The sequence below is a fragment of the Cygnus olor genome, chromosome 4 (genome assembly GCF_009769625.2).
Source record: "Cygnus olor isolate bCygOlo1 chromosome 4, bCygOlo1.pri.v2, whole genome shotgun sequence".
In the NCBI taxonomy this organism is placed as follows: Eukaryota; Metazoa; Chordata; class Aves; order Anseriformes; family Anatidae; genus Cygnus; species Cygnus olor.
The window spans coordinates 53,244,061-53,365,355 of record NC_049172.1 but is presented as its reverse complement, the minus strand read 5'-3'; the positions used below and the strand labels follow the sequence as shown (position 1 = coordinate 53,365,355).

Below are 121,295 nucleotides of genomic sequence, written 5' to 3'. Positions count from 1 at the left end.
TGAGAGCTGCCTTGTGTTGAGCGTGGGACTTACTACAGTGTGGCAAGACTTCAGTGGTTAGCACTGTATCTGAGATCTTTGTTTTTAACTGCGTTTCAGTTAAAAGCTGGCTTTGTTCACTGGAAATGCTTGTTTGTACAGTAACTCCTGCATAATGTCCAACTGTAAGTAATGTCTTAACTAAGGCGGTGCTAATGTGGCATCTGCCAAGGGACTTACCCTGAGGTGCCCACTGGTTGGGCTGAGCAGAGGCTTGCTGCATACCTACCTGCATAAGGAGCTGCTTTATGTGCTCTCTGCAAGCTTTCGTAGGTGTCCAAGCTTTATTTAAAGTGTTCAAGCTTTTTTTGCTGACCTTGGTGTATGTGATGTCTGCTCCCTGGCCTGTCCCAGGTGTGCTGGCCTCAAGTACTCCGCCTCGCTGTGAAGGGTCTGTGTATGCAAGGTTTTGGTGGTGGGGCTGCAGGGCTGACATCTATAGGAAGAGATAAGAGGCTGCCTGGTTTACCTTTTGTTTCCCACTACCTGATTGTTTTAACTGTCAATAAATTAATTTTTCTCAAGTTGTCTGTTTTACCAGCGGCAGTAATTAGGTGATCTCCCCATTTTTGTCCTGACGTGTGAGTGTTCTTGCTTCCATTCTTCCTGTCTTCTCCCCCTGTCCCACTGGCAAGGGGTTTGGCTATAAGTCAGAGCTAACCCACTGCAGTCTGGTAAATCTGAGACGTGTGGGAGAAATCCTGGGATGGCTGCAAAGCACCATGGAGTAGGCAGCTCGGTTCAGCTAGTCACACAAGTCACTGTGGCTCCTTCGTGATGGTGAGTTAGAAAAAGTCCTCGAAGTAATGTCATACCACAGGGCTTAAGGCAGGCCACTGGAATACCATTAAGAGAGCAGCTGATGTTTGATTTTTATACCCTGCTAGTCCAAAAAACCCCACTGTTTTGCTTCCTGTGATGGCCTTATTGCAGAAGGTGTTTCCAGCCCCTCTGAGGGATTAGTGGCCCTGTGCCACCACCCAGGGGGATTGAGCTGGCTGCCCTGTGCCTTGGAGAAGGGCATGATCTTAGGCAGATTAAGGCTGCCACACAAGTGCATTTTCTTTTGGCTCCATTGACTGCTGGTTATGTCAATGCTTTTCCTGCAAGAGTTGATGAGGGTTTTTAGTATAAATGGTAAATGTTTGATAGGTTTGCAGAAGTTGTATAGGTGAGAATGACACAGAAGGATGCAAATCTTTCTCAAAAAATAACCACAACCTAAGCCTTGAGAAACACAACTGAGGTTCCAGAATACAAAGGCTACTGTGGATTATTAATGCTTGTAATGTAAAGTGGTGATTAGGAAGGTATCTTCTTTTGCCTTGAGAAGGAAAGACTTGCCAGAGGATGTCCTTAGCTGAATTGACTTATTTGATATAGAAAAAGTAGTTTGGCATTCAGCTTCATGTTGATCATGAGACTTCAGCAGAGAAGTAAACTGGTGTTTTAGTTTTACTGGTGTCTGCTTCAGGGTGGCAGGAAAGACTGTGGTTGAAAATGAGTTGCTACTGTCTCCTAATGATGTATTTGAAGGTGCAAAATGTGCCTGGTTTCTTCCACAGTACATAAGCTCATCTATTCCTCTCTGTCCCCTTCTCCCCCTACTTACTGACATAGCTGGAAGCATCTGAAGGTGAGAGCTTTCTGTTCTGTTGAAAACTGAATTCCAGTGGAAGAGTCTGACCTAAAATGCATGTTCCAGGGGAAGAAGAAAAGCCTCTAAGATTTTAGCCTTTTTTTATCAAAATATGCTCAAGACAGGTAGAAATTGGTCAAGGCTTTTTAACAGGAGAAAACCTCACAAACTGTTCAGGGATGAAAAGTCCTTTGTTCCAAGTAGATGGAAGTAGCCGGTGGAACTGGGAGGTATCAAAATAAACATGGTACAAGAACAGCTTGGTGGCTACGCCTGGCTGTCCTTACTCAGTACCAGGACTCTCCCATTTGATTGACTTTGGCAATAAATGGTGCTTCTCAGCTGGGGAGATGAGAAGATATATAGTATATATGGATCTTCAGGTAAGACAGGATGGCAGTATTGATCCTAGCCCCTTTGTTGTGTTGTGTATACTTTTCTGAAACCTCAGAAATCTGTCTGGCTTCTGGGCAACCTGGTATTTTGCAAATAAATTCCACAACGATTGTTCTACACTACTGGAAAAATGGATGTCTGTTTTATATGTAATATTTGTCTTCAGTGTGATACATGAAGCAGAAGAGAGAAAATACCTCTGTTCTTATTTCTGTCTACATTCTGTAGCTGTCACCACAGGCTTTCATTTTGTACCCCTGAAATGGAAGTGAAGTCTAGGAAGTAGCTGAAGAGGTGATGAAGACTCAACCACGATGTCAACTTTGCTGAGTTCTCTGATCCCAGCACTGAGAAGAACAGAAATCTGTTTAAGGGACAGCTATCATAGAGGTAATTAGCTTTTCCTGCTTATCTAAAAAGTCGTCTTTTGATAGGCTGGCATATTTTTTCAGATAACAGGGTTATAAGTGTGGTGCTTGATCTATACTTGCTGGAGCTGTATGTTTGCTTTTATGTGACAATAAAACCAAGAACCTGTTTTCTTGTGAATGTTAGGAGTTTCATTGGCTTAGAATCCTAACATGGTTATTTCATATTTTCAGATTTCTTTCCTTTAACACTTTGCTGTTTTAAAGATCCTGAATTTTCTTACAATGTTAATGATTTCACACTTTTTTATCATGTTAAGTGTGAAAGGTTAAGCACACAGACTGCAGAAAAAGCTAAATTACTCTTGTACTAATCACTGTCTGCTGGAGGAAATTATGGTATTATGTATTACCGTTGAGATACTGGTGAATCAATATTCATGTAGAGGCCTGAACTCTTATTACAGTTTCTACAATTTATAATTGTTATATTTAATTAGACTCTTTTCAAGAGTAAAAGAAGTGAGTAATTGTATTTTGTATCTTAAGTCTTTGTACACCTGGCTGGCTTGCTTTTGATTCTCCAGATTGTGATGCTTAGATAAAATATATATTCCTTAGAATGACAGAAGTAATGTTACCCTTTAATTAGTACAGCACTAATTAATCAAGTATCAAGTGTATGTACTTGGACAGTTAAATTTTTCATTGTCGAATTGTACTGCCAAGTTTTTGTGTTCTTTGAGTAGATGAAATTTGCAAGGAAAGGCATCTTTCCATAGCTATTGCAAGTAAAGTAGGAAACCTAAGTTAAATATTTGCCAGGTTTCACACCAAGGTCCCTGAGTACTTCTTGTTCTTGTGGAATGAAAACATCCCCTGCTAGTCCGGCTCTACAGCATACAGTGTCCTTTGATCCCAAAGGCCCAAGTCCAGAAAGCTAAAGACAAATAGACAAATGCCTTTCAACTTAAGGTTTTCTCTTCAGGCTTTATATAAAGTATTATTCCTGCTATAAAAACTACTGAGGGGCTTTTATGAGACTAATCTGCAAGTACAAGCAATTGCATGTTCCATATATTTTTCTTCTCTGCAACCAGCACCTGGGAAGTAGCTGGCAAAGGAAGACCTTAAAAATGTTATACAAAAATAAGGGCTTCCATTGATTTGTTGCTTGAAATATCCCCAAAGTGCCTTTTGCATGCCTAGAATTTTTTTTGGTGACAGTGACTTCCTTTTATAACATACATAGAAGTAATATATAGTTGTGATATAACATCTGTACATCCAGCAGTTGAAATGTTTGCTTCTGTGCTGTAGAGACTTGCTTATTTCACTACACAGCAAGGAGGACACCAGACATTCTGCAGCAGCTCACATAGCAGCACACAGGGCATGTCATGCTCGTGCTCTTGGTTTGTTTACCGTGCCCTGGCTTTCTGCTGAAGACGTTTTGTTTCATTTCATGTTCTCAGGACATACCGCCTCAGAGCTTCGTAATTGCTAAGGCTGCAGAGCTGGAAGCTGTAAGTAGGCATTAAAAGTACATTTATTTTAAAGTAACTAAAGGGAAAACAGTGCTTTTTGATCTAAATGGATAAAGAAGGCTCTGGTTTGTGTTGTGATATGACATAATTTTGGCTGGAAGCATCAGTACAGTGCTGAATCCACCAATCATTGCCAGCTCACTGGGTCATGCCTTCCAATGAGATGTTGTAACGAGCGGCCAGCCTTTCTCTGAGGCTGGCTGCGTATTCACTGTTCGCTGTAACACAGTGCTCAGCTGTACCACTGTCATACTTACTACTAATTTTTAGGATTGCAGAAGATTACTGAAGGTATATAAGATTATTGGCAGAAAGGAAAGATTTAGAGAATGTGTACAAGAAACCAATGCTTTTTGTCCTTATGCATGGCTTCCCACCAGCAAATCAACCAGATCAGGTCAGTCAAAGTCCAGACCTGAACGTATCAATCCTTACTATTGGATTTAGAGCAGCTCTCTGAAATGGCTGTGTAATATGCTGCTTTTGCATAGAGCCCAGGAGTAAAGTAAATAAGGAATTTGTTGCTAAAACTGTTCCAGCTTCTAACAGTGTTCTTATGCTAGCTCTTTTATACTAGTTTGGGGAATTGCCTCTTGCAATTTCATATATGTTTCCCAAAAGCTGTAACTGCAGGATGACTGTAGGATTCTGTCCTCTCATAGTTTTGCTACCTGTAGGGTGTGATGTAATCCCTCTTGCTTTTTCCCCAACATCTTGGTTCTGTGCTATTTCAGAATAAAACACTCTTCATGCCCTTCATCAAGCTAAAAGGCAGCTGAGCAATTGGCAAAGATAATACTTCACAGCCCCCTGCCAATTGTTGTCAGACAAGCAGCAAATGTTTCCGAAAGTGCACAAGCCAGCCAGTTATAACGTGTGGTTATAGTAGCATTTTAATGCTAGAACACACAATTTAACTTACTTAACTCTTAACTTAAGGTCTTAACTACTTTTATACCTCATAATCCCCTTCTGTGGAACTTGAAAAATAGCAGTCACTAAGCACATAAGATTGAGATCAGTGTTGCAGGTTAACACTTCTTGATAGCAGATCTTTGGTTGATGGGCAAAATAAAGTTTTTCAGGCAGTTAACCGAAGAAGCACTGAGCATTCATTACATTGCACTTGGTGTAGGTTGAAAAGAATGAAACATCATCTTGGTTTTAGATGATCACTTAGAACTTTACAGATGAAAACCAAAGGTATTCATACAGCCTTTCTTAAGTGTGTCCTGGAGCCACTGTGTTCATGGATGCTTAAGACAAGAGGTACTTAAGACTGAAGACTGTCTTCAGCTCATGTTGGTGCTTTGTTCCCAAGATCTAAATGAGCCTGTTATGCCAGAATGAGCACAGTTGCAGGCTTTGAGTAAAACTGCAGGTTTACTACTAATCTTGCTCAAGGTGAAATTTTTTAGCTTGGTCTGTAGCATAAAGTAGCTGTGTTCATGCTAGAAGGTGCTTGCTGGAGTGGGATACTGTTACTCTTAAGCTGGTAAAACAATGAAAAGTGTAGCCTAAAACGGGTGTGCCTGGGAATCTGTATCCTGGCAATGTTGCCTAAGTTTTGAGGGACCTGTAGGGAGGCAATTTGTCCAGCCCCAAAAACTGAGCCTGTCTGGTTGCAGTGCTGCCTGTACCTCTTCTGTGACAAGTGCACAGCTAATTGGAGCATGGGACTAGAAATGCAAGAAATGTCTTTAATACTGTTCAGCCTCAGATGAAGTCTGTTCTAATTGTTGGCTTGTCTGTTCTTTCCCTCACAGGCTGTAGCATCTAAACCTAATGTGCTTGATGGTTTGCTTATTGTGGGCATCTGGTTTTGAGCTGGCGTCTGAGTGAGCTGAGCATGACCAAGTTTTAGCATAAATGGCAGTGTGTTCTTGATGATGCAGCTTGGTCAGATTCTGTTACAGGAAAAAACTGGCAGAGTCTGCAAGGAAAAGGAGTACATCCAGCTGTTGTGCATCCCTTACAAGAAGCTTCAGGTCCCTTGCTGTTGGAGATGAAGACAGAGCTGCTCTCTTTGAGGTCAACCTGATCTGCCATATCAGTGACTTAATGAACAATTGTTGGTTAGATGAGTATGGCAGAGAGGTCTGTATCTCTTTTCTGTGGGGACTCCTCTGTTTTCTGCCACTTCTGTCCTGTCAAGGTGCTTTCAAAGGGGACACTTAAGAAATCAATTGTGGTCGTATTAATATTAGTGCAAACCCAGAATAATTTGACTGAAGGTAGAGTTGCTCTGAGTTTATGCTAGCATTCTTGTGATCGAAACTTACTTTTCAGAAAAGTAGCCAAAAAGGAAAGCCAACAAATTTTTCCCAGCCTCAGATGCTTCTTGGGAGGAAGCCTGAAGAATGAAAGTATGCACATACTGTAAGATGCTTCAATAGCTAAAACTTATAAAAAGTTGTTTTCCCTCAGAGATGAGTTGTTACTGCTTGTCTCATCCTATGTTGAGGCTTGTTAGGCACAAATAAAGCTTTTGTATTGTGATAGTTTAGAGGTTGTTCTGAACATATATATATTAAAGTAGGCAGCTTTGCAGTAGTTGTAATCTTGGAAATTAGTTTAATGAGTTTAGAAAACCACTTTTGGAGTGGATTGTCAAGGGAACTATTTATATCCTCAGTAAAGCAGTTTTTTCTTCCTCTAAATTCTGGAAATGTGGAGAAATTCCCTGGGTGGACTGTTATGTATGATTAGATGGAGCTGAAACAATTAGGTAGTGCCAAAATTTGTGACAAAAATGTCTGCTTAGTGTCTTTCTAGATGTTTTACAATGTAAGCAAAACTGTATGCAACACTGGCCAAGTAGCAGGTATGAATACTGTGGTAGCAGTCATCCTGCAATTGGAGTTCTGTTTAGATTGATACATTATGGTCTGGTTTCTTTCTTGACTTTATCTTTGGCATCCTGCCTTTGCAGCCAGCTGCTCTGTATTAGTACACAATATTAATCTTAGCTGTTTGCAGGGAACTTGGATAAGGATACAAATGGGGTAAGGATACAAATGTTTAGATGTAATTTAGTTTGTGTTGCAAGGTAGATCTGAGTTTACCAGGAAAGCTGTTATCTTCAGGGGGTGCTAGGGATTGCCTCTATGTAGATTCCCTTGTGTATATAATGTTTTGGTACCTCTTTATAAGGATGTTACTTCTGACCCTCTCCTCCACTTTGAATTTTAAAGATAAAATTTAGTTCTGAGTTAGCATCTGAAATGATGTCCGCCCTTTAGTCTACTTCAGTAAACTTCTGAGTTTATTCAGTTTTTGTGAAGTCCACCTGAGCTGATGGAATTGTGTTCTGGGGTTCCTACAGTTGTCATCTGCCTGTACCACAGTAGCTGGGGGGCTTCTTTCCACTTCTCAAGGCTGAGGTACTGTGTTGTCTTCCATGTTGCAAGAGCAATCAGGCAGAAGATATTTGAGTCTCTCTATACCCTTGTAACAGGGTAAAAAATTTCTATAATAATCCAATTTGTTTTAGAGCATCAGGCTGCCCGTCTTTGTGTAGAGCATAGATCCTGCAGTCAGCCACTCAAAAGCATGATCTAAAGCTGGAAGTGACCCCAATGAGAGAGAGCTGTATATAAAATAGCTTTCTGACAGCTAAAGCTATAAAATAGCTTTGTTCTTAACCCTGACAGCTACTGAATGCTTTGCAAGGACAATAAAGTACCTTGTCCTGGTGAAAAAGGATGAATGCGCTGCAATTTAGATCTTACTAAACAATGCAAGGCTTCTCAGGACAAAAGGTTCCTCTACTTCATGTGCTGCAAGGTGGTTGATAGAGCTGCATGTGTAAGTGGACCAAAAATAAAATTTACTTTCAGAAAAAAATTATGACTAACATTTAAATTAGGCTTTTCTGTTTCTGGAAAATGTGGCTAATATTCCACATCATCTCATGACCTAACATGCTGAACACTTCCTAATGTATTTCCTATCTTGTGTGTATGACAGAAGAAGAAAGTATGAATGAGTATGCTAGTTTCAGGTGGTAGGGGATTTTGAGAGAGAAGGAAGCAGGAAGCAGTAGGTGGGTTGAGAAAATGAGGTGGAGAGGAACATGCTGCATGTAAATGAAGTGCTGTATTCTGCTTCCCTAGAGCAAGCACAGTAAGGCTGTTCTACTGGCAAGAAGAGCTGTTGTTACCTGTGCTGTAAAGACTTTGTTTCGTCTAAGGAGAGGAGTCTTGACTCTGAGGAGTTAGTGTGCTGCTTGACCCCATCATAAGATAATGTTCTGTAGCAAATGCTGTGAAGAATGTGAGCACAACAGCTTCTGGGGAGAAAAATTGGCAGGAAGGCAAGTAGAAGCAGACTGTGAGACACTTCTTACAAACTGTGCTTAGAAACCAATCTGTTCTTCTTTATTGTTCTCTGGTGAAGGGATGGATTATAAATGGTACAGACGGCCTTGAGGCCTGTGATAATACTGTATCTGTAGCTTTTCCAGTTGGAGGCTTAAACTCTTAATGTTTTCCATGCAAAGAAGGATGAAAATACATTTAAAAAAAAGTCTGGAAATGTACATGTCAAAACCTCAGCTTCAGGAGCAAACAATTATTTAGGCAGGGGAGGAAAGGTATCTTTAATTGAAAGAACAAACTTTTAAAATGTTTTTAAACTTCTTTCCTGCTTTGTTTGTGGTTTGTCCAAGATAAATATTTTAAACTGGAAGTTATTAATATGAAAATATCCCCCCCACACTTTGGTCTGTCCTTAAGGTATATGCAAAGTCAAACTTACCTTACAAGGCAGTACACTGAATTCAGTTTTTTTGATGTTTTGATTGCAACCTGTTTGTCCATACAACCATCAGAAGTTGCATGGCATGTGAGCGTCGTACAGGTTCAGTGCACTGCTGAACGAATGGTACCCTGTTGTCCAACTGAATGTAAACATGAAAACAATGTTCTGCTCCGTTTATAGCCCATACATGTACTCACAAATTCAAAAGTTTGAATAAAATCATATGGAACCAGGGTTGGATGTTGTGCCTTAACTGATCTCTGCCTCAGCAGAAGCAGCCTCTGCTCTAAATATGGTTTCACATTGTGCAGTTGTTGACAGTGATTTATATTTGCTCGCACTGAGATCCTCCTGTGACTGGCCTTGTGTATATTTGGCAGATCCAAGAGCCAGATTCAGCCATTAAGTAGTTCTGTTCCTTCTGCTTATCTTCTTTAAAAAAAAATCTTTTCTTTGCTAATCTTGTATTAAATTTAAGGTAAATAATCAGCGAAATTAATCAAAGTAGATTAAAATGTGATATGATTTTATGCAATAAACAAAGATTGAGTGTCTGGGTAAACCAGTAGGCTGGCTTAACAGGGCCATCTGCTGGTGGTTGCACTCTCAGGAGGTAACTTCAGATTTCACTGGAAACAAGTCTAGTTTGGGGAGAGGTTAATGACTTGATTCTGACTTGCAAACAACCATGACTCTGAAATTATCGTTGTAAGCTGCTTTGTACTTGTGTCAATTCCCGACTCTGTAGCAGAACTTATTACTGTAAAAATAGAGAACTGCTTGAGTATAAATTTATGCTCCATTCAAATGTTAAATGGGATGTTTCATCTGGGAGTAGCATTATTGTAGATTAAGCCACAATTTAAAACTATATTGCAAGGAAGCGTGGGTTTGTGGATGAATCTCTCAGATCATTAAATAACAAATAATGTTAATACTCTTTACACAAAATGTCTACTTAAGGGACATTTGGTTTAAAATTACAGATTAAATTTCTTATAAAAAAAAAGCTGAATGGTGTGGTGTACTGATTGTTAAATTTTTTAACTCTAATATCGAAAAGGCTTTTGGATATATTTTATTATAAGCACTGCAATTAATGTAGCATCATAAGTGTCTTCTGTATTCTTCTGTATGCTCGCTGTCTGCATGCCCTGTATGTGGCAGCTCCTGGATATATTTGACTGGAAAGTACTGGTTATGATCTATTCCTTTACAAGTTTATAATGAATAACATGAAATATGTGCATAGGAATAAACTAAATAACACATGCAAGCATGCCTCTTGTTTTCTTACTTTGAAAACCTGCGATTTCCTTTGGAAAGGACACATTACAATAAAGGTGCAGGGTTCTTTAATATAAGTGATCTTATGTGAATTACTGTGTATCAAGCTGTGCTACTCAGCAGAGCTGTATTGCTGGTGTAACTGCTCACAGGATTGTCCCCAGCCTGTGGCAAAGCAACCCTCGTATTGGTTCCTGCAGCATTTATAGCAGCACACTTAAAGCAGTACCCTGGTCATTCCCTTGTAATTAGTAAGAAGCAGTAGCTGCTTGCTGACAAAAATGATAAACTAGGCTCAAGGTATCACCTGAGAAAGCACTGATGTGACAGTATCCCCCCCCAAACCCTTTTGTCTCTAACTTTTGTCACCTGACAGCGTACACCTTTTTACCCACAGAAAAAGCCAGTTATCACGTGCTGCCTAAGGGCTGCTCTGACCTTCTTGACTTCTAAATTGTTTTCCATTTTTCCCCCTTTTGACAAGTAACTGAAGTGATGGAGATGGATTTCGTTACAGGTGCTTTGACTGAAATTACTTAGTGCTTACCTATTGAACTTGGCCATAAATGTCACTGATTTACAGACCCCGCTAAAGTGCAGATGTTATCCAGTGACTGGTACTTGTACTGCATTTATGTTACAAGGATTTGGTAGGAGGGGGGCTGCAGGGGTGGCCTCTGTGAGCAGAGCCCAGCAGCTGCCCCAGGTCAGATCAGAGCCACCTCTAGCTGGCTCCAAAAGGGACCTGCTGCTGGCCTGAGCCAAGCCAGAGAGTGACCCTGGTTGGGCCTCTGGTGGAGCAGGTTTAAAAAGGTAAAACCACCACAGTGCTCTTATATAGAAATCGTGTGTGTGAAGGGATCAATTTCCTTTTAGCCAAAGGAATGCACAAGAGTAAAACAGCAGTATTTTTTGTGTGTATCTGAACTGTTCTGGAACAATTCTTTTTTTACTGGTAGTTCATCCTGTCTTTTCATCTGTCCATTTTAATGACTTTTGCTACCTGTCCCAATAGGATGGAAAAGATGTGCTGCAGTATACAATGAGGAGGGATTGGATTCATCTATATGGAAAGGAGGAAGTCACCTCCTCTTGTTTGTGAGAAACTGTAAGAAAATGCCTGCGATGCCAGGAAACAACTCAGCAGAAACAACTCAGCAATATGAGGAATATAGGCAGAGCTAACAGTGAGCTGGCTATCTGGGTAGAAGGGAGGCCAGCTGTGGTATCGCTTTACAGTCACACTTCTCTCCTGTGAGTCTTTTTGCTAAATGCAAGAGCTGTTCCAGTGATTCCGTAATCATTTGTAAACCCTGTTTAAGCTCACCTGGGAAATTGTACTATGTTGGGAAATAGCGTTTTATCTACAGAATCCAGTTCTGCTCCTGATTCCTGTGCCGTGGACTGATCACGGAGTTGTCTGTGCCAGTGGAAGCTTTAGCTTGCAGCTGTATTGTGCTTCTGCAAACCTTGCCTGTGCTGTCAGACTTGGCAGTTGCTGTAGCTGCATATCTTACGCGTGGTGTCACTTTGGTAGGTAGAAACACTTCTGTCCATATGCGAGCAGGTAGGCTGTGGTTTTTGCTATGTGACACGTTGGATGTGTGGTGCTTGGTGTAACCACACCAACTAAACTACTGAGGCAGATCTTACTGCTTTTTTTTTGGTGAGGGTTCATAGGTTCACTGGACTGGTGTTGAGAAGCTATTGCTGAACATAAGGGCAGTAAAACTTGGCCCAATGAAGAAATGAGAAATGTCCAATCTGTGAAGAAACCTCATCTTATTTGTAGTGAGAAATGCAATGGACCACAGTTTTCCTGCTGTTATCCCATCTGTTTGTTGTCTTGCACAGTGTTAGCTTCAAGGAGGCAGCTCTCAGGTTACGGGGAGAGGGAGGGTTCATCAGAGCCCCAGGCAGCTGCAGGAGCTGAGACCATTGCTCCAGGACACTGACAGCTGCTGAGGGAGGACTGAGTTGTTTCTAGCTGCTTATCAGTGCTGCAGCAACTTTGTGTTGCTGTGCAACTTGTGTTTTGTTATAGTTTTGGATGGTGAGAAGGTCCAGAAATGAAGAGAAAAAGTCCATCCTCCTTTTATGTCTCTCTCTGGTTGCTGTTCACAGCCGTGATGCCTCAAGGTGAGAAATACTCCTTGGTAGTTTGTGTTGTATTGGCATTTATTTTATTCAGGTAGGAGCTGGTGTCCTGATGCATCCTATATGGTTGAGCTCCAGAAGTCCCCTTCATCTGCTTTTTTTTTTTTTTTGTCTTACTGATGCATAGACAGAATGAATGATCATGTACAGCCAGGTAGATCCAAATGCTCCTTGTGAAGCTTTGATTTGTTAGGATTTCTTTTTCATCAGGAAGGTTTACTTTGAACTCTGATAAGTCCAGGAAGTCACCGTGAGTCACCAGAGAGCAATGTCCTCCATAGCACTCGTTTCCTGTGTTGTGCCAGCTGGCATTTGCACAAGTCTTGTGAAGGTTACCGTACTTGTCCTTTGCTTGCAGAAATGTGTGAATTTGTCTAAAGGTAATGCAGACACTGCCTAGAGAAACGGTGATGCACAAAGCAGTGTGGACCAGCAAAAGTGTGGTAAATCTGAAATTTTAGTGGAATATCCATAGGAAGTCTGGATAGCAAGAAATACATGGTTTGGGAAAGATGTTAGTCCAAGGATGTGTTCATACCTCATGTAGTTGTCAAGTTGTGAAGAAAAGCAGCTTAGACTTCTTCCAAGTGCTGTTTGTTGTTGTTTTTTAAAAATAGGGCAGCGGGAGGGTAAATTCTGAAAGTAGCATGAATCTATCAGTGCTGCATTTAAGGAGACATCACAAGCCATTAGCCAGGGAGCAGGTTTGACTTCAGGCTTGGCTTCTAATTTTAGCTTAGCAGATGCGTGACTCTAAGCCAATAATCTCTATGCCTATGAAAGAAATCAGTAAAATAGAAGTAATGATACTTTCAAAAATGGTAGGAATCTCTGGATAGAGAGGTTTTTTTTTTTTCAGTGGGTGTGAAAAGCTAAAGCTAGCTATTCATTTACTACAGGTGAATGCTGTCTTTATTTGAATAACTTCATCGGGTTTACTCTGTTTTTGCACTAAATGATACTCTACGATATGTGAATGATAAATACAGCAAATACTGTTTGAAGCTATAGAAAAAGGCTATCTTCTGATATTGCTCAGTGCTTAATCTGATGTACTGAACAAATGTGTTATCTAGCTGTAGAATCAGCCAAAGGAAAATATGCTCACAAGCTGTTCAATGACCTGTTTGAAGACTATTCAAATGCTCTAAGACCAGTGGAAGACACAGATAAAGTGCTGAATGTTACCCTTCAGATAACATTGTCCCAAATTAAAGACATGGTGAGTAAAAATGCAGTTCTGTTTTTCTGAATGTGTACAGGAGTGTGTCAACCGTAAACTTGCTTGGAGTGGGAAAGCAACTTAAATTTTGTTGTGACAACTTCAGTAATGCTTCCTCACAAGGGTCATGTTCTCTGGTTCTTAATAGAATCTTATGTGATTGCAATGCTAGGATTTCCATTACATATCTACAGACATAGCTGCTGAATTGCAAAGACTTCGTAGTTTTAGTTAGATGTTTGCATTGTAGCATTCAGGCAACTTTTGCTATTAAATAAAAAGAGCAAACGCTCTTTCTAGGAAGCAATTAATTTCTTGTAAACTTCCTATTTTAGCCTTTAACTTCTTATAACTTTGGTTCAGCCAGATATGCTTTTAAGGCAAAAGAGATGTGTCTGGAAGGAGAATGGAAAATCACTTCTGATTTGTGAATCAACAAGCTTTCAGAGTTTTGGACTGAATTTTGTCAGCTGTTTGGTATTCTGAAGCTGGCAAAAGAAAACTCATGAGATATTAAGAGCCTTAGACAGCTGTGATTAAAGCTTGGGAGGGTGCAGGGAAAAAGAATCGTCCTCTAGGGGAGGAAGGCTTGGCCAAGAGAGAAATTGAATACAGAAGTCCCCTCCACACTGTATAGTATATGTACCTGTCTGAGGTGCTGTTGTGGCCTGTCAGTATTCTGGCCAGTTTTGAGTATTGCTTTAAAGTTACACAACAAATGCTGTCAGCATCTAAGATGTACTTTTTTCACCTTCAGCTAGAAATATTTCTATTTTTTATGCAGGATGAAAGGAACCAAATTTTGACAGCTTACTTATGGATTCGACAAAGCTGGTATGATGCATACCTCAAATGGGACAAGGATAAATACGATGGGTTGGATTCTATCAGGATTCCAAGCAATTTGGTCTGGAGGCCAGATATTGTCCTATATAACAAGTGAGTGAGGCTGGAGAGAATCGGCTCGAATGTGTGTGTGAAAGAGGGGGTAGAAGGAGAAATGACCCGTGGAGCCTCAACTTTCATCAAATCACTTTGCCTTAGGAAGGGATATATTTGTTGTCTTAATATTTGTTGTTGAACATCTAAATATTTTGCAAAAAAGTCATAGGATTGTTTGAGGATTGATCCAGCTTCCTTGGTTGCACTGGGAGTTGAACACCTCTCTCCCCCCAGCGATCTGAAGTGCTTTCTGCAGAAGCTTCTGAAGAGCTCTAGAAGATTGTGTGCACAAGAAGGTGGTATGCAAAGGCTCCGTAACTTGTCTACTCTCCCAGGCCAGTAATGAACAGCAGATTATCATAATTTTTGAATATCCCACTGTGTCAGTGGTACTTGTAAATAATATAGTTAATAGTCAGTTCTTAATAAAAATCAGTGTAAATAAATAATATGGTTTCAGAAGCATGCTTTTAATGGTGTGAAGCGAGGGTCTCCTCCTGACTCTCCCCAGCCTACACGCTAAGTTGCTGCATGTCAATCCTGACTGTCACTTTCCTGTCTTTTAGGGCTGACGATGACTTTTCAGAACCAGTGAATACTAATGTTGTGTTGAGATATGATGGAAAAATCACTTGGGATGCACCTGCTATCACAAAGAGCTCATGTGTAGTGGATGTATCTTATTTTCCTTTTGACAGCCAGCAGTGCAACCTTACGTTTGGTTCCTGGACCTATAATGGTAATCAGGTAGACATCATCAATTCTCTTGATAGTGGTGACCTTTCTGACTTCATAGAAGATGTGGAATGGGAGATTCATGGCATGCCAGCGGTTAAGAATGTAATCACTTACGGCTGCTGCTCTGAGCCTTATCCAGATGTAACATTCACACTGATTTTGAAAAGGAAGTCGTCTTTCTACATATTTAATCTGTTGCTTCCTTGCATTTTGATCTCTTTCCTCGCCCCACTGGGATTCTACCTCCCTGCAGACTCTGGAGAAAAAGTGTCACTAGGCGTTACGGTTCTTCTTGCTCTGACCGTGTTCCAGCTTATGGTTGCAGAGATCATGCCTCCCTCTGAAAATGTACCTTTGATAGGTGAGCTTTACGTGCTTTAAACGTGGCTTTATATGCTTTAAGCATTTTTTACAATGCTAATTCAATAGTCACTCATCTGATAAAGGCATACCTGTAATGAGTATGAGGTTTTACTTTAATACTTTAATCTATATTCTTATATGGTAATTGTTATCCAAATACAGAGTATCAGGGTGATTAAAATTTGGTTTCACTTGCACTTATGTTTATCATTATGTTGTCACATTATTTCTGCACTGATTTTTTAGGGTAGCATCTTTAATATCATTTTATTTTGTGTTCCAGGCAAGTATTACATAGCAACTATGACCATGATCACAGCTTCCACTGCGCTGACGATCATTATCATGAATGTCCATCACTGTGGCTCAGAAGCGAAGCCTGTTCCCCAGTGGGCCAGGGTGGTTATCTTGGACTACATGTCAAAAATCTTTTTTGTGTATGATGTGGGTGAGAACTGTACAAGTCCACAAAGAGAGAAGGAGCAAGAACATAAGTTAGAGGGGGATGATGTGTGTCGGGGGGGAGACAAAGAGGTAAGGAGTCAACTTTCCAACAGAAATGATGACAGTGATCTCAAGGAGAAGCTGAATGGAAATTTGAATAAAAGCTGTGGAGTTCATGGTGAAGATATTAGGGAGAATGTTAATTGCTGTTCCTGTTACAAAATGCTGATAAAAAATATCGAGTACATTGCTAACTGTGTTCGAGACCATAAAGCAAACCGGGCCAAAGGAATTGAGTGGAAAAAAGTAGCAAAAGTGATGGACAGGTTTTTCATGTGGATTTTTTTTATCATGGTGTTTTTTATGAGTGTGCTGATCATTGGGAAAGCAGCTTAACTGCAGATGAACACATTCGTTTTGTAGGTATGAATGAATGTACTGGGTTAGCTCGTTTCAGTGGAGCTGTGGGGTAGGTGTGCTTCTGAGATCTTTGTGTCTTCTGTTCTGTAACAATAAACTGGCTCAGTAGGCTGCAACGGCACGTTGAGACATTGCTCAGCTGACGGCTTTATTAGTGGCTTTCATTGTGTTTTAATATGAGTGCAGCCCCGGTGGGGCTTGCTGGATGAGCAGTGTGTGCTCCGTCTTAACGAATGGTGGCCATGACTGCAGGCTGATCGGGGGAGCAATGCAGTGGTGGAGCAGACAGCCTAGCAGGGAGCACTCTATTCTGAGGGCTGCACCTTGTAACTTGGCTGGCCTTTTCTCTCTGCCAGAACAAAATCGGGGTATTTTTGAGATTGTGATGGAACCTGGAATTAATCTCTTCATGGCATTGCCTTTTTTTCCTTTTTTAGCTTGCCTTCCTAAGTTAGCTTATTTCGTTAATGGCTTTTTCTGGTCATTGTTCATGTCTGCTCGTAGGCTCTGCCTGTCTGTCTTGCTCGATGGTGTGCCTTTCACTTCTGCTACCATTGAGTATACCTCTAAATATGACGGTACCTTGATTTACCTTTTAATCATCTCCTGCTGCTAAATACTGCTTCATTGTTACTACAGGCACAGTAAGCCAGAATGACAGGACTTATTCCTCACCAAGTCACAGGGCCTCTCCTCCATTCTCTTCCTTCTGATTCTACCATTAGGAAGGGCTTCTCATCCTCCCTAGTTATTTCATTGCCCTGGACATTTGTGCAAAATGGGCCTTTAAATGTCAACTGTGAGACTGTTAAAATAGTCTGTGTCTGTCCAGTCTCTGCTCATTTTATTGACCTTGACCGATGCTCACCCCATGTGTCTGTTACCCGGTTTTGAATCACAGAATCAGAGAATCACTAAGGTTGGAAGGGACCTCTGGAGATCACCTAGTCCAACCCCCCTGCTCAAGCAGGGTCACCTAGAGCAGGTTGCACAGGATCACGTCCAGGCGGGTTTTGAATATCTCCAGAGAAGCAGACTCAACAACCTCTCTGGGCAGCCTGTTCCAGTGCTCTGTCACTCTCACAGTACAGAAGTGTTCCACATATTCAGATGGACCTTCCTGTGTTTTGGTTTGTTCCCGTTGCTTATCTCTGGGCACCACCAAAGAGTCTGGCCCCATTGTCTCCCCTAAGATATTTATATGCGTTGATGAGATCCCCTCTCAGTCTTCTCCAGGCTGAATAGGCCCAGCTCTCTCAGCCTTTCCTCATTTGAGAGATGCTCCAGTCCCCTACTCATCTTCACAGCCCTCTGCTGGACTCTCTCCAGGAGCTCCATGTCCCTCTTGTACTGGGGAGCCCAGAACTGGAGACAGTACTCCAGTGTGACCTCACCGGGGCTGAGCAGAGGGGGAGGATCGTCTCTCAACCTGCTGGGAACACTTTTCCTAATGCACCCCAGGATACCATTGGCCTTCTTGGCCACAAGGGGACATTGCTGTCTCATGGTTAACCTGCTGTCCACCAGGACTCCCAGGTTTTTTCCTGCAGAGCTGCTTTCCAGCAGGTCATCCCCCAACCTGTACTAGTGCACGGGGTTATTCCTCCCAGGTGCAGAACCCTGCACTTGCTTTTGTTGAACCTCGGGAGGTTCCTCTCTGCCAAACTCTCCAGCCTGGCCAGGTCCCTCTGAATGGCAATGCAGCACTGTGGTGGATCAGCCACTCCTGGTTTTGTATCAGCAGTAAATGTGCTGAGGGTGCACTCTTGTCCCTTCATCCAGGTCATTGATGAGTAAGTCGGACAGGACTGGACCCAGCACAGCCCACCGGGGGACACAGCTACAGGCCTCCAGCTAGACTGTGCAGCTGAGCACAGCCCTCTGAGCTCTGCCATCCAGCCAGTTCTCAGTCCACCTCACTGGCTGCTCATCTAAATGTACTTAAATTATAAGCTGTCTAGAGGAATGCCAAGGTTGCTTTGCGCATTACTTAGCACAAAAGCATGATCTTACAGCACTATCATTAAAGTAGCGCCGTAATCAACACATTCCCTGTTCAACACCTTGCTACTTAAGCCTACATGAATGTGTTTGCTGACAACACTGAAAAGCCCTCTCCTCTGTGCTAATTTCTTTTAACCCCTCAGACAAAAGTTCCAGAAGATGTTTCATGGTAAAGTGAGAAGCTTAAAAGCCCAGGCATGCCCTTGGCAGATAAATTGCTTTTACAAAGCACCCTGAAGTTTGAAACCATGATATTCTAGATGCAGTGGGAGAGGCAGAAGGACACTGTAATGGATCCCAGTCAAAAGTTCATGTGATAAAATGAGTTTTCATAACTGTTGCAGTTAATAGGAGCACACCTGTGAAGCTGTAACTTAAGAGTGAGGAGTCAAAATGGCAAAGCGATGCAGTTGTCATGGCCAAATTTATTGAAAGGGATTTGTAGTTATTGTTATTATGTAAATGATGCATTGAATTCTCAATGCCAGGTTTTCTTTTGTGTGGAATAATTAATGCTGTAAGCTTATCTGGATTCTCATACATAATGCAAGCTTTAAAGTCCAGGTTCTAATGTAAAGATAAACTGGGTGGCTAGCCAAGAATAAACTCAGTATGTGGAAAAAGTCTCAAGTGTATTCCCTATATATTATCAGCTTCCAGTCAACTGGGGTAACTTTGAATATCTGCTTTAGAAACCAAGCTGTTCATTCTCCCTGTGCAGAAGAATGGTTGCAGACATTTGCCATGGAGCTCAGGGTTTGACATTTATACTGCCTCTTTTAGGAAACTGATTTGTTCTTTGTTGTGGAAAAAAGATATTGTCCCCAAAGCCTGGGGAGTGAAGTATTTAAAGATAAAGGTAAGGTATTCAGAACATGAGTCTTCACGGTGGAGAAGAAATGGCTGAGGGAGTGTTTGTCCAAGGCTTATGGGTGGTATAAAGAAAATAGAGTTACTGTTTACTGTCTCTTCCACTTCAGGAACCAGGTGCATCAAATATACTGCGAGACAGCGGATGGGACTGACTGTATACTATGTGTGAGAAGGCTGAGGAACTCCTTGCAACAGAATTTGTGAATGCTAAAAGACTGTGTGGATTTAAAGAGATGGGGAGAAATGGAAGAAAAATCTCTCAGGGTACAACTAAATATAGTCATGAAGTGTTGAAAGCTAGAGCAGTGTTTTTAGGAATTCAGTACTGCATATTCTTCTGTGCTCTTTATCCCGTATGTTTCAAGAATTCAGGTGTTACGTTATAAGCGTGTTTCATCCTATGGTTGACAAAGCTTTGCTCTGACCCTGCCAGAAGTATGGGAAATATCTGAGAGCTGTTTCTCAAGAAATGCAGGAGTTTGGCAAGAACTCCTGATTGTTCAGGTTTGTCTTTGTTTGAGAAACAGAAGACCTGTAATTTAATATTTTAGGAGATGGGAAGGGGAGAGCATGGGGCGAGGGAATTCCCTCATTTCCCTTTAAAGCCAGGAAGAATCCATCTACTCTCTCATTTTAAAAATTTCTGTTACCTGTTGAAAATAATGTGGTGACTCTTGTTTTTGTTCTTAAAATCTTTTCATCAACAACAGGATATAAGACTGAAGGTGGCCTCTGTACTTTGTGTGCAACCACCTCTTTTGTACTTGCAGACAGAGTGAATAACCTAGAGATCATTTAAAGGAGCAGAGCAAACTGAACATCTCTTTTCTCACCGACTGTGAAGTCCACTAAGAAGTAGTCACTATTTTTTGCTAGAGGCAAATCCAGTTGGATGGAAGGAACAAATGCAAATTAAAAATTCATTGTCTCCAGATCCCATGCCTGTCTGTTCAACAGGCATTTGGACAATGCCCTCATGAATCTGCTTTAGCTTTTGGTTAGTGATGATCTTTGAAGGTCCCTTCCAACTGCACTGTATTCTAAGATCTCCTTTCTGCACAGTGGCAGTGAACCATTCTGTTTATACATTGCTTGCAGTAAGGAATAAATGAGATATCAGGTGCCCCAGCTCAGGCTCATTCTTCTCTGTTTCTTTTCAAATATGTTACAGCATTTAATTCCTAATTCTCTGAATTCCTTTAATTCTCTGAAGACCTGCAAAGCCAACAATGATACACTGCAATTGTTCCATTAGCTTAATGGAACTATTTTAAGCCATCCTCCCATTTGGCTACACTCGTGGATTTATGAGACTGGTATCTAAATGCTATCCAGTTCAGCCGCTTGGGAACCATTTGATGGCAGTGTGCAATGAATATTAAATAAAAGATGAAGGCATATTAACTTCCATATTAAATTTTGGGAGCTGTCAGGAGTACAATGTGTTAAGTTCAGCTACCATAAAGGTGAGTTTCGAGCAGTGCAGCCTGCCTTCTGGTTACCTGGGCTGCAGGGACAGACCTCGCAAGCAGGCTAGTGGTGCATTCAATCACATATTTTCTTGGTCATGTGGGGTCCTGTGTTTGTCTGCCCATGACAGCGCTGCATCTCCAGCTGAAGTTCCAGCTATTGTGATTGAGAAGACAATTCAGGGATACCTTTGCAACAGGACAACAATATAAATATCCAAATGCAGCTGTTGAAGGAGATAACAGTTGATGGGGAGCACAGCAGGGTGGAAAACATGGGTGTGTTTAATTCCAGATGTACAGAACTGTTATGCCTTGGTCTGTTTTTGGGCACTTCTTCAGAGTAGAAAGCAAATCTAGTGAACATCTGGAAAGAACAAATCAAGATAAAAGGCAGCTGCAGTTTTAAAGAGAAGAGTTTTTCATTCTAGTTCCTGAAAATGTTTGTTTTAAATGTGATTCGGTTTAAATGTGATTCAGTCCTACTACCTTCTAAATAACCTACCTAGAACTGTGTTGAGTTTTTTTTCTGGGTAATGCGTATTCTCTGCTTTGTCTGCAATTCTGAACATTTATTCTTTGCCAGGATATGGACCTTACAACGTTCATATATGTACTCCTTTTTTTTCTATTGCAAAAGAACTCGAAACAAATTTTTATATGCTATTATTTTTATCAGCCTTCACTGAAAATTATTTTATCTATGGTGTTGGGAGTTGCACGGGGACTATGCTAAAGACTGGCTTGTGTTCCCTTTGGTCTGTCACTACATTGGTTTGTGTTACTCTAAATGCAGTGACAGAGCTGGCAAAGGAAGAAGAGCATTGGAGAAAAAAATACATATTTTTTATTGCTTAAATGTAACCCATATGATTGTAGGCAGAGCTTCAGTGAATAAAACGAGTAAATTAGGATTCACTGTATTTGCTTTCTGTGTCACCACTAATAAAATTTGATTGATAATGGTCTTAAATACTATGTAATAATAACATATTCTGTTTCTGTTTGCTTGTGCATTCTCCATTAACGTGTTTAAGTGCATGTTAGCAGGAAATGATTGAGCCAGTATAATGTGAACAAATAAAGAAAGGCATTGTGATTAATGCATGCATGCATGGTTGTATCGTTAGTGTACCATAGGCAAGTAGTAGGTCTGGCTGCTTTATTCATTCTGTGTTTTTGGTTCTAGCTGAATGTTACCAAACTGCTCACTGCGTTTCAGTGACAGAGGAGTGGCTGTTGTTAGCGTTTTGTTAGTGTCATGCTTGTGTGTCCAAGCTTGCAGCGGCTTGTGATGGAAAGGTGAGACCACCTGAGGAGCCACTGTCACCTCATACCATCCCACCCTGTCCCTCTGCGTGGTTCCAGCAGGTGTGTCTAGGGGCCCTCAACTGCATGAAGATTTTCTCTCACAGAGTCTGGAAGGTTGACTTCTCTGGGGATACCTCGCTGTCTTAAGTTCCCTCTAGCACCCATGTGTATTCAGATCCATTTTCTGTCCATCTCACAGGCCTTTTCACAGGCAGTTGATAGATGTGCTTCCTCCACAGGACACCCGACATGGTTCAGAGCTGTCCAAATATGTCATGTGCTGGAGTTAGGCCTATTTTTGTTCATCATGTTAATGGTTTAGGTGGCTGCCAGTGAGAGGTGAGTGAAACTTGGGTTGCTGTTACCTACTGTTCTTAGCTCAGGGGTCTGGTGTTGAGATAAGGGCCACGCTTCATGTAGTCACAGTCACCTTCAGGTGCACAGCCTTAGTTCTGCTTTTGAATGCCATGTTCACTGCCCTGCAGAGGTTGTTTGAATTGGATCAAAGAGCATTTCTGAACACCACGGTTCAAAGTGGAATGGGTAGGACGTGCACTTACTTGGCACTGCACTGTTGAACCCACACATGACTCTCAGTGGTGCTTCTAGCCAGCAAGTTCTGTCACACAAGGACCGTTACCCTGGGACCCTGGGCTCCTGAGCTGACAGCAGCAAACCAGCCCAGAGCTCCTGCCCCATGTGCCTGTTCCTGGTTTAGGATGGCCCCTGCTCTCTTGGCTGTGCAGGCTCAGCAGTTTGTGAGGCTGGAAATGGCAAGGTTGATGGGAAGGTTAAGAAGAACCATAAAACAGCTGGGCCCAGCTGGGGTGAAGGGAGGAGAGGTGCAGGGTGACAGTGACAATGTCTGGGGCCCAGGCGTCTGCCAAAGAACTCAGCAACTTGCAAAAGCTCCTCTTGTGGAGACTTTTCGTCACCTAACTCCTGAGACCTCTAGGGGTCACACGAGTGCTGTTCTTGTTGCCTGGGCACTTCAAGGCAGTACTCGTGGGCAATTTTTAAAAATAAATGATTAAAAAATAAAATAAAAACAACCTCAAACCACCTGCACTTAACCATAGTTGTTTTCCTTTCTCTAAGAAGCAATGAGCAATGTAGACTTGGTGCCTTGTTAGTATGATTTCTCCTGCTGATAGCTTTTTATTAAGGTCTAGATAAATGAAGGAATGTATCCTATGAGACAGTGCAAAGGCTGCTGTTCTGAAAGGCAGTTTCTCCTCCTCAGAAGCTATGCTTTAATTTACAGACCCAGGGGCCAGTAGTCTTATGAACAGAACTGACTGGAGGTAGTCTGTTAGTCTCCAGAGTACTGGGCAATGAAGGCTTCGTGAGCAGTCCAGACTGTGGTCCCACACCTGATCGGGGCAGTCTGGCATAATGCTGAGACAAAGAGAAAATGCCTGCTGAAGGCATTGGGATCAGGTTAGCAGGAGATATGTTAACTTACAGTTTCTGACCAATGTCAAGTAGCCTGGAAAAACAGGTTTTGGGCAAATGGCTTTCTTCCACTGATCTTTCTTGACTGGACTGTCTCACTCTTAGCTCCTCAGTACTTGTCGTTCAGTCTTTATATCCTCTTGTGTGTGTGGAAAGAATCCTGTTATGGTATGGATATGGTCATAATCCAAGTCATAGGAATCAACTTTAGCCTCGTGGTACTGTTCTCTGCACCCTGTAAATGTGTCTCCTTGAGTTCAGTAATCATAAATGGTGGCTGGGTAGGGCAATGTCTCTGACATGGAAGAAAGGGATTGTTTGCTCTTGCTATTGATTTGCAGTAAATCTCATTCTCATCTTGCTGCAAATGTAATATTAACATGAAAAAGGGTCTCTTCTATATATGAGACTATCTTTATGTACAGTTAGGCTGAGGAAGGGAAAATCATTGAGGCAGTTCAATATTTGGCTTTAATTTCAAGAGATGGAAGCACTGATACGTGCCATTTGTAACTTCTGAACAAGTCAGAAAAAATGGAGCGGGATGTGTCATACAGAGGTTCCTGATTGTTCCGGCAGGTTCACTGTGGTAATCAGAGCCTGCACTTGCTCCTAGAGATGAAGGTTCTTCTCAAAATGCTGATTTAACCTTTCACTTCTGCATCAGACTGCAATCCTATGTTGGAACACAGCTGGAGAGCAGAGGCTGTTCAACTCAAATGAGGTAACAGGTATACTGAGACTGTTGGAGGTAATTTGGTCCAGTTCAAGTGGTCCTTGCTGATGCTCTAACCTTCTTCCAGGACACTGTTTCCAGCTACTCCCTGGAGGTGGTCCTCCTGAACCCAGCTTGGTGGGTGACTCCTTCCCCTTCCCTCTGGGCTACAAATATTGGTTTGCACTAGTTGGCTCAGAGATGGTTATTAGTACAGTCCAGGCCTGGAAATGTTACTGAGTGCTAACCCTAACGGGATCTGCTGCTGACAGGTCAGCTTGGGGAGCAGAACTTTTGTACAGCAGCAAAATGTATGTCACCATTCGTTTCTGTTGCACTGCAGCTGTTGAATTGCTGTTTTATAGCATGTATTTTCTTTAAAAACAAACAAGCAAAACCTCCAAACACAAAAGACATCCAGCCAGAACAGCAAGGTAATTATGAACCACGTCGGTATGAGTATTGGCTTAAATCCATTACATACACCAAACCCTGCCTATAGTAAAGAAACATAGGACAATTACTGATTTCAGAAATTCCTGTTCATACAGGACATGCAAAATATTAGAAGAGGTGAACTCAAAAGAGAGAAGTATCACAGGGATGGGACCTAAAATTGCAGGCTTTGTGTGTGGATATTGGGGCTTTATCACAGACTGGTGACAGCCAAAGGGCAGATTCACTGTGGTTTGACATATATTTTCAATGAGATGCTTCAGGATATTAAAAACGAGGCATCTAAATATCATTATATATCTGTACCAAGATCCTGCTGCTGGTGGTCTGGCTGGGATCGAGGCCACCGTTGTGGTTTGCCTTGCAGCAAGCACTCAGCAATTTTCTTGTAGTGTGTGTGTGTGAATAAACCACTCCAGAGGGGTGTGAATACAAAATACAACTTTGATGTTTTTTTGTTGTTGTTGCCTGATACATTTAGGGGGATGCTTAGCCAGGACAGTGTATATCGTGTTAGTAATTTCCCTACTTAACTATTAGAACTTAATTGTTTCTTATTTCCAGAGGTACTTTTTGATGGTTTAGAGAGATGGCACATGTAGAAATAGGGCACTGTGCTAGAATAGCTGCTTTGGCCAAGCTCAGGAGCCTGCAAAGAGGCTACCCACCATTAGTGCTTTAAATCGGAATCCAGTCAAAGCTGGCACCTGTGGGAGCCTGGTGCCCTGGGAGCAAGACCACCACTTTGGAGGTCTCCCAACAGCGTTTTGGGCTGTGCAGTTTTCACATGTTCACCCTTCAGGTGCACTCAGGTGTTACTGGTGAATAACCAAAGGCAATATTTATTAGAGATAAAAAAAAAATAAATCTCACAATGAATGAAATCTGCAGGAAAAGGGAAAAGAGCATTACTTTAATCCAGTAGGGGTTTGGGAGGGAGGTGGTTGCTCAGCAAAATCTGTCTTAGAATTTCTTTACTGTTTACCTGGTACTTGAGCTGCCTTTTTTTTTTTTTTTTTTTTTAATCACTCCTAGGGATTATGGTGTCTCACTGTAAGTATTATCTCTCCACAGAACTTTATCTATAACAAGTGATTTACCTAATTGCATGCTATTGAGAGAAACGAGTTTCATTCTGGTTCCAAGGTTCACTGTGAAACTGGGTGAAAAAGTATCTTATCAGGGATCTATACAGTCATTTGTAGTTTGCTCTTATTCCCTTAAATACTGTCCAGCAACTCTAGGTCCTATAAAAACTAGGTGACATTTTGTAAAATTCCTCCTATGAGAAGATCAATACCAATTCCTCTTGCTGCAGTCAGTGGCTGTAGCATAGCACTGTTGTTATACAGCGTAACTTCTGTCTTGGTTCTTCTGTTTCAGCCTCCCTGAGTTTAATGCTGGAGATTTATTACATGCTTTCTGTCTGGGTTAATTATTTTGGCCTCTGGATCTACTAATTGCCATTTGTAAATTTTTCTGGTTGTAAAGTTCACAAAGATAACTTGGCCTCTGTGGCTTAAACTCTTGGTACATTTCAGGTTATGAAAGGCAGTGCAGAAGTTTGCTGAGGTTCAGTAAGAAGAAAGATTATTTTGCCTTTGTAGAGCACTGCCATCTATTTTTTTCATGACATCTCAAACTCAGCTCAGGGTAGGAACCTATAATTTTAGTAGGACACAATCAGATGGTGGAAACAACTTTGCGTCAGACGTGAACCTGACCCTGAGCAGTCTGTTGTGTAGGATCATTTCCCTGCTTCCTGAAGAACACAGAACATTTCCAGACTGATGAAAAGGGAGTAAAGTCTGGAAACAAGGCAATGGTGTTTCAGTGCCACACCAGTCAGTACTGAGTGTTCGTTCTACCCCCTGTGGACAACACATTCATGAAAGTAGGCCTTTGTGAAGGTCAGTGTTGCTTTCCAAAGCTCTACCCATGTACAAAATGGGATTTAGTGCCCCAAACCAACCTGTTTGAGGCAACCAGGAGCGGCTGGCACCTCACAGACATTCTATGAGGGATGTCCTCACAGAAACCTCAGGTCGCCCTGCTGCTTCCACCTGGCACCCTCATGTAGCCTTTGCTCCCATGAACTGAGGTGCACGGGGCCGTCCCTGCTGCTCTTCCTGGGCATCTTGCTGACAGAGTTCAGCAGGGCAGGTGAAGCTGAGTTAATCCCAAATCCCGCAGAACGGCCAACCTCATAAGCTTTTCTAATGAAATCACCAGCCTGATGGATGAGCAGTGGAGGTTGTCTCCTGGACGTCAGTAAGGCCTTTGACACTGCCCCCACGAGGTCCTTGTCGAGAAGCTGTTGAAGTATGGGCTGACAGTGAGGTGGTTAGAGAACTGATCCAGAGGGTAGTGGGCAGTGGTGCCAAGTCTGGTTGGAGGCCAGTAACAAGTGGAGTACCCCCGGGGTCAGTACTGGGCCTGGTCTATTTAACATTTTCGTTAGTGATCTGGGCAATTGGGCAGAGTGTGCCCTCAGTAAATTTGCAGATGACATGAAATTGGGGAGAGTGGATGACTCACCAGAGGGCTGTGCAGCCATCCAGAGGGACATCAACAGGCTGGAGAGGTGGGCTGACAGCGATCTCACGAAGTTCACCAAGGAGGGGTGCAGAGCCCTGTGTTCCCCAGGAGGTGCTGGGGGCACGCAGCTGGAAAGCAGCTCTGCAGAAAAGGGACTGGGTGAGCACCAAGCTGAACATGGGCCAGAAGCATGCCCTTGCCACTAAGAAGTCTAATGGGACTATTGGCTGTATTAGCCAATGTATTGCTAGAAGTTCAAGGGAGCTGATCCTTCGCCTCTTCTCAGCACTGGTGAAGCCACACCTGAAGTACTGTGTCGAGTTCTGAGTCCCCCAGTATGAGAGAGACCAGGACATACTGGAAAGAGTCCAACAGAGGGCCAACAAGATGATGAAGGGACTGGAGCACCTCTCCTGTGAGGGAAGGCTGAGAGGACTGGGACTGTTCAGCCTGGGGAAGAGGTTGCTCGGGGTGGGGACCTTATAAACGTGTATAAATACCTGAAGGGAGGGTGCAAGGAGGACAGAACTAGGCTCTTCTCAGTGGTGCCCAGTGCCAGGACAAGTGGCAATGGGCACAAACTGGAGCACAGGAGGTTCCCTTTGAACACCAGGCAGCACTTCTGTGCTGTGCAGGTGAGGGAGCTCCGGCACAGGTTGCTCAGGGAGGCTGTGGAGCCTCCCTCCTTGGAGATCTTCAAAAGCCTCCTGGACATGGCCCAGGGCAACCTGCTGTGGGTGTCCCTGCTTCAGCAGAGGGTTGAACCAGACAGCCTCCAAAGGTCCCTTCCAAACTCAACCAGTCTGCAATTCTGTGATTCTACGTTTTGTGAGCTGTTTGGTGAACTTTGGGGTGAGATTGTGCAGAAGTGGCTATTTTCCCCGACCTTTTTATATGCTCTCCCCTTCAGCTCATCTGTGCTGAGGTGGTTGTGCTTTATGTCTGGGACAGCATCACCAGAGTAGCCTCACTGCTTTTCTGGAGCTCTTGCAGGATAGCTGTTCATGGTGGTGTGCTGGGGACTTACCTAGGTTTAGCAAGCTCTCTAGGGTAGCTATAATGGGGAAGACCACTACTTGCAGAGGCAGTCAGCCCAGGGATCTGCATGAGACTCAGTTGTCTCCTCTTTCTGCTCCAGGGTGCCTATCAGCTAGCATCCCACTCCAGCCTTGCCTTTCCTGCCAGCAGCACTGCCTTTTGGCAAGGGTGTCTCTGAAGTAGTTGCAGCAAAGCCAGCATGCTACCTGTGAAATATTGCTTGTGAGAATAAAACTAGGTTGCAAGGACTTTTATGGCTACAGAATCAAGAGGCAAGATGCAATCTTTTGTATTAAATGGGAGAGTCCTGAAATGCTTATGAAGGTTCATTGAAGATAGGCAGCAATCAATGTGTTTGTAGTTTTTCCAAGTACTTTGTAGGTATTTACATACTTGCACTAACGAGTTAGCTGCATGCTGATCTGTATCCCTGTGTTAGAGCTGTGCAGTACGAATAGCGTGAATTGCTCAAGACTGCATGGATGTGTTACCATACCCACAGATGCGCTGCACATGCTCAGCCAGGGTGCTGTGCCTGCAGCCCGGTGCCAAATGTCCCCAGGTTCATCTCCTCTGCAGGTCCGGGCCTGCAGGGGTTATGCAGAGCGTATGGAGGAGGAACATGTGCAGCAGAACCTGTGTCCTGCTGTGCTGGGAATGCTGACTTCAGTGGTCTCCCTGCAGTGCGTGTCTGTTAGTCCCCTTGCTCGACTACATTTTAACACAGTGTGGATGCAAGGATCAGATGTGCCTTAAAGCAGCTTTCTAGGCAGCAAGTGGTGGAAGCTAGGGTGATTTTGATAAAGAATGAGCCCCAAACAAGATTAGAGGCAACATCCATAATAATTCTTAAGAAAATACATTTGCCTACCTTCCTTTTTTAGAACATGTCTAAGGGAGCCGCTCCAGCCCGCACAACTTCTCCATTTCTATGCTCTCGGTGAATATTGTTTTTCCAAAGCCCAACTTTACAGCTGTTCTGCTCCACCATTTCCCATCTTGGAAATCATTTGCAGCATGTCCTAGGTAGTTGATCCTGGCTAGATGAGATTCCCAGGTGAAGCCAGCCTTCATTTCCCCTTGTGCACAGTGCACCGAACATACTGGATACATGAGCACTGCTATGCTCCCCAAGTGCATTACATCTCCTCCATTTCTGCCAGCTTGTGGGCTATATTCCCAATCAGCACAGTGCTCAGGCATGATCTGAATAGCCTGAAAACCTATGGTAACCTCTGCCCCTGAAGATGCAGTCTAGCTGCCAATACAAATAGCTTGCTGCAATATTAGGTATGTTGTAAGCTTTAATTGTTCCTGTGGGCAGAGTGTGGCTGCTATTTCTCCATATGCTAATCTTGAGCTGCCTTGTGGAAAGTAGCTCTTTCATCCATTATTCCCTCCATAAAATCAACAGCAACCAATACCAACATTTTCAAAAGCAACGAAGACCAGATCTTCAAGGATGCATTGTTCTGAATTGAGCTTAGTGCCTCAAAAAAGGTATTTTTGCCTCAGCATCAGAATGGGGGCTACATTTCCAGAGCTGATGAGCGGGCGCTGATGGCTGGGGTCAGCATGTTGGAGTGAAGCACTGACTGTTTACCATGCCATCCCTGCAGATGAATGCTGTCCCTGCTTTTTCAGTTTGCTCACTTCCTCTGTGTGTTGCAGAAAATAATATTGTTCTCATCCTATGTTTCGGGAACAGGAAAGTCATGCAGTTTAAAAGGAAGCAGCCATGTGTTAGAAAGTAAGGGGAACATACAAAATAGCTACGCAAAATAAATGGTGGGACATTCAGTTAAGTTGCCTTTAGTTTGATTTGAAGAGAGAGTACTTGGAAGAGAGATCTGCTGATAATTACTAAATAAACAGAAAATACATTCATTTCCAGAAATCTGCTGTGGCTGGGTGAATACTTGGGCACCGTAGGTAAACTTGCCCTGTTCTTACTCTTCCCTAGCTATTGATTTCTGCCATTGTAGGAGACAGTATGTTGGTGGAGGTGGATCCTGCATCTGAGTCAGCACAGCTGCCCATAAGTTCTGGTTGTGCTGCTGCTAAAGAGACGGGAAGGCCTTCCTGGGGTGATGAATTCTCTGCCAGGCTGTGAATGGTGTGGAAGAAAACGGATGCCGTGACTCCGCTTCTTCTATGCTTTTAACCTTGGGCTATGTTGAAGTATCTTCTTCTCTCCTAGGGTTCCTTGCAGTAGCAAGTAGGTTAGCTAAAACCAAGCTGCTCTGCAGCTGGGGCTTAGCAAGCAAGGAAATATAAGTGGCTTAACTAGGCAGAGTTGTCTTCTGTCAAAGAACGCGTGCTATGTTGGATCAAAACAGCCATCACGTGGGGCTCATTATACTGGGTATGTCCAACCCAATCAAAATTTCATTGCAAGCAGTCACTTTGGCAACAGACAGACAGCAAGCTGTTATTCAACAAGCTGCCAGGGCAAGTCTTCCTACCAAGGGGGAGGTGTTGGCAGCTCGAACTTGCGAGGCCCATCCTGCAGGAGCAGAAGTGAAGGGCCAGGACAGCAGGACAGAGTGGGCACTGCAGCTGCCCCGTGCTGCGCTGCTCCCTTGGTGTGTCTGCATTTGTCCTGCTTGGGATTCAGCTCAAGTGGATGCATATGAACAGCTTTTTGGCAGAGATCTTACATGGATTTGCCCAGCTTTATCATTTGCTTGTTCCTGTGTCGTTTCATGGTGATAGTGGTTCATCCTTCACACCGATCCTTTTATGTCTATTTAAACATAAATTAGCTTTGATCGGTTTGAGCCTCACATGTTTCTGGAAAAAAATGTTTTTATTTTTTAATGTCAGTCACTAATTGCTCAGAAGTTGCTTTCTTAGCAAAAGATTGCAATTTATTTACTCTTCAATTATGGGTATTAGCTCATTTGAACCTGGCTTTCATTTTTGATCAATACATCCTATAAGAGTCATCAAAAGCTTTTTGTCCTGCCTGATCCAAGCATAAAATTAAAACGTAGAGAATCACCTCCATTTTCCTTAGCAGTTCTTCGCTTTTTGAGAGGGAGGGCCCTGTTCCTTGTCTGCTCTCTTCTTTCATCCTTCCAAACCTCATTTACTATTAAATCTTACATTTGTCTTTTGGGTTCTTTGTCATTATCTTCTTGGTAGAAGAAAAGCCCTAATTACCCTGAATTTCTGTGTTGAAAATGCCAGGCAGCAGTGCCTTAACCAGCCCTACCATTTCTGGAGTGAAATAGCTGATTACATAAAGCTGCCCTTTGTTTCTTTTGTTGACCTCTTGCAGGTTTTTCCACTCTACCTTCATTTTTTCCCCCTTCTGGTTTCATTAAAAGAGTGGCTTTCATCTTTTGTCTTGGGAGGTGTGTGCTCCCACATGCACTTGTGTGTTGGCCCTTTCATTCTGCATTCACTTCCAACATGACAGAAGTGGAAAACTTGCGGGGAAAAGACCTCATAGCGGCAGCCTGTACCTAAAGGGGGCCTACAGGAAAGATGGGGAGAGATTCTTTGTCAGGAAGTGGAGTGATAGGACAAGGGGGAAGGACTTTAGACTAAAAGAGGTTTGATTTAGATTAGATGTAAGGAAGAAATTCTTTACTCAGAGGATGGTGAGGCACTGGCACAGGCTGCCCAGAGAAGCTGTGGATGCCCCATCCCTGGAGGTGTTCAAGGCCAGGCTGGATGGGGCTTTGGGCAGCCTGGTCTGGTGGGAGGTGTCCCTGCCCATGGCAGGGGGGTCGAAATGGATGGTCTTTAAGGTCCCTTCCAACACAAACCATTCTGTGATTCTATGAAAAGGCATGCCCAGTACAGCCCCAGGTGATCTTCCTGCCCATCACACCAGGATGGTGATATCCAACTCCAAGGAAAAACATTCTGGAAGTGCAGAGAGATACAATTAGCCCCCTTTCTACTCACTAAGGGATTTAAACCTTCTGGGGCTTATGGATTGACCCAATTAATGAATAGACAGGCAGAAATTAATACAAAAACAAACAAAAAAGTTCCTGTTCTTGTAAGCCTGGAATCAACAATACAAAAATACTGAGGGGCTTGAGGAAAGCTTGCCAGGCACAATTTATAATAATGCTTTTAAATTTGTAATGAGCCATCAGAAGGCTATTCTGAAATATCTTTCTGGCAGATGTTTTCCTTTTTTCCAAGGTAATGTGTGGTGTCAGGATGCTTTAGTAGTCTCTTCATAAAGGTTTTTTCTGGAAATCACCACTTTCATTGAATTATGAGTATTTAAGAGTATTATGTACGTTATATGCCATTGCTTATCTCACACAGGCCATTTCAGGGTGTTCCTAAGTTTTGTCAAAGTCAGGTTTTGCATGGACATTTTAAGACCAGAAGAAAATACCTACTGTGGCTCACGGTGGCCAAGTCAGCTCTCCCTGCAGGTTTCGCTTTTTGCACACACGAAAAAACATTTCTTGAGTTAACTGGGGTCAAACCTTTTGAGGGCTGATGAGGGTGATCACAGTGTCTGTGGGAACAGCAGCAAAGTTAGAGGAGGTGGTGCTGGAGCTTCTTCAGGAAGTGAAAAGGAGTAAAAACAATTGTATTTGCTGCCCTGGCGTGAGAAAGAGCTGTCAGTGCTGGGTCCTGCCTTTTCCTCTCACTGACTGTGCTTGCCCACTGCCCTTCCTAACCCTTGAGAAGGTGGGTAACGAAAGAAAAGAATGAGAAGAGCAAATGAGCAGAGGCTGGCTGGGCAGGACCTGGAGGAGATACAGCGGGGCTGCTGGCAGGCACGTGAGGCTTCTCGTGCCCAGGAATTCTCTCTGGAAAAAAACTACCGGCAGGAGTAAATGGGAGCAGCAGAGCTGGCATTGAGTAAAAATGGCTCATGGCAGGAAATATTGGGACCAAACCTCAGAAGCCTCATGGAAAGAGCTATGACTGCAGTGATAAAAAGGGGCATTTCCAAATGCCCCAAAATTCCCAAAGAGGCCGCATGGGTGCCAGAAAAGCGGTGGGCGTCCACGTCTAGTGTGTGAACTGAGCAGGTGCCTTCAGAGGTCCTCGCCAACCTGTGGTTCCATTGCTGCCCTGTGCCAGGGCAACAGTTTGCACGGGGATGTGGCAAACCGCGCCAGAAAGCTGAGCCTGGTTAAACACAAGCCCTCGCTCCTCCCCTGCGGCCCGTCTCAGCGGCTGGCTTGGCCAGCACCAGCGCTGGCAGCAACATTTCTCCAAATGGTGGGCAAGCATCCCTGGGTGCTGGGGGTGCGGGGCTCACCGGCTCTTGCTCTGGTTTGGAAATGTGGGCATCACACTGTCATAGTCAAAAAAACAGCTTTGCCCGTGAGGATGCTCCACTAGCACATCCCAGGGGACAGCAGTGAATAGGAACTTTTCAGCCTTGCTTGTTATCGTGGTTACACCAAGGCTTCCTTGCATCCTGAACTGACCAGACTGTAGCAAAAAGCTGTTTAAACACTCAGACTAATGTTGCCGTAAAGGAAATACTGGTCTGTGTTAGCACACGGGAGTGCAGCCAAACAAGAAAAACAAAAGCACAGAGCCGCGGTTGTCGGAAGTCGGAGAGCGTGCAACCTCGCTTGTAGGGGAGGACGGTCCCAGTGACGGGCACCCCTACCCCTGCCCTTCGCACCGGGAGTCATTTATGGGGCAGTTCTGCGAGCTAACAGGAAAATGTCCACGTGAATACCATGGGTAGGTAGGATGGGCCAAACAGAGCGAGTCACAGGCACGGTCTGCATGGTTTCCTGCCTGTATTATGTTTCTTCTAATATTTCCCCAGCTGGTCTTCTCATCCCAGCGGGCATCGCTGGCTAGCCATAGCCCTCAGCCACGATGTTCCTGCTTGTGACCCATCTCGTGCTGAGGTGTTTGGGCTGAACTGGCTTTCCCCATCCCAGCATCGAGCTTTTCTTTCAGAAGCTGATGGTGTTCTGGAGATGAAGCAAAAACTAAATGTTGCTGCTTTCTGGGGTAATACGGTGCTAACCAACTTCCCAATTTGTTACCTGACGTTAATTGCTGCTGCTCGAACTCAAAGGGCAGATGCGAAAGCTTGGCGTTTGGAAAGTGGTTGTTAATTCACTGGTTGCAAAAGCAAGTGGTGAGCAATCCTCACCTGCAATGAGGTTACAGGACTGATTTCCTAAATGCCACAGCCAGGGCGAAAGAGTAAAGCTCACCATGAGGGTTTTCAAGCTACAGCACTTGGCCCTGAGCAGCTCCCCATCCCCAGCCTTTCCCACTTCAAACCATTGGGTTTTTTTTCCTCTTGTGGGCAAATCATTTACTGTAATTTAATGATCACAACCACATAAAATTCACTTCCTTGTGGTAAAAAAGAAAGGATTAAATGTCTCGGTTTATCTTTCCACGTGGGTCACATGGCCAGAGCTGGTTGTAAAATGTGGAAGAACGGGTTTGAGGTGTAGCAGTGCCAAGTGCTGTACATTTCCGTATGCTCTCTACCCTGTGTATCGCTCACAAAGACGCCACAGAAAGACGAGGAAGTTTGCTTTCTCAGGGAGTGGATTTTTTTTTTTAAACGTAATGCATCATTTATTATTCTTAAATCTAATCTTTTAAGACCTCAGTGCTGTCCTAGTCCCAACCCCAAAAGGAACAAACTGAGAGAAGCTCCTGCTCAGCCATACAAAAGCCAAATTATTGAACAAAATCAGATGGCCAGCTTATAACAAAGCAGTCAGCGTCTCAAAAAACCTCGTGAGCAACACAGATGGGATGCATATCTCAGAACCTCATACATCAATAAATGACCCATCAGCTCTGAAGGAGCCCCTTGTGCAGCTGGTAACCTCTCGTGCTAACAGCAGCACTGGGGGCTCAGGGGAAGGTGGTGGGGAAGGCCCACCTGGTTGGCATTTGGGAACGTGGCTGCTGGGTAGGGCATGTTGGTTCAGAAGGAGTTTGGGACTCTGGGACTGTACGGTGCCAAACAGGACTTGGTTCTCCTTGCCAATACAAATGTAGAGGTTTGTTTAAATGATTCCCTTGTCCCTGGTGGGGCTCTTGCACTAGGCTGTAAGCAATTGAGCTTCTCTTTACAAAGAGCCTTTTTCATTGTCACTTCCAAAGAGACACTGGAATACGTAGGAAATGCTCTGTGCCCCCAGAGGAGAGGCAGTAGACTCACGTCTGTCACACTCAAAGCAGATCCTGGGGCTTCAGCACTTCTGAGCCCCGTGGCTGGAGCTCACCTGAAGCCAGCCCCAGCAGTGGTGAGTGTTTATCCATTACTTCTGAGCTATAGTGGTGCTTGTGAATGCTGAAGACATGTTGACACCGTGCTCAGCCCAAGTCTTTGTTACCAGTAAAGTTCAACATGAAGCACTTACTCGTGGGTGAATCCCAGTCCTGGCATGGGACACAACCTGGAGTCTGTGCTCCACAGAAATCCCTTTTTGCTTCGTATGAGAGAAGAGTGAAACCAACAGGAAAAACACAATGCTAACTGCGGTGTGTTGTAACTGCTTTATGTGCAGTACAATTGGCAACGCCTTGTTGGACAGGGTATGGACGCTGTCTGGTTTTATGGAAAACATGTGATGGGTTCTGAATGAGCCTCTGATGGTGCCTACAGGGATGAAAGAACTATTTCCTAAATTGTGATGCACTTAACGTTGCACCTTTGATACCAGTGGTAATGATGTCTGCAATGATCCTACGGCTACTGATGGTGTCGGTCACCTTGCAGATACAGGACTGCTCAGCATCAGAGCCATTTGAAAAGCATCCCTCTTCACTGGTGAATACAAAATCCCCATTTGAATTTCAGGGACTTTGCATACATGTATTTGGCTATTTCCATCTCTTGGAGTGAATCAGATTTCAGTATATTCCCCGGCAAAAGAGAATAAGCTTTTTGATCCAAAGAGACAGACAGAATTATTTCTTCCATTTATTTCTATTTTGTGGGACCCTGTGAAAAAAAAATCATGCCTGTGATGGCGCAGGAGGTCTCTCTGGGGAGGTCTGGCTTGAAGACTAATGCAGGATCTGTTGGCAGAAATAAGATCAGCCTTTCTGTGCATCTCCCTTCAGGGCTGCTAGGAGGAAAGAGAGGTGCGTGGCCAACACACTCATATCGCTGCCCTTCTCAGTGCTCAATAGAGAAAAACAGAAAAGACAAATGAGGACATTTTCCTGCCTTTTGTGGATGTTACCTACTTGCCCAGCCAAAGTCCCAAATTTGACAGGCCAATGCTGGGTGCATTGGTGTGGAGGAGCTGCTCTGCACTCCCTCTGTGAGGGGACAGCTCCGGTGGGGAGGGATGTGCGCCCAAACTAAGGACATGAAAGGATTTCTTCCCTGCCACAGTATGATGCCCATTCCCATCTGATCAGCTTTCCCACAGACCAAAGCCCAACGTCAAGCTTCCCAGTTTGTCTCGATGATGCCTGCAGTGCATTCTTCAGGTGTGTCTCCTCTGGTCTCCCTCAAATGCCTCGCCTCATGACTCAGGCTGCAAGTCTGAGTCAGACATCATGCTCTTCCCCACCTTTCATTTCTGATGTAGGGCAATCCTAACGTACTTCACCTCATGCTTCCTGGGGCTCCTCCACGGCACGAGGGCGATTGGGTGTGCTCCAGGTCCTGCTGCAGCACTGTGGGGTCAGGTCATGGCCAACAGTGACACCATGGGAGGAGGTGTGTCTGCACGGAGCTTGGTGCAGCCTCCTCAAATTTTAACACTCCTTTGGATGCTTTGTCTTTTGGAAGGGTTTGCTGCGACACTTCGGGTGGTAGCAAGAAGCTCTCCAGCTGATGGTAGCAGAGGTTTGGTGGAGGTAGCCTGGTTTGAAGAACTTGCCAGATATTGTCGTTGTTGTCCCAACAACTCATTGTAGGGGCCTAGTGATGGTGCATGTCATTCCTCCCACAAAGGAGGCAATAAAAATGTTGCCCCCAAAGGATGCTGCTTCCTTGTCTTACTGTGTGGGGTTCTCTGAGCAGAAGCCTGGACCGCTTACGCAATGACAAAGGGAAAGGAGATCAGGTGTTTTCTTGCTTGGATATAACCTTGGCGACATGGTCATTGGTGAGGTGCTGGTGTCCCCCAACATTTTGCCTACCAGCCCCCTGCCTGGGCAGCACAGGGCCTTCCCGTGCACCCTGCCATGCTCTCAGCAGCTGCACTGCTCCTGCCTGGAGAGCTGCAGGTCCCTCCATGGTGCAGCCTGGAGGCCAGCCTTGCAGCTGCTGGCTGTGGTGTGTCCTACACAAAAGCTGGTGAGCCGAGGTGTCTGGCTGCCTGGAGTGAAGCCAGGCCTTGAGGGAATCCTTCACTTATGCACGTGGCTGGAAAACACTCCGGTAAGGGACAGCAGCTGAAAAGTCACAGACTGGGGAAACTAAGGATGCCCTGTGTGCAGGCATACAGGTTTAATAAGTAATCCCTTGTTATCGCATGCCTCGTCGAGTGATTGCAAGATACCCTGGTCTGTAACCTGCAGATTTGTTACAGGAGTGAGAATTGCTTGTTGCAGTTATTGTTTCAAAGCTGTGGAACAAAGGAACTGCTGGCAAGTGTAGGCTGTTTTGCTTCTGACCAATTTAAATGCCTCTCTCTCTCAGCAAGCTAGCTTGAGGTCACTCCCGTGGCTTGTGTAGGCTGCTTGCAGTTTTTGTCACGCTTCAGTGAGATCGTTTGGTTAACTGTGGCTTCCCACTTCCCACAAGCAAGCGGACTGCAGGCAGAGGCCAAGCTGACACAGAACTTCAGTGACATTGCAAACATGTCCAAGGACAGGCTCAAAGAGCAGCCAGACCTGTTCACCTCTGGCAAAAATTAAATGTGGTGGTTTGGAAAGAGGTAAGAAAGAACGAACAAAAGCATATCGTGCTTCAAAGTAAAAGTACAGCCATGGACAACCAGAGCATGAAATGTGGCACTACTTCTGTCTGGTGACCACCATACAACCTGGTCACGTACAGAAGCATGGGAGCTGCCAGGGTAGGCACAAACCCACAACCAAAGCAGAGTTTGTGATTTTACCTCTATAAATACCCTTGGGAATGACAGCAGGATTTTTTAACAGGGACGGGACACAGTCCATTGATCTTCCCTCAGGATGAAAGGTGGCTGTGGGTACACTTATGAGGATGGAGGAGTAGCCTCAGAGTCTGCCATGGGGCAGGGCATCGCCCAACACAACCCATTCAGATAGAGACGTCTGTCACCATGTTGGAAAGATGGGGCTGTTAGGTGCACGTGGGACAAGTCTGAGCACATCTGAGCTGTTTCTTGCACAGTTTTCTAATGAAGAGTTAGCCCTTGACTGGTCACCTCCTGCAAACAGGATCTGTAGTTTTGCCCCAGTAAGGACAGCAGGGTTGAGTTCCTGTCTTCTTTTATTAGGAAACCAGCAGACACCAGTCCTGGCCTTCTGGCTGGAGGAAGAAATAATCTGATCTAATTCATCGGCTTGACAGGAAATATTTTGTATGGAAATACTTCTACTGTGTGGCCTGTACCAAATTCCTGAAAATTTCCATATTCTCTTTGCTCTTTGGCATCTTGAATGGCTGTAATTGCATGGTGCCTGTCTTCGTGCTAAGAGAGAAGGACTCGCACAGAACTGCCTTTTTTTCATTTCCTAACTTCCACCTTCTCCCTGCAACACCCTTCCTGCTGTTTCGTTTCCAGGCAGGACATAGCCCTGAAACTCAGTCAAGTGTGATTCAGCATTTAATTGACACACTGGAGCATAAACCCTGGCTCTGCTGACTTTCAGATGCACAGCAGAGGTAGTTTCCCCTGCTATGAGGTAGGTCTGGCCTTTATTTGTTTTACAGGTCAGCATGATGGGCCACTTTTGTGGCTGATATGCATCAAGGGAGCAGCAAACTCTGCCAGTAGCTGCTGAGGACCCAGCCCAGAGATGCTACACGCGTAGCACCAGTCACAGAGCAGAACGTAGGATACTGTGCATGCCTTTTAGATGCACCAAAAATGCATTTTGCATATGCTTTGAGCTCTAGAGCTTATATAAATAAGATGTTGCAATATCAGAGTGGTGTTAATCCACTTGAATTTCTTGTTAATGTGTTTATATAGTCGCTGTGTCACAGGGGTATTAATGTGTGCTCTTTCCTGAAAAAAAAAGTCAGAGCTGCTTTTAGCACTTTAAGTTGATACCAACCAGAGAAGGGCACGTCTGCTCTTCAAGACCATCAAGAAATATGGTCAGAGAGGGAATGGGATCAACTTGGCAATGTTCTGAGTTGTCACGATGCCCAAGGCCTTGGTAGAGCTCCTGACATTCCTGAGGCAGCAAGGTCATCTTAAAAGTACAGTTGCATTTCTCTGGCATTGTTTATGTTAATATCCTGAGAATGACTTGCATATTTGAACCTTATGATGGGTTAATCATTAATTACGATCTTACAACACTGAAATAAGAAACCAGCAATCTAGGAAAATAACAAATTCTCTTGTGAAGTGTCTGTTTAGAAAGAGCCAGAGCATGCTGTGTAGATTCATTTTAATTTAGGGTAGCATGGATAAAGGGAAAGAGGAAAATTCCACTAAAACATTTTAGTGTGGCACAATTCTTCATCTCATTTGGAAAATGCTGATGTCTGTGGAGTGTATGTCTTAGCTCTGAACAACTGTAAGGGCTGTGGTTTGTGTCTTTCTCATCTCCAGATGGAGGTGGACTGCTAGGGAGTGGTAAGGTCAGCAAGGAACTGCAGGGAAAACATTAGTCTTCCTGTGTAACTTGGTGGTTTGCCTGACAGGTAAAGTCCTAATGAGACTACATCTCCTTGAAAGCTGCTTGCAGCATTGTGATTATCCATTCCCTGAACAAGATACGGTGACCTGGTTCTGGGGATTTTTGCTGGGGCATGCAGACTCCCTAAACCAAATCTGCAAGGAAAACAGGTGAAATTAGGTGACTGTCTCCCACCCCCAAATCCTACTCTTCCAAAACCTTTCAATTTTCTAACACACACACACAAACAAATGGAGAAAAAAAGAAAAAGACAGGGAAACCTTTCATGATTAGTATCTTCCAGTAAATCCAAGGCATGTTGTCATGAAATGCCTTGACCTGATGGCACTGTGGGAAAAGATGGTTAAAGAGAGGAAGTTGCAGATACTTTTGCTTCCCAATGAGGGACATGGAAGGAAGTGCAATATTTGTTCTGCTCTCCTTCGCGTTGGGATTATTCACTAAAGCTAATGCCTGCTTTAGTCACCTCTGCCTTCCTTCTGCTTTGCCTCAGGGTTTAACTCTGCTCCCTCACACTGCTCTTCTCCCAAGACTTGGTATCTGCAGCAAATTTTCTTCAGATGGACTTAGGGCAAGAAAGCAAACAGGTATTCTGGAGGACTGCAGTGCCGCCGGGAGGTGCAGCCTACCTATCTGTGCCTGAAAGGACTGCTTTTGAAGGCTGAGGCGTGCTGAGATGATAATGATGTGCCGTTTTCTCTCAACAGGGCACTTCAGTGCCAGCTCCCAGCACTTCTGGGAGCACAGTGGGGTTACAGGGGTTTTGTGCAGCTGGTGAATGGAAAGCATGGGGAGACGCCATCTTCGTCTCTTCCATTCACATCTAGGCATGGACTCTAAACTGGACATGAAAAGAGTTTTGGGCTGATCCGAGGCTGCTGGAAGAATGGTGAGGTGCCCCATACACATGTTGGGATGGGCCCTATCCTCCAGTCCATCTCCCCTCCCCGAGGAGCCCACAAGGATGCAGGCTGTGGCACCCCTCCACCCTCCTGCCCCAAGCACCCCCTCCCTAGCCGGGAGGGAGCACGTTGCCCACCAGGAAGCCTATGCAGCGTCAGGCTTCACCTGGCAGTGGGATGTTACAAAGAAATATCAGTCGCTGTTTTTAAAGAATGCTTTATTCACTACATCCTAGAAATGTACCGTAAATAGAGCAAGAACTAAATAAACTCAGAGGCTTCCGACAGTACAGAAAACAGAGATACAATAAAACACCTAAAATATCAGCTCTTTCAAGAATAAGGCACGCTAGTTTTTTTTTTTTTTTTTTTTTTAATATATATATATATTTCTTTGAATAGTTTGTTCTTAACCTAAAGATGTTCACATTTCAAGTTATCAGACTTACCTCAGTAGTAGTGTACATGAAATGGTTCAGAAGCAAGCGGAAAAGACGGGGGCGGGAGGCTGCGGCCCCCACGTCCTGCCTACTCCTGCCTTGGTGTGGTGGCCTGGAGGCTTACCCTCTTTGGGTTCCTTTCTGTCCCTGCTGAAAGCAACAGGAACCAGTGGGGAGAGGATGGGTGGGAGGGCCATCACCCTTCATCCCTCCTCTGAGTTGGCCGTGGTTGTGGTGGAGGGGCTGGAAAGGGAACAGCAGAGCCCACTGTGCCTGGAGGCCATTGAGATGTGCTGCAACCCATGGTGGCATTTAGTATTGAGCTGTACAAGGCCTTAGCGGGAGCCCCCAGCACTTTTTGAGCACCCCTACCGGGATCTTCCGAGAAGGCCTTGCCTGCTTCGCCTCCTCTCACCCTAAAAACAGGCAGGGCCTTCAGGTTTTGGGGCTAAGGGTTGCGTTTCCAAAAGCTCTGGGACAGACAATGAAAGCCTCCAGGGAGGGGGCACAGAGGGGCAGAGTCCGACTTAATGGTTAACTTCCTCACAGTGCTTCTGATAGCAGTTGGACAGTTTTAAATAGAGCTCAGCTTTGCTGAGTAAGAGCACCTAAAAAACAACCGCTCAATTTTGAGGCAAGAAAAATATGCATTAGAAGGTCACTTTACTGAGCTGGAGGTGATCTGGAAGTGGTTCAGTTGTCAAAATATACTTTATATGAAACCCCTTCAGTTGGTATTTATACCATAAAAAGCAAAGCAAAATGGTTTACTCAGTCCCTGCTTCACACCTCCTTTCACTGGAGTTGTGTTTGCAGAGCTGACATTCTTCATCATATGGGCAAGATATTTCTTTAACATTTTACTATACTTTACATTCACTGCACTACTAAATAAAAGCCTTTAAACAGGCCACAAAACACTGCAATAATATATTTACTTCTTAATAAAACAAACTTTTTTTTATAACATCGAAATAAACTGCCTTTGTTTTGTGGCAAACCACATACCATGTAAATTTGCAACATAAAATGACTTTTAAAATGTATATTTACAACCTTTACATCTTAAAATCATCAGGTCCAATCCCTCCCATCCCTGATGTGCATGTGTAACTCCAGGTGCAGAGAACTGGAGTCGAGTGTGGAAGGGAGGCTGGGAGGGATGCCAGCCCTGCTGTATTAATTCCAGTATCACTACCACCCCTAGTACCTCGGAAATTTCTCACAGAACATGATGAAGCTATGGGTAAGCAGCACTGCGCGTCCTGCTGGCAGGAGCAGGCGTGCTCTTGCCTACAACAGCGTACATTCTCAGTCACTACAGCATTTACTTCAAAGAATAAAATAAAGAGCATTTAAAAAGAGCCTAGGTTTTATACTGGATGAAGATTGAAGTCAAGACACCTTGCACGAAATATCAGGTGCTCGTTTCTGCACGTGCTTTTGAACTACAGGTAGCTTCAATAAATAGAAAATCCAGTTCTTAAGGAAAACTCAGAGCCTTTCCTTTGCTTATTCTAAGCCTGCTAATCACACTGTGAAGAGATCTGTGTGAGGAGGCTTTTTTTTTTCTTTTCTTTCCAAAAAGACAATACTAGTACTTTTGATTTCAAATGATAACAGATTGTATTAATGCCAGCACAAAAATGCAGAGGTCTTGCACATTTTTCAAATTGCACTTTCCAGTATAACATTTTTTAAATAAGATACTTGCTGTTTTTTATTTTCTTAAAAAAAAAAATCTAAGGTACATATTCTTTAAATATTGAATATATTCTTCAAAATATATTGTTTAAACTTTCCCTAGCTGCTCAGGTGTGCTTTTTAATATATAGCTGATATATTATTAAAGGCACTACAAAATAGACATCTCTGGAGTGCAGAAGTTACTAAAAAATAACCTTCATACCACAAATATATTGAAAATATAACTGCTAAAAAAAAAAAGACCTTATGCAACCCCACTATGATGCGTATAAATGCACATAAGTGATGGGCTCAATGCATTGAGGTCATTTAGAAATGTATGAATACAGGCGTGTTAAATTTTAAAAATAGCCTAAAAAAGTTAGTGAAAACTTCAAGCGTAGAAAACATTTCAAACACGTTTTTTTCCGTGACATTCTTCACTTTCAGGTTCTGCATCAGTTTACAGAGTCCAGGCATTACTGTTTTGCAGCAGGCACGTTCTTCATAAATAGTAAAGTGTTCCTTCAGTGTTTGTTTCTCTGCCGCCCTCCGTGCCGACAGTCTCAGTACGTCTGGTAGACGTCGTGGATGGGCACCTGGATGGTGGCAGCCGGGAACGCCGGAGGCATGTAGCCAGCATATCCTCCATAGGCAGCAGCAGCAGCGGCGGCAGCGGCGGCCGCGTTCTTCTGTAGCGTGGCTATCGTCGCCGTTGCTGCAGCAGGCGCCGCGAATGGCACGTAACTTGTCCCATAAATGCCAGCAGCGGGGATCCTCTGCACATTGGGGGCCATGGTGTACACTGGCGTTATGGGGCGGCCCTGGAATCAGAGTTGTATAAAGTCCTGGGTTGGAGGGGACCCGTGAGGGTCACCCAGTCCAACGCCTGACTTCACACAGAGCAGCCTCAGTCAAATCTAAGAGCACTGTCCACACGCTTCTTGACCACCCATGGCTTGGTGCCATGACCCTGGGCAGCCTGTCCCAGTGCCCGAGCACCCTCTGGGTGCAGAACCTTTCCCTAACCCCCAGCCTGACCCTCCCCTGTCCCAGCTCCATGCTGTTTCCTCGGGTCCTGTCGCTGTCCCCAGAGAGCAGAGCTCAGCACCTGCCCCTCCGCTCCCCTCGTGAGGGAGCTGCAGTCCATGAGGCCTCCCCTCAGCCTGCTCTGCTCTGGGCTGAACAAACCAAGGGACCTCAGCTGCTCCTCGTATGTCTTCTCCTACAGACCCTTCACCATCTTTTGGATATATTCTAATATTCTTATACCCTTATAATATACCCTTATATTTATATGCCCTTATACCCTTTACCCCTTTATATCTTAAGAAAGAAAAATGTCAAGGTCAGACTGGCATTATCTGCACAGGCTGCACTAAGCAGAAAATGTTTCACTTTCCTGTCCATGTGTCCTTTTAGTATTTTAGAGGCAATCATGATGCAAGACCAGAACTTAGAGATGGGGTCCTGACCCTGAGCTGGGGCAAGCGGGATGACATACCACCAGGCGTCTCCCTCACCCATGTGCTCTGCTCTCCCACAAGAATATTTCAGGTGGACACCAGCCTGGGCCACCTGCTCACTGCCACAGGTGCCCCATGGAGGACAGCACTGCAGGATGGTGAGCTTATAGGGCTTGGGCAGTGAGCATCGAGGCTAGCAGGCTTCTGGGGTTACCCATGCAATGCTACCTGGACATGTCTACACGGGGAGATGTAAAGGTCAGTGGGGCTAGAGAACAAAAACTGGATGCTGCACAGGTAAGGGGGGGGAGTTCCATTCCCATCTGTGTGAAAAAGTGTTTTATAAGTCTTTGCAGCTTCAGTTGCTGTAATATCTCATTTCCACCTGGTGAACTGCAAACCCCCTAGAAGAGGAGATTATAACAGGAGGATAGACAATGCCTACCCTCTTGGGTGAAAGAGATGTCCTCTTGGGGGCTGTTCCCTCCCTACCAGATTTGGGTCCCCCATAGAGAGAAAGCAACTGTCCAATGTGCAAATGTCTAAGGTCAAATAAGCAGCACTTTTGGGGTGCCTGTTTCTCTCCTTTTATACAGGGAATGGTTTGGGTCAGGTTAACAAGGAAGATTTTCACGTAAAGGAAGGTGTAGCTCAGCTGCCAGATATAAGCTCCAAATGAAAGTCTCAAGTTACATGAGACAAATTTCTCTGTACATCCTGGGCAAAAAGGGCAAAATAACAGAAGCAGAAATCAGCCCTGAGCTGTGCTGGGATGACCCTGAACTCACCTGGAAGGGGGGAGGCGTTGACACAGCCGGTATTACAGCTGCGGCTGCGGCTGCTGCAGCAGCTGCTGCACTGGCTGGGTCCTGCTGGACGGCAATAGGGTTGATGATGTGCTCAACTGCGTGGATCTTGCCATCTTCCATCATCTTGGCTGGTGGTGCGGCCTGAAACATGGAGTACTGGGCACTGATCGCAGGGATGGCCACTAGGAGAGACCAGAGACATCAGGTGGAGAGGGTCTCCAGAGCCTCATCTCAAAGAGCACACAGCCCTCCCTCCTGGCTATGCCAGCTCTCCCATGCTCCTCTCATTGGGACAGGTAGCCCCATGTGCCAGTGAGGGACCTGGAGTACCTCTACCCTCCCTGCAGGTCGGAGCACCACAACCGATGCTCAGGAGCTATGCATGGTGATGGGCTTGGTGCTGCCTGCTCTGCCCTGTACTTGTCCCCTTGGCATGGGTGTCCTAGGGCCAGAACCCTGCCCTGGATTTACACAGCCCCTTCTGACCATCACCATCCTCTCTCTGGTGAAGAATGTGGCCTCAGCACAGAGATGGGTGGTAGTACCTACTGCCCCAACAAGGTTCCTGCTCCAGCTGCTGAGATTGAGGGACGTGTGGTTACTTCAGGAAAGAAAGGTGAAGTTTGTACTGCAGAACTTGCAGGCAGTAACTGGCCCAGTCTATATCCTGTCTTTTGGCCAACCCTGTGAAATACCACCTGATTTACTATTATACATTTCCTAGGACTAACTTGGCTAAATACATTTTAACCCATCTTTCTGGTACAGCATCAATTTGCTTAATGGCACTAAAAAAGAAATTACTCTTAAGAGAATGCTCCTCAAGCCAAAATTGGACAATGCAAAATAATTAGAGCTAAGATCTTACAGATGAAGGGAAAATGCTCTGATCAGAATAACTGTGTGTTCAGAGGCAGTGAGTATGTCTGTGCTTCTAGGGGAGCTTCACGGCACTGCTTAGGGAAGAAATGTGCTTTGCTAGACATTCCCAATAACCACATTTGTAATTCCATCGTTGCCTCATAATGTGCTGTTCAGCCTTCAGCTCTGAAGCCTTTTAGGAGGAAGGGTATTCGTAAGGAAAATGGGGTAAGTAATAAATGATGGACTAAGAGGTGATGTTGGCAACTATGAGAGGGGCAGCCATTAAGTCAGAAACGAAGCCAAATCAGTACACGGTTTTGTTTCACTGGGACGAAACTTAGCAATGTAGAAGTGTGCAATTCTGCCTGTGGGCAGGACAGGTCCCAGCAAGCAGTATTCTCGTTTTGATCACAGAGACTTCAACAAGGGATCTGATCATGTATCTTTCAGGCAGAGATGTTTCCACCTCTGGTGATCTCCCATTATCTCAAGCAGAGACTTCTGCCTGTGACCTTTTCCAGTCTTCCTTCTACATCAGTTACACCTGGTCAGCCAAACCCAAATTTTATCAGTGCTTTAAATAACCTGGATAATGTCCCACTGAAGAAAAGGCAGAAAGCTCACATGCCCCATTCTGCAGTAACTTCTGGCAGAAAAGCAGAAACAGGCAGCTGGGGTATTTGGGTAAGCTCTCAAAAGTTTCCTAATCATTTGTAAAGAATTGAGCTTTAAGATATTTCTAAATGGAGGGAAACTTTGCAGAGTCTGTTCCTCTCTACTTCTCCATTCTGGTAGTGTGATTTCAGAGTAATTTCCTTTTGATAACAGAGGTAAGTCTCACACATAGTTCCTTTTACCAGATCAGCTGGTCTGGTTGGGGAAAAGAGACCAAGTGCTTCTGTGCTCACGGCTTGTGCTGAAACCACGTGAGATGGGAAGACCAGATAAAGAGATCTGAATCTGAACATGTTTCAAGTGTAGAAACATTTAGACTTGAGATTCAGGTTTTGTTTGGTAGTTGAATTAATTACACAGACACCACTAATAAATACTAGGATAAAATCAAGCATGTGTTTCAAAAACACTTTTCAAGCATCCTTTAGTAATACCTGGAATTCCTGAAGTATCTTTACAAACATGCATAGTAGTAATATTTTCTGTTTGTGAGTGGGTAGTTTTCTCAGGAAGCCTCAGATCTTCCTTTGGAAATGATCCTAATCTTTTAACAGCATTCCTCCTTCTCTAGACCTCTTCTCACATTATTTAATGCAGCTGTTGCGAAGAACTCTTCACAGTTTTCATTAGATGCAGGTTGTAGTTTACACTGACATTATGAAACTTGTCCTGGTAAACCACTGCAACTTTAGTATTCAACACTGTTTAGGTCTGCAATTAAAGTTTGCATGGGGAGAGGAGTGGAGAGAAAATCAGAGGACTTGTACAAGAGAGCTTGCCCCTCTCACCCTCACCTCTTCGTTAGGCTGCTTTAAAAAAAAAAAAAAAAAAAAAAAAAAGCAAAGGCTGGATATTCATCTGAGGATGTGGCAGAAAGAGGCGAACCCTGCCCTGGCCCTTAGGCTGGCTCCCTGCAGCTCAGCAGAGCTCAGAGGTCTGCTGTAGGTTGCTTGGTGGCTGTGGGCAGGACACCTGCGTTGCTCACACTGCTGATGGTGATGGAGGAGCTCTCCTTAACCAGGGACTTTCCTGCCATGGGAAAGCCCCAGGTCCTTTTCCCAAATTCATGGAACTGGAGAAATAAGAACTGAGCAGGGGAGAGTTCTGGCCTGGCTGGAAATTTGGGATGGCAATTGCCCAGGGTGAAATTAACAGTTAAGAAATTTGGGGACAGGAAGGCTGCTCTTAGTTACCATGTTCTAGTGTACAAGACTAGACAAAGGGGAAAGTCTGCTTCCTTCTGAGGAGGTGCAAAAGGGGACAGGAAAGGTGGACGCAGCTTCAGTTATTTTTTCCTTTGGACTGAAGAGCTCCCAGATGCTCTTGTCCGCTGTCCTACTGCTTGTTTGCAGGAAGCCCAGCCAGAGCCAGACATGGGACCACCTCCACCACCACATGGGCTGGTCTTGGACCATGGTCTCAGAGCAGGAGCTCTCCGGCCACCTTTGTGTTCCCCCCCCCTTCCCACAGACATAGTCAACTCAACTGCTCACACTAACCTGCACCAGGCTTAATGGCCACTGGGTTGACGGCAGGTAATTCCAGGTTGGGTACCAGCTCGTATCCTTTTTCCTGCTGTTTTCCTTTGCCTTCATGGTATCTGCTGTATATGCCACGTCCGGCGGAGTACCCCCCCAGATAGGAGCCCCGGGGTCCGGGGGCTCTGTTGCCAGCTGCACCTCGCCCTCTGCCTCGTATGCTGCCTGCTTATGATAAAAACATAGAAGAGGATGGTGAACGACAGACAGTAGCAGCATTGTGGGGAGTGCGAACAGCCTCAGACTTTGCGAAACCAGGAGGCACATGCTTAGAAATGAGGCTGCTGCTGTCAGTTTGATCTTAGTGACTTTGCTTATGAAAATAGAAAAGTTTGGCCTTAGATGCGCCTAGTAAGACTACGGAGGTTTTGCTCTTGATCTTTCTGACTGTAAATTAATGGCTTATTTATGGTGATGCAACTCTTGTGGCCAGTTTTATGAGTGTAACACAGTCATCAGGGAGAGAGAGGCTCCTCCAGAGGCAATTTCTGTGTAGTGGAAACAGCTTCTGCTCGCAGCTGTCCTTCAGAGGAGACAGCCTCTCAGCAGTGGGACCATGTAGTGGTGGCCCAAAGCTGTACCTGGCCTTTAAGAAGCTTTATTCCACCACTGAATATATTTTTAAATAGAGCCTTTTGCTTTCTTTCCATGTATGTGAATATTACACACGTCCAACAGTACTGCCTCTATTTATCTTAGCAGCACCACACACTTTAAAATGGTACTTTGGACATTGTGGTATTAATGTGCTCTGTGATGGCCTAATTGCACATTTAGACTGTTGCTTAGCTCATCTGTGGTTCATTACAAGTACAGATCTGGAAACTGAGCTGAGACTGTAATTCTTGATCAGCTAGAGTTAAAAATATTTATTGTTTTACATGGGTGCCTAAATAATACATTCATGCTAAACTGCCCGTTGTATGGAAATGCACATTAGGTTTCAGGAAACTATAATTCCTGTAAGTACAGGATAATTGTAATTATTACACCAGTTATAGCTGCTATTTTTATTTTTTTATGAATAACTGATTTTCAGTTAATTTTTAATGGTTGTAATCCATAACTAATTAAAGCATACATAATAAAAGAATTGTTCTGCACTCATGTTATTCCTTCTGCTAATACTTCTTAACAGACTTTATGAAGGACACGGCACTTGCTGTCATATTAATGCAGAGGGCAGATGACACCTGGAGAGTTTCCAACAGGCTTTTCCCAACACCCTTCCCTTTGGATAACCAGGTCTGCCATGTGGTTCTCACCAGACCCACATCTCTAGGAGAAGGCAGAGGGAGCATCCTTTGTCGTGATCTCTAATACTCAGGATGCAGCTGTTCAGAAGGAGGCATCAGAAGCTGAAGTCCTCAGACTGTCCATTTACCCAGACAGTACAACGCTCATAAAAACCAGATCTCTCTCTTCTTCACCCCACGCTTGGTCTGTTCGCTCATTCTTTTAGCATAGTTTTGATGCCTCCTTCAAACTGGCATGTACTTCAGCAATTATCTCTAGATAAACACACTCTGCATAGTCATAACTTTAAGTGAGATGGAACATGCATATGATAAAAAGACTTATAAAAGAGTGTTTAAGAAAAAAGTGCCAAGCACCAGCTGTCCTTTGGCTCAGGCAGACCTTGGGTCATGCCAGCCTGAGATCAAGCCTGCCCATCACTTCCCCTAATTGTGCTTACTAACCTTTCACAAAGTAATCTCTGTTGGGCCCGATCAGGGCATTGTACGGATATCCATAATACGCTAGTGTGTACGGATCACAAGAGTAAACATAATTAGGTTGCTGAGCTACTTCGGGTGTTGCTGCGGCCCCTCCTTTCGCTGCTTTCTGGTAGCGAGTGTACTGCTCCTTGTCCACCGGCTTGGCCAAGGTAACCTCCAGGCACGAGCCTTCCAGTTCCACACCATTGAGGTTGTTCATGGCATGGATGGCATCTTCCCTGGTTGTAAAGTGCACAAAGGCGTAATCACGTATTTTTTTCACCCGCTCTACACAGCCGGGGTTAAACTGCCCAAAGACCTTTTTAATGGTGTCCTCTGTGGTCTCAATCATTAAGTTCCTCACATAGAGGATTTTAACAGTCTCCATGACATCTTCATCCACATCGATTTCTGGTTCTGCCCAGTCAACAGCAATTTGGTGTCCCCACAGCTGGATCCTTCCCGGCATGAGCTTCCTCCTGGCCATCGCAGCCGCTCGGTGGCTCTCGTACTCCACAAAGGCAAAGCCTCTGTTCTTCATCTTGTCTGCAGCGCTCGCGTACACGATGACATCCAGCACGCCTTCTGTCACCTTGGCGATCTCCTCCAGAATCTCCTCTCTCTTCTTCATTTTGGGAATGCCTCCGATGAAGAGCCGGCAGTTGTCCACGCTGCAGCACACACCCAGCAGCCTGCCAGGGCGGATCTCGTAGTTGTTCAGCTCCCTGACAGCCCGCTTCGCCTCGTGCTTCTGCGTGTACATCACGAAGGCGTAGCCGCGGTTCTTCCCGTCAAAGTCCATCATCAGGCGCATTTCGTAGATGCGGCCGACGGACTCGAACACGGGGACGAGCTCGTCTTCATAGACGTCACGGGGGATTTTGCCCACGAAGACTTCGCAGCCACGAGGAGGGTGCAGGCCCTCCCAGCCAGGAGGAGGGCCGCCGTACTTGCGTTGCCCGTTCTCCTGGATCATGCTGTATCCGGTGCGCTCCATCAGCGCCAGCAGAGCCGCCTCGTTGGGCGCACCGGCTACACCTTCGGGGACTTTCGTGGCAGCCATGTTGGAGGAATCGTTGCTCATCCTTGCAGTGGAGTCCTCAGCAGTCATGATGTCAAACTCATTCAAAACCCGATAAAACCTGGACAAAGGAAGAAGCAGGACACTCATTAGAAGGTGTTAGCTACCACCAGAATGCCACCCTTCTCTTCTGGCCTCCTGCAGTTGTTCTGCAAGCTCATTTTTTCAAAGAGGGAATAAGGCTGCAGAAAAGCAGCTGAAAGAGCCACATCAAACAAATATGTGAGAAGCACCCATTCAGTACCACCCCCTGGCTCCTCTAGGCCTTCACAGGAACAGTCAAGTGGGAAATAATAAATACACTTTAGCATCAGGGGGAAACGATTCTCATTCTCTTGTGAAAAGTGCAATCTGGCAAGCTTCTGAGTAGCCTGTTGCTTGTGGTATAGTGTCTGGTGTGTTGGTCTCTTTCCTTGTTACACCAGGGCTTCACAAAAGCGGAGGAAAATCACTCCTTTATTACAGACAGCGTTCTTGAGAGCAATCGGCCAGTACAACCCTGCGAGCCAGCAATGGAAAGGTAAATCTCTGAAATCTCTATCTTCATTCAAACCCAGACAGAGGGCAGGAAATGCAGAAATACAGGAGGAGGTTGAAAATGCCACCTACTATAACTGCAAGGCAGTGGGATCCCTCTCTGAGCACAATTAAAAGAAGACACTTTAGGACTCAGAGTCGTTAATTTACTGACTTTTAAAGCTGGAAATGACCATCAGACCATTTAATATAAGTGATTGTGGATGACATGGACCATTATGTTTTATTATTATCGGCACATTGAGTCCTATAACATTTATTTGAGTAAATTACATCTTCCAGAAGGACATCCAGGAAATCCTTGATTTTAAGGCATCAAATTGCTGCAAACCCTAGCACTTCCCTTTATGGGTTGTTTGTTAATCATTCCCTCTGACAAGCAAGTGTATGCTGTTTCTCATGAGATTTGTCTACCTTTTACTTCCAGTTAGCATTACATTAAACCTTTCTGAGTAAAGAGTCTTTCAATACCTCTGTTTTTACCTTGCAATGCTTAAGTGGTGTCATCAAGCCACAGCTCTGTCTTCTTTTTAATAACTTGCTGGCTGAACTCTTTTAATTCCTTCACAATCAGTCATTTTCCATTCAGAATCATTTTTGTGTCTCTTTCCACAGTACTCTAGACTTTCAGCCCTTTTTCACCCTTGCTGTACACAGGGATGAAGACCACCCTTCTGTCTTCTCCCCACTTCTCTGTCTAACCAAGGCCATATGTGCTCAGCCATATCCCACCTACCTTTTAAGTAGATCCTACCTACTGAGTGCCACACTACCTACTGAGTGTCTCTCCTCATTGCTATTTACAACTCCATCAGCCTTTGCATCATCTCTGATTAATTAGCTGATTAATCATCTCTGATTAATTAGATTAATGGGGCACTGGCTCCTGTAGGAAACTCTGCAAGCCCCCACCTCTCACAATCTGTGCTTGTCCGTTTGTTTTCCAGTAAAGGACAAAGCTTCAGCCAGACTTATTTATTCTGTGTAGTAGTCACAGACCCATGAAGACTCTGATATTTACCATTTATTGCAACGTTTGAACATTTTTGGCACATTGGTTACCAGGCAGGTATGTCTCAAATGCATTTGGGATTAGGAAATCATACTCTGAGCCTTGGTCTGCAGAAGGGCCTTATCTTGCTGGTGTGTTTGGGCCATAACTATTCCACACTGGTGCTTCTGGCGTGGCGCAGCCATTTTCTTTTAAAAAATAAGGAGAGTAGAGGGGAAGGCAGAGAAGATGGAGGGGCACTAATAGTGATGGTGATGCCCAGGCAGTATTTTTGCTTCAGAAAACATCATTTCTTTCAGAGCCAGATCTTTCATGGCTGTGCATCAGTTTTGATAACTTCTTGGTTTAAAATGTTGTTTATAAAACTGTTTCTCTGAGATTGAAATGTTCCCCCTTTTTAATGTGTCAGAGTCAGACATTTCAATTTTACTTCTGGGAATTATTTGACATCACTAGAAGAAATTAAAGTGGAGAAAAACATTTTCATTTTTCTCTTGACAATTTGTTCCTAAAGATGTTAAACTTGTTAAACAGACACTTTACTGGGGAATAATCATTACCTTTACATGGGCCACCTGTTGGCAAGTGAATTACTTGTTGTCCCAGGTTTAGGTAAGTTTAAAAATGAGTCATTACCATCAGTTTTAGGTCAGCTTACAAAATAAAAGTCTCTGTGTTCTGTTATCTGCAGGGCTCAGGCTCTGGGACTACAGCCTAGAAAGCTGCAAATGGTCACTGGGAGAGAGGAGAGGTGGAGCAAAGCCTCCCCTGCCCAACAAAACCAGCTGGTATGATTCGGTTGGGGCCACCAGTGGCTGTCCATGAACTGGCTTGTTCTCCAACACTTTGCATTGCACCAGGTCTCCCAGCCTCACTAAGATGATTTCTAATATCAGAAGCTGTACTTGAAGCTGCTGCTCAGAGCTGATGGCCACCTTACCTGCAAACATTACCATATTGTAGTAAAAAAAATCATCATGAACCTAAAATGCCTTTTATCATTCTGTAATTTATTGGGAATCAAGATTCATGATCAAATGCATTTATTTTTTTCTGTGCAGCTTCACAGCCCGTGAAGGCCTATTTGATGTAGCTAAGTATGCACTTGATAGCAGTCACTGCCAGGTGACACAATCAACACCTTCACAAGGCTCAGATATCACCCATTTTGATGAGAAGAAATGCAGGATGTCTGGTCTGAGAGCTCCCTCCTCCTGTTGTTGCTGCCTTACTGAAGGACTGCCGGCACAGCCTAACCTGTCCACATGGAAAGGCGATCATTCTCGAGAAAACTGTTTTCAAAATTACCTATTTCTGAAGTGTTCAACACAACCAATGCCTTCTTTCAGTCCCCAGTAACCTAGTCATGAAAAGTTGCTACCATGCATCTGGAGGTGTACAAGGCCCAGGAGCTAACACTGTGAGTCCAGTGGTCTTAATAAAGTCCAGCACATCCCTGAGGTGTGATCAGTGCCAAGAGCAGAGGCAGAAGTTTTACATTAAAATGCAGCGTCTTGTGAAATATAACAGCTTGGTTTCTAGCCTCCAAAGAGGAAAGTACACCTGATCTCCATGGTAAAGATTCATAAAAGAGAGACGGGCATAAATATTAATTTCTGATCAGAAAGGTTGTACTTTGGAGATGACCAAGTTTTAAATGACTAATTATTCAGACTGAACAAGACTGACTTTTTTTTTTTTCCCAGAAAAAGGTAAAGTCTGCTGGATTTTTCAACACCCCATTAGATGGATACTAACTTCTGCCGGCATATCAAGAGACCTTCAAGCCTTCTGGGTCAGCGTCTCTGCTTCAAGGCCTATCTTTCACTTGCAGGTGAGCTCTCAGATGTACACGTTTCACTAAAACCATTCAAATTTCACTTCCTCCTGCTTATGAAACTCCGTCCCTGCTGCCAATCAAGCATGTGCAAATAGTTCTTGCCCTAAACATTAATTACCTTCTTTTTAACCTATCTTTTTTTTGTCTCACAGGTCAGACTATCAAATGGGAAACCTACTGCATTGGCAGGGACTGACCTAAAGCACACTGTGAGCAGGCTGATTCACCACGGCAGACCTTTTATTAAATCAAAACACCACGCCTTGATTAACAACAATGCAGGGCTGAGAGCTGGTGTCTCGTGTGCCAGGATGAAGGTAACTCGGGGCCTCAGCTGCAAGGCAATGGCCACGGGCTTGCAGAAGAGCTGGCTGCTGCTGGGAGGGGAAGAAAAACGTCTCCCCTTCCATCCTTCTTCTGCCCCCACGGGGAGCAAGAGCTATCCTCTCTCTGCCATTGCTTTTTCTCTTTCCCATGGCTAAGAAGGGTTGGCTTTTGCGTCTCTGGGGTGGCCTGTGCTACTGGGTTGAGGCTGAAGAAACCCAGCTGCCTTCAAAGACATGACTCTGGGTCTGCAGACACAAGGAGCAGCAAGGAGAGTAACTTCTACATCTGGGACTCAGTAGGCAGGCACAAAAAAGGGTACAGTTATGTACCGAGGAGACAGAGAAATACAAAAATTGGAATAATTGCATGGTACAAAGTAAGGCAATCCCACCTGCTTTCTCAGAAAGCTTCATTGTTTGCTGAAGCAAAGAGGATTGCCTTAAAAAAAAGGCAGTCCATATAGCATCTTATCTCTGGTCTTGTACAGTGCTCAGCATCGCCCCATGAAGTTATGCATCCACCTGCACCTCTGTTGATCCATCTATGATAAAAGAGGCTTTTGCAAACACAGGGCCACAGCTGGCGTCCTTGTGGCTGCAATCGCTTGTCAACTCCACTCTTGTTCCCTATAAAGGGTTTTACTCATATTTGCTTTAATTCATCCCTCCAGTTTTGCATAGATTTGGTGGCATCATGTGTCCTTCTGCAGGCCAGCAGTCACACAGCATGGGTGCTGGCCCCACGGCAGGCAGCAGGAGCACCCAGGGACACCCATGGGCTCCAGACAACTTTGACATTTGCTCTGCAATCAGCCTAGGCAGTGCGTGGAGCAACCCACACAGACCTTTCCCCAGAAGCAGGCTGGGGAGAAGGAAAAAGGTACAGAGATACACATGGATGCTCGGGGGCACCTGCGCCCCACCAGCAGGCACTGCACCAGACCCCTCTCTGGGGACAGCCCTGACTTCTGTGCCAGCTGCCCTCCTGATGACAATTTTGGGAGCTTTGGACTGTACAAATTCCCGCTGAGATTACACCGTGTGCCTTCATGGAAGCACGCCAGCCTGCTCGCCTCAGGAACCGCCACAGCTTTGCATTGCAAGCCGCAGCCCCTGCCGCTGCAGAGGGAAGGTCAGTCACCAACGTTTTAACTAAATACACTGTGTTGATAGAGTGAAATACCAGCTACTGTTTTAAATGTGACCTTCCTACTTTTTTTTGGTTGCAATAATAAGGGCAATAATAAGGGCAAACAGTAATCCTGCTCCTGGCCTGCAGTAGCAGCTCTAGAAGTAGCAGCTCCTGCTCCTGGCCTAGTAGCAGCTCTAGAAGCACTGCTGCAGTTAAAGGTCTTTATTGTTTAAGTGGACTCTTTTCTAATTACCTTACCTACATAAAATACACATAACAACAACAACAGCTTACTAATAATGACTGTGTAACTTTATGATAGACATTGGGTATCCACAGAAATGCTCTTGCCGAGAACAGTTTGCCTCTTTACAGATTTACCAGCTGAACAGCAAAAGGAAATGGCCAACAATTAGAAATAACGTAGTGGCTCAAATATTGTTTCACGTGCCTGACTCCAAATTAATTTACATTTAAAGCATCAAATGCTAATCCTCAACGTGGTTTTCAACAGAGGGCAGCAGGAGTTGGATCCCAGAGCTGGGATCCCTACCTGCTGTCGCTCACAAAATGGGAACGTCTGAAGCTGAATCTCATGCTGTGTCGTGCAAGAGGGAGTGCAGCATTTCAGCACGGCTTTTTGGTCAGGGATCTTTTCTGTACGTCATTCCTACAGGAAGGGGAGGATCACTAGGGAAAAAGTCTTTGTTCAGCAGAGGGATGGATGATGGATGAGGGATGGACATTTAACAGAAAAAAGAAACGCTTGAGGCCTACAGGTCATGACACCTGTCTGCAGTGTGTCAAACACACCGCTTTACCTGCAGCTGAGTGGGGTGAAAAAGTTGCCCCAGGCTACCTTAAACGCTTTGAAAAGGTGGCTTTTCCAAGTCTGGGTCACTGAGGCAGAACTCTGGAGAAAGTGGTTCACTTGATGAGCAGCTTGCGGTGAGCAGCTTGGGAGAGTAATCTCGTGGATCAGCCCTGTGCCAGGTATTGACAAGGACACGTCTGCCGTGTGAGTTATCCTGCTGTTGGCACTGCTACAGCGCTGCACATTCCCATAGTTATGTGTGTGCCTGCATTGCGGCAATCAGACATGCCCAAGTCATGCTGGGGTCACCAGGGAGGCACCTTTCGGCTCCGGTGCCGTGTGGGACCCAAGGAGATGCACATGCAGCAGCGTTTGCTGCACCGCATCACCTCCCTTGTATGCTCAGACATGAACAGGTACAGCAGCAGCTCTCTGCCCAGGAGAAGTGCTGCACTCAAGGCAGAGAGAGAAAACAAGGAAAGAAAACTGGCTGAACAGAGGTTTACAGAGCTTTGGAGGTCTCTGCAGAGACAGAGGAGCCAGGGAGGTGACAGAAGTGACTGACACCTCTGAGCCAAGTCAGAAGGTCTCGTCAGCATCTCTCTTCTAGAACTTGGCATGGGGAGAAGTAAGGCCAGGGATGATTAGGGTACAGTAGCAAAGTCCAACACCAGAAAATACTAGAGACTTTGTGATTATATGAGGAATGGTTCCGTTGGAAGAGAAGAGATGCTTAATATGTTTTGAGGACATCCTCTGGACTGAGCTTTTCCTTCACACACATAAAGTTTTCCAGGACAGTTGGATTTTCTGACCTACTAAATCCTTAGACTAGCTGCCGACTTTCCCACTTCTGCTAACGGTGACACCAGGGATCCTGATCTGGTTCTTATCAGCAGAGGTCTAGCCACTGATTTCAGTGGAAGAGTTTGTATTTCAAGCTTAAACTCTGAATGTATTCTGGCCAGTATGTGTTTTCCTGTCATGGAGCGGGTTAATCTTCTGGGAATGAGAAGCCATTTTCAACATGGAGCTACAGGTGAATAGGGGTCCATGCACTATTCTCAGTTGTTTAAATTTGTCCTAAGTGGCCCAAGCATGTTAGCAGTGTTTGGTTTCATTTAAAACATGCTAAATGCTGTTGGCTTCATTTTATTTATTTATGCATTTATTTATTTATTTATTTATTTTGTGGCCAGTCATGTTTCCTATTGGAACATCCAAAAAGGAACACAATTAAAAGAAACAAAAAATTAAGGGTGATATTTCCAAGAATACTCAGCATCTAGCACTACTCCCCCTGATGTCATTTGTAGGACTCTAATGGCTTCTATAGGGTTATATTTAAGATACTGATGAGTACTGCTGAAAACCCTGCCTTAAAAGTCTTGCAGGGACTGTTTATATCCCCAGGCACCAATCAAAGGCAATGTATTTGGTTAAAAATGATAGCAAAGTTATTGTAAGTCTGTTATTTAATTCCTTGCTCCTTAGAGGAAAACACCTGAAATTATTCTCTAAGCTAACATGCTGGAATTTCCCAGATTAGAACTTCAATGTTAGTGAGAGAGTTGAACACTGAATTTGTAGAGTCAACAATTGGCTACAACTTCAGAGTAGGATTTGAAGGTTAAATTTCTTGTTTCCATCACCATCATTAAGGATAGTAACTATGACAGACCTTATTCTCTTAGTCATATTATACCACTTCCTGTGGTCATATTAATCTTATGTCACAGAAATTTTATACACAATAAACAAATGGAACTGAAATTATGATTCCCCTACAAAATAAGCTTGTATTGTGCCAGATTCTTGTCTATTTGGTTAGCACCTCTTTGTGCATCCTTCTAAGGCATATTTAATTTGGAGAGTGATCCTACAAAGGCTGTCAGAGGTTCCACTTGCATTATCTATCAGAACTATCTAAGCCCAACTGTGAACATTCACAGGATGAAGGCCCCTCAACCATATGACCTCCTGGCCTAAAAACTGCAAAAGTAGTATTCAAGCAAAAGAATCTAAGTTTTAATAATGATAACCCAAATAATAAAATGAGAAAAATTTCCTGAGCCTGGGCTGTGCTTAATGCCATTGCTTTTCTATGATCACAAGCACAAAGTCTGTTCACATATATACGGTTTTTCCAAGGCAAGAATGAAGCAATGCTGATGAAAAAAAAAGTTACTAATATGCCAAAGCACCACCAATACCTACAGCTTCTTACCAAAACAGTTTTTATTTTCCCTGTTTCTGCAATATGCATTCTGGCAATGAAGCACATGTTCCCTGAGTGTTTTTGATCTACTGCTGTGCAAAGTCAACCCTCTCAGTTTAAGCCACTTCTGAAGAAAGTTTGGGCGAGTGAAACCCAGTCTCCTCCTGTATTGTATAATACACTTTGCTGCAAGTCATTCAGAACTTTGTCCCAACAAGTTGTGTAACCTGTGTGTTGTATAGTTTGCCCCAGCTCTGTCTTTCAGCCAGTCCAACTCTAAACAATTATACAACTCTCAGATATTTCAATAGGACCGGTTGCTGGCTAAGCCTGAAGTTACTATCCTGCAAGATACTGAAGCCACATGTTGAGGAAAGCTGAGAAGATGAGAGATGGGTTGTGTAATCACTATTATCAGCTTTCCAAATCAGGAAACACAACCCTTCCCTTCACCCCAGATTCCCATATTTCAATTTAGTCCACAAAGCCTATTATTACTACTGTCAAACAGGAATATACATGACTTATAAATAAAGTGCAACATAATCACTTCATATATAACAAGTGTTTCCTATAGTAGATGAGCTAGACTTGATGGGAAACTTTTTGCCGAGTTTGTTTATCATGAAAGCAATTAACCAGTGTTCTCTGCAGAAATTCTGGTACAGGTAAGTGTGTCCTCTTCACCAACGGTCTGCTTTGAAAGGCATACTTCCCAGGAAAGGAAGAAGTGTTTCACCTTGTGTGGACTATGAACGTGCGAGATTTTGCTGTCAGAAAGACAGTAAAAGGGATCTTTGACAGCTGAAAAGCAAAAACAAAAGTAGAACCACCTGTTAATTGTTGTACAGGACAGATACATTTGCCTGTTCCACTTGTCTCTAAGGAGAAAAAAGCCATATATATATATATATATATATATATAAAAGAGAGTGATCCAAGTCATTCACTCACTTCAAATGTCTGTGTAATGCTTTCCTGAACTCTGAGGTGTAGGGATAGGTATGTGCATAGTTGTTATTTTTTTTGGTTACTAAAATGTAGAACACTGTCTGTCTCTGTCTGTCTGTCTGTCTATCTACCTACGCTAGCATCACTGCAGCATGTTCCACTCTACAATGCAAGTGAGAACACCTAAAAAGTTTTGTAAACTGCAGTTCCATTTTCAGCTTTTCTGATCTATTTTTTTTTCATCCAGCTCCTGCAGAGATCCCAGAACGAAACACAGCACACACGGCTTGCTCATACAAAGTCTACTCGCTTAGTTGATTTTATAACAATTAAATAGCTTAAGACTTTTCAGTTCGCACTAATCTTTTGTGCTATTTTTATTGCTGTGTTCTCACCGTTTTGTGTTTACCACGTGAATGCCGCAACAACAAGAGGGGGGCCCAGCCTGCCACTCGGATTTCAGCAGTGATTTAAAGGAAAGCTGAAAGTGGCCCAACTTGTTCCCTTCCCCTCCGGTCACAGAAATGAAAATCAGCATGGAGCAAACCACAGAGCTGGATGTGAACGTTCGCCACCGAAAGTACATTAAACTCAAAGCATTTGGCTTAGTCAGTGACTGCCATGTTGTTTTTTTTTTTCCTTTGTGCACTGACATTTGACCCCTTTTATAATATGCACCTTGCACCACTGAAACCTAGTTAGTTATTTATTAAACCCAGGTACCAATGGCTGGCTTGTACATATCACGCTTTTAACTGCCTGGCGTTGCCCGTGTGCAGAGGAGAGGGGGATGAAAGGCAATCGTCTTTGCTGTGAAATTCTGTCATATCGGCAGAATGGAGCTGCAAAGTGCAGCAATTTGTACCTGACCTCTGATCTAAGAAGTTTGTGCAAACCTTTGAACCTTGGGTTGAAATTGAGAAACAAGGTTTACAAGTACAAGGAAGAGATTTCCAGTACTCGTTACCCATGCCCAGGGTTAATATTATAAATTAAAAAAAAATGTTTAACCAAGGCAGGGACTTTCTCAGGAGGCACCCTTGCTATTCTGAGTTAATTCAAAACAATTTAAATCTACTGAAATTATAGCTCTGTTGCAAATACCCATGGTTTGGAAAAGAAATTGCCATGCATTTCACAAAAAGAATGGGATTTGAGACACGTCATTTGAAATTCACCTTCTGCTGACCTTAACTGTATGTTTTTTTGTTTGTTTGTTTGTTTTGTTCTTTTTTTTTTTCAAATTAAAGGCTGAAGAACAAAGACAAAAATCATCTGTTTCATTATCGATTCTTCAGCAAAGATTGTAACTGGAATACAAAATTGAATAGAAATGATTAAACAGACTAGCAAAATGCCTCCTCCTTCGTTAACTTTACATAATTTTATCCAACATGTTATCTAATCTCAGTTATACAGTACAGTGCTAAATGAGAAACCCATGGAAAAATAATCAAACCAACAACATTACAACAAACTTTTGGTAGACGGTCCTGCACACTTGTCTGGATGAGCAAAAAAGGACAAGTTCAGCAGGCCCGTTAGATTAACGGTGTTAGCTTAATTTAATTAAAAATCTCTCTCAACTCTTTCAGACACCTGGCAAGGTCTTAGGATCAACATCATCAGCCAACACCAAGATCATCAGCCAACACCAACATGGGTCACCGTAGATTGTGCTGAGTGTAAAGGCCTTTGGAGTTCAACTGCAAGTATATGACTGGAAAAGATGCAAGGGAGGACAGTAAAGTTTTCCTGTGACATCCCTTGCACACGCTGAGTGCCAGCTCACCCATGGCAGGCTTGGGTGTGCAAAGTGTGGTGGAGCACTTTGCACCATGGCTGGTCCTCATGTGAATGAACAATTTTGCCATTGGTTTAAGCTGGAGCACACCTGAACCTTACTGTTTCCGTTTCTTAAAAAAAAAAATACGGTCAAGTGCTTTTTTTTTCCAGGTTTAAGTTCAAACTCTGCTGTTGTTATCAGCAGTGACCCCAATAAAGCAATAAATGAGCAAATAAATAAATAAGGATGAACAGATTAACGTCACGTGTCCTGTGTCACAGACCAGCCTTAAAAGTTTCACATGCTACTTCGGTAGAATGTGAATAGAATAATATCAGAACTTTGTTCTTCTAAAATATTATCAGTACACAGAATGAGTTACATAAATTCACATGTATTAATAATACTTGCATACATATTCTGCTTGTTCAAACTTCTTAGCCACCTTCAATTTATCTGCCCCAAATTCTCTACTTAAGGCTGATAACCCACTTCTAAAGCTCCATTTTGGTGTCAATCTCTCAAATAAGTACAGAACAAAATAACAGTCAGCACAAAAGGACGATGGCAGAGACAATCCCACTGAAAACAAAGCATATGACAGCTGTAAATGGCTACCTTCCACTTCAATAATTTAAATTAATAGAAAGGACCTCTCCGGAACCTGATTTGATTTGTTTTCTTCTGTCTGACATATCATTATTTTGGTTTTTACGGTTCCGACATTTGCTGTGTGAGCTGCCATGTAGATTCTGGTAGTTATTCATAAACTAAGCTCATAGCTCCAGCTCAGGAGTTGCTTCCTTCTCATACAACCCTTTAAGCCCGTCCAAAGGAGGGAAAAACCCCAATCCAATACCTTGCCGCTGACACACGTTCGGTCCCAACAACCTGCTAAAGGAAAACCGTGCAGAAAGCCCTTATGGAGCAAGCAGCATTTCCCTCACCGCCCCGGTCCCGCGATCCAACTGCGATGAGTTAGGAGGGCTCGTGCCTTCGCCGGAGCAGCCTTCCTTCCTAATCGCACGAGCTGCGCGACCCGGTTATAGAGTTTGTGCATTGCTTTATTGGTCAGCCGGCGCTAGCCATGTAAATTTCTTGGGATTCATTTGTTAAGGGCTCTCAGGCCGAGGCCGAGTGGGTGGGACAGAAGGGAAAGGGGATGTGAGCGCTGCCAGACGCCGAGAGCTCTCAACGGTGGCTTGAAAATTAATAGGAAACTGTCTGAAACGAATGGATTTTGGGAGGGCTGGGCCAAACCTTAAGGGAAGAATAGGCAAAAGAAACTTCGACATCGTCGCGGGTGGGGTGAGGGTTGGGGGGGGCATTTGAACAGAAAGATTTCATTCAAAATTCAAAACTTGCAGAAAAGGGAGTGAAACATGTACAAACAACTTCTTCCTAGCACAAGGCGTTGTGCAAATAGCTTGAGTTACTCACAACAGATAAGATAAGAGAAGGGCATATTTTGCTTGACGGCACAAAGTTTTCAGGAAAATCTTTTTCTTCGTATGTCTGGAAAAATTATTTTAAGGCTGCGCCGGGCCCATTTACGCTTGAAGAGAAATGGTCTGCGGCTCCTGGAGCGAGAAGCTTGTGCTGAATGCCTGGCGCACGCTGTTTCGGCCGCAAACACGGAACTCAAATGTGTTTGCTTGGAAGAAAAAAGCCTGGTGCAGAAGCAAAGGCAAAGGGGTGGTAAAACATGATTCATGACAGCAGAAATGGTCTGTACATAACAACGGGACATTAGGCCCCAGAAGCACTTAGGCAAAGCAAACAACACACCTTCTCGAGCGGTCAAGAGGAGGAACCAAACCAAAACACGCTCGGGATGATGGATTCGCCAGTCTGGCAAGCAGCAAGCATAACCGGCCGGCGGGAGCAGAGGGAGCGGGGCATGCCTTGGGAGCTGACCAAATCCGGGGAAAGGGCAGCCTGCAGGGAAGGCAAACAGCAGGAGCACAGCACCGGCAGCTCACGGCCCCACTCAGCTTGGCTCTAGGAAGGGCCTCCACCTGGGCCGTGCCATTTCCTATTCCTTTCCTGTCTCTTTTTTGCCCAAGTAAAGCTTGGTCCAAAGCTCCAGCCAAGAAGCACACAGCCAGCAACATCAGGACATCCCTGCATGGAAGAAGTGTCTTACTCTCAACGACAGACTGTGTGAGGGATGGAGTCTGTGGAGAAAGTGCTGTCAGCTTGTATCAGAAGGTTCTTGGTAACGATTTGTTCTTGTCCTCAGAGTGGCTTAATCTCGGCATGCAAACTTGGAGGTGCCCTTATACTACAGATTCAGACACTGGTCAACAGAGAAAAGGAATAGGGGATTCAAAGGGTATAGAGAGAACAGCTCAAAAATTAGAAGTCTCCAAGCTGTAGAGAGAAACTCGGAGGATGGCAAGGACTGGAAAAAGAAACATCATTGTGGTGGCTGCCGGGAGTGAACAGAAAGAGTATCTGCTCTACTCACACTGCAAATCCAAATGGTGATTGCGTGCAGTCTGCTCCAACTTTTTAGACTTGTTTATCCACAACACCGTGGCCACGGTGTGTTAGGCACTGCACAAACACACCTGCAGCCCAGATCCTGGACCCAATACTGCTGCAGCCCAAACCTAGTTCATGTCTTTTATCTTCAGAATTCCTCTCTGCAAACGTTAACTTGTTAGTTGTGAGAAGGCTGCAGAGAAGCAGGCGCTGCTCTCCAGGCAGGGAAGCCACAGCATGGAAATACAGCGGTTTGCCCAAGACTGTAGAAAGAACCAGTCTCAAATCTGGGGTTAAAATCTAGGAGATTCTGCCAAAATCAGGTCCATCCTTCAATCTCACTTATCTATATAGGGAAGGGAGTATAAATGGTATTTAGTTGGTATAAGCTCACAAAACTCCCACCAACCAGATTAATTAATATTTTAAATCAGTATTCATCTCCTGACTTTGCATTTTTTTCTGTTGGAAAACAAGCTAATCTTAACCTTGCTTGTAAGCATTATAACATGAATCCTATCAGCTCACCTATCATGCACATATTTGAATGCACAGGGAAGAGTAGTCTGGTGTGAGTGGAATGAGAAAGCACTGCTGCTAGCAAGCCGATGAGCTTGTGCGCAGTGTACTCATTTTTAGAAGGCTCTTCAACATATCATGTGGATCAGGAACACGTAGGGAGGCGGATCAAACTCTTGGCTTTCATTTTGTACTTTCACTTTTAGACCCAGTTTGTTGTTTGTCTCCAAGATACGCCCCATTAACGTTTACAATAATGAACATCAGCAGATCAAGTTGTTGCACGGTGTTCTGAAGTGTTAGTATTCCCAATGGCAGAAATCGAAAATACATTATTTTCTCTTGCAAGCTGTGTTTTTAGAGGGAACTTAGAAAGTTGGGCAGAATTCTGGAAGTTTTCCTATGTGTGTCTCCCAGCTTTCCCTGTCATTAGGCACCTACTTCCCTTTGGCTTCTCGCACAGTGCGTTTCATAGTGATTATACAACTTTTCATATGCCTCTTTGTAAGGACGCCGGCATCATCCTAAAGAACAAGTCTTATGAGGAGCAGCTGGGGTTTAGCTTGGAGAAAAGAAGGCTCGCAGAGGCCTTACTGTACTTTATTCACAGAGCATCCCGGAGCTGCGGTGAGAATAGAAACACATCTTCTATCCTAAGGTACATCTTGACTGCAATCAGGAAGTGTCACCCTTCACCACAATACTACCATAGATATGTAATTATTTCCTCTTTTTGATGATTGATAGCTAAGCAGGGGTCAAATCCCAAGAGATGTTTATGGGAACAGTGCAGAGATCTGGTCCTGTCCATGCTTATTTACCATAGATCTTCCATTTCCTCTTGTTCTTGCCTGTAGTGGGATTACATGTGAAAGGCCTTTCCTAAATAATTGTTCTGTTGAATACAGTGAGAGAAAAGGCTGGATATTTGAAGAAAATGTGAGATGCACTGGAATGTACCAATGGGTATCAGATAGGAACCTGCTCCCTGGTGCAGAAAAGGCTTTCTAGGAGATTGTAAGCTTCCTCTCACCTGTCTCTTCTAGAAACAGATGCATGCTCTTGCTTCTGCTAATTAGGTGGGCTCCACACAATGAAAAACTCTAATAAAGCATTGTTAGTGCTTTCTGGGATTTTTCCAAAGATCAAACCCAAATGCTTTGGGAGATCCAGAGGTTGATCACAGGTGTATCATTTAGCTGGGGAGGGTCATTATCTGGATAAGAGCTAGTGTTTTTGATGAGCATGCTAGGAAATGGGCTGTCAGGAGGTATTCAGGTTGGCAGCATGGCATCCTGTGATGGTGCAGACGTGAGAAAATGAAAGGAGAAGGGAGCAATGGGTTGGCTTTTATGGTCACATTTGGTCTTCAAAGACTACTGAGAGATTGTACTAGAATAAGAAGGGAATGTGCCAGCTAAAATATTTCACCAAAAGGACACATACATTTATGATTGACCTGCAAGGTCTCTGATCTCAAGTGTTTAGAGTTTATCAGTATATTTGCATATAAACCCCACCTCAGCCACGATACAGAGACAAAAATTAGGATCTCATAATGTTAACATTGATAACTTTTTTTTCCTTTTTCTTTTTTCATTTTCTTTCTTTTAATTCTCTTTTTAACAAAACCTTTTTGTGTTTGGTGAAACAGGTTCTCGCATGTTTGTAGAACCATTTTATTGCCTATTTGAATGTTTAAAGAGGCAACATCACTTTATTTAAATGAATAACATGCTGTTTTACACCTGTTCTTATAAAATGTGAGTTAATACAGCACAGTTCTCAATTTCCTGACTTAAAGCTTGTGCAGACCAAAAATTGCTAAGACTGTTCAGAGAAAGTACAGCCCCTTGTTTTGTGTACCAAAACTCTTTTTTTCTCTCTCTCTCTTTTTTTTTTCTTTTTTTTTTTTTCTCTGCAGATGGATAGTATGCAACATATAGTTATGCATCTCAAAACAGCTTTTACTATATGGTCTCGAGAGATTTTCAGAGGTGTTCAGGCACCCAGGCAAGCACTCAAAGACAACAATTTTCCAGGTTCCCTACGGCCGAAGCTGTCTCAGTGTGTAAGCCACGTCAGTGCTCTGGCCCTTATCTTGCCACATCACGGAGGATTCCCAGAAAACGCCCTCGCAAAGGCAGACTCCCCTCCTGCCCTGCCAGCCCCAGCCACCTCCCATGCCCCTACCTGCAGAGGACAACGTCACAGCCCTGGAGGTGGAGTTCCACCAGGCGGAAAACTGGCTCTGATTTTAACTGGGAGCTTTTCCAGATCAAAACTGCAGTCCTGGAGGTGCTCCTAAATGCAACGTCATCCCACACGAGCCTGCCAGGTTCACGGAGAGCAGCAGTCCTGCATCCTGCTGCTGCTGGGACAAGGTGCTGCGTGGGCACTGAGAGCTGGGGCTGGAGGTAGGGTCCCTCTGGGGACCTGCTGACCAGAGTCCTGCGGAGCTATGCAGGTGGCCAAGGACACGGTGGGCTTTCGCCTTTTGTGTTTTAATCTCAGGCTTCTCTGGTTCATGAGCAGCCAGAGTTGCCCTGACAACCTTAACCGTCGCCATACAAAGTTTGTGTTTCATTTTAGCGAACCCTTTGCTGCCCTGCAATCAAAGTCAGTGCAGAGGATCTCCCTGGAGGGGAAGCTCAGTTTCCCTGTGCAATTTTTTTTGTTTTCATTTCAGCCTGAAAGCAGGCTTTAAGTTCCAATATTGAAGAAGATGGATACTGAATGAAACCATTGAGTGTGATGGGTTTTAATTAGGACATTAAAAAAAAAAAAGAAAAAAAAAGAAGGAAACCAGCAAAACCCAAAGAATTTTTATCTAGCCACAACCATTACATTTCTGTAGGATGTTTGCTTTCCAATAAATAAATACAGGTTGGGTTCTGGACAGACATATCTACAAGGGAGATTAATCTGATGATTGCTTTTTGGTCTCTTGGTATATAAAACACTCAAAGGGGAGAAGATTTAGCTCTCCCTAGCCCAACATGGCTGTTTGAGACCAATGTCTCCCACCACTTTTTCACAAACATTGTGAACTGCCTATTTGAGGTCCCACTCCATGCTCCCCACAGCCACCCCTGTGGACCCTTGGTTTACGCTGCCCCAAACATTTATGTGGCCACACCACATACACGCTGGTGAGACCAGTCCTTTTGGCACCAGTGCTGGCTTGAAGCATTTGTCAGATTACTAGCACTGAGCAAATTCAGGGGAAAATAAGGGAAGGTTTTCTTCAAAAGCCTGCTGAATTGGTTTTACAGCACAGCTCCTGCTCTGGAGAAGCTGATGAGATTTCACAGGAGGTAGACTAGGGCCTTTCTGCAGTACCAAGGAGCTCACTGAACCATCCAGTGAGATCACTGGGGAGAACAGCAAACTGCTACCCTTAACAAGTTGCAGCTAGTGAATTTTAGTGCTGCAGGTCTCAAGAGGCTGAAGGTACTGGAGGACTTGAGGACGGAGACACAGAGCAGTGGTGTTTGCTCCACAGTCACTGCAAGCCCATGGGATGGAGGGGCAGCTGGTGACCACATTCTGTGGTAGTGTGGGTGTCCAGCCAGCACAAGCCAACCATGTGCCAGCCAGCTTGGGTGTCTGAGAGGTTCCCAGCACGTAACATTCTCGCTCTTTCCCTCTGAGACCTTTTTGCATCACAGGGTTTTGTGGCGCATGTTCACAAGAGGGAGGATAAAGACCTCCGAACTCATACTGGCAGCAGGATGAAGGGAGGCTTCCAGACCCCAGGTACGAAAATGAGTGTGGTTAGCAGATATAGGCACCATTTCCTCTCTTTCAGCAGTTGCTTTCCCCTATACAGCTCACAGTGGATCATAAGAATATTTAGAGAAAGAGCTTTTCCTCCAGTTAACAGGTGTTGTCTCTGGTTAGGGCATACTCTTATCTATTTCAGTTCTCAAAGTCTTATTGAAAATAAGACATTACACACCACTTGGAAATCATTTATAAAAAGAGGCATTCAGATAAGGAAACTGACAGCTTCCTTCAGGAAGACAAATTTATTTTTCTGTCTTCCAGTAACATGAAGGAAAAATTTTGATGAGAGAAGGAGAGTGAACAAGCTGCAGGGGCGTATACTGCATCCATTAATTCCTGCCGCTTACATTGTGTTTTGTTACATGTTCACAACTGACATGCCAGAGAATGCTGATTCATTGTCAGGATTACAAAATGTGGCTTTTTATGGATTAGACAATGTCTCTGCTACCATCTGTAGTGAAGGCATCATTACTGAAGAAGTCTAAGTGTTAAGCAGATGAGCTTTACACTATGGTTAATGCTGCCAGGATACCTGGGACTGGACTTCTTATGGTAAAAAGCTGCTGTGACAAGGTCCTGTTTAAAACTAGTTTAGGGTTAAGGGATAATGACAGGCCCAGACACCTGTCCTCTGACATTAGGGTGGTGGGGAAGTTGAGAGGAGCATCCAGAGCCAGAATCACGGTCCCCCCTCCTGGCACCTTGGCACAGTGCACTTTGTCCCCATGGCCGAGTGCAAATTTGCTCACGCCTTCAGGAGCTCCTGCCTTGCCTCACCTCACCCCATCGCCCAGGCTCCTCCTGTCCGTGGGTGGCCTCCTGCCTGCTCCTTCTCTAGGAATACAGCTGCAAGCCTCCTTCAGCAGAGCTTTTGTCCCAGTGGCTGGAGTTACATCAGAAACACTGTTCCCAAGTTCATTCTGGTTTTAAGCACTGCAAACAAAAGTACTCTGCTGCCAAAATACGATGTGCTTCCTCAGCGGAGGAAACAGGAGGGGCCCGATACCCCTCTGTCAGCATTTACTCCACCAAACCTGTTATATGCAGTCCTAGAGCCACCTCCATACAGAGCTCTTTTCACAGTGCAGAAAAACAAGTGTAACTCCTGGTATGAACTTTGCAACCCTGTGGTGAAACCACCCACCGTAACCAAACACACTCAAATAGTAAAAAGGCACTTTCACCTCCGTGGCTGCACCTGAGATGGGGCCCACCGCCGGCACGGGGCTTTCGGGCAGTGGTGGTGCCTCTGACGGCCAGAGCCGCCCCAGGTCACCTTGCCGGGTACAGCTGCCCTAATTAAACTTGAAAACGCTCAAGGACAGCGTTAACGGGCAGCAGTAACAAAACCCCACGATACGGTGATTTTTTTATGGGACCACGCTTCTGCTATAAAACACTTTGCTCTCAAAGAAAGACCCGAGAGTGTTGTTGACATAACTTTCCTCTACAGATATTTGACAAGATAAAACAGGCAAAGTGTCTGTGGTTTCAAGGCCAATAACAGCTGAAATGTTTAAGAATGAGAAGAATGGTCTGAAAGGTGTAATTATTAAATCCATTAGTTAAATCACTCCTTCCCTTCATTGCTTAAGAAAATGTTTCTACTATGACCTAGGATCTGCCGCTCTCTTGCCACTCACAAAACATAAGCTGGAGGTATGCCTAATCCAGGACACACCGAATCCCCACATGTCCTATCTCTGTACAAGTCTGGACAGTCTGTATTTTTAAGAGGACATTTCCAAACTAGCAATAACCAAACCCTTGAGGTTAGACTCAGAAGCTACATGAGAAGGTCCTTAGACAGGAAGCATCCTTTCCTTTGGCTAAAGGAGGGGGTAGAGGCACAAAATGGACTCTACATCTGCCCCCTCAGCTCTGCCCTGTCTGATGTCTCATATCTTTTCCTCTGCAGGGCAGGTGCCTGTAGGCCCTGACCCATTCCCACATCTCTCCTGCAGCACACCAAGCTCTCCTGAGCCTCTACCCAGCCTCCTGGGGCACTGTGTATAGAGCTGGCTTTGGGACCAAGCAATTACTCACATCGTTTAATTGCCTATGTGCTCCTTGGCAGTGTTTTAGGCTCAGCCAACCTGCACTGTCATGGGCACAGTCTCAAAGAGCATGGGCTAGGGACTGCCCATGGTGGGTGTTGTGGTCAAATCCACCTTTTTTGGGGGGGAAGGAGAAGACTTCAGATAAAATACTGTGTGCTGTGCTGACCTTGGGTCCAGGGAAGAGACCCTGGCATGCTTTATTCATTAGTAGAGGTGTAACCAATGGGAATTACTGTCCTCAGTTGATGGGCGTAAATAATGTTCACCACGCATCTGAGACCTTAGCTGTTTACAAGGAACTATTTACAATTAAACAGGAAATTGCAGTTAACCAGGTGACAAATGACCATAATACCAGTGAGATACTCCCTTTTCTTGGAAAAAAAAAAAAGGCTAAATTCTTCTCAGAAACAAAAATATCAGTGACTCTTTACCCTTCACCCCTCTCAAAAACATGCAAGGTAATTTTTTACAGAAACGCATTTAATTGGTGAAAATACACATAGGTGCATTTTAAAGGCAAACGTTACCAAATATCCAGAGAAAGAGATGCTACAGAGCAGCAAAGATGGTTGAATTCTGATCTTTCTACGGGTGTGTGCTATCTTCAGAGCACCACTGGAGGTAAGCAGAGACCTGCATTTGAGGATGCTTCCCTTCCTGCTTTGTTGCTGGAGATTATTCCTAAAGAAAAAGGAAGGCATCTTTGTGCAGACTGTTCCAGTCCTACTCAGTCAGATTCAATCACATGATTTAGCACAGAATTTGTGAGTGTGGAAACGTTGTCTAGTACACAGATTAACGTAGCAGCAAGCAGGTTGTCACCCATGTGCCACCTATCCAAATACTTAGACTTCCATGTCACGCCTGAGGTCTGAACATTTTTCATATATATTAAAATAAATAAATAAATAAAGCTATTTTCTATCTGTAGAAGAAATTATTTGCTTAGTTGAGGAGTGAATGTGAAAAGCTGGTTGAATTTTTGTTGGTGGAAATTTTGTTAATCTGAATTAAACAATTCACTCATAGAACCACAGAATCACAGAATCATTTAGGTTCGAAAAAACCTCTAAGATCATCAAGTACAACTGTTAACCTAGCACTGACAAGACTACCACTAAACTATGTCCCTAAGCACCACATCTAGGCATGCTTTGACATGAATGTTACAACAAGGATTTAATTTTAATTTAATTTAATTTCTTATATGTTTCATGGTATGAAACTGGTGGCATGTACAAGGCAGTGCATTCCAGAAAATACAGATAAAGTGATCAGGTGGTAAAGTGCCTTTGTTTTGATCATTGACCTTTGTAAATTCAAGCAAAATCTTATCCAGAGGATGTGCCACAAGACCAATGAAGAGAAGTAAGGTTATACTGAGGCAAGTGACTGCTTTTGTGTCATTATAATGGACATTCTTTGGAAATTCTCAGTTCTTTTGGGACCAATTATTGTTAAAAATGAAACCTAAGTGGATTAAAATTGCCTTGCATGTAATTTCCTAAGTACATTGATGATGCCAACAAAGGAAAAGTCATTTCCTTATGCAATCATTGAGGTACGTCATTTCAGACAGGAAAAAAAATGTACAATTTTGTATTCACACATTTACTTCTGAAAAGACCATGTTATACATATGAAAAGGTTACTCTGGTCTGATATTGAAATCCTTAGAAGATTAAACATGATATTCAAAGAGCAGTTGTTGAGCACGGTGTGATGGTTGCTATGTAAGACATGGACCACTTGCGACCTGGAGCAAGGAGAGAGTTAATGCTCCTACTCGTGTGAGGAAGAGGAGGACAGATGTTGGCTGGGGAGACACTCGGGGCTTGGACATGGCCCCTGAGAGCCACCGCAGATGCTGGCTGGTATGTGCTCTGACTCAGTGTGTGCCCACTTCACGGGAAGAGGCTAGCCTCTCCCACTGCAGGGGCAAGCCTGACAACATATTGGCTCTGGATGTGATTCATTTCCCTGTGCTTCAACAACAGCATAACTGCAGTGTCTCCTCCAGTGAAGCTGGAGGGTTGTAAATTTTAGACTAGTGAAGGAAATTATCCATTGTGGATCTTACTGCTACCACATACAACCAAGGGCAGGAGCCTCCAAACGACTGTCAGTTTCTGACAAAGATATTCAGTTGTACTCAGAGCATGGTCAGCTTCAAGAAAGAAAAAAAAACTTCATGTCTAAGGCATAAGGCCATCTGGTGGGGTCTTCTTAGGTCAACCATGGTGGGGTCTTCTTAGGTCACAGAAACAACAGAAGTCATGCTTTGAAATGCTCTTCTAGTGAAATTATCAGGGGAACCTAAATCATTGCAAACCCTAAATGACAACCTGAGCTGATTAAGGGGCACTTTACAAAAGGTCCCTCCCTGGGTACACTGTGATCGTGTTTCACCAAGAGCAACCAGCTTCTCTCCTACCCCAGCTGGCCAAAGGTCAGCATGTTGAAGTGAGCAAAGTCCAGCAGTAATTCACGGTGAAATGTCTAAAGCCACTCCAGCTTACCATAGGCAGTCCAGAAGGAGAGCTTCTGTGAAACTCAAAGTTCACAGACGTAAACTGCTTTAGACATCTAAGTTTGGAAGGGGAGGGAATGCATTTCTGCACAGTATTTGTCACTGTGACAGAGCAAATAGGTAATGAATAGACCTTGTTGTCCTTGCCTAGGAGTTGATTTCCCTGTTTGCATACGATTCCTAGGTCCTGCACACTTTTCCTGTTTGTGATGAACAGTTGGTGCTCTCAGCCTGGTTTCCTAAAAACAGCCCCGGTGTATGAAACCGTGCCATGGTGGCCAGCCCCATTCTACTCATTCATAACTTCTGAACCTGCTGGCCAGCTTCAGGAAAACCAGGGCTGAATGAGAGAAACGGAATTTGTATCTGCCTGAGGGAGAAGTGGTTATGGCCAGGCTTTTCCCTGCCCCGAGAAGCAGCGTCTGCTGGTCTGAATGACCTGTGGCTGAGTGCACATGTGCCCCGAACAGCCCCCAAACCTGCTCAGACCAAAAGGAAGGGGGTGCTGAAAGGAGCAAGGGAGAAATACAAAGGGTGGGAGGATGGGAGGAGCTGGGGACAGAGGCTGGAGCTGGAATTGCTCTGCATTCCTATGGTGGCACTGCAGAGAACCAGACTTAATAAGTTCTGTTACTCATAGATCATCCGGTTATAATGATGTTAAATCCTCCAGTCTGTGTCTGTCAAATTCACACTGAGATAAGTAGGAGCTAAGCATGATCAAGGGCCTTTGAAAACTCTGTAAGTGCCTAGGTATTGGCCTCAGGAGGTCTGACTTTAAATACCCATATCTTAAAATGACAACATATCAATAAAACAAAAGTTCAGTCTTTCAGACACAAACTTTAATTGTTACATTCCTCAATTAGCAGAAACCTTAACAACAAAATTATGCAAAAAAAAAAAAAGTACACAGTTACATTCTAACCCTGCGTAAAAATCAGATTTCCAAGGCTATGCTACATTTTCATTTTGTTAAGTACGTAACTTATTTTTAAATTAACATAGACTCTAAAAAGGGTCCTTCTTCCTCCAAAACCACTAAATTTTAGCTTTATTAAGTATACTACAGATATGAATGCAAAGTTACTGGGTTGTCACAGATGTAATAAAAACATCTAATGGTGTGGCTTACAGCAGAGAGATAAAATATTGGATTATTGCACTCATGAAGGAGGAAGATGTGTTTGGAAAACCCTGCCTGCTGCTTTTGCTTTCTTCAGTTCACTAGTGGAATTATTGGCTACAGAGAGAGCTCCTTTCCTTCCTTCCCTCCTTTCCTAGAAAGGGGGTAATGCACATAAAGAACATAATGGTTGAAGGAGAATTTTTTTTTCTTATCTTTTCTCACCTTTCAGTTGCTCTTTATAACAGTGGTTAATTTTGAGGCAATAATTGCAAAGGAGACATATTCAGAAAGAACAGACCTAATAAAACAAGCTACAAACACCTAAGACGGGTAGAAATCTAAAGAGTTAAAATGTCCTTTAATAAGGGTCTATAAGGGAACAATCCCACTAGTTGCCTACCTGGTGGTTTGGAAACCCCTGAAAGCCAATGTACAGCACACTATTGTGTGCTTATTTCTGCAAAGGGAAAAGTCAGATTATTTATTACCCCATTATTGGGCTTTGTTTCTGATGTTCTTATTCTCAAAAGCAGCAAAAACCCCAAAACAATGTATTGTTTAATACCAAACAATGTTCTTGTTTTTCATCAGGACAGGGAAGGCAACAGTTGCTCAACTTTACAGCCAGAATGAATATAACAATAAATTTAGACTGGGCTTATCAAAGAGAATAAGGAACTGCAAGAAAGCAGGGAGAATCTGTAATAGCAGCAGGGAGAACCTATCACTACCTGTCAAGAGAGTCCCTAAATGCCTGTCAAGCTGGGAGTGCGATGTTTTACTACCCCTGGTGTGAGTTCTTAGCTTGGAAAGAGGAACCGACAGCTGGAGATAAGGTTGGAGGAAGATGAATATATTGTATGTAGGTGGCAGAGCTGCATGCAAGAGCCCCAGGTGCTGTAGCCAGGACAAAGACTGCTGCTGGGGGCCTCACATCTCAGGTCGGTTCTGTCCTCCTGGCTGCTTTGGAGCATTTCTCTTGGTTTGGCTCAGAAATGACAGCCTCGACGTGAACGTTTAATTGCAATTGTGATTCCTTCTGAACACTTTTGTTTCTAATCATGCGTGCTTTCCACCAAAACTATGTTTTGTTTTAAAAAAAAAAAATCTCAACCAGCCATAACATACCCTCCTTCTTACCTCTTGTCTCTTGTGGAGGAGCTGCACTGTGGATACTCCCTTCTGAAGGAGCATCGCGTTTATTTCTACAAGGGGAGCAGGAGAGCGGTGTGGGTCACACTGTGCCCTTACGGATTGAAGCACTGGAAGAGCACGTAGCTTGAGGCGGTCCAAGAGCACCTCCACCCCTAGCAGAAGGCTCAAGCCAGTTACACCCAGTGAAGCTTGCAGTAGGACAGATGCTTCACCAACCACTGGAGGAAGGGCTGGATGCTGCCTGTGCTGCACCTCCCTTTGGCCTGGAGAAGGGACACAGAGGAAGGTACGTGTCCTTTCCATTGCCCCTGCTGAGGAAATGCTCTGCCTGCTTTGGTCCCTGGAGCAGCTCGGGGCAGTGCCAGGTGCACATCTGCACCATGCAATAGCTTGGTTCCCCAGGTCATGCTCTGTCCTGGTCTGCTGAGCATCCACACCGTATAAATGTCTGGTTTTGGGTCCTTGTTTGGACAGAACCACCAGTTCTTCCTGAAACAAAGCCCAGACGTGGCTCCATCGACAGACAAAACGGACCAGGCTGTGCTGGGTGTGCTTGCCTGGGCTGATGCAGCACGGCCTTCCCAGAGGATCCCTGCACCCACCAGAGTGAAAACTGCTGGGTATAAGATTCTCCAAACACAAATGATGTCCAGTAGGATAAATAAATTTGGAAATAGGAGGTGCAAGCCACAAATGTTCATCTGTTGTATCTCCAGAAGGTTTGAGTGATTCTACTGAAACCCACCCCTAAGTCAGGTGAGCAAAAACTTTTTTTCCTTCTGGCTGCTTACGAGTGAAGTAGTTATCTGAAATTCAGGCATATGGCTAACAGGGTATTTCAGTTATAAATGTGGAGAAACTTGCACCTAACAATCCATCACTCGGTGTGATGACCCCATGCACGCACACTGTGCTCAAGGTAGCGCTGCCAAGCCAAGCATCCAGAGGATGGTTTGTCCTTTGGTACCGTGCCCCACCTTGCCCTGCCACTCCTGCTGAAAACCAACCCTGGAAAACCAAGAAACCTACTGCAAAAATGCACGCGCACACACACATCTCATAGCACAGCCTGCTATGAACTGCGCACCCAAAGCACTGAACACCACGAATGAAATACTGCGCTATTACATCCAGCTTGTACAGAAAAACATCCTGCTGCTAGCAGGTGAATGGGAAAGTCATATTTCACAGCCGGGCTTTAAGGAGGGGGTTCTGCTTTGGGGCTGGCAGGCTGTGCAGAAGAAATGGGCTATTTTTACAAATGCTCTGGAGTAGGAAGGAGGGAGCCATCTAACAAGCAACTGACAGCACAGCTGTGTTTGTGGGAGCCTGGTCCCATCACCCAGCAAATACCTGGCTCGCAGATTTTGGGAGCAGTTAATGATTTAACATCTTGGCCCCAGCCAGAAACTGGAACACCCCGAGGAAAGATTTTGGCAGGGGCATATTAATAAGTGTCCTGTTACCTGGTCATGCGTTTTACACGTGGGGCGCTATTTTAATGGCCATCTAACGATCTGAAAAACTGCAGAGGTTGAGTGCTTCCTCTTCAGCACCAACCCATCCAACATGGGTAATGTTTGTGCATCCTGATGTGTCCCCTCTCACAAACGGGAGGGACACGGGTACAGAGCCCCCCCTGAACTCCCAGGCCTCTGCTGCTCATGTTCTTCTCTTCTAGGCCCGTGGAAGGGCCCACATCTTCCTGGTGTTTGTGTCTGCTCCTTTCCACATGAGCAGCAGAGGAATAAATGATGAATAGGGCACGAATCAGAAATATATCCTGTTTGAAAGCTGACTTGAGCAGATGCTGGTACATTCATTCTGGTGATGGTTTTCTTTAAAAAACCTCCCAGCTTCTTTACCCAACACCACATTCATTTTCTTAAAAATAAATAAATAAATAAATAAATAAATAAAATGATCCTATTAATCTCTTGCTGACAGGAAATTTATACTCTCTGTAAGTTAACTTTTTGTCTAAAAACTGCTACTCCCAAATATTGGTATAAGCAAATAAGAAAATTTATTGCACATAAAAATACCACCAATATAATGTTCACTTGATGCCTCAAAAAATGCCCTCATAGCTAAAATATTTAACATTTATAAAGTTGCGCTACTAAAAAAGCAGCTTTTATTTATTTATTTTTTTTTTTTTTTTGATCAGGGGCACGTTAGACCTGCAATGGCCACATGCCAGTTGCTGAACTATGTGCAAAGGCTCCTGTGGAGAACTGCCGTAATCTCCGATATCAAAACTCCACCTGCAGATATTGGAGTACTGAGCACTAACTCTTGCAGAATCAAGGTGGTCCGCTGGGTTAAAGGGGAGAAGCACAGGGAAGTTGCCCTCACTGGCTTACTTGCAAATCTGCTTGTCATATCATTGCAGATGCCCCTCCTCCCTTACACAAACTCGTCAATCTTGCATGCTAATGGTCTGAAGGACACAGACCAGAGATTTTTTCAGTTTTTTCACTTCCCTTAAAAAAGATGTGCCTGTTCTCTTAACATAGGAACTATTCTGTCAGATAGAAAATCCATTTCTTTTAAATGACTTGGACTTCAGTCACAAAAACACAATATTAACTACAAGTAATTTACATAATTACAACTCTGGAAAACCCAAGTATAAACAAAATAGCAAACTCCCTTGAACCAGATTGGGCAAGCAGAAAAACAAAAGAGAAGACACAGATCCTATCTCTTGTAAGCTGGCATGTTAACACAATTCCACTCCCAAAACACCGTCAAATTTTGACTTCCTAAAACTCCGTCAAAATTTGAGTTCTGCAAAAGAGTATATCCAAGAAGAAAACCACCAGGCCTCAAAGATCATCTCTATGACAAATTGACACGCCAGTTAATAACTTGCCAAGCAGAGCAACCATGGACTCTGGAGACAAAGCCCAGTGAGGCTGCTGGAGATCTGCACCAAGCCCCCTCCATTCATCGGGAAGGACTTCAGGAAGGCTGACCACCTTCCCGAGGGAAGAAAAGGAAGAACTATTGAAAGCACGAGTTTGACAGTTTTGCTAACGGCCACCAGAAATTCTAAGATTTGACTGAGAAACATAATTCTGAGTACGTCTTTCAAGAGAATTTCTTCTTACTGTCTTCTTTTTAACCTAGTTCTTCTTTGGAGGTCTTTTCCAACCTAGATGATTCTGTGATTCTGTGATTCAGTTTTTCATAAAACACGTCTTCAATTAGATTACCGAGCCAGCGAGGCCTCTAAGCAAGTAAAAACAGTTTACATCGCATCTATATTAACACGATCACAATGTGTTTAAAATTATAAATGTGCTGGCTGGTGTGGACCCTATATGCCTCTCCCCAAACACAGACATCCCAGTAACCTCCCTGTCATTACAGCTAATACACAGGAGAGCTTTCATTGTGCTTTCATGCTAACTTGAAGACACTCCCAAGTAATTCAAGGATTTCTTTATTGAAACTTCCTTGTATGAAATGCAAATGAAGAGCAGAGCTGGGACCACAGCGCTAAACGGACATACACTGAAACACGTTTTTTTTCCCTTAACCGGATTTAATTTCCGTTCCTTCCCTCTATTCTTCCATAAGGCAGACGTGTCATTAATTTAAAAACAAAGCTCTCTATGTATCCTGCTTCTGCCTATGAAAGGCTGCTCACCCTTTTTTGTTTGTTTTCCTTCTTTAAGTAACTAAAAAGAAACAGATTCTTCATCTAAAAAAGTCCTTTACATCTGTGCAGAAGGCAGTCAGTTTGCATGCCATGTTTGCAGGCATGTACATTCCTCCAGTTAGTGACACAGTATTTGTATACAACATCATCATTAATTCACCAGCAATTTAAACCAAAATATTCTGCAGCAGAAAATAGATTGCTACCTAAAGAGCTGCACCATATTACGAAGCTGTGCACGACTCTGGTTTTAAAATGGGCTATCTGTACCTATGGTGGTAGTAGGGAATCACAGGGATGGTTTTTATAATAAATTATTCTGTTCATCCTCATTGTAAAATACTTGTATGCACTCCTTACACTGGAAAGGAAAATGGCATTGCATAGTTTCAAACAGTGTCTCCTTTCTTAGGGATTTACACCCAATAGCTGATGCAGAGCTAAGCTTTATGCTTCAAGACTTGCTGGCAAGAAGTTTTAAGTAAAAATGAAGTAGTGGTAATACCTCCAGTAACCTCTGCTCCACCTACTGCCCTCCACCCATGCTTATGGTACCCATCACCAAGTCAAACAAGCTTTCCAAGCAGAAATCACAGGCATTCTTCCTACATTTTCATGTAGACGTGGTGTCTGAAGAGAGCTAGAGAGGTTCTTAGGCACATCCTATCACTTTTTGGTACTGCAGCCTGTTTTCTCCTGTCATCATTCATAGAATCATAGAATCACAGAATGGTTTGAGTTGGAAGGGACCTTAAAGATCATCTAATTCCAACCCCCTGCCATAGGCAGGGACACCTCCCACCAGACCAGGTTGCTCAAAGCCCCATCCAGCCTGGCCTTGAACACCTCCAGGGATGGGGCATCCACAGCTTCTCTGGGCAACCTGTGCCAGTGCCTCACCACCCTCACAGCAAAGAGTTTCCTCCATATATCTAATCTGTATCTACCCTCTTTTAGATTAAAACCATTACCCCTTGCCCTATCACTACACTCCCTGACCACGAGTCCCTCCCTGGCTTTCCTGTAGGCCCCTTTAGGCACTGGCAGGCCACTATAAGGCCTCCCTGGAGCCTTCTCTTCTCCAGGCTGAATATCCCCAGCTCTCTCAGCCTTTCTTCACAGGAGAGGCGCTCCAGCCCTGTGATCATCTTTGTGGCCTTCCTCTGGACTCATTCTAACACTTCCATGCCCTTCTTGTGCTGGGGGCCCAGCCAGAGCTGAACGCAGGGCTCCAGGTGGGGTCTCACAAGAGCAGAGCAGAGGGGGAGAATCACCTCCCTCACCCTGCTGGCCACGCTGCTTTTGATGCAGCTCAGGACACAGTTGGCTTTCTGGGCTGCAAGCTCCCATTGCCAGCTCATGCTGAGCTTCTCATAAACCAAACCCCCCAGGTTCTTCTCCTCAGGGCTGCTCTCCATCCATTCTGTGCCCAGCCTGTGTTTGTGCTTGGGGTTGCCTCGCCCCAGGTGCAGGATCTTGCACTTGGCCTTGCTGAACCTCATGAGGTTCGATTCAGAGTCATCCCTTGCGTTACATCTAGTGAAGGACTCAGTCAGGTAGGGCCCTGTCAGATACAGCATTTACTCATAAGCGTAGCCTGATGAAGCCCCTTTGGCATGCAGTAAGTAATGTTGATGTAGTTCCCAAAGATGATGTTAGCAGGAATGAACATTATGCAAGATAGAGAAGGGTCTGCAAAATCAAGATTTAGGCTATCAATCCCACTGATTAACACCAACAGATAGAGTAATCCCAATAAATTCAACCTGGAGCTGCTGATCCATCTACTTTCCATTGTCAAATCTTTAGTTTCAGCTTCATTTATAACATTGCATGCCTACACAGGGCTAACTACAGGTGTGGTCTGAGCATCTCAGCAAGCTGTTCAAGTGGAAGAACTTCACGATAAAGTGGCTGCCCTGAGTACTGCTTGGGGAAGTGCCATAAACCAGGCCAGAAAAAATTGTTTCTGTGCCTTACTGAATGTTAACATAGCAACCTTCCCTTCAAAGCACCTCCAATTTTTCAGGTGAAAGTATTCAGTTCAATAAGGCTTAGTTTGATCCCAGATGACGGTCCGTCTAAGGGCTGCTTCTGGGGCTGCTCTCAGTTGCAATAACAAAAGCTGCCCAGAAGAAAAAAAGATCCAAGCAAGACATGCACTTTTACTGGTAACCATTATAAAAATACGTCACTGCTATAGTGCCACACTCTTTGTCTGACAATATCTTTGCAGGAGGTAGGAAGGACTGGAATAATGAGTGTTCCCTACAGCTCTTCAGAAAGGATGAAAAGCCAGGAGAGGCCTCGCATCTGGAAAACGACTTCCTTCACTCAACAACCAAAAAGGTTTTAGTTTGAAAAAATTGGTTTCCTTTTTAAGTCAAATATTTATTAAATACACAAGAGGCAATCTGTAGACTTCTCAAGCTCAATTTACTTCAAATACAAGAGTCAAATGGCACTGCAGCTTTTGCTCAGTGTATTTTGTTTCACTCTCACTCCCTGGGAGATGCAGTGAAACTCTGAAGCAGGCCAGTAAATCCACGTGAGTCTGGATCCTGCGGTATGAGAAGTAAGCTTTCTTTAAGTCAGGCATTCAGAAAAATATTTCTGCTGAAATTATTGGTTATTATTTCTACTTCTGCTTCCCAGTGTGTGAGCAAATACTGCTTGATACTGACAGCTGCTGTTAAATATTGGGAGTAAAGAGAAGCACTGTGACCCAGCTCTGGGGAGGGGAGGGCAGGGCTGCCATTCATTTGGGTAGGTATGTTTAATCATCAACTATATTCTGCACTCTGATCTTTACAACATCTGACTTCTGATGAGAACAAAAGTTGTGAAAGTCATTACTGAGAGCAACAAATTGCAGAAAGAAGTATTCTCATTGAAAGAACACATTGCGGAGCAGAAAAACTAAATCAAGATCTAAGCACTCATTTCTCATTGACATCATTGGGAACTGCATATACATGCACTCAGCACAAAATAATTTTGGTAATTAAAATAATTAAAGTTACTTCATTTCATGGAAATTATATTTCATATTCAGCTGTAATTCATGGGTTAACACTGCATTATTTTAGCAAAATTGAAAAGCTGAGGTTTCAATGGAGCACAAATCCTTATGCTCAGCTGGAAATGCACAAGGGTAAGTTTACATGCCTGTAATCATTGTCTTTTAAGGTTTGCACTTTACCTGATCATTTCATTCACCACAACAGAAAGAGAAAAAACACTTTATTTTCACAAAAATATGCTTTTGCAACTGGCTCTGAAAAAGTAAATAGTTCCCCTCAGAAAGCTCTTGCTTATATAAAAGGCAAAACTCCCTCAGTAAAATTCACACTTCTGCCTCCAGGAAATAAATGAATTAGATGCTAATGGTTTAAATTGCTCACAAAGTAATGTGAAAGAGACACTCCTATCATGTGGGTGTTGTACAAGTGGACAGTTAGAGGAAAGCTTTTCCAACAGTCATGGAGAGAAAAGTGCAGAGCCGCGCTGCTGTAAAAGAAACGAAACGACTTTCAGGCTACTTCTGTCTCAAGCCCAAAGCATCTGCAATTGCTTTATCCAGCTGCTGTATCAGGTGAAAAAAAACATAATAAATATGATGATCTCCGGAAGGTCCTTAAAGAGGTCCAACACTGAGCAGAAGGCAGACGAGTACCTCCTGGTCCTTCCACGTCTGCTTGCTGAGCAGCTGTGCCCGACCTCCCTGAACACAATAGCGGCATGTGATTTTGTGACCGGGCTCGTTTAGGAAAGATAATTTCAGGAGATGAATGAGCTTTGCCACATACATTTATTCATCTGTAGCCCTGGTTGTATGGAGTTGTGTGTTTGGCAGCACTCATTTTCTGCCATCGAAATATTGTTCAACTCTGCTAAGAACGCATCACTCCTTGCCAAAAGTATATGAAAAAAATATTCCCATTTTAATACATCCTTTTACTCTGCCTATTTCTGGTTCAAATATAGATCTTTATTCTTTCCTATGAAGGATTATCATAGTGCTAATTCAGAAAAAGGTCTCTAAGATCTTTGTGGAATCCATGATATTTTATTAAGCATAGGTCTAGCAATAATGTCTGTGTCACAGGAGCTCTCTTTAAGGGTGAAGACCAACAACTTTTTAACTAGCAGCTCTATAAACAGCCTAGGCTAAGCATTAGTATCCGTCTTTTCCACCTTGTATACCAAGCAAAAACGTTTTGCAGACAAAGGCGTCTCTCATAATATCTGTGCAGCCCTGCTTCTTTCAGCATATTTACACAAGTTTAACTAACCGAGTCCTGGTAAACAGCTCTGCTGGAAACACAGCCCATGAAATGAAATCTGCTCATTCCATTTTAGCAAATAATAATGTTATTATTTAGCGAAACAATCTAAGTTGCTCACATTATCCAGATTATCAGATCACCTGAAATACAAATGAAACAAGTGCCCCAAAACTACTAACAGTAGAGAATAACTGCTGAGTAAGGGCAGTTAGTTCCCTCTAGCACAGAATCTGCTTTGGATTTGGCAGTGCTGTTGATATCACAGTAATAATTCCTCAGGCAAAACTAAAATTATTGTGGGATCAACAACTGTCTGAAACTTAGTTTGGTCATAAAGGATGGGCTGTACCACCTTTTGCTCAGTTGACTTTAAATTGTTATGGCCCCCTTGCCCTGAAACCTGTCTGTCTGATAACGTTTCCCCTTGGGTCCTTGATTCAGAGATGGAAAAGGGTTGGAGCTGCTCTGAAAGCAGTCTGCAATACCGCAGACAAAGCTCAAAGACTGAACAGGTTTCGTTAACTGTCCTATTACTTCCATTTAAGCCACATAAGCTTCCTTATAGTCACCAGCTAAAACCTTATCATTGTATGAAAACAGACAAGATAAAATTGTCATCACTTTTGGTTTAGATTTTCTTTTTTTTTCTCTCTTTTTTTTTTCTCTCTTTTTTTTTTCTTTTTTAATTCAGTCTCAGTAAGCTCTGAGATAACAGTTGAACTCTTTATTTAGTTACTGCAAAGAACTTCTACATCTGTCCAATTTACTGTCTATTATTGGAATCACCATTCCCAGGAGGAGAAGGCACGAATCGCACATGATCTGTGACACACACAAAAATCACTTCTTTCAGTCATAATTATGCTTTACCTCTAAGAATTCACCAACAGACTGGAACTCTGGGGCAGCCTTCACCCATTTTTTTCCTTGCGTAATGCTTCAGTTCTTTAAAGCAGACGCTTGTAGGAATACGGTTGCTTTGTTCTCCAGTAATATTTCCCTGCACTTTGCTCCACCAGTTTTAGCACTGCTAAGAACTGAAGCCACACTTAGCTTGGACTACTTTTAATAAAGTAAATGTGTTACCACACTTCAGTACTGCCTAACACCACCAAGCATTGACTAAGCATAAATAGCATGTCATGTGCAAGCCCAGTTAGCAAACAGATCAAGAAGATCTGTCACATCAGAAAGCAACCAGCAAGCACAGCCAGGACCCAACACTGACTCTCTTTTCATAAGAAGAAACTGGAAACAAACAACTGAAAAAAAAAATCTCTTTCCTTGCATTTTGTTTCACACACAAACCACGCCGCAGCTAAATTGTGAATACTGAATACACGTCAGTCCCCTCACATACAGCACTCTAAAAAAAACCCTTCAGGGTTACTTGATAGTCACATGGGATGCCTAAAGTGATTTCTGGGGAGCCACCATGGGTACTTACATTAAAAAAAAAATCCAAACCAGGAAATCACACACAGGGAATGGTTCCAGTAAGAACAAGTCAGTTTCCTCAGTGTGGTAAAAACATTCAGTCCCTGAGTAAACTTAAACCAATTATTTGAATCTATTCAGCTTCACCTCTCTCAGTAACGTACACATAATATTATACTGGGAACTTAAACCCCAATATTTTTTTCCTTATCTACGGTCTTGGAACATAGGAACATAAGGAAAAAAGTCCTGGAAAAATTAGTCACTTTGTCTATTTTTACAAAGCTCCTTCAACAATCAGCAAGTATTTTTCAGCATGAGTCACCAAGCACATCCCTGCTGCAGTAATTAGATTACACATTTTCTTTAGAAACTGTGACTCCTTTTCGTACTTGCTGGTTAGAAGATGAGCAGAAGCCAGCTGTCCTGAATTTTATTAGAAAACCATGAATGAAGTATTCAAATGCAACTGTACATGATTTTCTTTGTAAATGAAAACACAGCAAAACCAAAACTTAGCTGTTAATCAACCCGCGTGTTAGATGACAACACACAGCCAAAAACAGCTGGCAAAACCAACCAACAAAAAGCGGCGCTGACCACTTTTCCCACCCCAGATTTCTAATGGGAGAACCTTTGGAAACCCTATTGTTGAGCACCATCGCCTTTCTGCCTCTGAAAGCCAAGAAAAGGGCAGCGGACAACAGTACCTGCAGAGAAGCTGGCGTGCTCCCGTGGGTGCTGGTGGCCGCCGGGCTCCTGCTGCTGCCTCCCCTGGGTGCCTGCAGGGCTTCTTGTGCTGGTCAATGTTTTACCAGGCAGCCCTCCGTCCCACCCTCCCTGCAAACACCGCACGGGGAACGCGGCGCTGGGGCAGGTAAACGCCAGGAAGGGGGCCCTGTGTCTGCTGCCCCTGTGCTCCACGGGGCAAGCAAAGCATAGAGGGGGAAACACACTGAGAGGGGGGAAAACGTGCCGGGGGAAAAAAAAAATCACACTACATAAATGGTGCTATTAATAGATAATTAGTGGCAGGTAAGTCATGATAACCTTTCTCCGTATTGTTCGAACACTGCCTGCAAGCCCAGGCGTGCCTGGCTGAAAGCTGAGAGGGAACAGTTAATTTATGGGAGTACACAAATTTCCAAATAAATCTTCAGCGTTAGCAGAGCGGTCATTCAAACGACAGCTAAAACTTCAAAACCAAAATGGCAGCAAAAAGACTTTTTGCCGTGCCCTGTAACCGCAGGATAAAACACTGTGGAAAGAGCCTGAAGAGAAAGAGGAGAAAAAGAAATCTTCCATGGATTACCTTGCAGGCAGAGACGCTGCTCCTGCGCTTCAGCTGCTTGGGAGCGCCCCGAAGTTAAAGCTCTACCGGTGCTAACCAGAGCTTTTACATTCCCAGCAAGTTAACAATTACAAGCAGAGGACAGCAGAAACGGGCTGGCACCAGAGCGCCGCGCTGACAAGGTGCCACTGCCACTCCCCGGGAGGAGAGAACAACTGCAGAGCCTGGGAAGGACTCAGGGACCTGCACCTGGTGGCTGCTCCCAGCCGGGGAGACCCTCATGGCCTTGACAGGCAGATGTGTGTTCATGGAGACGCGAGGGGAATATCTAGGCCACGTTGCATGTCCTGGTTTTGTGATACTGCCTTGTCTGCCATGTCCTGTGTCCTGGGCCGAGAAACACTGATTTGTTTTGTCTCATCTAGGTTCTCTGACTTGAGCAGAGAGTGTATTTTAATGGCATTTGTTTAAGAAGAAAATCTACGTCATGGCTGCTCTAGCTGTCCAGATTAGCTACAATAACTGCCCACACAGGGCAACAAGGAGCATTTCCACATGGTGGGCCTCCAGTGGTGCAGTGCCAGGCCCCTGGAGGCGGTGGTGACCAGGGCCCCCGAGAAGGTTTCCCCAAGTGAGCCCAGAGTGGCTGAAGTGTGGCCAGCTGTGGTCCAAAGTGAGACCTGTGGCTGCAGCCCATGCTGCTTGCTGCAGCGCACACGAGCCGGTGCGGCTCTCCGTCGCACCACCACCACTTGCAGGTGTTTTCAGGTGTGGCACTCCCTCTGCCAGCCGCACACACCTCCCCTCCCCTTCCGCCTGGAAAAGGAGAAGGGGAAGGGGAATCTCTCACACATTTGGTATTTAAGGCCACCATCGCTGCGACCCGTGACTTCCTGGTAGGGCAGGCCCTTGGCACGAGCAGAAAAGCTTTATGGACCTCCCCGGAGCGGCTAGACATGTTGCCATAGAACAAGCTGCAAGACCTGACCGTGTCTTTGAATATGGCTTATTAATTCCCAGCTGCCAACCTGTGGAAAAAAAAACAAACCCACAGACTCACAGCTGCTTTACAGCATCTGCTGCTGAGCTGTGAGGAAGAGCACGGTGAGTAAAATGGCAGGGCAGGGACAGACCCACCTTCTTCTGCTGGCTTCTCCTCTGGCTTGCAGTAAGATGCTTGCCAAATCGTGTCAGTCTGTCGGTGCCTCACTGATCCCCCACGTACGGGTGGGAATAACAACAACCTGCTGCTCCACAGAGCTGTTTGGAGGCTCAGCTGTGGCTATCAGCTGTGGGATCGCTGTGCAGAAAGCGGGGTTTTGTTTGAAAGAGCTTATCTGTGCTCGTGGCCCTGCCTAACCAGCTCTGGGGGAGCAGGAGCTGCTGGGAGCAGTGCTGCAGTGCTGTCTCTCTCCCCTGAATACTCCTCTCAAGGTCTCCCAGACCTTCCCAACAACACCTGGAGGAATGGGACTACCTTTCTGCAAAAAGGCCTGCTTTCGGCAGCTTCGGCATTTCTGGGTTGTGGAAGTGTTTCACCAGAAGACCCTGAAGTGGTGCTGCCCACTCACCTGGATGAGACCTAGGTTTTATCACCATTGTGCTTTGTGTAGCAACGCTGCCGGCCCACTCTGCAGCAGGGTTGGAAACTGAGGCAGCAGCAGTAAGATTTGGAAGTGAGAAGAGGCACACTGGCAGGGTAGACAAGGCCACCATTTTCTGCCTGCTGTGGGAAGGCTGTACAGCTACTCGCTTTTCCAAGGTGCTAAATACTTCTGCAAAGCCTGCTAGCTCTGTGCAAGCCGAAGAGCCACTCAGGTTGTGCATAGTCTTGGCCCACGCAGGCCAAAGGACTTCAGAGAAATTCAGTAACCAGTCGCAGCTGCCTGGTGTAGCTACCACAGAAAAGTGAAGGCTCTGCTATGGTACAGCTAAAGCTGTATTTTGTCACCCTAGACAAATAGGATGGTGATAACAAGCTGATGGGTCCTCCCACTAGATCTGCCCCTGTAGACAAGCCAATATAATACAACAGAAACTGAACTTTTTATTATTTCATTGTTGTGCAAGCAATAAGAAAAAAAAAAAAAAGATTATTTTCCCTGTGTACCTTTGTACAGCTACCACCTTGTGAAAACTCAGTCTTTCATTCACATAAGCTTATGAAACCTTTTCTCTGGTTTTCAGAGATTAACCTCTGAATAAAAATCATCCAAAACCAAAGAGTTTTAAATTTCTTTGGAACAAAGTAAGAGCAGTAGTAGTATTTTTAGAGAGTATTGCATCTGAAGGCAAGTTGCGAACATGAAGGACAGAAGTACCACTGCGAGATATTTCCCTGAAGTGTTGATACCTTTGGATCTTCACAGACTTGAACAGGATGAGATAAAATAATGTCCCAAAAGTCACACAGCTTGCAATGAGACCTGCAGGTATACATTGCCTTTGTTCTTCAAACAAATGCAGACAGCTTCTGGCCAACCTGAGTCTAACGTGCTTCTGCTTCTCCTTATTTTCCACTTTCAGAGTTTTTCACAACACTAGAATTACTCCAGCCATTCTGGGAGAGGTGGATGCTTCTCAGGAGGCTAAGTTTGCCTGTGTCATCTGGTCCAAAGTTCCCCACACCATGCTTTCACCGATAACCAGGGGCAAGTTTCTGATTAACGCGCCACTGACAGAAGGAACTGTGACCCACAGAAACTTGGCATTTCATTCTCCTCAGTGCACAACCTTTGTCACAGAGCATAGGTTTCAAGGGCACCATAACACTTGAATATTTACTTACCACAAAAAGAGGAGGTGCTGGATTGTACAGCACGCAGACCGTAAAGTCAAACGTTAGTTTAGTATAGAAACCATATACCCTCAGGCTGGCTTGGGAGCAACAAAAGTAAAAGATATAGATATTAAAAGTGAAAAAGCACCTAAAATTCACAAGCTTTTGGAAAAAAGCATTTTCAATGAAACATCAATTTACTTGCAAAGTGTTAGCAGCCCTAACAACAGATCAAACAACAAAAATATGATGTGGGGATAAGATAACAGAAGGGGAAATTTCTTCCCTGCAGTACTCAGCGAATCTTAAGCAGGATTTAATTTTATTCCAGATCCCTTTCAACAGATGCATTTGTATTTCATCCTGCATGGCAATACTTGCTTTGGTAGACAGCACAGGCAGACCCAGAGGGGCTGCTACAGAGGCTTTGAACAGTTTATATTCCCAGTAAAGAGCCTCCTGTATCTGAGCACAGGGTGCTGGGAAGAATATGTTCAGACCCATCCCTAACCTGCCTTACGAAACCACCTCCCCAGGAGATGCTGGAGCTGCACGGATCGCCTCTGACCGGAGCTGCATCCCCTCCTCTGGAGCAGAGGGACTGCCAATGCCTGCTGCTAAAGAAACGGGTGGGAGGGGAAAAATAATCCCAGCAAGTCTTGGAGAATCTTTATCGCACAGAAAAATGGCAGAGACACGAGGTGTGAGTTGAGAGGGCTTCTCAGTGTTGTCCTGAAGGTGGCACACGTGAGGACACCTCTCCAGCTGTAGCTTTGGCTGGATGTCTGGGCTCTCAGAAATCCTACCTGGCCATGCCATACCTTCCCTTTGGTCCTTAATTTAGTGTTCTGGACTGAGCTTTCAGAGCAAAATGCCCTGTAGGTCTTCATCTATTGCAGAATGAGTCCTCAGTGCTGGACAGACACAGTCTCCCCCCGACGATAAGAGGAAAGAGATAGCAAGGGAACTATTTACAAAATGTCTCTGCTAGCTGATCGCAGAGCTGTTTTGCTAGTGCTTTAATTGGGCAAGATTTCAGTCAACCCTGTTCACTTGGAGGGAACAGACCTTGCAAAATTCACAAAATAGGTAAGAAAGCTTGCTCATGATTCACAGGAAAGCTGAATATTGATAGTAAAAACTGTTTGCAAGCACTTTCAGTAGAGGTAATTTGTTAAACACCTGGCTAGCAAAGAATGAGGAACGCTTGTAGAAAATCGTATAACACCAGGATAGAAAATTCCCTAAAAACAAGCTGTTGTATTCAAAAAACAGCTCTCACCCCACAGTTGTTGTTCATTCCCTTTTTTGTATCTTTTCTTTTTTCTTTTCGTTTGTAAAAATGGAATTTCAAACCCTTACCATCCATTTCTTGAGACCTGCCTATTTTTACTTTATCTGTGTTTTGTACGAACACTCCATGCTAGTGATTTAGCAACTTCATACTGCAGACTAATATTTCAAAATATTCCCTTCTTTGTAGCTGTTCAACCGCTTCTACATGTATTGCTGCATTGCATGGTGCCACCCACAGTCACACTTAGGAAAGAATCATGCTAGAAAAGTGATGGCTCAAAAGCACAGATGTGCGTTCACCCTGGGTTTGATGTAAGTGCAAACACCCCCCAGCTAAGCTGCTTCTGTTTTTTCCCTGATATAAGTTACTAAACTAGGAGAACCTCAGTATCAGGCTTCAACAGTGCTGTTTAGTTGGGTTTCTTGCTGGGCAGTCAATCTGTGTGGTTTGGGTGCTTAGGAAATGCCCCTGGCACAACTCTGAGACCCTGTGCCTGCCCAGGCAGACCGAGAGCAAGCCGGTGGGGTGGCCCTGCTCTGGGGGAGATGCTGAATCCACGTGTAACACAGCAAACCCGTGTTTTGCCAATCTGGCCCAGGGCCCCATGGTTTTGAAGTGTCGAAACGCCTGCAGTAAGCAGCATGGAGTCCGCAAGGATTCCCTCCCAGCAGGTGCTGTTTGCTATAGGGATGTGCTGCCAGGCATGAAGAACAGGTAGAAAAAAAGAGTTTCAGGGCTAGAGTAGTTACAGATGTCTGTGACTGCTGCTTAGGAAGTGTAAAAGTTTGAAAAATTAAACAACCTTAATATCAGCATACTGTTTTTATTAATTTTCTCCTTTAAAGGGTAGTACTAAGAAGACAGATTTCTTCCACTTACATTTCCATTAAGGATTTCATTAATTACTTTGTTAAATACAATTATTATGCATATGAATTAAATAACTATAAGGTACAGCTTGGTACAGGACATTTCTTTTTCCTCTAGTTCCTTTAAGATAAAAATGAAATTGTTTACTTTCTACAGGAGAATACTTGTATTAAAATGTATTTGCTGTCTGCCTGTCTGTCTATCCATCTATTTTTCTAGTGAAGTAGCAGATTGGACTCTGTATGTGGAGCTGTAAAATGCAAGAATTCATACTAAATGAGCAAAATATGTTGCTAACAATGCCTTAATTCTATTTTCTTGGGCTTTAACATTGGCATTGAAACTAGCCTGTGCACATTTTAGTGGTGAGCAGTCTTCTTAGCGTTGTCCTTAGCATCCAATGTTAAATTTGGGCAACTTTTGACATCTAATTCTGCACCTAATGTTTGAATACATGGAACATCTTAATCAAACTCCACGAGTGCAGCTAGTTGCTTTGAATGAACCCCAGGAGATAAGTAATATTTCTATTTAAAAATAATCCTGAGGAAGATAGTGCATATGGAGATTTTATAGCTGAATGGAAAAGCTGGGACTGAATCAGCCTTTCCAGCAGATACTGCCAAGCACATGAATGAAATATTTTTTGTTCTTATTTGCTTTGCTGAAAATCTCGACAGAGATATTGATACAGATCTCTGTGAGGCCAGTTCCTGAGGACTGTGCTTAAATATTTGGAAGCTACTATTTAGCTCTTAAATATCTCCAGGGAAGAAAAAAAAAATCCCTCAGCTTCAGTAGACAGATGCTTCAGATGCTTCTTACAACACTTCCACCTCGTCACTGAATTAAAGGCCAAAGCAGAAGACATCATTTGTGGATTAGTGGGGAACCCCAAGGTGGAGGGAGGCTTCCTGGAGCAGAAACAGCTCTAAGGCAGGACGGTGCCTAGAGGCAGCAATATGGCTACAGTGGTTTGATGGCCAGCCACAAAAAGATGAGGAAGGTTTGGGAAGTTGGAGTCAGGGACTCAATAATTGTCTGGAGAAAAATTAATAGGGAATCACTGAGATTTACAGGAGTGGCTCAGGAGGAACGGGAGTTGTGAACTGCTGACAGGGTGATGGTAGTTGGAGAGGAAGGTGGAGTAGAGATGGGAAAGCATCTTGTGTGGAGAAGAGATTAGAGGAAATCCGTAATTTCTGAGGAGAAAGAAAGATAGCAAGGTGCAACCCAGCTGCTGGGGTGAGATAAGGTGTTTTGGAGGGAGAACTAATGAAACACAGCAGTGTTTGTGAGAAAGGAGAAATTGTGTGATCTACAAAGAGAAAATAACTCCTGAATGGGTATCAGACGGAGAAGGCAGTAAATGCAGAATTTACTGACACGGGCTCCAAAGAAAAGTGAATAATTGTGTACTGAAAAGACATAGCAAAAAGGACAATTAGTCCCTGGGTGTAGGAACCACATTTGGCACCACTATACTGGGTGCTGGAAGCCACAATGCCACAAAAGATAGAGAGATGGAGCCCACACAGAGAGAGAAGAGGAACAGAGCTGAGGTGAGAGAGCAACAGAGCCAAGCACAGAAAAACAGGGAGGCTGGTATAAAAACACTTGTGGGATGGAGCTGGTCCTGGGGCAAGCTAGCAGATCACGCAAGAGGCTCTGCTGAAAGTGGTGAGAGGCCAGAGGTTTAAAGACCAGAAAAGAAACTATGTCTAGGGGGAAACTGCCCAGCTGAGAGCCATGTTTGTGATCAGGGTAGCTCACAGAGAAGAACAGCAAGGATGAGAGGGCAGAAAGCTGATGGGCCTGTCTGCGGGACACTGGATGGCAGCTGCTCTACTGAGAACTGGGACACCAATGGGGACATCCAGAAAGAGCCCAAAGTGCAAAATGTGAGGGGGGAAGGCAAATGGGGTGCGACACATCTGCGGGTGTTTGACCAGAGCGAGGAAAGGTGGGCGCAGGGGGACGGGGACCCCGTGGCAGAGGAGGGCAAGGCTGACGGCCTCCTGCTGACGAGGCAGCGGGGAGAGCTGGGGGGACCAGGCCTCACTATCGCCAGGGCTGAAGGGGGAGCAGGACCTGGAGGGGTAACGGTTCAGCAAGAAAAATGAAACAATGAGCCTTTTTCCTGTTTGTGATAAAAATAGCCGAAGGCAGATTCTCTTACTAAAAATCTTCACATAAAAGGAGCCTAGGAGAACCAGCAATACCCTCTCTACAGAAGCTACATCACATGTGCAACAAAAATATGTTGCTAAACTTGTTTTATTTTTTTTTTTCCCTGTGTAAGGGCTAAAGCCAGATATCATTTACTCCTATGCACACACAACCAGTAATGCTTTATGCTTGTAGTGTTCCCATCTATTGCATGAAAGCTGAAGAAGTGAATAACACAATGTTCTGTACCAGAAAACTGCAGCATTTAGCCAGTGTATCAGTTTCCCAGAGTAGTTTTATAGAATTTCTACTTTTTTTAGATCTTCCATTAATGCTCAAAGTGACTCACTGGATCTGCTTTTCCATGAAAAAAAAAAAAAAAAAGATATATTTTTTAAAAAGCATATTCATGCATTTTCTGAGGGCAGTAGTAAACTGCAACTTTTGCACCAAGTGATCTGTCCAATACATCTGCCCTGAGGATCACAGGATTCTGATTCAAGTTATAAAATACTTCTTGCTCCTAGGTCTGTTTTTAGAATTCAAAAGCCTTTCACCAGATTCTGCAAAATTCATGTCGCAGACTTTCAGATTATGCAGACACTGTATTTTGAAAACTGACATACAGAACCCTCCTCTCCTCATTATTATGAAAGAGGGAGCTGCTCGATAAATTTATTTCAGGGGAAAAAAATGCTCTCTGTTTTTAAGTACAGGTGCAGCTATTCGCGGTTGACTGGGTTTCAGTCCGGCTCACCTTCAGGCTAGAACTTAAATTTGACAGGCTTGGATTTGATTTACATTAAAACTGGAACTACACAGTTTGCTCTCACTAATCTTTGCACATGACAGGGGGACGCTCAGATTCAGCTTGTTCTTGCAAGTCTTCTGCTTTGCTAGAACAAAACCTTTCTGAGAACAACAGTCTGCATTCGAGTTGAGCTGCCTCTGTACTAGAGCCAGACCCTTGGCTTTGCGAATTCAGAGCAGTCTCCTAACCAGTGAGGATTTAAATGCCTGAAATGAAAGGATGTATTGGATTCAACACAGCTCCATTTATTCCATGTGGATATAGGGTTGTTTTTTTCAGGGCGTTGAAGTTTTGTCCATGTGGTGCAGTCACAATTAGGTCATTTTTGTGGCACTGCACATCACTCATGGACAGCTAGATTTTCCTGTTTCTTAAACACGGGAAAATAGACGTATTGAAACCATCATTCTGAAATAACATACATTCAGAGCGCTAAAAGGATGTTGCAGATAGTTGTGAAGAGAGATGACAAATCATATTTTAATGATTGCCAACACTCCAAGCATCACTGAATTACGAGAAAGGTCTTAAAAGATGCCTCGGGAAAGATTGCAAGGCAACAGTCTGAGAGTTGCCCAGCACTAATAAAATATCCAATTCTGAAACTAAACAAAGTGTTAACATTTTGGCAATGTCAACAAGTGTGAGAATGGTATTGCAAACCTGAAAATGAGATTCGTCATGATTGATTGCGCTTTCCTTTTTCTTGTGCAATTTATCATCTGAATCTAAACCTAGACTTGGTTGGAATATTATTTTGGAATAATCCTGAAGTCTTGTGCAGTTATAGTCAGTATTTCAAATTATATTTACATACTTGTGGGCTTTTAAATGCTGTTACTGGCTTATGCTTGCATAGCCTTTTCTTTGAAGGAATCCCAGATTACTTGCTAAAGTATTTTCACATAGTATCTTCACCTCCCTTGATATGCAGTCAGCTCTGAAGGAGAACACAGTGTGAAATGATTAAAGTTGGATATTCAAATAATACTGGATTTTGCTAAGGTTACTGTGAGTGTTTTGAGAGAGAGAATGTGTTTATCTGACCTCTCACATTATCAGGCTACTCATTGGAAATGTAGGGGTGACACTTGGGAAGTTGAACATCTTGGCAACTTTTAAAGATTTTCTTCTCAATAAAGTACAGCACTGTCTCTAAGAGTACTAGCAGAAAGCACCATTAATCCTAGGAAAAGTCAGAAAGCCCTCATCTATTTTATTATTAAAATAAAAATAAAAAAGGGATCTAGGCCATGCAGTGTTTCCATACTGATTACTCAGATAGGAAGTAGAGAAATATGACTGATTGAAGGATGCTGGAGAATAGGTCCAGCACAACAAAGAGCAACGAGTCCACTATGGTTGTTTCGGGGTCTGTCCTACGCTGTGTCTGCCAATTTCCAGTTGGACACTTATTTTTTCTTCACTAAGTAGTCTTATATTTAATATATATAATAAGTATATATATAATAAAATATTATTACTTTGTCTCCCACTGGGCGCTGGGTCTGGCAGAGCCTTGGTGGGGAGGGTTATTGCCATGCCTTTTCCAGGTCCTGAGCATCTGTGTGAGGGCAGACTGAGGGCAGACATCCCCCCAACCCGGCAATTCTTCCCGCTGTGGCCAGGAGGGAGCCGGGAAAGCCCTTCACACGTTTAGGGAAAAAGTGAGATGTTTCTTCATGCCAGGCTTCTTCTCTCAGGAGCGAAGGCAATGGCATGTTGGAACAATGTCACTCCTAGATGCAAACAAGTGAAGGCAGCCCAGCCGAGATAAACAAGCAAATAAAAGCACAGAGGAAGGAAAAAATAAACCTTTTGGATTTGCTGCCATTCTTCACGTGCAATTTCTAGTTCTTGACTGATGCATCTTTATTGATAGATCGAATACAATTTCACTGACTTGAGGTTAAGCAAATCATCAGTGTCAATCAACATTTTCTTACGGTGCTAAACCCTGTTCATGTGCATTCCACAAGAAATGTGCGCCAGGCACAGTTGTGAGGGATCACACCATGAATTAGCTTGAAATTCCAGGATATGAATCAGTCTGCAGACCGTGCTGCAGAGCCTGCAGTGATCTTCTGCAAAAAAAAAATGGCACGCCGATTAACACTAACTGAAACTTCGTTTTCATCAGCCTGTTAGTCAACTTTTTGGGTGTTAGCATGGCGCTGATTGTATTCTTTGTTAAAGAGCAGAAAATAAAGTGTTAGCTTGTAACTCCTCTGGTGTGCAGATCTCCCACCCACGATAATGTATCTCTGGGCTGACAGCAACAAGGGGGAGAAAGGAAGGAGAGACAGATTTGACATTCCAGAGCTGTACTGAAGAATTGCCACTGTTTAAACAAACCTGCCTCCATCCCTGCAGCATGGTGCTGCTGGTTATCGGGAGCTCTGCAAGCTCCTGGGCTTCTGCAGCCACTGGAGCTGCCCTTGGGTATTTGTACATAGGGATTTACCTCTAGTCAGCAAACAGTCTAACATGTCCTGTGCCCTGGGTTACCATCACTGTCAAGCCCCATACAGCGCCATATGGGACAAGCTAGCACATCCCACATATCCCCGTGAAGCTTATTTTTAGAAATTAAATTTTGTATTGATTTTATTCCAGTCGAGTGAAGAAGGAAATGGTGAGCCTCTATTATTAGTCCCTCAAAAAGAGGTTTCAACCCTTTGGTGTTGTGGGCATTCTGTAAAAACTTGTGCCTCCAAGACCTGTTTTCCCTCGTGACTGAGACGTGGAAGCAATATCCAAGTTAAATGCCCCACATTTCTAATCTAAAAAAATAAAAATAAAAATGAGATACAGTGCTCTATCATGCAAATTAATGTATCAGTCAGAACCCACCAAGCTGGGATATCAGATTATGATTCAAGACAGCTTCTCTTAACCTATCGAGCCTGCATTCTTCATTGAAGCAAATTAGCATAATTCCACTACAAACGACATAGCTGTACTATTTCAGATATGCTCTTATATTGTACTTATCATTACAGCATCTGAATACTTTTCAGCAGAGCTTTAAGCAATGTGACTAATATCAGGAATAAGTTGCTTTATCCCCTCTGAGACAAAAGCTAAAAATGCTACAGCAGCTAACACAACTTAAAAAATGCAAATGCTATTTATAAAACTCTTTATAAAAGGCTGTATTGCTGGAAGTACGGATGTGTACTGATCTCAAACAAAAGTCAGTAAGAAAACATACTCTATGTGCAGCCACAGAAGGGAAACTCAAGGCTGATGACTGCATGCGTTTGTGCAGGCATTTGATGCACTCTCATGCTTTTTGTGGATGCACATATGCACAAAATCTGCAGTATCACATTTTTTGCTTCTTAAAAACAACCATTTCCTAAGCAATGGGAACATCAGAGTGATTTTTCTTCCTGATTTCATAACACATATTTCTAGTACCGTGCTGCATCATAGCATAGAGGTGCTCAGATTATAAACCTGCAAGACATAGTGGGCCAGAATCAGCTGCTCAAAGTCTCAGCACCTCACAGCTTCACACTTCACGGCAATGCAATTGCAGTGATGCAATATGCTTTGACGAAGTGCTAGCCATTGTTGCAGTATAACAGAGGGAGATAAATAGTGCTTTTTTTTTTTTCTGGTGGTCTTAAGATAAGCAAGTTAATTTAAACTACTGACTATAATGTTTTCTGCTATATGTTCTCAAGCACAAGGGCAATACAAGTTGCACTCTATTGCTGTGAAGGGTGTTTTATTTATTGAGAGGATAATGGAAGAACTTCATGTCACCTGTTAATCCAGAACCTCTGCAAAAATTCTTGGTATAGCTGTGGGAGCGACTTGTTTCCCTATGGGCACTGCAGTACCACCACTCCCTGCAGTGTTCTCCTCCCCATCTTAGCAGCACATGGGATGACAGGGCACTTGAAATCACCTGTCCAAGCCATGCTCATCCAGAATACCAGCATAAAAATTGTCCACCATCAAAACAAAAAGTGTTTTCAGATCTTCAGGGTCCCTATACCAAGTAATTTGGGTAGTAAAGCCCAGTAATCTGCAACAGTGACCACAAGAAACCCCTACAGAGAAGAATAAGAGCTGGACAAACATATATGATCTTTCCTCCAAGTCCTCTTCCAGCCTCCAGCCATTTTCAGCTCAGGGCACTCCTTGAGCCTGATGTCGTTTGCCCAGTAGTGAATCTTTCTTCACTTGGAAGGGGGATTGCCCAATCTTCCCTTGAGTGCGTGCAAAACCTTTTGCAATTAGCACACCCTTTGGCAAAGAGTTTCACAGGTCTCGTTTGTGCTGCATGAAGAAATACCCCCAATCATTTTGAGAACAACTCCTACTAGCTTTGTCTAACAGTTGCTACTTCTTGCCTTGGAAGACACAGTGAGCAGCCCACCCTGTCCACCCTCTCCACGTCACTCAGGATTTTGTAGACCTGGACCAATTCACCCCCATGGTGGTCTCTTCTCCAGGCTGATGAGTCTGAGCCTGCTCAGCCAGAGGCTGAGCAATTACACGTGCTTTGCCTGCTTGTTCCCCAGGGATTAGGGAATTCAGTAAAAAAGTTTCTTTGCCCAGGCTCACTGTACATCCTCACTGCAGAACTTCATTTGTTGGTTGGACATCGAACATACAGAGCATTAACATTCACACAGAGCTCATTATGTGCCAGTGATCCTAAATATTCAATCACCAATGTGTCCATACTCTAGCAAGACATGTATAAATCCACCCTCCTGCTTTGGTAGTCAGTGCCCCAGCCACCTACAACACAGGGAGCCTGATGTAGTTGTCTGACCACGCAGTCCAGCCCCTGCCCTCCATGGGCACATCCACAGGCAGACCTGCCCTGCACGAGTGCTCATTTGGGGGACTCAGATTGTTAAATCAAAGATGCAAGTGCCTAAAATTGAATGGAAATTTGGAAGAAAAAAAAAAAAAGAAAAAGAAAAAAAAAGGTTTTGTCATGGTCCAGTCGCAATTTTAGTTAATTTCTCTTGAATATTATATATTTTCTTCTTCCTGGTTATTGGATTTATTGAGCCTTAGCAGCTTTTGCAGCCTTTGCACAGCTAACCCATCTCCTTGACAATTTTTCCAAGGGTACTATTTTCACTGGCTTCATTGTGAGTGATGAATTCCCACAATTGCTCTCATCTTGGTTCTCTGTGAAGTAGCAAAGATTTTGCTTTATTTGGTGTATTAAACTTGTGCTCTTAAAGATCCCCTCATTGTTTAGATGCATTCATTAGTTTTCTGTTATACTACCTGACAACAGGTTTCTCTCTCATCACATCATTCTGCCAGATTTTCATTTGGCTCATGTTTTCCCTCCAGTTAGCTGTAAGAGCCAGTGAGAAAGTGGAGGTTTTTTAATGATGATATGAAATAATATAATATGAAAGTCACCAGCACTGTGAGCATTCATATATTTAGTGTTATCTGCAAATGCTTGCAAACGATCCTACTGAGATAAATGATCCAGCTGACCTGACTCTACAAGCTTTTCAGCTGCCCTCTGACAGCTTGAATTTTAAGATGAGATCAGACTGCCTTTTTGTTGTTGTTTTTTATTTTTATTTTTTTTTAACCTGACTTGCTAAGGAAGAACTTCTGCTACTTCACGGTTTTGCTTTGCTCAGTAAGTGATTTGTAGCAGAAATTCTGCATGATCATGCAGTTCTTGTTCAAACAACATAACATTGACTGATTTTACATCCATTCATCATAATGATTCATTTTAAAAACGATTTTACATCCAGCTAGAACATGACCAAAGATGTTTTAAGCCAAGTGCCCTGTATTTGCACTTGATCCTTGTGGCTACATGGCTTTCCTGCAGCACTGGGATGGGAAGGCACTCTGTATTGTTTACAAAAGGGGCAGCTCATCCCAGGCAGGACTGATAAAACAGCCTGGCCAGCCATCTTCCTCGCAGCTCTGTGTGTGCTGAGACATCCCTGGGTGCCTTGTGCTCTGCTCACCACAAAGGCTTTCCAGGCATCTGCTCCCCTGCCGAGGCAGGGCCGTGCAGCTCTGAGGTTTAGCATTGGCATCCTAAAGAGCAGCGTCTGGAGCCAGGAATGAATATGCGGAGAATGTGGGGACAAATGTATCAAATACCTGGGGTTAATTAGCAAACAGCTAAAGCTGATGTCTAGGCGAGCTCAGAGAAAGTTGGGAAGTCAAGGCTGAAAGTGGCAGATGCCAAGGACTTGCCTCTCTGCAACTTTAAAGGAAGTTAAACGGAGTGTGCTGAGATTATTTCTCAATTATTTATAGATTTCTACTATTTTGTGGTGTTTTGAGATGTTCCAAAGAGTGTTTAAGAGGAGAACAGAGACTGAAAATAACTGCACGGTGACTTGCCCAGTATCACTTTTGCTGGCACCAGCCTTTTGAAAAGCTCGCAGGGACAGACACAGCAGAGGAAGGTTTTACTCCTGGAAGAGTTCAACAAGCTTGACCTGCTAGCCACTACTCACAGTCTTTCCCCCTAGTCTCAGACTATCACTCTGGTTTTCCCCAAAGCCTTGTCTGCGGGGCAGTGATGATGCTCTGCGTAACTCCACAGGATCTCTGCCAAGGGATCCATGCCCGGATCAGAGGATCCTTTCTGTGCACCTATGGGTGGGCCGTGCACAGCTGCAGCCTTCATCCCATGGCCAGCTCCTGCAGATTTGGGCTGGTGAGCCCCATGGCATTTTTATACACGTCTTTTGATCTGAGGAGACGGGGAGTACACGGATAAAAGCCACTGAGCTCTGTCATATCAATCTGGATTTAATTGTCCCTCTTGGAGTTTAACTCTGTCTCAAGTTAATAATTACTAGTTAATTGTTTAGCAAGTTATGCAAGCACTCACTCGTGCATTTTTTGCCAGTGTCCATGCTTCTGCTTTGCATTATCCACTCCTTTCCCCGCTGGTTTTCAGGCACCGCAGGAGCACGGGTCCCAGAGGCACCAGCGCTCCTTCCCAGCCCCGCAGCGGTGACCCCACACTTCCTGGGGTACTGCCTGCACGCTGCCCGAGCTATGCAGCCACTGGGGCCAAGAGCCCCGTCAATTCAACCCTCACTCTCTCTGCTCAGCCTGCAAACACGTTTATTTGTCTCTGTACCATTGGATCTTCAGCAGTCCTACCAAACCCATGGGAAGAGATGGTTGAGAAACTCTTTCTCAGGAGCTGGATGGACTTTTCTGAGCACAAACTGAGGGGCTGCTTTGGGGGGAGAGCAGAGATAAGAGGCTAGGAAAGGGCCATAAAACGATGTTGGTAGCAGGCTACCATGGAAGAATGCTGCCCACTTATGCAGAAAAACTGGGTGCCAGTCACTCACCCACCCTGCTATTCGAGTTCTGCAGCAAAGGTCTCCCAGAATGAGCTCTCCGAATCTGGCTGGGAGACACTTCTGATGTCTGAAACGGGTTTGCCTTGGGGTTGTTAAATGCCTGCTCCATGTGATCAGGCTAATTAAAAGTTTTGAGCCAAATAAATCCCTGTTTGCGAAGGTATAAAAGCTAAGAGGATTAGCTGTTAGTTAAACTAGACATAACTGAGAAACAAAGTTGTTGCTGTTGGTTCTTACAAATGCTACCCTAGTACGTGCGGGTGAAATGAGTGGCTAATGAAAACTAATCTGTGAAAAAAAAGTCTTGGATGGCAGTAAAATCAGCAGGCATATTCCACAGAAAAAGCGTCTTCCTTGTATGTAATTTTGCCATGTAGCAGGGGAATATTTTGTCCTGTGTATAGAAGATGTTGCTGTTTTGAAATTTTTAAATTTAATCGAATTGGGTTGATCTCCAACATTCTTCTTGTTAAGGAAACGTACTTATTTTATATTATTCCAGAAGTGTACTACCTCAGTCCATTTGGGGGTACAGGTATATATACAAATAGCACCAAAAGCTGGCTAAGGGCGGTGTAACTCCAAATTTTCATCAGAAGAATTGTCTGCTACTGCGAAGCTCAGGTGGCCGAGTCTCACTAAGGCCGCCCTGCCCAGCCGTGGAGTCAGTGGCTTTCGGCGACTTCCCACCCTGCCCTTCCAGGGGGTCTCACTTACACAGAGGCAATTTGCTTTGTGTTTCCATGGGAATCACAAGTCAACTCTTTTCTTCCAGCCATAACAAACCGCTTGCACCAGCATCCCCAGTAGGGATAGATGCAGGCAAAATGGAATTTAGACCTACAATATATTTGTGCCTTCCCTCCTACAAAACATCAGCAAAACAGGCCATTAGAGCCTCCAGACTCTTCCTCCCCTTCTGAAAACACATTCTTGTCTTATTCTTGCCCATAAATTCTTGACTTTATTCCCAGCGAGACAGTTCGTTTTGGCAGCAGCCGGCAGCTCTCAACATCAGCATCTGCTGCTACCTATCGCTCTGCCTTGTTTCGCTGCTGCTTCCTGGGCAGGGATCCCACAGCTGGTAGGGTTTTATCTTGATCGTCCCATTCTCCTGAGCAAACCTCATTCTATAACACTTGCTAATGTTGTTAGGACTAATTGTGCTTTTATTTGAATGAAAATACTTTGCTTGGGGACATAATCAGCATGCATCCGATCTTGGAGCCTCCGAAAGAAGAGCGTTCTGCTGATCGGAGCCAATAAGGAAGGCGGGGATGTACAAACAACCTCGATGGAAGTAAATTAAATAGTGTCAGTGAGCATTGCTGGGCACTGAAAACCGATTGCGCTGATTAATGGTTCCTAAGGTCCCTGGCACACCTCTGGTCCACGTCACTTAAATACCACTTGCCCAAACCAGAGGGCAAATGCCTCTGGTTGGCGTGAGCTGTGGAGCACTCCTCACATGCGGTCTGGGTGCAGCCGTTCGGTTTTGGCAGGTGAGGGAGCATCCTCCTCAGGAGGCAGGCAGCATCCATGCCAGAGAGCGGTTCTGGGCATGTTTAATTCGCTAGCAGAGATGTACCAAGGGGGAGCAGAGAGAGAAAACCAAGCTCCTTCTTTAACAACCAAAATAAAGAAATCTTTTACATCTGGGAATATTGAGGAAGATGATCAAATAATTAGCACTGCAGCGAGTTTGTAGTGCCTGCAGCTAGAAGAACTGCTCTCTGCGGCAGCAGGAATGTGGTTGGGCCTGCAAAGTCGTGATAACAGATCTGTATCTAGTTTTTTTGGATGGTCTACATATGTCACAGGTACATTACCACAGAGCTCAAAGAACCTGCAGGATTAAACTCCCATGTACAAACTTGATGGCCATCAAATGTTAATGCCACATCTTTACTCCTGCTGGGAAGGTGACAATAGAGGTGTGTAAACAGACTTTATATATAAATATATATATATATATATATATACACACATACACACACATATATATATATATATTTCTATCACAAATTGGCCCTGGAAACAAGGATAAAAAAAATACTTTTCCCTTGTTTTTCTTGACAAAATAAAAAGTCAATTTTTGTTTTTTTCTGATTTATCCATTTTTTTCCTGTGGTTCTTCTTTAAAGTTTCCTACAGTTTCCACGTCATGTGCTCCAAAATGAAAAGTGGAAATATGTTCCTTAGAATTTTTATTTTTATGCAGACCAGATTGTACTGCAAACGTGACCCAAACAGTTTCAATTTTACAAGAACTTCACTTTTTGGTAACTCTTTGTTTACACATTTTTTTTCCATTGGAATCCTGATGATTTTTCATATTGTAAGGGCGAAAAAAAAAGTACAGATATGGATTTCCAAGCTGATGTTTCATCACATGTGTAGGCTGATGCTGGCTATAACTACAAAATACAAATTTGGTGTATACCAATCTTGCTGATCTAGTAGGAGGATTATACACATCTCCTGGCCTTCTCACAGAAGCATGATTTAAGCAATACGTAGGTTTCTAGGCTGCCGCACAAGCTCACTGTCTGATCACACATGTATGATGGCATAAATAGATGAATAATAGCAACAGCATTTTCAGTCCCACCCACATTTCAGCTTATTTTTTAAAATCACGCAACACCTACAAACAGTGCTTGGCTAAGACTGACAAACACGGAGTACCAGAAAATCAATGTATTGTTTTCTGCATGCGTGCATCTCAGGAGGAAATACTAGCCGGGATTTCTTCTATTTATTTATTTTAAATTCTTTTAAGGAATAAACTCTGGGAATGCAGCAGGCAAGTGGTAAAAGCCATTAGCTGCTATCGGATTTCAAAAGGTAAATCCTTGCACAAGCTCATGTGGGGTTGGGCTCGGAGCGGGAGACAGCTGACCTCCCCTACAACACGGCCGTCTGCCTTCAGACTGGGCGAGGTAGTCGCTCACTCTGACCTTGCTTCTTTTGAGAACTAGAAGAATATTGCCCTTGACTTGAATGGAAGGAGGATCGAGCCCTACCCAGAAAGTTTCATATGCTACGTGTCATCTGTGCATGCCAGCATTATGCAACAGAGTGAAAAATGAAAACCTGTCAGGCACATAACTGGTGCACTCAAGGACACACTGTTATTTGTTTTTCAGCTTTGCCACTCTAACAGGGATTAACAATGTACCATTGATAGCCGCCGTGATAAAGTCAACCAAAATGCCTCGTTTATAAACTTTCAAAACATGATCTCAACTTTTGAGGGTAATGGCTTGCTTGGACTCAAGGTTGTATTAAAAAAAAAAAAAAAAAAAAAAAAAAAAAAAAAACAACAACAACACAGAGAGAAAGCATTTGTTTTTTTCCAGCCTTCACCCTCTAATTTTCTCTCCCTAGTCCCCCTGCTAACACAGCTACAGAAAAGCAGCAGATTGAATTCACCTCTTTATTTTTTTTTCCACCAAGTAGGCAGGTATTGCAAGTTGCCAACCTTCGCTTTCTGGAAATTCTTTGGTGTATTACTGCATAGCAGAGTGGTGTGACAAGGATAAAGAGATTAGAAGTAATTTCATATAACTCCTTCTTCTGTCAAAATCTGCAGAGGGCTTTTACTTGTGAACGCCAGGCGTTGCTGAAATTCTTCATTAAAAATGTGCAATATATATGTGCAGGAAGTCTCTAAGCACTAAGAGACAAAGTAACCAAAGCAGAAGGAGAGAAGGAATATTAAATCAAAAACCAAACACAGAAAGAATACAAAGGGAAAGAAATGATCAAATACAACCCCAATAATGTAGGCTCTCTCCATGGGGGCTGATGCCAATTCAGCCTGGGAAGCCAGAAAACCACGTGCTGGTTTTCACCAGTTTCAAGTAATTAGTCATAACTGGTTCAGACACGGGCTCTGCTTGCCACCGTCAGACAACTGAGATGGTGAGCTGCGGTGGGATGGCTCAAGTAAAATGCAGGCTGTGTTTCACCTGTGTGATGTACCCTACAGCCAATGCATGCAAAATCTGGCCAGCAGAGTTTGCTCAGGCCCTCTGCCTCCCAGTGAAATAGATTCTCCCCAAGGCAGGGAGTTTTGCCAGTATAGCCATGGGTGCATGGGAGCTTTTCCTACCTGAGGAAGGTGGTCAGCCTTAATCAACCCTAATTTAGTTGGTGCAGGAAAGCAGGAGGGTAGAAGAGGGAGAAGGAAGAGTTAAATACGGTCTGGCCAACACAACTGGGCACATGAAAACTTGCACTGTAGACCTGACCAAAGCTTTGAATATGAAAAGGAGCAGGCTTGCATTGTTTACAAACGCCCCATTAAATGAACAGGAGAATGGGCAATGCCCGGTTGGGAGAAGGGTTTAAACATCATGTTGTCTATTGGAGGGGTACAAACTCCTCTTTTTTTTTTTTTTTTTTTTACCCTTTTCTCTGGCTGTGAATCATCCACCCACTAGTTGCCATAAGCATGTTCACAGCTCGGGCTTGCTCAATGAAGGCTGCAGCGTGATCTTCTGCATTGCAGCCCACTCAGGAGCAGTACGTTTCACCCTTATCTTCAGCCACTTGTTGGGCAGGCTTCGTTTCTGCCTCTGGATTTCCTGTTTATTGAACAGATGTTGCCTTTCCCTCTGCTGTCTGCGGTACCCAGTGCAATGGGCATCTTTCATTTGTCCACTTCTGCTTTAGAAGAATGTAATAAAAGGACCTTTGCTGTCCTTCCTCATTTGCTCATACCAAAAAAAAAATGCAAATCCCGCATGGCCGGGGCAATCTGCATGGTTCTGATGTGGCTCTGGGTACGTTTCTGCCAATGCACTTGCAGGCATTGAGGGAGGTGTAGAGGTGTAGGTTTGCTTTGTTTAGAGTTGCCTACCCCAGTCTGGTCTCATCCACAGTGTGTGTTACAGGAAATACGAGCAATGATCATGCTCCAAAAATCCAGTTCCTCACCTGAGAACAGCTTAACTCCAGTCAACTATGAGGAAAAGGAGACACAAACACCCCAGCAGCACAGGTTTCTGTACCTGATTCAAGCTTTTGCAAACCACTTTGATTAAGCAGACCACTGGAAGAGTTGTAATGCAGCAGTCAGAGGTGCGTTGGCTGTGTTCACTCCTGCCAGGCCACGCGGTAGGTAATACAGCCTGGCAGCGCCCCTTCCCAGCCCAGAACCTGTGGTGGTGAGGACACCTCTTCTTGCAATTTCTCCTCATATCCCCAAGCCCCTTGGGGCCACTTGTCCCCAGATGCACACCCCACACAGGCTTTCCACAACAGATGCCCCAAGGAGCACCCAAAATTTGGAAGCTGGGTGCTGCAAACCAGATCCTGCACCTCCGCAGCCCCTCGCAGCTGATGGTGGCCTCCTCTACCCACTGTGTGGCCCTGCTCAGGTGGCCTCCATCCCTGCCACCCTCCTGGGGATGCTGCAGGGGACACATCACGAGGAAGGGGAACTCACAGCTGAAGCAGATGAACTGGCTCACAATTAACTGCTTTCTGTCCCCGCGTTGCACCCAGTTCCTGTCTATCACTGGCCAAGTCATTTAGGCCAAGCCTCGTACAGATGGTCACCAACTGCTTGTTCCTTATTTTGGGGTGGGAACATTTTCTGATCCGCAGTCCCTTGCAGAAGCAGAGAGTGCTGAGAGCTGTGAGTGATTTCGCTGGGAAATGCACTTCAAAAATGAGAATCTTAAAACAAAATGCAGCTTTCTGGAAAATAGAGTCATAAGGCGAGCAGTGTGACTGACTCACATTGCTAGCTGAAATGCACCAGAAAAAAAAAAAAAGGAGGAAATTTGTTTTGCCCCAAATCAAACATTTCATTTCTGGATTCCCTACCCACTTCTTATTGTTAAATTTAGTCAACTTTCTAAATTAAATGTCATTCTAAAGCAAGAGGAATGTAGTTGCCGCATTTGGGAATTGTGGGAATAACACATTTCAACTTATTGGAATATGTTTATTTTTGTTCACCCAAAATAACCTTTTAAACTTGACATAAATCTGTAGCTAAAGCTTGTTAATCCTAAAACACATTTTCCAGTATAGAAGACATTTAACTAAAAAACTTCTCCCATGCCTTGCCCTGGCATCCTAATTTGTGCTCTCAACATTATGGTAAACTTTTTAATTTACCTTCTGTGACTCTACTTTTTTTTATTAAATCAATGTCAAATGGCTGTTGTGCAGATTAGCTCATTACTATTTGTGAAGTAATTAAATGTAAAGAGATGAACCCCATTTAAAAAGCCAAGAAATAATCATTCTCCTTATAGCTGGAAGCAGTGCAAGAGAATTAACAACGTACACCCTGAACAGCAGGAAAAGGAAGTGTAAAGTAAACTGCTTGCTGACCACCCTCCTCCTCATACATGGTATAAGGCAAGAGCCCTGGAAAAAAACACCGCCACACGACAGTACTAAATGTCAGAAGAGAAGAATCACGCTATAAAAATACACCCCAGAAGGCAAATTAGGATTATGCAGACTATAAACCTGGTACTGTCTGAATTACACACTTTATACTTTTTCTGAGGAGGATATATCTGTGCACTACCTCCAAAGCTTTTATGTTGGTGAGGTGTTTTGTTTTTCTTTTTTCTTTCTTTATTTTTTTTTCTGCAAACTTGAAAAAAAAATCCATCATGTGGCATCCCACTGACGTGTGTGTCACACGGAGGGGTGGCACATGCCATTTACCACAGGGAGATTTCAGCTAGCTGAAGGAACAGACCAAATCACAGCAAACTCCAGCCTGGGTTTTGCTGGCAGCAGTGGGAATGGGGGAAAACATAGGACCGTGGGGCTTGCACCATCCCAATCCCTCTCCCATTCCCCCTGCCCAGCCAACACTTCACTTTTCCAGGCCCGATGCTGGCTGGAAAGCCCCAAGTTCACCATCCCAAATGCTCCCACCTGGGCTCCATTCACCCCCCAGACCCATCCCTTGTCCCATCTGTGCCCCAGGCTCACCCCTATCCCTCTTGTCCCTGGGGCCCCCAGCCCGGTGGGCTCCATTTGCAGCCCCCACGCTGGACTCTGCTGCCATAGCTGCTGTCTCTCTGCCCAGCCACCAATTCTCGGTCACCTCTGTTCGAGTTATCTCACCAAGTCTCTTTCTATCAACTCCCCATCAGCTTTTCCAGGCAGTCTCCTTACCCTGCCAGCTCCCCTCTTCTTCTTCCCTTCCCTTGCTCCTCCATCCAGCCTGTCCTTCCCAGCCCCAGCCCCCAGCCCCATTTCCTTGGCTCCCTTTACTTTTAGATGCCCTAAACCCTGCTCTCCAACTCAGCTGCAGGGAGCCTGGCAGCCTCATAGTGCCACAGCAATTGCAGTCTTGCTCAGACTGCAACATATGCAGTGCAAACAGTATTTTCTGGGAGCTGGATGTTAGAAGTTGAAGTCTCCACTAAGTGCATGGAAACTGTGATTTTTCAGAGGTTTATATCTTGCTTAAATCCATTTTTTTTTTCCTTTTTGATCGTCACTTTCCTCCATCCCACCCCAGGGCTCTCCCAGCACAGCTGTCCAACCAACCCATCAAAACAATGGCTTAAAACAAGCAGAAAAAAAAAATAAATAAATTACAGGCATAGGAAATACCCACAGCAACCAGCAAACTGGCCACACTGTTATTTACTCATTCGCACCATTTTTTTGTGGTGGGGCAGGGACGTGCAGCCAGGTTTCCCAGACCTCACGCTGGTGTCCTTCCTGCAGAACCAGTCATTTGTATGCTTTTCATTTTCTTCTTGTCTGGCTTGTTCTACACCCTGTTGCATATATACGTACAACAGTACTTGTGAACCGAGAGGAAAGCTTTTTAATGGTGATTGACACTCCCAAGAGAACGCAATTATTTTGGCATCAGTTACTTTTCAGGTAAGGATTAGCAGCGAATTAACAGACTGGTAGCCTTTGTTCGGAGCAGGCCGCGTTTCAAAATGGAGGCCGCGTTCAGATTTTTGCAGAGATCGTGCTTTGATTTGGAAATAGGGAAGCACAGCAAGGATTGCAACACGCAACAGATAAGATTAGATGAAGAGGAAACGTGATTGAAATGGCTTGGATATATAGAAGGAGCAATGAAATGCTGCTCTCACTTTGCTTATGTTACAGGGTTTGTTGCTGGAGACGCGCTCCCTTGTCAGAGGTAAGGCAGCTGCTGGGCCTTTTCTGCATTTTGGCATCACAGCTGGAACCCAGATTTGAACAGTGTAGAAACACAGTGAAAATTACAGCCTGGTTCCTTCACCTGCCATGCCATCCAGCATTCGCAGACCTGTTGGGGAGGAGGTTCACCCCCTCCACCTTCATGGTACCAGCAGCTCTGACCCAGCACGGCTGCGCCCACGCACTCCACAGACCACAGCTCAGCCACCCCTTGCTATGCATCACTGCCAACACCCATCCTGCTCCAGCCTGGGACCTGGGAGCCCAGCTGTGGACCCAAGATCACTGAGGTACACAGGCAGAGCTGCCCAGGAGCACGGTGGCCCCAAAAACTGGTGCCCGTGCCGGAAGGTGAAGGCGGACACGGAAGGATGGGGAAGCGGTGAGTCAGCAGTACGGGTTGCATGCTGGCTGCCCTATTGCATGCCATGGATGGAGTCCACCAAGGAGTTTCAGCCCTGTGGTTTTGTCCGAGTTTTGCTTTGAATCCATAGCTCAGAAAGAAGCTTGCACAACAACGACTGCCAAGCTTATCTGATCCCCTTTGCGCCAACCGTAGCTCTGGGAAGGGTTTGTCCGACCCTTTTGTGGGTACTCCTAGGGCAGGCTGCACACAGGGGGGCAGATAGCCTTGTGGCCGCCCTGTGGCAGCATGATTACAGCTCCCAAACTACAGCAGGATCCTTTCTGATTACTTTGGAGTACAAGAAAAAGGAACATACGGTTGCCTGCGTATTAAAAACACAAAGGTGTGTCCGAAGATATATAAACTTACACCCCAGCTTACAGCATACTGGCTGCCCTACGCAGTCTGTGCCTTGAACACTGACAGTATTCATGGTGAGCTCTGGTCTTTAACTGATTTTCACTATTACTGGAAAGTTTTAGTGCAAATCTAAACTTCTAGGACTTAAGAAAAGGCCTCTGGATATATGGCATTTTTCATAAAGCTGGGTTTATTATTCTGCCTATCGGTAAGTAGATTGCACAATCAGCAGTTTTGCTTTCATTTTCTTTGGAGATCCTGTATTCTTACACAATGTACTTATTAAAAAAAAAAAAAAGCATCACCACTGTTTTTTTCGAAAATTCACACTATTAGAAAATTCAGAGGGAGAGATGCTTCATGCCAGAGGCAGGTGTATTGTTATCATCTCTCACATACAAGCAGTGTGTTCTTTAACAGCTTGTCTCCTACAGTGTCTAGTGTTTCAGAAGGGAAGAGAAAAAATGTATTTCTTGTCGATTGATGGGGAAACTATGACACAGTGAGCAAAAATGGTCCCCTCAGGATCACCTCGCTCTAAACCAGAGACAAAGCTGGTAACCAAGCACTGACAGATGAAGGCAAGTGTTTGGTGAATTAAAAATACAACACCAAGACTCATCTGTTTTGATACTTGTGCATATACAGAGAAGCCTATGCCTGGTTAGAAGAAACGAGGTATTCCTCAAACAGCTGCAAAGCTAAATTTATCAAAGCCTTGCCCTCCTCACATACAGAGGTTACCAGAGCACTCTTGCTGAGTTCACTGAAATCGGTGGTCACTGATACCAGGACACAAGAAAGGCCACTGTTTGTACAAGGAAGCAGAAGAAATACCAAAAGAAATACAACATCCTTCTCTGTTTATTATTATTTGTTTTTGTCCTGCAATCTAGATGGCAATGCCAGGAATCAAAGGGCCACAGTGAAAACTCCAGATAATGCCATAGATAGAGGGCAGGAAAAGCCCTAGAACTGCTCCATGAGCAAAATAGCTGCTGTCCCTGGGATTTATCACCCTGAAGAGAAAGCCAACAGTCAAGACCACGTGTTTTGCAACACTTAGCTGTACTTAGTGCAGTTCACTCTGCACCCCTCAGAGCTGTGGGGTTTGTACCTACTGAGTCCCATATATCAAGCAGAGAGTGAGCTGATAAACTGTCCCAAGGCAAGTGGCCATGGGAATGGCCAGGAATTTCCACAGGAATTTCTGCTGGAATTTTCTCACTTAGAGTCATACGGCTACTAGACGGTAAAAAACTAATATTGTTTGTCAGTCTGTCTTGCTGCTCACTGGGAATGTGAGTTTGTAGAGGAGTACCACTGGAAAAAAAAAAAAAAGAATTTTCAAGAGAAGAAAAAAACAAACATGGGAAGACTTGGTCTTTGGTCTTCTCAGCACCTCAAAGAAGGACTTGCAAACAGCAGTGGTAAAACATGGGTCAGAGTAAAAACAAAGGGACAAAGCACCCTCTCCATGTACCAGACACCCCTGTCACCCCTGTGGCGTCTGGGAAGATTTATTCTGCACATGTACAGCCTGACCTGGGATTCACACAGGTAAGATGATACTTGGTACTTCAATGTGTGGGAAGAGCACAGAGAAGCCTTTTCGTTTAAGATTGCTCAATACAATTAGTTTGTATGGAAAGCTCTTCATCTCTCTCTTCCTTGCAGGATGCAGGTGTTGTATTGGGCTCGTTGTGACCCTCGGGGCCCTCAGGAGGAGCAGAGACAACTTTGTCAGCAGCATCTGCTTGCCCTGTTTACTTCATAAACACCCGGTAAGACGCAACACAGGGCAGCTACAATAGGCGCAGATCACCTTGACCCAACCTGAGGCACCTCCAGCTTCCCATCCACTGAGCACACATGGTCTGTTTGTGCCCACTTCCTGAAGCCAGAAAATAAAGGACAGAATCAGCCTTCAAGAGCCAAAGCTTGTACTTCAGTCCCAGCCATTTCAAGACATCTGCCCATCAAATCTCTCTCTGCTCGCAGCTTTACCTGCTGCAATGTTCCTGTGTGCTTCAGGCACCTTGTTAGTGTTATCTTTAATGGGAACACTAATGACTGAAATGCTGCCCGTGAGGAGTAGCATTCATGTTAGAATGCGGGTACCAGTGCATGAACTCTGGAGAAATTGCAGCATCCACAGCCAACAGGAATTTTGCTGCCAAAAGCACGCACAATGACGTGGACATGGCCTAAGGTCATGTTAATAATGTGAATATTTTATTAAGGTGAACTGAATGTGCTCTTTTACTGTAAAAACACCTTGAGAACATGTCCCTGCATGTGCATTCGTGTTCGCTTCTACCTTCCCTCCTTGCCTTTGGTGCCATTTTTCCTCACTCATGCTCTTCCTCCCTACCCAGCCTGGGAAGCTCCCGCAGTCGCACCCTGCCTGTCCTACAGCACACATTCCAGCTTTAAAGACCTCAGTTAGCCACAATCTCTCATGCTTCCTTCCCTCCAGGTCCCAAAACCTCCTTGTGGCTTCAACAGCAAGCCTTTCCAGCCTTAATGAAGTGTCTCCTCAGATTTTCCCTAACTGGGGTCAGGCTGTACCCTGTGGGTTGATCTTTTCCCCCGTCCTCCCTCTGTCTCTTTACAAGGATCCCTCACTTCTGACTCCCTCCCTGCCCTGCAGACGCCTCCCGTTCACCCAGTTCCTCCACCTTCCTCCTTTGGTTTTGATTCTCCATTTTCCTCTTCTCACAAGCTTCTTTCTCACTGCTGCTGATTTATGCTGATGACCCATATCACCCCCTCGTCATGTTATGTCCGTCTCACGTATTCCCTTCCTCTGCTGCCCTGATTCTTTTCTTTTGCTCATAAAAAGACTGTTTATTTGAGATGCACTGCTCAGACTGCACTGCTGAATTTTCCCTGCACTAACCTTCAAGTGGTCCTATTCAGCACCATCCATTAGCCTCCCCCTTTATGTCCCACCATTCAGCCTTCCTGTGATTTCCACTCCATCAGCCCTGATGACTTCTCTTTTGCTTTCAACCCTCTTCTTTCCACCACGTTCAATTGCAAATTCTCCCCATAGTTCAATTTCTTTTGCTTTGCTTTCCCATCAATATCCAGCCCAGCTGATGTCCCTCTCTCACTTTTTCTGCAGTCTGCTGAAAGCCTGGACATCGCTTCCAAGTTCAACACGCATAAAACAGTGTGCCAGGCACCCTCACTCTCAAGGGATACCCAAAATCTCTTCTCTCCTTCCCTCAGTGAGAATTACTGTCCTGTTGGCAGGCAGGGTACAATTTTTATTCAGGCAGCCTTTCTTTCAAGGTACAACTAAGACCTGTTGATGCTTTCTGCTTCCATGTCCAAGATGTTGCCTGTTCCACCCACCCTCATAGCTAAAACTCTTCTCTGGGATCCTACCCGCTCATTATCTCAGTAGCACCAACATCCTTTTCTCTGACTTTCATAACTGCAATCTCAAACTACTGCTACGTCTTCCAAATACTATTACAAAAGTCATTTTCATAGTCTTATGCCTGAGTAAGCTGCTCACTTTTGTGCTTCCATTTACCAGCTCTCTATTTTCTAAGAAATACAATATATTGCTTCCGTGCTGCTGAAACAACGCAGCAGCAGCCACGCTTCACACCTGACTGACCTGTCTCACAATTTCCTTGTGCTCCACCCCACGCCTTACCCACTTATTGTCCCTTGCTGGGTATTTCATACAGAAACCCCGCGCGGCAGTGGCAGTCTGGTTACACACACAGCAGCAACACCCTGATCAGGAATCCCAGGCCTATGACCATGTAGTAATAGATGACATCTTTCCTTCTACCAGGAACTCAACTTGTTGGGGCTGAACCTACACCCTGACCCATGGTGGATCTCACTAGGTTTCTATGACAAAAGGCAAAAATACAGAGGCAGTATTTCAGTTTATTTCAAGGCAAAACTCAAGCACATCCACTGGTCACTCATGGGCCAAAACACAAATACAGACCCTGAACAACATCACTTGGAGTGGTGCTTCCTGATGGTCCTTATGGTGGTGAATAGGACAGAGAGTGTTTCATTTTTCAGTGGTTGTTTAAGCCTTGCCTACTTTGGAAATAGCTGAAAGTTACTGTTGTCTCATGATTCTTTTATACCACATGGCAGAGGTTTCTCATGCATTTGTAGTTTCTTTCCATCCCGTGCCTAATAAGCTCATCTATGCTGATTTAGTCTCTGCTTTCTGAGCTAGCTAGGTAAAAGATAACATCCAGCCTCTAAGCATGTTTTGTAAAACATATGTTTTAAAAAAATATATATCAAAAAACCCTCTCTTCTTTTCAAATAAAAGATGGCTTGTAATCATGGCAAATGAAAGACTGGAAAGGACAAAAATGCCCTTACATACCAGGTAGTCAGCTTTGCAGTTGCTAAGAAGTTGCTTTGCTCTGTTGAGTTTACTGTGTCACCAAAACCCCAACAGCCATAGCTATACAAAGCCTACATTGTCTCTGCAAGGCTATGAGAAGATGTTCCTGATCTTGGCAAGAGCTAGGTGTACACAGAAGCATTTTATTGGAAAAAAAAAATTACAACAACAGAAAGAGATATTATTTTAAGCCTCTCACTGGAGAGATAAAGGTCAGAGTCCTTTCTTCTTCTAAAGTGGCATGAAAAAATGTCCTGCTCACAGGATCCATTTTAGAAGCTGGAAAACTGGACCTAAAAATCCCCATACAAAACAAATTTCAAAGTGACTTGACAATATACAGAAGTGTTTGTGGGTATAGGTCATTGGTCATTTGGAGATCTAAACCTCTTGACTAAGGAGGCAGCTACATACACTGATACACAGGCATGGAGATTGTCCTCTCATGGCCAAATGATTAGGTTTACTTCCCTGCTATGAAGCAAACCTGATCTTTACTTCCATCAAAGTCATTGATTTGTGTCATTTTCAGCAGGAAGTGAATCTGGCAACTTAGAGACCTATCACCATTTCTTCGCAGACAGTGCATATATTACCCTATTAAATTTCTCAATAAATCAGAGCATTGGTGATTTGGGAAATCATGCACAGATAATCAAGGCCAGCAGTTTGAATGAAAAAGTTGAGATATAATTATTGCTTCACTCGTAAGAGAAATATAACATCTGCTGGAGTTTGTCACTTGAACAGTGTTGTGAGCTCCTACAGGGAACCAACACACTGGCCAACAGAGGCCAAGTTGGGCCACTGGGACCCCAAAACATGGAGAGCCCTGAAAGCAGACCCTGATGCAAACTCCAATTGAAGCACTACTCCCTGCAGGCTCTGCTGCTTATATTAAATACTTTTATCCCAAGGTTTTTGACATTTTTTAATCTAGTTTATTGAAGGCAGCACATTCCTTTACTTTCTAAAACTTCAAACAAAGATTTCTCGTCCCAGGCCGCCACAGGGACACGCAGAAACGATTAGCAACTGTATTTACATGCCAGCCAACTCCAAACATTTCCTTAACAACACCTAGCACACGGGGCTGAGTGTTTTGTCCTGCGTCTCGGGGCACGGCAGTGCCTGGCAGTGCAGGGACAGCCCGGTCCCACCTCACAGGGATGCGGGCCACGAGCACCTGCCCTCAGCTCCGCCAGGAAAAAAATCCCTGTCCTGGGAAGAGAGCAGGCAGGGGAGTGGGGGAGAGAGAGAACAAACGCGCAAGGAGAGCGTTTGTCTCTTCGTTTATCTCCCAGACAGCAGTTTGTTAGCCTTTTAGCAGCTCTGGCATGCGCCGGCTGGACACGGACGGCAGCGTATTCCCGGCGTTATCTCCGTTTCCCTCTGGCGAGCGCAGGCTGCCTCTGCCTCACAGGCCTGCAGCTCCCTGCCAGGCCCAGCGAGCATGAAGGCCGACCTCTCACCCCACACCACGGCACCTGCGGCAGCCACGCTGCCGGCCTACTGCTCATAAAAGACCTGGCTTTCCCTCTTCACATCATGCAAACCCAGCCTTGCCCAAATTGTCCCCTGCAAAGGCTCAAAGGCTCACACAGGCACCGGCAGTCAGCTGGCGCTGGACGCAGGCGGCTCACTGCGGCCCCTTCTTACGCTCCTGCCCGCTGCGAGAGCCCCGCTGTGCTGGGAACATTCAGGAGGGATTTTTGCGGTCTGTTAGGTCCCGACCTGTCTTAGCGCAAAGTTTGATTTTAAATTCCTACAACGAAGTGAGCTGTGCAGCTTTCCCTCTAAAACAACCCCCCCAAAAAACCTCAACAGCTATTTCTTATAACATGGATAAGGAGCCCCCGGCATGTCTCATCTAATCACCTACTTTCAGAGCAAAGGAGAGGCTTGACCTCCTGATTGATACACGTATTTCAAACGGTCATCAGAAACTTTTCCAAGATAAGATCCCATTCTTATGCTAATGGTGTGTAACAGGCTTCCAGACGGCAGCCTATCTCTGAGCCCGTTTGACATCTCTCAGGGCTGTGTCACCGCTGCCTGCTGCACAAACTTGAGGGTTTTGAGTGTTGAAAATAAGAAACAGCCAAACAAACGAAATACTCCTTCCAAAATTTACTGCAAAGACATTAGGCACATCACGCTGTAATTTTGTGTTGATACAGAGAAATGTACACCTTTTAATTAAAAGTTTCAAACCTGCAGATGACTTCTCACTTTCTTAGTTAATATTTGCTTCTGCCTCTCATCTGTCATCTGCTTGCAGAGCGCGGCTAAAACGCGCAAAAAAGCTCTCACTCGGAAAGGACCACCAAAACTTCACTCACAATCTCTGCAGTCCTCTCGGTTTCATCCCCCCCAGAGAGAGAAAAAAAAAAAAAAAAGGGTTCAAAATGTGTTTTCTGGGCAAACTTCTGTCCCATTACGCTGCGAACCCAATTTCAGAAGAGTGAACCCTGGCAGAAGGACAGAGGGACAGCAGAGCAAACCAGAAAGGGACGGCACCTACCTGGAGCCCCGGTGCACCCGCAGCCGCTCTCGGCACCATGCACGGAAAGGCCAAGCTTCGGGGCAGCGACCTAACGCATTTTTCCTCCTGCCCCACCGCTATGCGAGGAGGGTTGAGCAACTCCTCACGACGCTGCCACTTGGAGCAACCGCTCTCCGAGCCTTAACCTCCTCTCTTGGCTCTATGCAATTTTTTTTTTTTTTTTTTTAAGAGTTTTTGAGAAGTCCGATGTGGGGAGAAAGCCGTGCGATTAGCAGTGGCTCAGCCAAAGCCTCTGCCCTAAGCCGCACATTCCTGTGCTGCACTGCGCTCGCACGCCCCGCTTCCAGCCTGCAGTCCTGATAGCGCTGCCGGAGCTCAGCAGCACGCCGAAACTCCGAGAGAGGAAAAATTGGTATCTCCCCCCCAGTATGGGTCGGGTTTTTTTTTTTTTTCTTCCCCCCACCTCCTCCTCCTCCTCCCTTTCTCCCTGCGCTCACAGTAGCAAGGTTGTCTCCTGGCTACTCCCTTGCCTTAAACTCACCGAACCAGATTTTTACTCCCAACACCTTCCCGTAAATCTGAACTGAAATTTTACCCTGCTCGCTGAGCCTTTGCTGGCGGAGGGCCAGTGCAGCATTCCTGTTGTTTTAGGAGGGCAGATATAAAAAAAAAAAAAAGGAAGAAGAAGAAAAAAAAAAGAAAAGAGAGAGGGAAACCTGTAGAGATGCAAAGGCTGGAAGGAAGCAAACTTTTAGAGCAGCTTTACTAAAAATACTGTGGGAGGGAGCAATTCCCTTTTATCTTTAAAGGGCTAAGCCAGTGATTTTTTTTTATTTTATTTTTTCCACCAGTGTCAGGCAAGAGGAAATACCCTCCTCAGTCATCTGTATCCTTGGGGTGGATGAGATTTGAAGGGAAAACAAACCATGTGTACTCACCTGAAGGATAGCATCGCCGGAGTTAGCATAGCAAGGGGTGAAGCCTGCAGGTTTCTCCGCTCCAGTCACCCCAAAGCAGCGGTCAAGCATGTGCCTCATTTTACCCTTTTCTGACCTACAGTTACATCTGGTTTCTAGAAAAGGAACAAAAGGGAAACTAGTTTATAAAAAAAGCTGCCAAGCCTTCTTTTAACCTCTGTCTGATCCCTCTGACCGTTGTCTTGAATACTTAGGGAAACAATGAAGCAAGGCTGTAAACTTTCTCACCCCCTTTTACATTACCTGTCTGCGCCTGGCTATGGGCTTTGATGTATTGAAACAAAGCACAAGACCTGTTTATAGCAAATGAAACCAACCAACAGAGATCTAATTCAGACTAGTGACTAAACAAACTGGAACAGGAAGCACACACCATCGGATTTTTTTAAAAGTAGTAATTCCTGCTTGCATTGTCATGCGAGGGAAAAAAAAAAAAAAAAAAGGGTTTCAGCTTAGGTGACTTTTGTTCAAACAGAGTTCTTTTTGTTGTTGTTGGAAAGCTTAGTACAGACAATGTTTAATCGTATATATGCAAATACTTAACAGATCAACAGTTCCCATCAGCGATGATCTTAAAATCTTCTTCATCTGTTTGTTTGCCTGTGGAGGACATTTCTGCAGCTGTTTTGTTATTGTTGTTTCCCCCCAAGTTAATTTCTATAATTTCTGACTGGACAGAGGATCTTAATCTAGGACAGCTGGACAAAGCAAGCCCCTAACAAACAGTAGATTGGCAGTCCTGAAAGTTAAATCTTTAAAGAATCAATAAAAATGGTGATAAAAGCTAGTGAAATAAATTCATTCTTCATAATTCCTATTAATTTTTAAAATAATTCTTTTTATTCTTAATTAATTCTTACAAATTCTGAATTAAGGATTCTTCTTAATTCTTCTTAATTTTTAAAAGAAATATCCAGGGTTGAGTATACAATATCTTGCTTTATTACTATTCTATAACCTACATGTTTTTTTGAAAGGGGTTTGTCTTTCCAAACAGGTATTTATCTAATTTTGCTCTTTTTGTTTGGTTTTACCTGAGCGAACCACACTTGACTACCTAAGAGAGTTTCGCTTTAAGCAGGAACTGAAGAACCAAACCACTATTGGTATAACGAAGCCAAAGAGTCAGATACTGCAAAGTTCAAGTTAGCAGTGTGTTCTCTCCAGACTATCATAATTCAAAAGCTGAGACAGGGATGCGATTCCAGATTTTGCAAATGTGGCAAGTATAAAAAAATCTTTCAGAACTAACCAGCATTGGTGAGCAAATAATCAGGAGAGAAATTGCCATCAAGTACTCAAATTGAATTGAATTGAGAGTTCAACATTAGCTGCAAATATTTTATGCAGTTAAATTCTTTAAGGGAAAATATTCCAGAAAAGCAAATGGAGGGTCTCAGCGGTAGAAAAATCTCTTAAGTATCCTAGCATCACCTTCCTTAAAAACATGGCTAATTTGTCCAAAAGCAAGGCTTTTCCACAGTTTTTTCATCTGATAAGTTTGTCCATAAATTCCCCTGGGAATCTACCTTGTGTACAGACAGCTTATGCTCCATTTGCTCTGTTCAGAGGAGCAAAATAGGCATTACTGGCAGAAGTTCTTTGCCAACATCTGCAAATTATTTCTTCTAAATGAGAGACTTTGTTTTATTTTAATCAATATTACAGAAAATTGTAAGAAATAATGAATATACTGTCCTGTGTAGCAGCTCTACCACCAAGAAATGTGGCTGCACCAGTTCAGCAAAGCCAAATTTTGTAAGATATGCTGCTAAAAGCGTAGCTCTGACTGGTATATCTCTGCCCAAAGAAGTCCAGGGTAGTCCTAGCCAAAATGCTGGAAAACAAAAAATTCCTCTTCTAATAACACCCGTGCCAGTTATCCTACCACAGGGCATCCTTCCACTTGAGATCAGGCCGTGGAGACTTCCCCACCTGCTCTGACAGCAAGTTTGTGCCTTTCTTTCTGGTGGAGGATTCAGAGGGGTTTGCCTTGAAGATACTGAAGATAGGAAGGAGTTTGACGTTTTCCTTAGTGCAGTGCAGCTGCAGGTAAAGAGGGTTACAGCACGGGGGGATTGCAACTAGAGCTAATGCCAGGCACTAGCCCACCTGACAGTCGAAATATCGACTAGTGCCCACTGTTTGCATGCAGCAGACGCTTTCCATTGACCCACGCAGGACTGCAAAGCACCACATCTCCCTGCACACCTTGGCAGGAGCACAGGTGTCCATGACAGGTCTGCACACAGCTGTCTGAGGGCTTTCCAGGCTGTGGCAATAACAACCATTTCTGAACTGCACAGCTGCCAGCAGAGCAGTAACGCCAAACCTCCACAAAATGCAGTGCTGGTGGCGATAGGTAGTGCATTTCAAATTGTACTCGGATCCACAGAGCCCAATTCAAAGAAGCAGCAAATGTTGCCCAGTGGTTCTTGAAGCTTACTTTTCTTTCTCGGTGTACATCATCCATCCAGATGACAGCAGCCATTCAGGAAAGCCTCTTCTTGACCACCAAGTGCTGGATCTATTGCAAGGTGGGATGGGATGAAAGCATCCTTGAGAATTTATGATCAGTTGTGGAGCTTGTTACCACTGGAGGTTTTAGGTATAACCTAATTTTAGGTTTAATCTATTGATCTACCACCAGTCTGAGCCATTTTTACATCAGAGTAATTTTTCTCCCTCTCTGTTTAGCTGACAAAGTGTTTTAAATGGTTGTGAGCTCTTTACATAGGAAGGGAAGAGTGACCCAGACACAATTTGCTGCAGCACCTTCCAGTCTGTGGGTTAAAACGAAAGAGCAGTCACAGCCCTGGAGCACCCAGCAGAGATTTCCTGTTCCTCTGCCAAGCCATGGTGGGGTTTCTAACCGAAAGAAAAGAATTTAATGAGTCCGTAGCAAAGCAAATTAAGCTAAGTGCAGCGTGATTAGGCCGCTAACACTAATCTTTCAAGGCAAGAGTATTTGATCAAGGAAGGTGTCTTCCAAAACTGATCTTAAAATGGCAATCAAAAATTTCTGGCTATGAATAGTCAAAGCTGAGGGGTAGTGTTTTTTGGGGGGACGTTATCCCAGTTGGTAATGTTTCCTTCTGAACAGGGCTTATTGT

General features: G+C 44.2%; 2 protein-coding genes and 1 long non-coding RNA gene across 7 annotated transcripts in view; 2 read left to right on the top strand and 1 right to left on the bottom strand.

Annotated features, from left to right (window-relative positions):
- Positions 1 to 10,150, top strand: part of LOC121068901 — a 13,144-nt gene extending 2,994 nt beyond the window's left edge. Inside the window, exons 2-4 of one of the 2 annotated variants that reach the window (XR_005819128.1) lie at positions 2,303 to 2,464; positions 3,918 to 3,968; positions 5,756 to 10,150. This is a non-coding gene — a long non-coding RNA (uncharacterized LOC121068901). Of the gene's footprint in view, positions 1 to 2,302; positions 2,465 to 3,762; positions 3,969 to 5,755 lie in introns of both variants that reach the window. The other variant, XR_005819129.1, reaches the window with a different exon arrangement.
- Positions 10,151 to 10,821: 671 nt separating this feature from the next.
- Positions 10,822 to 21,806, top strand: CHRNA9 (cholinergic receptor nicotinic alpha 9 subunit). The gene is made up of 5 exons (XM_040556449.1): positions 10,822 to 12,176; positions 13,271 to 13,416; positions 14,201 to 14,355; positions 14,925 to 15,457; positions 15,743 to 21,806. Exons 1-5 carry the CDS (start codon positions 12,107 to 12,109, stop codon positions 16,297 to 16,299), a joined length of 1,461 nt encoding a protein of 486 aa, XP_040412383.1. The 5' UTR covers positions 10,822 to 12,106; the 3' UTR covers positions 16,300 to 21,806.
- Positions 21,807 to 41,041: 19,235 nt separating this feature from the next.
- RBM47 (RNA binding motif protein 47) lies at positions 41,042 to 118,544 on the bottom strand. Of its 4 annotated transcripts, none has more exons than XM_040555649.1 (6): positions 118,426 to 118,544; positions 118,144 to 118,277; positions 50,011 to 51,170; positions 48,272 to 48,478; positions 45,213 to 45,415; positions 41,042 to 43,782 (listed from the first exon to the last, which is right to left on the bottom strand). In XM_040555649.1, exons 2-6 carry the CDS (start codon positions 118,170 to 118,172, stop codon positions 43,525 to 43,527), a joined length of 1,857 nt encoding a protein of 618 aa, XP_040411583.1. In that variant the 5' UTR covers positions 118,173 to 118,277; positions 118,426 to 118,544; the 3' UTR covers positions 41,042 to 43,524. The 4 variants fall into 4 exon arrangements, with proteins under 4 accessions (XP_040411583.1, XP_040411582.1, XP_040411584.1 ...); XM_040555648.1 differs by having other exon boundaries at positions 48,272 to 48,475; positions 118,426 to 118,543; XM_040555650.1 differs by lacking the exons at positions 118,144 to 118,277; positions 118,426 to 118,544 and adding an exon at positions 117,224 to 118,054.
- Between the last annotated feature and the right edge of the window lie 2,751 nt (positions 118,545 to 121,295).

Excerpts from the sequence above, each read along its gene's own strand:
- CHRNA9 (XM_040556449.1), top strand. The coding sequence starts at position 12,107 with ATGAAGAGAAAAAGTCCATCCTCCTTTTATGTCTCTCTCTGGTTGCTG. Across the intron at positions 13,417-14,200 it reads TGTCCCAAATTAAAGACATG|GATGAAAGGAACCAAATTTT; the intron begins GTGAGTAAAAAT and ends TTTTTTATGCAG. Across the intron at positions 15,458-15,742 it reads TGAAAATGTACCTTTGATAG|GCAAGTATTACATAGCAACT; the intron begins GTGAGCTTTACG and ends TTTGTGTTCCAG.
- RBM47 (XM_040555649.1), bottom strand. The coding sequence starts at position 118,172 with ATGCTAACTCCGGCGATGCTATCCTTCAG. Across the intron at positions 51,171-118,143 it reads CCGGCGATGCTATCCTTCAG|GTTTTATCGGGTTTTGAATG; the intron begins GTGAGTACACAT and ends TCCTTTGTCCAG. Across the intron at positions 45,416-48,271 it reads GGCCATTAAGCCTGGTGCAG|TGGCCATCCCTGCGATCAGT; the intron begins GTTAGTGTGAGC and ends GGTCTCTCCTAG.